At 40.6% G+C, this 144179-nt stretch overlaps 1 protein-coding gene across 2 annotated transcripts; it reads right to left on the bottom strand.

Moving 5' to 3' along the window:
• Positions 1-57276: 57276 nt before the first annotated feature.
• Positions 57277-101876, bottom strand: MYSM1 (Myb like, SWIRM and MPN domains 1). 2 transcript variants are annotated; one of them, XM_043876238.1, is made up of 20 exons: positions 101766-101876; positions 96749-96824; positions 95043-95113; positions 92976-93053; positions 92862-92885; positions 91670-91748; positions 88679-88777; positions 85580-86343; positions 81361-81491; positions 80095-80198; positions 78542-78619; positions 76836-76924; positions 74315-74369; positions 73928-73978; positions 73135-73209; positions 72174-72362; positions 71398-71530; positions 63464-63569; positions 63229-63286; positions 57277-62236 (listed from the first exon to the last, which is right to left on the bottom strand). In XM_043876238.1, exons 1-20 carry the CDS (start codon positions 101828-101830, stop codon positions 62069-62071), a joined length of 2493 nt encoding a protein of 830 aa, XP_043732173.1. In that variant the 5' UTR covers positions 101831-101876; the 3' UTR covers positions 57277-62068. The 2 variants fall into 2 exon arrangements, with proteins under 2 accessions (XP_043732173.1, XP_043732174.1); XM_043876239.1 differs by lacking the exon at positions 92862-92885.
• Positions 101877-144179: the final 42303 nt, after the last annotated feature.

The raw sequence follows: 144179 nt of genomic DNA, 5'->3' as shown, positions 1-144179 counted from the left end.
ATTCTCCCCCACAAGACAACTCATTCCAGCCCTGAGAATCTTTATGAGAAAGTTCCTCATCATATTTAGGAAAATTCTATTCCTCTGTAATTTTCACAGGCTGTTCCAAATTTCCATTCTCAGAGCACTACAGAGTAAATGATTTTCACCCTCCACTTCATGGTTCCCCAGGTATGTATTTGAAGCCAGCTCTTCTGTCCCCCAGTTCTCCTCCCATCTCTTTCTGCCTGTTCCCTTGCCTTTGTCTAGGAGAGACATCCCTCCTCCCTCATCCTTGCCTCTGTGCCAGCCTCACCCCCTGGGTTGTGATGTTTCCATCAGTGGTCCAGTTCAGCAAATGATGTCATGTAACTGGGTTGCTGCCAGCAGAGGATCCCTGGGAAGCTGTGAGGAGGGCTTGTTCCTGTTGTCTAACCTCTCTACTTCTTTGATTAGGAAGGTGGGTGTAATTCAAACTGTCCCTTACTCAGCTACCAATTTCCTCTTTTCTAGGAACACATGATTTCTGAGCAGTGTTTATAATATTGGCAATTTGTTTATTTTTTCATTTATTTTTATTAGTTGGAGACTAATTAATTTACAATATTGTAGTGGTTTTTGCCATACATTGACATGAATCAGCCATGGATTTACATATGTTCATTGAGAGACTGTCATGATCAACTTCTCAACATGTGTTATCTTTATCCCTGCAACATCTAAATGAGATACGTTCTGGTATTCTTACTTATGAAAACTCAGGCAAAAGGGCACTTTCCCAAGAATACATAAACAGTAAACGGCAAGGCTGGAATTCACATTCTTCTGGCTCTGAGATTATGCTCTTTGTGTTACACCGAGCTGCTATAGAGCATGTGAATTTCCCAAACCCACAGGTTTTCAACTCCACCACACTTAATGTACGAGTTCAAACTACATCCCAACCTCTTGTTCTTCCACAGCTGCGAAATGAAGGCATCAAAACCGTCTCTCAGGGACTCCCCTGGCTGTCCAGTGGGACTTTGCATTCCAATGCAGGGGGTGTGAGTTCGACCGCTGGTTTGGGAGCTAAGATCCCACATGCCTCAGGACCAAAAAACCAAAACATGAAACAGAAGCAGTGTTATAACAAATTCAATAAAGAATGATCTACATTTTAAAAAGTACTTAAAACAAGTTGTCCCTCAACTGAATCCAAGTAAGGATATGGCTTTGATTTTATCCAACAGCGGACAATTTTGCACTCTGACATCTTGGCTGAATTCACCCTTTTAGAAAAACAGATAAGACATTACCAGTACTGCGCAGGTGAAGAAAGTCCAGCCGAGAGCACGTTGGTGGCCAAAGTCAGAGAGCAGGACAGAACCTTCTGCTTTTCCTAGCAGTAGATGCTCTTCTTGGCTCTTGTGCTGTCCTTTCTACAGCTTCCAGTACCCAGTCTTCTCTGTTGTCTGTACTTCTGCTCCTCCCTGCCTATTTGTCTTTTTAAAAAAATTTTAATTGAAATATAGTTGACATGCAATATTATGTTAGTTTCAACTATATTACATAATGATTTTACATTCACATACATAATGATTTTATATTTGCATACACAATGAAATGATCACCATGATAAATCTAGTAATCTGTCCCCATACAAAGTTATTATAGTATTATTTCTTATGCCATATATTATATCCCCATGACTTAATATGTAACTGGAGGTTTGTACCACTTAATCCCATGTATCTATTTTATTCACCTGCCCCTCTCCCCCACTTCAGGCAATGACTTGCTTATTCTCTGATTCTATGAGTCCATTTTCACTGGGTTTTCTGTTTTGTTTTAATTTTTTTGTAATTTTTTTTGGCTCTGCAGGTGGGATCTTTGTTTCTGGACCAGGGATTGAACTCTGCATTGGGAACATAGACTCTTAACTATTGGGCTGCCAGGGAGTCCCTGTTTTTTTTATATTTTTAGATTCCACATAGGTGAGGCTATGCAGTTTTCTTTCTCTGTGTGACTTGTTTCATTTAGTATAACACCCATCAGGTCCATCTATTTTGTTAAAAATGGCAAGTTTCATTCTTTTTTATGGCTGAGTAATATTCCATTGTGTATATACCTATATTATATGTATATAAAACATATTTTCTAAAAAAAAAACATATTTTCTTTATCCATTCACTAAGTGTCCATGTTCATATCCATGGACACTTAGGTTGCCTCTATATCTTGGCTATTGTAAATAATGCAATGAACATTGGAAAACATATCTTTTTAATAGTGTTTTTGTTTTCTTTGGGTAAATACCCAGAAGTAAAACTATTGGATTATGTGGTAGTTCTATTTTTAATTTTTTAAGGTGGCTCCATTTGGCTTTCCATAAGTGGTTGTACCAGTTTAAAATCCCACTGACAGTGCACAGGGTCTCTCCTTCACATCCTTGCCAACAATTGTCATCTTTTTGACAGTATCCATTCTGACTGATGTGAAGTGACATCTCATTGTGATTTTGATTTGAATTTCCCTGATGTCAGTGATATGGAGCATCTTTCCATGTATCAGTTGACCATTTATATATCTTCTTTGTAAAAATGTCTATTCAGATCCTCTGCCCATTTTTCAATTTTTTTATGTTGACTTTCTTTGTATGTTTTGGGTATTAACCCCTTATCAGAGGATGTATCATTTGCAAATGTCTGTCCCGGGAGCTGAGTATGCTCTCAGCAGTTGTGAGTCACTAGACTCACACCAGGGACGGAAGTAGAGGCGAGGAGGAGTGGGACAAGGGAAAAGTTCAGAAGTTGAAGGAGAAAGTACAGGCAGGACAGAGGAGATCTCGTTGTTCTCTAGTGTGGGGATGTATGGGTCCAAGACAAAGGGCCTCATTGTTCCTCTGGCCTAAGTAGGATGCAAGAAATTGGACTCATTTCTTTGGATTCATGTGGGAAGTCCTGGCTCTGTCAGCTAAACTTCAGCTATAACCTTTCAAATCATGACTGATGGGAAAATGAGGTCTCCCCTCAACAGCTTCTCTAAGAACACAGAGTCTGCTGATTAGAAGGCAACTGGGAGCCAACAGAACCAACCTGCTCGGGACCCGGCACCTCCTTTTCCCACCCACGTGACTGGTTTCCTGTATATCCATTCACCATCCATTCAGCCAGTCAGTCAGCCATCGTTAATTCATTCCAAACCCTCTGAGTGCCCACCATGTACCATGCCTGTACCAGGCCGGGAGGATAAAAGACAGATGGCAGCTAACCCCTGACTCTCAGGAGCTCACAGTCCACACAGTTATGGCTGCCAAGCAGGGGCTCAATGCAAATATATTGAATAAATATCATAGAAACATATGGATAATTACAGGAAAGGATTATAAAGCACAGTTCCTGTCCTTCCCACTTATGTGGATTATGCACCTAGAATTGCTGAATACATCAGTAGAAAAACCTAACTTTCTCTTAAGTTTGTATGCTTTTCCCTCTCTCTCTTTCTCTTTTTGACTGTGCTGAATAGCTTGTGGGATCTTAGTTCCCAGATCAGGGATCAAACCCAGAACTGCAGTAGTGGAAATGCCAATCCAAACCTAACCACTGTAACACCAGGAAATTCCCACGTTTCTCTTTTTTGTCAATGATGAGCATGTAACGCTTTGAGGGTAAGGAGAAAAACATAATCTAATAGATAATATTTGCATTAAAAAGGCACCTGAAATAAATAACATTTGGTCATAAAAGACAATCTAAAGAGATAACATTTGAGGCACAAAAATGACAACCCAAATTAAGAACATCAAAGGATGTTAAAGTTGGAAATGAGTTTCCAAGACAGCTAGTCCAGTAGTTCTAATCTATTTTGAATTGTGGAGTCCCACATCTGAGAAAAGTGGTGGGTTTTCTCCTCAAATAAATACAGCTGTGCACAAAAGCATAAACACTAAACTTTGTAGTTTCCAGTGGAGGCCACAGAGTCCCTGAGTTTATTCGACTCAAGGACTCTCCCATTCCCAATTTAGAATTTCTGTAGAGTTCAGTGCCTTCACCTCATTTAACAGATAGTAGAATGACTTCTTAAAGCTCACAGTGCCAATTAGTGAAAACATCAGGCAGTTTGATTTTGAGAAAGAACTTAAAAACCAGCTGCCTGGGTTCAAATACCGACTTCACCATGTAGAAAGGGAATGTTGCCTGCGATTCCAGTAAACAATGAATGTTTGTCCCTGCACCCTACTCCCCATCAAGCCACCAGCTATTGCAGCCACCCTCCCACACACACCCACAGTGCACCCCGAGGGGAATTCAGGATGGAAAAAAACAGGAAGTAGTCTGTGCCATGGATACTTGCCCTAGATAGTTAAGACGCATAAATTATATCGATGAAATTATTTCAACGAGTCCAGATTTTTACTATGCATCTTCCCATACACAGAAAACACTGAAATCATTCGAGGTTTTTTTTTTCTTTTAATTTTTTATTTTGTGGTTAATCTTTTGATGTTCAACTACATGTTTTGGGATTTTCTTTTTTTTGTTTGTTTTTATTGTCTGTTTTTCTTTCCCAGAAAAAAAATCCTATATATCCTGACTCTTCCCTTACCTTTTTGAAACAGTTCCTCAGAGCTATCTGAGAGGCTGTCTGTCAGGCTATAGTCTTCATTAAGATCCCCAAATAAAACTTAACTTAATGCTTAACTTAATAAAACTTAATGCTCAGCTTTTAGGTTGAGCATTTCTTTGGCCACTTGACTTTCAGTAAACCACTTTACTTCTTTATGCCTCTGTTTTCTCATCTGTAAAATGGGGATAATAGGAACTGTTTATGTAAAAGGCTAGATGTTAAGTATTTTAGGCTTTGTAGGCTGAGGAGCAAAATTCAAGGCTATTTTGGAGACATCTGTTAGAATTATTTGGACTTCCCTGGTGGCTTGGACAGTGAAGAATCTGCCTGCAATGCAGAAGATGTAGGAGACACAGCTTCAATTCCTAGGTCAGAAAGATCCTCTGGAGGAGGGCACAGCAGCCTGCTCCAGATTTCTTGCTTGGAGAACTCCATGGACAGAGGAGCCTGGCAGGCTATATATAGTCCATAGGGTTGCAAAGACATGACTGTGCAACTAACGTGATAATATAGAATTATTTAAAAATGAGAAATACATTCTTAGCTCATGTACCATACAAAAACAAATACCCACACAAAAACAGGATTTGGGTCACAGATTTATAGTTTGCCAACCCTTAGCTTAGAGCAGCACCTGGTACACAGTAAGCACTCAATAAGTGCTAGCTTCTACTCTTCAGCCTAATCCAACTCAGGGCTCTTTCCACTGCCTGGGTCTCCTCCATGTGGCATAAATGACAACAGGAAACAAGGTGCTGGGTGACCACCTCGGCCAAGATGTTTGTCACAAATAAGCCCAGGCCTCCAGGTGTGTAGAGTCTCCTGCTCCTCCCTGGTGTAGGAGATCCCATTGAGACCCCATCCATGTCCAGCGTAAGTAGACAAAATGGCCAACACCCTATAATTATTCTCAGGGAAGCCTCAAGTCAGATGCCACCATCACGAGGCAGAGAAAGGTAGGAGGGGCTGGAATGGGGACCACAGGCCTTGGTTTCTGGGCATTTCTGCCAGGTCAGCCACCTTCTTCCCAGACCTACCCTACTTTAGAGCAGCCTTTCCTGGGGAAGCTCCAGACACAAACTCAACCACAGCTGGTGAGTTAGAATGGACCCCATCATCTACTCCTAGTTGCTTCATTTTACCAGTAGGAAAGCTATGGTCCAGGTTGGGGAAGTGACTTGCCCAGGATCAGATAGCTACAATGGGATTAGAAAACTTTAGCTCTGCCTTCTGGGTCAGTGCTTTTCCCCTGCCTGCATTAGTGCTGGTTTCTATCTTTGGCACATAATGGAAACTCCCAGAGCAGTGGTCCAGTCCAATATTTTGGTGCTCATCAAAGTGCAACTGGATTCAACATGGATCCAGCCCTTTGCAGAGTGCATTTTCTTGTTTATAAACATTTCGTGATCTCCTTCTATGGGCCAGGCTCTGTGCTGGATGCAAAAGATGAAAAAAGAACCAGTTTCTGCTTTCAAGGACCTCAGCTCACAGTTCAGTGTGATTATTGTTGCTCAATAGTTGGTTTGTGCATTTCTTCATTCATCCAACAAACATTATTAAATATACATGTATCAGGCACTGCAACAGATGCTGAGAATACAGAATTAATAAAGGCTCTTCCTTCATGGAAATTATAATCTAGTACAGGAGATAAACAACAAAACAAATATATATATATATACAGTAATGTGCTGGTGGGCTTCCCTGGTAAAGAATCTGACTTCAATGCAGGAGACCTGGGTTCGATTCCTGGGTTGGGAAGTTCCCCTGGAGAAGGGATAGGCTACCCACTCCAGTATTCTTGGGCTTCTCTGGTGGCTCAGACAGTAAAGAATCTGCTTGCAATGCAAGAGACCTGGGTTCAATCCCTGGGTTGGGAAGATCCCCTGGAGGAGGGCATAGCAACCCAATCCAGTATTCTAGCCTGGAGAAAATCCCCATGGACAGAGGAGCCTGGTGGGCTACAGTCCATGGGGTAGCAAACAGTCAGACACGACTGAGTGACTAAGCACAGTACAGTGTGCTGGTAGATGTGTAGCAACAGGTTCTCCAGGAAGAGAGGACCATAATATGCAGCATTTAGCTATTTTCTTATTGAAAATACTCTCCTCATGACTAATTTCAGGCTACCAACCTGGCATGATAGAACATTGATTGAGAAAGATGCACACTATGGCTCTTGCAAGCTGGTGCAAGCCAGCTGCTGCACAGCACCACATAGACACTGAACAGGTAAGTGCCTTGAACGGGAAGAAGCAGACGGAGGGGATGGAGAGTGATGGAGGGCTGGCTGTTTTAGACAGGCTGTTCAGGGCAGCCTTTTCTGAGGAGGTGAGATTGGACTGGAGACCTCAATGAAATGAGGAAGCCAGTTATTTAGTGAATTTTTAGCAAATGAGAATCCCAGGCAGAGGGAACAGCACATGCATAGGCTCTGCGTCAGGACCATGTTTGGGCTGCTGGGGCAATGGTGAGAAGTCTAGTCTTCAGGGAGCACTGGTTTTATGGGAACTCATGGGAGGGATGCTTGAATCCAACAGGTACATGGGGCAGTAGTAGAAGGAGAGAGTTGGGGTCAGTCTTCTTGGAGAAGGTGACTTTGAAGGGAATCTTAAAATTAGGAGTAGGGACTTACCTGTTGATCCAGTGGTTAAGACTCTGCACTTTCAATGCAGGGAGTGTGAGTTCGGTCCCTAATCAGGGAACTAAGATCCCACATGCCACATGGTGTGGCCCAAATTTTTTTTTTAAAAATTAGGAGTAATTGTTACCTGAAAGGTGGGGGTTTGCGCAGAGGTGCAAAGAGAAGGGGGTTGTGGGGTGAAATAATGGTCTAGGCCGAGGCACTGAGCTACTGAAGTGGGAAACGGAATAGTATGACTGTGGGGTTCGGAGGACAGCCAAGGCCACACAGGTAAGCAAGAGCCACATCACAGAGGGCCTGGGGCTAAGGACAGTTTTCCACTAGGGTAAAGATGTAGATGCACTCTCAGTTTGGAGAGATCACTAAGGCTGTTGGCATTTATCAAGGATACATTTGATGGGGAGACAGGAGTCAGCTCTGAAGGTTCCTAGGGCAGAATAAAGAGGATGCCGGCCTGATTTAGGACAGAGAGGAAGGGATAGATCTGAAACAGTAACCTCACGTCTCTTTCATGATTTACACTAACGACTTTGGAGCATGCCATCTTTTGATGTCTTCGCAACAGCCCTGAGAGGGTGGGACACGTGGGGCGGTGAGTTAAAGATGGTGGCCTGTCTTTGACACCCCCCCCATCTCTTCCCCTTGGATCTGGACTGACTTCGTGTCCCACTTATAACCAGTGGACTGCAGCAGAAGGGGCACAGAGGGGCTTCCAAGGCTAGGTGAGAAGCCACCTTTCCCTTTCTGCCTTGATCTCTCAGCATGCTTACTCTGGGGGACACCAGCTGCCGTGGGAGAAGTCTGACTACTTTCAGATCAGCATGCTGTGAAGTCCCCCCTAGCCATGTGGAGAGGCCAAACAGCAAGAGAGTTCCCCACCCAGCCCAGGTGCCAGACAGGTGAACGAAAAATCCACCATGAACATTGAGCCTGTCCAAACAGGATGACGCCAACCCAGTTGCCATCTGACTGTAGGTGCACGAGAGCATCGGCGGGAACCACCCAGCTCAACCAAGTCAGCCCCAAACCCTGAGAGGTAAGAATTGCTGTTGTCAGCCATTATGTTTTAGGATGGTTTACCATGCAACAATGCATAATGAGAACACGTGATATTATCCCCACCTGGATGGGGAATTGAGGCTCACAGAGATTCGGAGGGCTTAACCAAAGTCACAAGACTGATAAGTGGCAGAGCCAGAGCTAAACCCAGGTGTGCTGACGTTTAGAACAGCTGTTTGAACTCCTTCCTGCTGTATCATTACCACCCCTCCCAAGCCCTGGAGCCAGAAAGGCCGGGGATGAAGACGACCAGCCATTTGTGTCTTTTTGCCAGCCCAACCGGGAGGTCCACTCATGATGTTTATACAGCCTTGTTCTCTCGGGAATAAGACAAAGATGTCCCCCCAGAATCCTGATACCCTAGGCTGTCTCTTCCTAGCATGTCCCTATGTTCTCTCCATTCAAGCCTTGCTGATAACCAGGGGCCACATGGGAATGAAGGAACTCACACTTACTGATGCTCACATTTACTGAGCATCATCTGGCTAAGCTTCTTTTACATCGTGCTAATTCATACAATCTGTGCTGCAAGCCTATTAGATAGGAACAGCCACTATTTGGGGGGACATGGAGGGGAAGGGCCTTGTCCAGATTCACATGGAGAGTGAGTTTCAGAGCCTGGATCCCAGCCCAGGTTTGTCTCCTCTACAATCAACACTCCATCCACAGGAAAATGGGACTAATGTTACAGGACAACGTGGGTTGTCACATGGTTTAGCGGGCAGGCCTGCACAGTGCCTGGTGCATTATAGGTGCTTGTGCTTAGTTGGTCAGTAGTGTGCAAGACTGTGCAACCCCATGGATTATAGCCCGCCAGGCTCCTCTGTCCATGGGGATTCTCCAGGCAAGAATACTGGAGTGGGTTGCCATGCCCTCCTTTAGGGTATTGATATATGTTGATCCCCCTTTCCCCTCTCACTCTCCTAGGTGGCTCAGTGGTAAAGAATCCGCCTGCCAATGTAGAAGACCTCAGAGACGTGGGTTCGATCCCTGGGTTGGGAAGATCCCTAGGAAGGAAATGGAAACCCACTCCAGTATTCTTGCATGGAAAACCCCATTGACAGGGGAGCCTGGCAGGCTGCAGTCTGTAGGGTTGCTAAGAGTCAGACACGGCTGAGTCACTGAGCTCACTTGCTCACTCGCTTTCTCTCTACCCCTGCTCCATCCCAGAGAAAGATATGACATACCAAAGAGCAAGAATCATCCTTGAGTAGGAAAATAATATTTATTGAGGCTATGTGGTATAGACTCATAGATTATCTAATTTAATCATCACAAATATGTATTGAATTGGGCACTGTTATTACAATCCCACTGAACAAATGATGAGATCAAGTCTCAGATAAGCAAATTGCTCCAGACCACACAGATAGTAAGTGACAGTTCAGGTGGATCCTGGTCTATTTGATTTGAAGTCCATGCTCTTAAACAGTCAAGGCTGCCCCAGCCCCTGGAGAGGGATTTCTGTGTCAAGTGCATGCCTGGCAGGGTGCCTGCTGGACGAGGACTGGGCAGGTTGTTTAACGAGGGTACTGACCTGGGGAAGGAATGAGGTCACATTCCAGGAGGCTGAGGCAAGGCAGTACACGCATCACTTCAAAAGACCCGCTGTCTTATGAAAAAACTAGCAGGGTTGGTTATCTATGCCAAATTAGAAAACTAAATACATAAAAGGATGTCAGGACTGAGCAAAGGACCCAACCATCCAGGGTCAGAGGCCTAAAGAGGACCAGCCACCTGGAGTCCCATGAGTCTAGGCCTCCAGGAAGAAGTTATGGGTTGCAAAGAGTCAGACATGACTGAGCAAATAAGCACGCATGCACACACATGCACACACACACACACATGCACACATACACACGATAAACAGAAGAGCCCCACTTGTTGATACTCAAGGACCGTAGTAGGTAAGCTCTGACACCATCTGAAAGCCTCTTCATATGGTGCCTACAGAAGCCACAGACTGACTCTCCAACATCTGCTTCACCCCAGCTGATGGGCCTGAGAAAATGATGGCAGCACCAACTTCCTTTCTAGGTAGATACGGGGAGTCCCCTGAGTCATGAGCAGGGCCTCTTGGAGATGCCAACTGAGAATCTTTCATGGGCATCTAGCTTCTTTTTCTTGCTCACCGGATGGGAAAGTGGACTTGTGTCCTGACTGCCATTGGCAACCCCTGTATGAACACAAGGGGAACCAGACTTAGAAGGACAGAGGGGAGAAATGGAAAGAAACTAGGACCAAAATGGCATCATCACATCTCTGAATCATCCAGCCCTGAAGCAAGCCCACCCTATTTTTGGACATCTGCTTTATGTGAACTAATTCATTTGCTTCTAGCTTAAGCCAGTTTGGGCAAGATTTGTAGCTGCCCAAGGCAGCCTAATTAATGGTATAGTGATTTTCTCTGAAATGTGGACATTGAGTTGGTAAGTTCGATTTCTTCCATTCCAGTTCATCCTGAGAGCAACCTAGCTCACTTGTCGCATTTAAAGCCCTAGAATTGAGAATGGGTGAGAAATCATTTTGATCCAGCTGTCATTTAAACCATAAATTTGACTAACTACATAAAATCCATGAAAGCTATGCTTCTAAACTATAAAACAGTGCTACAAATGAATATTAATAGCAATAATTATAAGGAGGATAATGAATATCATTGAGGAGTTACAATATGCCAAGCATTGTTTTAAATGTTATTTAATTCCCACAGCAATTCCATGTAGTTAGAGATATTTTAATCTCCATTTTACAGAGTGGAAGCTGAGACAGGGAGAAATGAGGTTAATTTTCCTAGGTCACATAGCACCAAGTGGTAGAATTGGAATTTAAACTGAGAAAGTCTGATTTCAGAGCACTGCCTCTCAATGACTATTCTAAACCAAGAAAATAATAGCACTGAAAGAAAAAATAAAAGGTTTTGTAAGGAATCCCCTGGCAATCCAGTAGTTAGGGCTTCGAGCTTCTACTACAAGTGGCACAAGTTCAATCTCTGGTCAGGGAACTAAGATCCTGCAAGCTGCATGGCACAGCTGTTTTTTAAAAAGTGGCCTCCAAGTTCTTTGACACAGCTCCCATCCAGAAGTGGAGCTCCATGTCCCCTCTCCTTTCTTCTGGTCTCTGAAACTGCCTGACTAATAGGATATAGATGAGACACACCCCATGCCTTCTGAAGCTTGAGCAGAGCTTGAGCCCTTGCCTCCCTCTTGGAAACCAGAGGTCATATGGTGAGGAAGCCTGGTTACACAGAGGAGTGTGTTCTGGCAGAAAGCCCAGGGGAGGTGTTAGCCAACAGTCAGTATAAAAGGTGTCTCCAGATGCAGCCACCATCTCACTGAAACCATGGAAATCGGAGATCAGAAGCCCTGAGTAAGAAACACCTCACACCTCACTGATCCCTGTCAAACCCCAGAACCACAAGCAATAGGAATAAGATATAAAATAATTGCTTTTTGGAGAAATGTTTTGTAGAGTTGTTAGTAAGGAAGGAGGATTCATAGGTGGGCTGGATTGGCGAGGTGAAAAGATCAATCATGAAACCAGGGAAGGAAGAAGCACAAGTAAATTCTCAGCATCTTACATGTTCATTGATGTTTTATAAGTAGCTATGTTACATATTCACATAGACACACACCATATGCATTTCTTATTAATACCACTTTCCCACATGACTGCAATCTAGCAAACTTTAGTTCTTCTGACTATGGTAGTGTATCTTTGGAGGAAGAGTGACCTAGACAACAGGTGTGAAAACCAAGCTTCATAGCATAAGGCTCCCCCTTGACTAGCCCATCGTCCCTTGTTCTTTCCTCCACCTGGTCTGTCACTGAACTCACTGTGCCAACAATTTCAGTGTAAAGTCAGTTCTTTGGAGCAAGAGGCAGAAGGGCTGGAAGTCCTGAAGTGAGCTTTGCATTCATCTGAGACAAGATTTTGGTCCATCCAATGTCATTGAATCCTGTCTGCAAGGAAAGGAGCTTCTCACACACTGATGTGCCAGAACCTTGGCTTTACTGGCAAACACATAGCTCCCAGGCAGGCTCTTTCTTCAGAGAAGTATGACTTTGCAGTATTATGGCTAGACTATGGCTACTGTATTACAGACCCAATCCTTATGGGGGAACATGTTGTCAAGTCAAATCCTTGGAGAAGTCAATCTGTGTTCCAAACAGACCTGTCAGGAGCTATATGGGAAATGTTCCTTCTCTGAGATACAGCTTGTTCTGAGAACTAGACAGTGAGCAACCTCTGAAAAAGACCATTTTGCATCTTTTAAACTCCCAAGCATCTGATTATCTCCAGCCTCCTCAAAGTCAAGTACTCCAGGGACCATGTCCTTATTGGAGACAGATACCCATGAATGCCTTTTCATACTGTTCACAGGGTTCTCAAGGCGAGAATGAAGTGGTTTGCTTTCCCTTCTAGAATGGACAACATTTTTTCGGAACTCTCCACCATGACCCATCCATCTTGGGTGGCCCTAAATAGCATGGCTCATAGTTTCATTGAGTTAGACAAGGCTGTGATCCATGTGATCAATTTGGTTAGTTTTCTGTGATTGTAGTTTTTATTCTGTCTGCCCTCTGATGGATAAGGATAAGAGACTTGTGCAAGCTTCCTGATGGGAGGGACTGGCTGTGGGGAAAACTGAGTCTTGCTCTGGTGGGCAAGTCCATGCTCAGTAAATCTTTAATCCAATATTCTGCTGATGGATAGGGCTGTGTTCCCTCCCTGTAGTTTGGCCTGAAGTCAAACTATGATAGGAGTAATGGTGGTAATGGCGACCTCCTTCAAAAGGGCTTATGCCTGCATGCCACGGCTCTCCAGACTGTTGTAGTCAGTGTCCTGACCCTGTGGCAGGCCACTATCCACCCACGCCTCCACTAGAGATTCCCGGACACTCACAGGCAAGTCTGGCTGAGTCTATTATGGGGTCACTGCTCCTTTCTTCCTCCTGGTGCACTCAAGGTTTTGCTATGCCCTCCAAGGGTCTGTTTCCTCGGTCTTGCAGAAGTTCTATAATCAAATCCCACTGGCCTTCAAAGTCAAATTCCCTGGAGTTTCTCTGTCCCTTTGCTGGATCCCCAGGTTGGGAAATCTGTTGTGGGCCCTAGAACTTTTGCAGCAATGCAAGAACTTCTTTGGTATAATTGTTCTCTAGTTTGTGGGTCGTCTGCTTGGCAGCTATATGGTAGGACTAATGGTGACCTCCTCCAAGAGGACTTATGCCACACACCATGCCTCCCAGGTCTGCTGCAGCTAGAGCCCCTGTCCCCATGGCAGGCCACTGCTGACCTGTGCCTCCACTGGAGACACTCAGACACTCAAAGGCAGGTCTGTCTGAGTCTCTTATGGAGGTCACTGATCCTTCCCCAGGGTCCTGGTGTACCCAAAGTATTTTTTTGTTTGCACCCTCTGAGTATCTCTGGTGGGTATGAGGTTTGATTCTAAATGAGATTGTACCCCTTCTACCATCTTACTGGGGCTTCTCCTTTGTCCTTGGATACAGGGTATCTTTTTTTGGTGAGATCCAACATTCTCCTTCAATGGTTGTTCATCAGCTTGCTCCTTGGAAGAAGAGCTAAGACAAACCTAAGTTCAGTTCAGTTGCTCAGTCATGTCCAACTCTTTGCGACAAACCTAAACAGCATATTAAAAAGCAGAGACATTACATTGCTGACAAAGGTCCATCTATTCAAAGCTATGTTTTTTCCAGTAGTCATGTATGGATGGGAGAGCTGGACCATAAAGAAGGCTAAGCATTGAAGAATTGATTCTTTCAAACTGTGGTGTTGGAGAAGACTCTTAAGAGTCCCTTGGAAAGCAAGATCAAACCAGTCAATCCTAAAGGAAATCAATCCTGAGTATTTATTGGAAGGACTGATGCTGAAGCTGAAGTTCCAATACTTTGGCCACCTGATGTGAAGAGCCGACTCATTTGAAAAGCCCCTGATGCTGGGAGAGAGTGAAAGCAGGGGGAGAAGGAGGTGACAGAGGACAAGATGGTTGGATGGCACCACTGACTAAATGGACATGAATTTGAGCAAGCTCCAGAAGAGGGTGAAGGAGATGGTGATGGAGAAGGGAAGCCTGGCGTGCTGCAGTACATGTGGTTGGTCGCAGAGAGTCGGACATGACTGAGCGACTGAACAACAACCAATTAATGGGAAATGCTGTTCTCTTAGGAGAATATGGTTCCATTTAAGGTTGCTGAATGAGATTATTTGGAGTGTGATGGATTTTTCTAAATGTTATTCAGGCCTGCCATATTTTATATTTATCAGTGTATTCACTCTTGCAAAATAAATCACAAGAGTCTGAAACTCCCTACCATGTCAGAGGAACTCTCCTCCAATTGATGTCTGTACTTGCCTTGTTACAAGCTCTTCCACAGTATTTATCCCCAGCCTGTCCTTTGTGCATTCATTTATTTATTTTTTCAGTACATTCATTAGTTTCCTATAAAGAGACTAAATTATGCCATGTATGGAGCAAGCTATTGAGGGTACAAGGGTCAGCCAGACAGATGTAGTGTCAGCCATCACGGAGCTTAAATGGAAAGACAGACAAGTTCTTGGAGAAGGAGTATGGTGAATGTATAATTTATGATGGAAAATTACAAAGCAATATGGATATTATCAGCAAGTAGGAGAGATGAGATAGGGGTCAGGGAATGCCTTCTTAAGCAAGTGAAGTCTAACCTCAAACCTGAAGGATGAGTATTACTGGGCCATGGTGCCACGCTGAACCTGAGACTTGAAATGTCCCTGAGTGAGATGCTGAGAAGCAAGGCACAAACCACTTTGCACTATTGTCCCTAAGTCTCTCTCTCAAAACCCTTACTTTAGAGAGTTCAGCCCTCAGAATGAGTTTTCTTTTTCTCCCTCTGTATCAATTGCCCCCAAACTCTCATGCCAGAAGAACTTTCCATTACCCATTTGTTTCTGGGAAAATATCCTTTTATTTCTTTTTTGAAAATCATTTGTTATTTATTTTTGGTTGTGCTGGGTCTTTGTTGCTGCTCCTGGGCTTTCTCTAGCTGTGACGAGCAAGGGCTACTCTTCGTTGTGGTGCACAGGCTTCTCACACTGGTGGCTTCTTTCGCTGAGAAGCACAGGCTCTAGGCTCACATGCTTCTGTAGTTTCGGCAGGAGGGCTCAGTAGTTGTGATACACAAGCTTAGCTGCTTCTCGGCAGGTGGAATCCTCCCAGACCAGGGATTGAACATGTTTCCCCTGCACTGTGGGCAGATTCTTACCCACTGTACCACCAGGGAAGTCCTCCCTGTATTTCTAGTCTCTCTCTCTCTCTCTTTTTTTGCACTCTATATAGCCTTTTATGTTTCAGATGGTTTCTCTTTCATTTAACCTGGGTAACAAGCACCACCATCCAACCATATGGTGTAGGAAGGAATGTGGACAATTCAAGAGAAAAGAAAGGACACTGGCGATAGTCTCTTTAGATGATGGATGGATATTAGATGATTTTTCCCATACGTCAGGTTGTCACAGAGAGTTGAAGACTCCGAGCCAGATCTTCTGACCACTCTTTCCATTCTGCCTTTTGGTTGACAATCTAGTTTGCTAACTTCCCAACTTTTCCATATCCCATTTACCCTGGAAAGCTTTCTCAGAAGATAATTATGTGCCTTGGGAATGCTGAGCTGTTCAGATGTAAGGATACACTTTCCAAAGTGCATAGAGTTGTAATTTGTCCTGTGGGTTTCCCAGTGCCCAGTGGTCTGTAGAGCCAGTTAATTAAAAGCTATCTTACAATTCCAGAAAATGACAAGGCAGCAGCTTGATCAGATTTTTACTGTGGAATTCTATTCTTTACTTTTTTTTTGCCCAAAGTTCTGCTTTTATACTTAACTCAATTCCCTCTCCTCTGAAATTTTGATGCCTGAATTCAAAGACTAAGTCAACATAGGATGCCTAGTTAGAATGTCAAAACTAACATGTCCAAAATGAACTGCCTCTCCTAGTCTTCTCCATCTAGCAGTACATTCTTCCAAATCTTGGGATCACTCATGACTCTACTGTTTCTCTCATACCTCACATTCACTGGACCAGAAAATTGTATCTCCTGTATCTCTGTAACATCTTCTGAACCACCTGAGCTTCTCATATCCTCTGTGAAAATTAAGAGGGTAATCTCACTAAAATGGAGTCAGGAAGCCAGAAGGAGGCACTCTCACACACATACCACTTGGTATCAATACAGAACCCAATAGGAAGAGACAGATCTTGGGACTTCCCCATGGTTCTGTGGTTAAGAATCCACCATGCAAGGCAGGGCACATGGATTCAATTCCTGATAGGGAAACAGAGATTCCACATGCCATGGAGCAGCTATGCCCACATACCAGAGTTAAGAGAGTGCACAATGGAAGGTCGCAATGACACAACAAAGATCCCATGGGCGGCAACTGAAACCCAACACAAATAATAATAAATAATTATTTATTTAAAAAAAGAGAGAGAGACATGTCTTGTGTCTCCAACAGGAAGTGACACTACTTTACAACTGGCAGCAGGAAGAGAAAAGATTTTCTCCTTGCCTGTCAGTAGCTCAGCCAATGAGACTATCATTACTCACCCAATGAAACGCTATTATACTTTGACATAAAGTCAAAACAAAGGACTTTTTGTTTATAACAGCCCCTCCCATTTCCCCCTCCTCCTCAATAAAAGAATTTCCTCTCCTTTGCTTTACTGGACTTGCATGTGGTTTGCCATAGTTGCCTGTCCTCAATTGCAGTTCTTTGATGCTCCCAAATAAACCCGTTTTGCTGGTAAAATAACTGACTGCTTTATTGTTTTGCGTTAACACCTCCAAATCTACTAACTTTCTCCAAACCACCATTGCCTTTGCCTGGACTATTTCAAAATCTTCTGACTCATCTCTCTGTTCCCGTTTTTGCCCACTGCATTAGGTAGTATCAAAGGGGAGCAGTTAGTCACCCCAAAATATGCCCTTTTGGCATATGGATTATTTTAGACTGGTTATTCTTAAGAAATTGCAGACTTAGGAGAAGCTCTGAAAACCAAGTAAAAGTTAGCCGTTTTGTAAAATAAATCTACATTTACAAGGAAAGTTTCCATGTGTAAGGTGGTTTTGTTTTTAATTTTTGGCTGCACTGGGTCTTCATTGCTGTGTGTAGGCTTTTCTCTAGTTGTGGCGAGGTGGGGGCTACTTTTCATTGCAGATGCTTGGGTTTCTCATTGTGGTGGTTTCTCTTGTTGTGGAGCATGGGCTCTAGGCACACGGGCTTCAGTAGTTGTGGCACGTGGGCTTAGGTTGGGTCTTCCTGGACCAGAGAGCAAACCCATGTCCTCTGCATTGGCAGGCAGATTCTTAACCACTGCACCACCAGAGAAGTCCTCCCCTAACATCTGTCTATAACTGAAGATGGTATTTAAGCTGATGGCTTGGGCCATTTTAATGAGCTTTTACTCAGTTTTCCTGGGTCTCTCCCAGGAAATGTATGTTTTATTAAACTTTCTTTTTCTTCTGTTGACCTGTCGTTTTATTACAGGGGGTATCTCAGATAAGAACCTGAAAGGGTAGAGAGAAAATAATTTTTCCCCCTCCACAGTTTATATATTGTTAGTTTATAGATATACACATATAGTACAGAGTTGGTGTATGTATATACATTTAGTTACTCTAACAGAGGCCCAAATAAACAGTGGCTTAAACAAGCCAAGGCTTTGTTTGCCACTCATGTAGCTACCTGGGTGGGTGCAGTCCTGGATTTGGATGACAGCCAGGCTCCTTGTTTTTGTGGCTCCACCCTCCATGGGGTATTTCCTTTGACCAGGCATAGCTCACCACCCTGTTCACATTCAGTTCCTCCAGCTGGGAGGCAAAAATGGAGAAGAGGAGGACAAACCTCTTTTCTTTAACTGTGGGACCCACACACTGTGCCCACTTTGAATTAATGCATCAGTCAGAATTTAGTCAAACCTAGCCACACACCTAGCTAACTGGGAAAACATTTGTTCTGCTCAGCCAGGGGTCCAGTTGCAATCAGAGCTCTGACGCTATAGAAAGATTGAGAGGAGGTTGGGATTTCTGTCACACACATACACCTATGATCTGTTTTCCCTACGGCAGCCAAAATGAGCATGGTAGAGCAGAGGTCAAGGCGTGTCACCCAGGGAATGACATCATGACACTCAACAAATATTTTAGGGATTCACGTAATAAATCTCTATCAGGCCTGGAATCATAGTCTATGTTAGTTGGAAAGGGCCTCATAATATTCATCACAGTGGTTTTCAAAATTATTTTAGACCAAAGAGTATGTTCCTGTGTGTATGTATTTAGAGAAACTCTCATGCGGAAGCTTGTAGGTAAAATGGATTAAAAATCATGGTGCTCTGGATAAATCAGGGACAGCACAAAGATCTGTGTGTTTTCTCTTTTCCATCTCAGCTCAAATCCTGTTGCAGATGCAGACTGACATCCCCAAAACTCTTCTGACCACAGTTTGAAAACAACTGATTCCAGTAGAAAACCTTCTTTTTCCAGATGAAGAAACAGAGACCCAGGGAACAACAGGAATTCCCGCTGAGTGTGGCGCGGAGTTGAGTGCTTCACACACTAAGCTCACTTCACCCAAGTCTGCCAGTGAGTGACAGCTGAGGCTGGAGGCCAAAGATGCTTGTTTTAGGCTCCGGGCTCCTCAGCTGTCATGAAGACACTTCTGTGCCCAGAGGAAGGCCTGCCTAGTCAGGACTGGCCGATCTCCGGGAAGCACCTGGGTTCATGCAGGCCAGCAGGGATTCCACAAGGTTGATACTTGCCATAACCTCATGCCCTCTTTTAAACAAACACATCCTGTATCCGTGTCTCAGTACCTCCAAACTGCCACTGTGGTTTTCTTTTAGGGGGAAGAGGTAAAGAGACATGTCGACTAGAAAATATAGTCACAACCTGAAAGTAGAGAGTTATTTTATTTGGTAGGAATGTTTAGGACTCTGAGCCTGGGAGACAGCATCTCAGTAGCTCTAAGAAAACTGCTCCAAGGAGCAGGCAGTCTGAACATCAAAGATCAGGTATCAAGTTAAGGAATTTAGCATTCTATGTATGGGAAGATGCACGCCTCTGGCTCACTGAATTCATTCCTTTCATAGGCACTTCAGCTCGGTTCAGTTCAATTCAGTCACTCAGTCGTGTCCAACTCTTTGCAACCCTATGGCCTGCAGCATGCCAGGCCTCCCTGTCTGTCACTAACTCCCAGAGTTTACTCAAACTCAAGTCCATTGAGTCAGTGATGCCATCCAACCATCTCATTCTCTATCATCCTCTTTTCCTCCTGCCTTCAGTCTTTCCCTGCATCAGGGTCTTTTCATTTGAGTCAGTTCTTTGCATCAGGTGGCCAAAGTATTGGAGTTTCAGTTTCAGCATCAGTCCTTCCAATGAATATTCATGACTGATTTCCTTTAGGATGGACTGGTTGGGTAGCACTTCAGCTATCGGGGGTCAAATCCTGTTTCCTTGTTCACCTTAAGGAGTGGCAGACGGCTACTTCTTGCATTCCCCAGAGCTCCTCAGCAGTCACTTTTGGGGGTGGCAGCATCTGCTGAGGCACAGTGTGGGGAGCCCTCATTCACATTTGGAGGCCAGACATCGCTGATGCTGATGTCTATGACATCATGGCTGATGTCATGCCATGGCTATGACATGGCTGATGGCTATGACATTTACTGTTTACTGACATGGCAGGAGATATTTTCATTTCCCAGATGGGAATATTGAAAGGACTTCTTTTCTTGATCTAAACTAGCTCTGAAAGCTTGGGCAAGTTATTGACTCTGATAAAACCTACTTTAAAGAGTGGCTGTGAAGCTCAGAATGTGATGGGGTCTGCAGACAGCAGTAGAGATATGGATGCAATTGTTTTTGCTGCATGAATAGCAGCTGTGAAGGGAGGTTGGGCTAACTTAGAGATAGCGTAGGACAGGACTTCTTAAGTGTAAAGGCATTCGAATCACCTGGGGATCTCACTCAAAGTAGATTCTGGCCAGGAAATTGGGAACAGGGCCTGAGATTACTTTTTTTTCCCCCCTACTTTTTGGCCCCGCCCATGGCTTGAGGAATCCTAACTCTATGATGGAACCTTGCCCCCTACAGTGCAAGCATGGTGTCCCAACCACCAGCCACCAGGGAAGGCCCTAGATCCCTCCTTTTTAACAAACTTCCAGGTGAGGCTGTTAGTCACTCAGTCATGTCGGACTCTTTGCAACCCTGTGGGCTATAGCCCACCAGGCTTCTCTGTCCGTGGGATTTCCCAGGCAAGAACACTTCTAGCCATTCCCTTCTCCAGGGGATCTTGCCAACCGAGGGATCAAACTTGGGTTTCCTGCATTGCAGGCAGATTCTTTACTGTCTGAGCCACCAGAGAAAAGAGACCCCACATGTGCAGGGGTCAGGCCAGCCTGAATCCCGGCTCCTCCACCACCCTCAGCTGTGGGCCTTGGGCAGGGCCAAGGGCTTTTTGTAAATAGTGAACATTATCAGCTTTGCACTCAGTCCTCCAAAAACCAGGATTCACCTCCCTCCTCCTTGTGGAACAGAAGACAAAGCACATCTGGTGTGGAGTGGGGCCCAGCAGAGTGGGTAAGTGATTCTGTCACCTTTTCTCGATACGTCTCCTCCACCAGCCCCAGATCCTTCTCAGTTTCTCCTGCCACCTGTTTGGTTTGGTTTGGTTTCAGTATCCTCCCTTCACTTCTCTGGAAAAGAGATAATGCTTGCCTTTCAGGTTTGTTGGGAGGATTAAAGGCGATCTCTGGTGTTCAAGGAAGCAGTTCCACCCAGCCCCAAGCACCTCATCGCGCCCTGTCCTCTCCCAGCCTAGGGTTTGTCTTTTGCTGTCTATCACAGGACCCCAGTGTCACCCCCCTCAAAGAGAACCTGGCCCCCCACCCCTTAGGCATTTCTTTCAGGCTCAGAGAAGGGCTAAGCACTGCGTGCTAAGTTACCCCAGTTGTGTCCGACTCTTTGTGACCCTGTGGACTGCAGCCCACCAGGCTCCTCTGTCTGTGGGATTCTCTAGGCAAGAATACTGGAGCGGTTGCCATGCCCTCCTCCACGGGATCTTCCCGACCCAGGGATCAAATCTGAATCTCTTATGTCTCCTGCACTGGCAGGTGGGTTCTTTACCGCTAGAGTCACCTGGGTCCCTGTCTACACCAAGGGTGTCCTGTCTTCTGTCCCACAAGGAGGAAGGAGCTGAATCCTTGGGCATTTTTTCCAGGCTCAGACACAGGCAAGGCACTGGGCTGGACCAAAAGAACACTAAGAATAGAACCAATCTCCTGAGGCATGGAGATAAACCATCAACCTGCTTCTGACTGAGGCAAGGCCATCAGATCCCCCAGATAACCTGGGGCTGGTGGGCTGGCTGGGAAGCCCACCCCCTCTCCTGTGTCTGCCCAGATCTGTGATGGGCGTGTTATTTTCACCCTTGGTAGGTGACTAAACCGAGGCTATGACCAGAAACCCACAGCTGAGCAGTGGCAAGATTCAAGCCCAGGCCCTGGAGGTTTTATCTCCACCCTAGAAATAAGCTTTTTGTGTTAGAGCAGGGGTCCCCAACCTCTGGGTTGCAGACCAGTACCACCTGTCAGATCAGTGGAGGCATTAGATTAGCAATAAAGTGTGCAATAAATGTAATGTGCTTGAATCATCCAGAAACCATCCCCACCTCCCCTCCCCCACCCGTGGAAAAATTGTCTTCATAAAACTGGCTCCTGGTGCTAAAAAAGGTTGGGGACCACTGAAAGATGCAGTCTGTCCTGTGGTTCTGGGTAATTTGTGGATTTGCTTACATGTTTTACTGGAGGCAGGAATGGTCTGAGAGTTTGGAGGTAAAGCAAAGCTTTGGAGGACACATCCTGGTTTGAATCTCAGCCCTGAGCTGGTAACCATGGCCTAAACTACCTCCTCTACAAAGTAGAATTAAAAACAAAAACTACCTACCTCATACTGTTGCTGTGAGGATTAGATGTGTTGGTGTACTTGTCCCAGGACCTAGCACATAATAAGCACCTAAACACATCTCAACCATAATTAGTAATAGTACAATTGAATCCAAGCTCTACCACTTCCGTGATTTGCAATCTCAGGTAAGTGACCTGGCCAATATGAACCTTGGGTTCATCTTCTGTAAAATGGGAATAATACCTACCTCTCTCTGCCTTTGTACAGATTGAACAATCTGACATAAGCAAAAGGGTCTAGCAAAGTGCTTGATACTGTCAACAAAAAAAGAATCATCAATGAGCCGATCTAAAAAAGAAAGGGAAAATTTTATTTTTGAGGATTATAATGTAGGAGACAGTCTTTCAGAAAGCTTTGAGCACTGTTCTGCCCATTAGAGGTCAAAGCACAGTTATGTAAGTTTTTGAGACAAAGGATTATACATCAGATGACATATTGCCAGTTTATACAGTCCAGATCAGCATGTAGGAAGTGATTGTGGGTCATCATGACCCCTTACCAAGTTAAGAGGGAAGGTTATCTCCTAAGGAGGTCTGGTTAACACAGATGCACACCTATACACTACAGGGGTTTTTATGTTCAAGTTTTTCTTGCCTTGCCATAAAATATGAATTTTATTTCACCAATATGGTATAGTTGATCATGAGGAATATTCCTAGCTGACATCTGGTGTTTCCTTCCTGTGAAAGAGCCAAACTAGCGTAGCATCTTTTCTCTGGGCCTCTCTTTCTCTTTTCACCTTCTCTGGCTCTGGGAAGGTGGGTGATCTCATGGTAAGTCTGCGAGAATAACTGGGCCTGCTCCGTGCAGCTATGCCCTTTTCCTCTTGGAGCAAGCCTGCCCATGGGAGCAACCCCTCTGCTGTGATTCCCCCTTCCGACCTCCCTACCCGCCCCTGACAGCCCCTCACCTGAGTAGGCATCTGCCTAATGCTATGGTCCCCTGACAGACTCATTTGGCCATCAAACTAAGTTACACCCTCCAGCAGAGCTCCTAGTATTACTAAAGGTTATATTTGGCTTATGTTTTTATTTGACTTATTTCTCAGATTGTTCAGAGCGTTATTTATCGGGACTCTCCTTGGAAGGATCTGATGGAAATGTTTATACACTCAGTCTTTAACTTAGCATTCATTGGAATCTACTATGTACTGAAACTGAGCTAGAGATTATGAAATAAATGAGTCAGTGCCTGCCCCTAAGATGCCCCCCATGTACTGTGGGAAAGATAGGCATGTTCACAATGATGGGCAATGTGTGAAGTGTCTGGGAGAGATATTTATAAGATACTGAGTGAGCACCTAGGAGAGTGCTTAACCCAGCCAGGGGAATCTGGAGAGACTGCCAGAGGAGGTGATGTCTAAACTGAGTTTAAAAGATGAACATCTATGTGTGTAAAATGTGTGATAGAGCATCACAGGTTAATATCATTACCTACTTAAATGTCTGTTTTCCCTGCTGGACTGTGAGCTCCATCAGGGTAGAAACATATCTACCTATTCACCACTTTGAGCAGGAGCCTGACTCATAGTAGGTGGCACTAGTGGTAAAGAACCCACCTGCCAGTGTAGGAGACTGAAGAGACACGGGTTCGATCCCAGGGCAGGGAAGATCCCTTGGAGGAGGAAATGGAAACCCCCTCCAGGATATTTGGCTGGAGAATCCCTGTGGACAGAGGCGCCTGGTGGGCTACAGTCCATAGGTAGCAAAGAGTTGGACACAACTGAAGTGACTTAGCACAACAACAACAACGCTGACCCATAGTAGGAACTCAGTGAACACTGTTGAATAAATAAGGGAGGAAGTCAATAAATAAACAAGACATGATGAAATTCTAAATCGGAGGGGTAGTGGGGAAAGGGAGTATGGAGACAGAACTGGAACATAATTGGGGGATAGGGTGCTGCCCCCACCTTTGATCTGAGTTCCCGAGAAGTATGGAAGATGGGCTCAGAGATAATCTTGGCAGGGAATGGGGAGGGGTGGTGTTTCCAATGCCAAGAAAGAGTGGGAGATGGAGAGTCACATGCAATAAGCTGTATGCATGACATCACCAACGGGGCGGGGGCAGAGCCAAAAGATGTGATTGAATCTCCAAATGCCCCAAGGAGGAAGTTCGGAAATGAGTTCCTTGACAGCAGGGCACTATAGGCCCCCACTTGTCCCTGCCCAGCATCCAGAGGAGGAGAGTTTTTAAATTGATGTAAGGTTGAGTCTTTAAATGAACAGAATTTCCCTGGGTTTTGTACATGTTTGAACATTTTCACTAAAATGTTTACAAACAAAAGGGACTCCATTGAGAAAAACTTGGTTTTTAAGTAACAGAACTGGGTTTTTAAAGACAGAATTAGGTTGTGCTATTAGTCAAAAGTTACTGAAAACTAACAGAACCAGGAGATGTTAAGGACCTAACAGAAGCAGAAGATATTAAGAAGAGGTGACAAGAATACACAGAAGAACTGTACCAAAAAGATGTTCATGACCCAGATAACCGTGGTGGTGTGATCACTCACCTAGAGTCAGACATCCTGGAATGTGAAGGTCAAGTGGGCCTTAGGAAGTATCACTACAAACAAAGCTAGTGAAGATGATGGCTCCAGTTGAGCTATTTCAAATCCTAAAAGATGATGCTGTGAAAGTGCTGCACTCAATATGACAGCAAATTTGGAAAACTCAGCAGTAGTCACAGGACTGGAAAAGGTCAGTTTTCATTCCAATCCCAAAGAAGGGCAATGCTGTAGAATGTTTAAACTACCACACAATTGCACTCATTTCACACACTAGCACTGTAATGCTCAAAATTCTCCAAGTCAGGCTTCAACAGTACATGAACCGTGAACTTCTGGATGTCCAAACTGGATTTAGAAAAGGCAGAGGAACCAGAGATCAAATTGCCAACATCAGTTGGATCATAGAAAAAGCAAGAGAATTCCAGAAAAACATCTGTTTCTGTTTTATTGATTAAAGCAAAGCCTTTGACTGTGTAGATCACAACAAACTGTGGAAAATTCTTCAAGAGAAGGGAATACCAGACCACCTGACCTACCTCCTAAGAAATCTGTATGCAAGTCAAGAAGCAACAGTTAGAACCTGACATGGAACAACAGACTGGTTCCAAATTGGGAAAGGAGTATGTCAAGGCTATATATTGTCACCCTGCTTATTTAACTTATATGCAGAGTACATCATGCGAAATGCCAGCTGGATGAAGCTCAAGCTGGAATCAAGATTGCTGGGAGAAATATCAATAACCTCAGATATGCAGATGACACCACCCTTATGGCAGAAAGAGAAGAGGAACTAAAGAGCCTCTTGATGAAAGTGAAAGAGGAGAGTGAAAAAGCTGGTTTAAAGCTCAACATTCAGAAAACTAAGATCATGGCATCTGGTCCCATCACTTCATGACAAATAGATGGGAAATAATGGAAACAGGGAGAGACTTTTTTTTCTCAGGCTCCAAAATCACTGCAGATGGTGACTGCAGCCATGAAATTAAAAGTTGCTTGCTCCTTGAAAGAAAAGCTATGACCAACCTAGACAGCATATTAAAAAGCAGAGACATTACTTTGCCAACAAAGGTCTGTCTAGTCAAAGCTATGGTTTTTCCAGTAGTCATGTATGGATGTGAGAGTTGGACTATAAAGAAAGCTGAGCACCGAAGAATTGATGCTTTTGAACTGTGGTGTTGGAGAAGACTCCTAAGAGTCCCTTGGACTGCAAAGGAGACTGCCTCCTTGGACGCAGGATGAGAAGGGGATGACAGAAGATGAGATGGTTGGATGGCATTACCGACTTGATGGGCATGAGTTTGAGCAAGCTCCAGGAGTTGGTGATGGACAGGGAAGCATGGTGTGCTGCAGTCCATGGGGTCGCAGAGAGTTGGACACGACTGAGTGACTGAACTGAACTGAAAACTAAGTAATCTAGCCAAGATGCCCAGGGAGAGAAGGGGATCATCATAGCAGCATTAGGAAGCAAGACTTGGAAAAACTAAAATCATTTCATATGTATACACAATGATTCAAGACTCCCTCTAAACCTGTTACAAACTGAATTTCTATCAGTAGAGAAGAAGCAAAGAAAAAAGCATGGTAAAGAAATAAAAAACAAGATGCAAGAAAGATGGCCAAATAACTCAGTCCTCAAAGAAATGTAATTTATTTAAATCCTCCAAGAAAAGAAGATGTACTTGACACAGTGACCATTTTTATTTCTTAAAATGCTTTCTTCTCTTGGCTCCCACACATCCCTCTCCTGGCATTGCCCCAACCTCACTGGCTGTTCCTTCTCATTCTTCTTTTCTGGATGCATTGTCTCCCCCAGTTCTTGAATTATTGAAATTTCTCATGGCTAATCCTCCCATCTCTTCTATCTAATCTATACCCTTTCTAGTGCACTGGCTTTAAATAACATCTGATAAGTCCAGTTTCACATCTGCTCATACCTCGTCCTTGAGCTTCAGACTTATTTATCCATCTTACTTGATATGTGCACTTAGTTATTTAATAAGCCTATCAAAACTAGTGGAAATTACAGAACTATTGAAAGTTTGCACCTGTCCACATTCTTTCTATCTTTCCGATCCAGTAGATGGCACTGCCATTTTCTCAGTTGCTCAAGCCCAAAGTCAAGTAGTCATTTTTAGTATCTCTCTTTTTTTTGTGATTCTGGTCCATGCCTACCCCTTAAACCAATATCCTATGATTCTTAACCTTACTCACCCCATTCCAGTCACGTTGGTCTTCTTTTCACAATTCCTAGAACACACCAAGCTTGTGTACACCTCAGGATCTTTATGCATATTCCTCCCCTGATTATAATGGTATTCTACCTGATCTCACATGGCCCATTCCCCCACTTCCTCCTTAGAGGATTCTTGCCTGACTCCCCTAAAAAAATATAGATCTCTCCCCCCATATTATTCTCTATTCCTTCGGCCAGCTTTCACATTCTTTTAATAACACTTTCCACAACCTCAAATTGTGGACTGCAAGAAGATCAAACCAGTCAGTCCTAAAAGCAACACTTTCCACAACCTCAAATTGTGGACTGCAAGGAGATCAAACCAGTCAGTCCTAAAAGCAATCAGTCCTGAATATTCCTTGGAAGGACTGATGCTAAAGCTGAAACTCCAATGCTTTGGCCATCTGATCTGAAGAACGGACTCATTGGAAAAGACCCTGATGCTGCGCAAGTTTGAAAGCAGGAGGAGAAGGGGACAATAGAGGATGAGATGGTTGGATGGCATCACCGACTCAATGGACATGAGTTTGAGCAAGCTCTGGGAGTTGGTAATGGACAGGGAAGTCTGGTGTGCTGCAGTTCATGGGGTCACAAAGAGTCAGACATGACTGAGCGACTGAACTGAATTGAACTGAGCAACCTCAAATGGTATTTCATGTGTATTTGTTAACTAGTTTTCCTGTCATTTCTCCTAATGACAATGTAAGCTTCATGAAGGCTGAAACTTTGTCTTGTTCACCATCAGATTCCCCATCACTGGAACAATGCCTGGCCCAGAGAAGATACTTCAGTCAGTGTTTCTCAGATGAATGAATGCATGGACAAATAAAGGTGATGAATGAAAGAAGGCAAACCTGTTAGGGGCTGGATCGGGTCAGTGTAGCAGGGATGGAGAAGGGAGGGAAGATGAGGGAAATTAAGTTGATCTGAAAGGAATCAGGGAATAAACAAGCCTGATTTGGGTGACTGGGTATTGGTGCCATATTCTTTTTTTTCAGTCATTCTTTAAAAAAAAAAAAAAAACTTTTTATTTTCAATTGGAGTACAGTTGATTAACAATATTGTGTTAGTTTCAGATGTCCAACAAAGTAATTCAGTTGTACATATACATGTATCTATTCTTTTTCAAATCATTTTCCCAATTAAGTTGTTATAGAATATTAAGTAGTTACCTGTGCTATACAGTAGGTCCTTGTTGGTTATCAATTTAACATACAGCAGTGTTTACAAGGTGCCATACTAAAACAAAAGGCTGTCTTGCAGGCAAAGGAGCTGATTCATTCATTCATTTATATGTGTATCTGGTCTACCACCTGTTCCACGTATAAGATACCTGAGAGCCAAGTTGACGAGAGGATTTTCCTAGATTCACACAGCAAATTGCTTAAAGTCGACAGTTTGTTTTTAAAAAATTACACCTCTGCCAGTTTTCTTGAATTTGCCATCACTCCCCAAAAATAAGCTTTCAAAGGATTCAGCATGTGAATGTCAGTTAAGGAACTGCTCAGACAGTGGGGTGCTGCTGATAGCATAGGGAGAGGACAGCTTGGTGCTCTGTAACGACCTACAGGGCTGGGATGAGGGGGTGGGAGGGAGGCGCAAAAGGGAAGGTATGTCTACAAAGGGCTGATTCATATGGTCGTACAGCGGAAGCTAACAAAACATTGGAAAGCATTTACGCCTTAATTTTTTTAATGATTTTTTAAAAAGACACTGCTCAGAGATCTCCAAAAAAAAAAAAAAATGGGGGTGGGGGGGGAAGGTGGTGGCTTTTCCTTGTTATCTTCCATAGACAACACTCACCATCTCCGTAGAGGTGAGGTCAAGTTTTCCCTTCCCAGCTTTGCTGCTGCCTGATCTCAGCTTCTTCCCCAGAAGCAAACGGACTATTGAGACTGTGGGTGTGTGATGATGTATATCTAAATAATGATGGCCCAAAACTTTGGAAAAGCAAAAGGCTCTGTGAATCACTGTTATTAGTCCTTCAGAAGTCTGAAGACAGGGATGCTATCTCACTGGAGAAGTGTGGGTTGCACCAGGTAGATAGTCAGAGATAGTGAGGTTAAGCACTACATAGAAGGGATCCTTAACAAGTAGAAAGTCTATGTCTTTACTATGCAGTTTACAAAGTGTTTTAAAGTAAATCATGCATTGAAGCCTCACAGCTACACTTTGAAGCAGATGTTATTATTCCAAATTTACAGAAAAATAAACTGAAGATTAGATATATTAAATCACTTCCCTAAGTGTCATCCACAACAATTTACAGAGCAGAATTCAAACCTGTGTTTTCTGATATCCAATCGTGGTCAGTTTTCTCTAGACCAGTAGGTTCTAAACATCAGAGCTGGGCTGCCTAAGTAGGAATCATTTTGGGGGTGTGTTAAAAATACAGATTTCTAGGCTGTCTCCTAAAAAGTCTTGATTCAACATGTTTTTGAAGCCATGTTCAATGAATAAATATCTTCATTAAACACCTATATTAGTTAGCTTGGTCTACTATAACAAAATAACATAGAATGCATGGTTTAAACAACATTTATTTCTTGTAGTTCTTGGGGATGAGAAGTTCAAGATCAAGGTACTGGCAGATTTGGTTCCGAGTGAGAGCCTGCTTCCTAGTATACATGGCCTTTTCTCTGTGCATCTGTGTGGTGAAAGAGGTATCTGTCTTTCTCTTCTTGTTGTTGTTCAGTCACTAAGTTGTGTAAGACTCTTTGCAACCCCATGAACTGCAACACACCAGGCTTCCTGTCCTTCACTATCTCCCTGAGTTTGTTCAAACTCATGTCCATTGAGTCAGTGATGCCATCCAACCGTCTCATCCTCTGTTGTCCCCTTCTCCTCTTGCCCTCAATCTTTCCAAGCATCAGGGTCTTTTCTAATGAGTTGACTCTTTGCATCAGGTCCTTCCAATGAATGAGTATTCAGGGTTGATTTCCTTTAGGATTGACTGGTTTGATCTTCTCACTGTCCAAAGAACTCTCAAGAGTCTTCTCCAGCATCACAGCTCAATAGCATCAGTTCTTCAGCACTCAGCCTTCTTTATGGTCCAACTCTCATACCCACACCTGACCACTGAAAAAACCATAGCTTTGTCTATACAGACCTTTGTCGGCTAAGTGATATCTCTGCTTTTTAATACACTGTCTAGTTTTGTCAAAGCTTTTTTCCAAGGAGCAAGCATCTTTTAATTTTGTGGCTGCAGTCACTGTCCACAGTGATTTTGCAACCTAAGAAAATGAAATCTGACACTATTTCCACTTTTCCCCCATCTATTTGCCATGAAGTGATAGGACTGGATGCCATGATCTTAGTTTTTTGAATGTTGAGTTTTGAGTCAGTTTTTTCACTCTCCCCTTTCACCTTCACCATAACCTGTCTGTCTTGGGGGGCCCTACACAGCATGGCTCATAATTTCATTGAGTTAGACAAGGCTGTGGTCCATGTGATCAGATTGGTTAGTTTTCTGTGATTGTGGTTTTCACTCTGTCTGACCTCTGGTGGAGAAAGATAAGAGGCTTATGGAAGCTTCCTGATGGAAGAGACTGACTGAAGGGGAAACTGGGTCTTGTTCTGATGGTTGGGGCGATGCTCAATAAATCTTTAATCCAATTCTCTGTTGAAGGGCAGGGCTGTGTTCCCTCCCTGTTGTTTGAACTGAGGTCAAAATATGATGGAGGTAATGAAGATAATGGCAACCTCCTTCAACATGTCCCATGCACGCACGGCTACACTCAGTGCCCCCACCCTGCAGCAGGCCATTGCCGACCCATACCTCTGCCAGAGACTCCTGAACATGCACAGGCAAGTCTGGGTCAGTCTCTTGTGTGGTCACTGCTCCTTTCAACTGGGTCCTGGTGTGCACAAGGTTCTGTTTGTGCCCTCCAAGAGTCAGTTTCCCCACTCCTGTGTAAGTTCTGGCGGCTCTATGGTGGGTTAATGGCGACCTCCAAGAGGGCTTATGCCATACCCAGGTCTGCTGCACCCAGAGCCCCTGCCCCTGTTGCAGTCCACTGCTGACCTGCACCTCCTCAGGAGACACCCAAACATGGTTCTGTCTCAGTCTCTGTGGGGTCTCTGGGTCCTGGTGCACACAAGGTTTGCTTGAGCCCTCTGAGCATCTCTAGCGAGTATGGGGTTTGATTCTAAACCCTATTTTGCCGCCCCCCCCACCATCTTGCTGGGGCTTCTCCTTTGCCCTTGGACATAGGATAGGCTCAATAAAGGACAGAAATGGTATGGACCTAACAGAAGCAGAGGATATTAAGAAGATGTGGCAAGAATATACAGAAGAACTATACAAAAAAGATCTTCACAATCCAGATAATCGCATGGTGTGATCACTCACCTAGAGCCAGACATCCTGGAATGTGAAGGTCAAGTGGGCCTTAGGAAGTATCACTACAAACAAAGCTAGTGAAGGTGATGGAATTCCAGTTGAGATATTTCAAATCCTAAAAGATGATGCTGTGAAAGTGCTGCACTCAATATGACAGCAAATTTGGAAAACTCAGCAGTGGCCACAGGACTGGAAGAGGTCAGTTTTCATTCCAATCCCAAAGAAGGGCAATGCCATAGAATGCTCAAACTACCACACAATTGCACTCATCTCACACAACTAGCAATGTAATGCTCAAAATTCTCCAAGTCAGGCTTCAACAGTGAACCGTGAACTTCAGATGTTCAAGCTGGATTTAGAAACGGCAAAGGAACCAGAGATCAAATTGCCAACATCAGTTGGATCATTGAAAAAGCAAGAGAGTTCCAGAAGAACTTCTACTTCTGCTTTATTGACTACACCAAAGCCTTTGACTGCATGGATCACAGTAAACTGTGGAAAATTCTTAAAGAGATGGGAATACCAGACCACCTTACCTGCCTCCTGAGATATATGTATGCAGGTCAAGAAGCAACAGTTAGAACCTGACATGGAACAACAGACTGGTTCCAAATTGGGAAAGGAGTACATCAAGGCTGTATATTATCATCCTGCTTATTTAACTTATATGCAGAGTACATCATGAGAAACACTGGACTACATGAAGCACAAGCTGGAATCAAGATTGCTGGGAGAAATATCAATAACCTCAGATATGCAGATGACACCACCCTTATGGCAGAAAGAGAAGAGGAACTAAAGAGCCTCTTGATGAAAGTGAAAGAGGAGAGTGAAAAGGTTGGCTTAAAGCTCAACATTCAGAAAACTAAGATCACGACATTTGGTCCCATCACTTCATGACAAATAGATGGGGAAACAGTGGAAACAGTGAGAGACTTTATTTTCTTGGGCTCCAAAATCATTGCAGATGGTGACTGCGGCCATGAAATTAAAAGATGCTTGCTCCTTGGAAGAAAAGTTATGATCAACCTATTAAAAAGCAGAGACATTACTTTGCCAACAAAGGTCTATCTAGTCAAATCTATGGTTTTTCTAGTAGTCATGTATGGATGTGAGAGTTGGACTATAAAGAAAGCTGAGCACTGAAGAATTGATAGTTTTGAACTGTGGTATTGGAGAAGACTCTTGAGAGTCCCTTGGATTGCAAGGAGATCAAATCAGTCAATCCTAAAAGAAATCAGTCCTGAATATTCATTGGAAGGACTGATGCTGAAGCTGAGACTCCAAACTTTGGCCACTGGATGTGAAGAATTGACTCATTAGAAAAGAACTTGTTGCTGGGAAAGATTGAAGGCAGGAGGAGAAGGGGACAACAGAGGATGAGATAGTTGGATGGCATCACTGACTCAATGGACATGCGTTTGAGCAAGCTCTGGCAGTTGATGATGGACAGGGAAGCCTGCTGTGCTGCAGTCCATGGAGTGGCAAAGAGTCGGACATGACTGAGAGACTGAACTTAACTGAACTTTCACCTTCATCAAGAGGCTCGTTAGTTCCTCTTTACTTTCTATCATTAAAGTGCTATCATCTGCATATCTGAGGTTGTTGATGTTTCTCCTGGCAATCTTGATTCCACCTTGTGAGTCATCCAGCCCAGCATTTTGTATGATGTACTCTACAAATAAGTTAAATAAGCAGGGTGACAATATACAGTCTTGACGTACTCCTTTCCCAAGTTTTAATCAGTTTGTTGTTCCATGTCCAGTTCTAACTCTTGCTTCTTGTCCTGCATATAGGTTTCTCAGGAGGCAGGTAATGTGGTCTGATATTCTTATCTCTTTAAGGATATTCCACAACTTGTTGTGATCCACACAGTCAAGGCTTTAACATAGTCAATGAAGCAGAAGCAAATTTTTTTTTGGAATTCCCTTGCTTTTTCTATGATCCAGTGTATATTGGCAAATTGATCTCTGGTTCCTCTGCCTTTTCTAAAACCAGCTTGTACCTCTGGAAGTTCTCAGTTCAGGTACTGCTAAAGACTAGCTTGAAGGATTTTAAAATTTGTCTTGCTAGCATATGAAATGAATGCAATTGTATGGTAATTTGAACATTCTTTGGCATTGCCTTTCTTTGGGATTGGAATTCGAATCATGGTCTCCCACCCTTATGAGCTCATCTAAACCTAATTACCTCCCAAGGGTCCCACCCTCAAATACTATCCCATTGGGGATTAGACTTCAACATACAAATTTAGAGGGAAGAACACAAATATTCACCTTGTAATAACACCCTACAAAATCTCCTGTGTGGCCAGGATGATAGCCAATTTCCTACCATGTATGGTAAATGATGCTGGATATAGGCTATAACAAAGGGCAAATAGTAAAGGGAACAAGTTTGACATAGTTTGTACCCTATAAAACTTCTAGTCTGTTAAGTGAGATGAACATATTCAATAAATATAAAAAATAAATAGATATTTTTATATTGATAAATATGGGGAAGGAATAAAAGGAGGTGATTAGAGAGTTAAAATACCTGATTTTGATAGGGACAAAAGGGAAATTTCCTTTAAGAAAATGGCATTCAAGAAGAGATCCAAAAAGATGATATAGGTTAGCTAGGCCAAGGAGGAGGTAGGGATTGTTTAAGGCAGAAAGAAAATATATGCCCATGTTAGCTAGGCCAAGAAGGAGGTAGGGATTGTTTAAGGCAGAAAGAAAATATATGCCCATGGCCTGAAGTAGGAAGAGTGTAGTGTGTTGAAGAAATTGGAAGAAGACCAGTGTCTGGGAAGACTGATGAACAAACGGAGTGAGACAAGGCAGGTGCAATGGGTGGAGGGCAGGTAATCCATGGTTTTGTGGACCTTGGTAAGAGATTTAGACATTTATATATGATGGGAAGCCAACTGAGAATTTCATGTAGGGAAATAAACAATTTGCATTTTCAAACTATTTGCATGAAGAATGAGGAAGGGTAGAAGGATAAGAGGGGATTCAGGGAGGTTTGTTAGGTACTTCCATCAGAAATCCAGGTGAGAGATGATGATGGTTTAGATCAGGTTGGTTAAGTTGAGATGGAGGGAAGTAGAAGGGTTTAAGGAGTATTTTGAAGGGAGAAGGAACATGGTTTAGGCAATATGTGAGGGGCAGTTATCAAGACAGTTCCCAGATTTTTGTCATGAGTGTTTGGAGTAAATGAGTGGATTGAGGATCATTTGTCAAGCTGGGCCAGTGGACAGACAGAGGTTATTTAGAGACATAGAAAGATTAAGAGTTTAGTTTCTGACATACTAAGTGTGAGATGTGTATTAGAAATTCAAGTGGATGTATCAGGTCTTGACTGGAGACAATTTTTGAAATTTTCAATGCAGAGGAAGCATTCATGGCCAGAGAAGTAGATGAGATCATGTGGGAAGAAGTTCTTGGTGAGAACACAAGAGCTGTAATAGAGTCTTAAGGAATGGGACTAACAGAGGAGGCCAAGAGAGGCTCCCCTCACCCCAGACTGGGGTGCCATGGCTTCTTGACCTACAAGAGGCCAAAGTAAAGAGAACTGTGATGACACTTGTTAAGCGTTTGTCTAGATTGCCCAACAGACTATAAATTCTTCAAGGATGAAGGATGGAATCACAGCTTAATTATCCTGAAAACCTCAAAACCTACCACTCTGGACACAAAATGAACCATGCACTCTGCCAAGATCTTCACAGTCATCTTATCACTTAATGTTCCAAAATGATATCTGTCTTTTCAGGAGAGGCAACCTGAAGTTTTTTTTTTTTTTTTTTTTTCCTCTTTTTTTTTTTTTTTATTATTATTATTTTTTTTTTCCAGTGGGTTTTGTCATACATTGATTTGAATTAGCCATGGATTTACATGTATTCCCAATCCAACCTGAAGTTTTTGAGCAAGCTCACACAGCTAGTAAACAGCAAGGTCACATTTATAGTCAGTCTATTGGGCTGACAAATGTGACCTTTGAAGTCCAGGGGAAGAGACATGTTTGACAGTACTCTGTGATAAGTGTCTTTTGGGGTCCACCTTGTCAATCTGAATGTTCTGATTTGTGCCTTGTGTCCTATTTAATTAATCTTTCCCTACTCTTGCATCATATAGATATTCTTTTGTACTGTCTTCAAAACATTGAGAAAAATTTTATCTTAAGTCCATCTGAAATTTTTGTAAATAAGGAAAAACAAGGAACTAATTTCATTATTTTCTTGTGTGAGCTAATGGTAAGCTGTCCCAGGACCATTTATTAAAGGTTCTTTTTGAAAGAACTTGCTTCCTCCACTGATTTATAATGCTACATTGGACATCCATTCATTCAATAACTACATATTACGTACCAAGCACTATTCCAGTCACTGAGCAAAATATTGAAACTCAGAAGGCCAGGGAGATTGAAACACAATTGTGGTACCTGGAAGAATTTTACTATGTGCATGCCTGCTGTCACTTCAATCATGTCCCACTCTTTGCAACCCCTGGACGGTAGTCCACCAAGCTCCTCTGTCCATGAGATACTCTAGGCAAGAATACTGGAGTGGGTTGCCATGCCCTCCTCCAGGAGATCTTCCCGACCTAAGGGTCTAACCCATTTCTCTTACATTTCCTGCATCGGGAGGTGGGTCCTTTACCACTAGTACCACCTGGGAAGCCTGAATTTAAGTATACCTGAGCAGTTATAAGCATTTTGCAAAATATCTTACGCATTTTTAACCATAAACTCAATACATAAAGATATATTCTCATTTTTTAGGCTCAATTTAGTTCAGTTCAGTTGCTCAGTTGTGTCCAACTCTTTGCAACCCCATGAACTGCAGCACGCCAGGCCCCCCTGTCCATCACCAACTTCCGGAGTTTACTCAAATTCATGCCCATCGAGTTGGTGATGCCATCCAGCCATCTCATCCTCTTTCGTCCCCTTCTCCTCCTATCCCCAATCCCTCCCAGCACCAGGGTCTTTTCCAATGAGTCAACTCTTCACATGAGGTGGCCAAAGTACTGGAGTTTCAGCTTCAGCATCAGTCCTTCCAATGAATACCCAGGACTGATCTCCTTTAGGATGGACTGGTTGGATCTCCTTGCAGTCCAAGGGACTCTCAAGGATCTTCTCCAACACCACAGTTCAAAAGCATCAATTTTCAGCACTCAGCTTTCTTCACAGTCCAACTTTCACACCCATACATGACCACTGGAAAAACCATAGCCTTGACCAGAAGGACATTTGTTGGCAAAGTAATGTCTCTGCTTTTTAATATGCTATCTAGGTTGGTCATAACTTTCCTTCCAAGGAGTAAGCGTCTTTTAATTTCATGGCTGCAGTCACCATCTGCAGTGATTCTGGAGCCCAAAAAAAATGAAGTCTGACACTGTTTCCACTGTCTCCCCATCTATTTCCCTTGAGGTGATGGGACCAGATGCCATGATCTTAGTTTTCTGAATGTTAAACTTTAAGCCAACTTTTTCACTCTCCTCTTTCACTTTCATCAAGAGGCTTTTTAGTTCCTCTTCACACTCTGCCATAAGGGTGGTGTCATCTGCATATCTGAGGTTATTGATATTTCTCCCAGCAATCTTAATTCCAGCTTGTGCTTCTTCCAGCCCAGCATTTTTCATGATGTAATCTGCATATAAGTTAAATAAGCAGGGTGACAATATACAGCCTTGACGTACTCCTTTTCCTATTTGGAACCAGTCTGTTGTTCCATGTCCAGGCTCAATTTAGGTAGTTTCAATTCTAAGAAATCTTCTAAGAATTCCCTAAGTTAAGTCCATTTTTGGTGACAGTGGAGTGCTATTTTAGCACCTTATGAAGTGTCTACTATAATATTGACCACATTAAGTCATTGCCTGTTTATTTATTATCCTCAATGAAAAAACATCTTGAGAGCAGAGTTCCTATCTTATTGATTTTAGATCCTTGGACAGGATCCAAGTCCATATTTGTTAAATAAATGGATTAATGTGTAACACTGTCTTTATACTTGTTTAACCTCAGGTGTGTGAGGTACCTCACTAGGGAGAACACCTTCCTGCTTCTGGCCAAGTGCAAATCCAGAGGATGATTGAGGAGGAAACTTACACCCCTTCCTACCAAGTTCCTTTTTTAAAGGATGTGTTCCAGCCAAACTGGGGAGAAAAAAAGACAGGAAATCCAGGCAATAGAGGATTCTACCCAGGAGAGCAACAAGAGGCTCCCCCAGATGGCTGCTGTGTGATAGACCTTAGGAGTGACTCATCTAGTGCAGGTCGGAAGCCCCCAGAGAGATGCCCCCATGCGGAAACAGAAGGAGGAGGTAATACGGTAAATGGCAAATAGAATATCCAATATGAGAATGTTTGTAAACAAGAATCAAAGAGTAGGTAGCTGGGAGATCTGATGAAGAGTTTTTTAAAAAACTACAGAACCATTTACACAGTTATAATATAAACCCTGATTTTCAACTTTACTTAAGCTGTGGGACAGATGGGGGATGGGAGAGTGGTACAAGAATGTTAAGTGTTTGGATATAATAGAAAGACAATAGATACTGTCTATACTTGATAAAACAGGAAACAGTAAAAAACCATACTGTTTAGAAATACAGAAGTAACTGGTAAGATAGCTTTAATGAGTTAAATAAGGTTACCTTTGGACAGTGGAACCAAGGATGGACAAGGGCTTGCTGTGTTTCATTAGAAGTCTCATGGTACTCTTTTTTTTTTTTCCCCCCACACGTGATCTTTACTACTTCACAGTCTGTGAGAGCATGCTAAATTGCCTCAGTTGTGTCTGACTGTTTGTGATGCTGTGGACCATAGCCCACCAGTCTCCTCTGTTCATGGGATTCTCCAGGCAAGAATACTGGAGTGAATTGCCATGCCCTCCTCCAGGCGATCTTCTCGACCCAGGGATCCTGCGTCTAATATGTCTCCTGCATTGGCAAGCAGGTTCTTTACCACTGCTGCCATCTGGGAAGCACGCATTTTACAGGATCAGTCAGTTCAGTTCAGTTCAGTTCAGTTCAGTCGCTCAGTCGTGTCCAACTGTTTGCAACCCCATGGATCGCAGCACGCCAGGCCTCCCTGTCCATCACCAACTCCCGGAGTTTACCCAAACTCATGTCCATCGAGTCGGTGATGCCATCCAGCCACTCTTCAAGAAAATTAGAGATACCAAGGGAACATTTCATGCAAAGATGGGCTCAATAAAGGACAGAAATGGTATGGACCTAACAGAAGCAGAAGATATTAAGAAGAGGTGGCAAGAATACACAGAAGAACTGTACAAAAAAGATCTTCATGACCCAGTAATCATGATGGTGTGATCACTCACCTAGAGCCAGACATCCTGGAATGTGAAGTCAAGTGGGCCTTAGGAAGCATCACTACGAAAAAAGCTAGTGGAGGTGATGGAGTTACAGTTGAGCTGTTCCAAATCCTGAAAGATGATGCTGTGAAAGTGCTGCACTCAATATGCCAGCAAATTTGGAAAATTCAGCGGTGGCCACAGGACTGGAAAAGGTCAGTTTTCATTCCAATCCCAAAGAAAGGCAATCCCAAAGAATGTTCAAACTACCACACAATTGCACTCATCTCACATGCTAGTAAAGTAATGCTCAAAATTCTCCAAGCCAGGCTTCAGCAATCCATGAACCGTGAACTTCCAGATGTTCAAACTGGTTTTAGAAAAGGCAGAGGAACCAAAGATCAAATTGCCAACATCTGCTGGATTTTACAGTATAGAGGACCTTAATTCATCTGATCTCTATTATATTTCTGTAGGGTCATTTATCATCATTTTATCATTCCAATCATTACAGCCACCTTTCTGGCAGAGATATTATTATCCTTTCTTGTAGAAATGAAGGATGAAGACTCAAGCAGATAATTCTTTGGCATCAGCCAATAACCCTATAAGAGAGACTTGATGGAAAATACCCACTGTCTAGGAACAACACCCAGGACTCCAGAAAATGCCTCTCACTGGGCTTTGCCCTTGGCCACAGGGAGAAGCTTCACTTCCCCCTAGCAATAACAGGGGTCAATGCTTGGTGATGTGGAGAAACACAAAGACCCAGCTCCCTTTACCTTGACTTAGACAACCCTGAAGAACTCCCACAATGGCAAGTTTTCTGTAGCATCTACTGAGAGCTCAGATGCAATCACATCTTGGCTCAGCTTCTCCCCCAGCTCAGTCTGGCTGTCCTCATTCCCTTATTCTCAGGGCCTTTCTTGAGAGCACGTCCCAGTCAATCTTCTGCAGGCCAACTCAGGCTTGGAGTGTGTCTCTAGGGAACTTGGACTAAGTTCTGATTACATTACTGATTTGGAATTTAGATGCATTCATTCTTTTTTTTTTCTCACCTTTTCCCCACTTTTTATGTTTTTATTTGGACTTCACAGGGTCTTCCTTGCTATCACGGGCTTTCTCTAGTTGTGGTAAGTGGGGGTTACTCTTTGCTGCAGTGTACAGGCTTCTTATTATGGTGACTTTTCTTGTGGAATGTGGGCTTTAGGGATCATGGGCTTCAGTAGTTGTGGCTCACGGGTTTAGTTGCCCTGTGGCATGCAGGATCTTCTGGGACGAGGGATCGAACCCTTGTACCCTGCACTGGCAGGCAGATTCTTAACCACTGGTCCACCAGGAAGCCCTACATCCATTCTTTAAACAGTTCTCCCTACACATTCTCTCTTTACCTTTTTACATAGCATTTACCAATATATAATATACCATACATTTATTTATTCATTATTTGCCTTCCTCTGTCCCTAGAGCATATGCTCCATGTAAATACAGACTTTGTTTTGCTCCCTGTTGTATCTCTAGCACCTAAAATAGGACCTGCCGCTGTTTAATGATAAAGAATTTCTAAATTAATTCAATAAAGGCATTCTTTGGGAACTGTGAAGCAGAGAGAAGTGGATAAGATCATGTTCTTTGGCAGCAAATGATTCTAGTGAAACCCAGTTACCAAGGGTAACTTCAGGCAAGTTACCCTTGACCCCTCTTAACCTCAAATTTCTCGTCTGTAAAATAAGGCAAATAGGACCTACCCGATGGAGCTTTAGAGATAATCAAATGAGGCAATACATTTAAACACTTAGTTTAGTTCTGTTCAATTCAGTCGCTCAGTCGTGTCCAACTCTTTGTGACCCCATGGACTGCAGCACACCAGGCTTCTCTGTCCATCACCAACTCCTGGAGCTTGCTCAAACTCATGTCCACCAAGTCAGTGATGGCCATCCAACCATCTCATCCTCTGTCGTCCCCTTCTCCCCCTGCCTTCAATCTTTCCCAGCATCAGGTTCTTTTCCAATGAGTCAGTTCTTCACATCAGGTGGCCAAAGTATTGGAGTTTCAGTTTCAGCATCAGTCCTTCCAATGAATATTTAGGACTGATTTCCTTTAGGATGGACTAATTTGATCTCCTTGCAGTCCAAGGGTCTCAAGAATCTTCCCAACACCACAGTTCAAAAGTATCAATTCTTCAGTGCTCAGCTTTCTTTATAGTCCAACTCTCACATCCATACATGACTACTAGAAAAACCATAGTTTTGACTAGACAGGCCTTTAGTGCCTAAACTATAGCTAGCTCTCAAACCTGTTAGAAACTAATTACAATTCTGGACAGACCTCTCAAAAAAGATAATTATAAAAATCATGATTCTAAATTATTTTTTCTAGACCATTGGGCTAAAATACTGGGGGAAAATACAATTAGGCAGTAATTATCTCTCCAACCTGCTGCAGGAATATTTTGCCTAATTACAATGTAGGTTTCATTAGCTGGTTCTTCAACATTCAGTCCAGTACATCAGAAGCCCATTGGACAAATTACCACCTTGTACTCACTGGGCACAGAGCCCTTCGTCTGAACAACTGGAGCTCTTAGGGCATATCATCGTCGTTTGTAGCAGCCTGCAATGGAAGGTGTAATTTGGGAAAACTGGAAAGTTGATGAACAGGTTTTAAAGATAGGCAGTACAGAAGTAAGAATATGAAAAGATTTGGTTTGGGGCTTTATCATTTTATCTGCTGACTATGCCATCTTGAACAGGGGACCTATTCATCCTTCCATCCACCCATCTACCCAACCACTCTACTAGACCCTAGAGATGGGGGTGAGCAATTTCAGTCACCAAGGACAAACCCTCTAGTGGAAAAGAGACAAAGCAACAATTCATATCCAAGCAGTAAGCACTGGAATTCAGTCAAACATGCCACAGGTCTTAGTCCTGTGTTGGGACCAGGGAAAACAGGTGAAACTTGGTGGAGAAGATGATGCCAAATCAGTCAGGTATAAAGAGCAGGAACAAAATTTCAGGCATAAAGAACAAAATAGCAATAAGGATGGACTCTTGAGAGATGGAGCACATTAATGAGCCATGAATAGCTGAGTAAGATTGGGATCAAGCCTGCAAGTTAGGAGAGCTGAGTTGAAAACAGGAGTCAAGATAAGCTAAAGGAATTTGGAATTTGTCCTTATAATAATGAGACATTGAATGGTTTAAAGGAGAACAGGGATACCATTAAATTGGTGTTTATAGAGACCAATGTGTAGTCTAGAAGGGAGGAGAACTATAGCTGGGACAGGGTAGGAGTGTGATTGAGAAGACAGGAGGTCGAAATAGCATCCATGTTAACACACTAGCCCAGGAATGTGATGAGGGCCTGACTTAACACAGCAAGAAGAGGTTTGGAGAAGAGGATCTGAGAGTTATGGCATTGCAAGGAAACTACATAGACAAAAGGTATGTGAGAAGGAGGGAGAGGAGTGCAGCCTGTCATGCAAGTTTCTGCCTCGCTGACTAGGTAGGTGGTGGTGCCGTGAACTGAGATGGGCAATTCTGGAGGATGAGCAGGTTCTGATTTTGATCAGTGGGGAATGGGAGCTCACTGAGTTCCTTTCTGGAGACAGGATATTTGGAAGGCTTGTGGGTCATGCCAGATGTCTGGAACAGGGCCTGGAGTGCAGAATTGCAGTTTGAACTGGAAAAAATTATATATGTGAATAGGTCTAAGAAACTAATGGAGAATCTAGAGGAGGTAACTTTGTCATGCCTTTGACCAACAAATGGTCCCTATTTAGCCTAAGTATTCAAGAACTCTTAAAAAATCAGTAAGAAAACCAAACAACTTCATATGAAAACAGGTCAAAGGTATGAACAAGTAATTCCTAGAGAGGACTATGCCACCACCCTCCACAAAAAGATGCTCCAGCTCACTAGTCACAAGGAAATTATAATTCAAGCAACAATGAAATGCCCTTTCCCTCCCATTTGACTGGCAAACATGTAAAAGTCTGACAACACCTGGGTAGGTGTGGAGAAGTAGGAGCTCTGATGCAAGGCTGGTAGGAGTGTCAGTGGATATTAACAACTTTGCAGAGAACTTGGTGATATCTCTAAACTTGAAACTTCATGTATTTCTGATTTTACAGCTCCACCTCTCCAGCGTGCATCCCAGAGACACTTGCAAGTGATCATGGAGATACATAAAAAGATATTAATAGAAGCACTGCTTGTAATGGCAAAAAAATGGAAATGAACTACATACCCATAAAAAGAGAAGAATAACTAAATTGTGGTATGTTTGGACAACAAAATGCTATTAAGATGGATTAAAGCAAATCAACACGTATCACTATGGAAACATCCATAAGCCATCAATAGGAGATTGTCAGAGATCAGATTCCCAGGGAAACAGATCCCAATTCTCTTAGATTTGTGTGTGAGAGGTTTATTGGGAAGTGCTCCCTGGACCAGTACTTGTGAGGGGTGAGTGAGGCAGAGTTGGCTGGACATAAGAAATAGGAACGGAAGCCTTAGCTTTCCCTCTGGGCATCTCTGGAGCTCACACGGTTCTCCTGCTTGTCTTAGTGTCCGAGGGCTCTGGATACATGGATGTATCTTGGATACAGGCTGCCCCCAGGCCAGTGATGTGGACTTGGGAGGGCAACTTCTTTCTGCCAAGAGCAATTCCTGTATAAGACTCAGCTACCCTGTAGCTGAGGACAACGATGCCTCCATTCTGAAGGGAATCTGGCTGTGCACCGTGGTATCCGCTACAGAGGACAAGTCAGGTAATAAGTCAAGGAGAGGGGATATTATTAGTGTCTGAATAGTAATAGAGATTTTTCCAGGTGGGTAGGGGGAAGAGGTACTCTTGACAGAGGACACAGCCTACACAACCCACCAACCTATGAAAAGCTTTTCGGTGACCTGCTCCAGTCAAATTTTTGAATCCTATTGTCTTATGGGAGCTCTTGATATAGTGTGGATATTAACTGTTTATTTTAATTGTAAACACTTCCCCTCAAACTTTTGCTTGTCTTTCTATTTTAGGTTTTTTCTTTGGTTGAATAGGTCAGCCTTTTTTCTGTGGCTTCTGAATTTTGTGCTTTGCCTGAAAGGCAAGTGTTCCAAGAACATTCTCCTGTGTTTTCTTGGGCGATAATATTTCTACTCATGACAGATCCAACTTCATGGTAAAGGCCAGGAGACTGAGACCCCCTTTGTTCATACCTACATGTTTTCTCTATCCTCATCTGTAGGCGTCTTTTTAAAAATTAATTTAGTTATTTTTAACTGGAGGCTAATTACAATATTGTGGTTTTTGCCATACACTGACATGAATCAGCCATGGGTGTACATGTGTTCTGGATCCTGAACCCCACTCCCACCTCCCTCCCCATCCCATCCTTCAGGCTCATCCCAGTGCACCAGCCCTGAGCACCCTGTTTTATGCATCAAACCTGGCCTGGTCATCTGTTTCACATATGGTAATATACATGTTTCGATGCTATTCTCTCAAATCATCCCACCCTCACCTTAGCCCACAGAGTCCAAAGCTTTGTTCTTTACATCTGTGTCTCTTTTGCTGTCTTGTCTATAGGGTCATCGTTACCATCTTTCTAAATTCCACATATATGCATTAATATACTGTATTGGTGTTTTTCTTTCTGACTTACTTCACTCTGTATAATAGGCTCCAGTTTCATCCACCTCATTAGAACCGATTCAAATGCATTCTTTTTAATTGTTGAGTAATATTCCATTGTGTGTATGTACCACAGCTTCCTTATCCATTCATCTGCTGATGGGCATCTAGGTTGCTTCCATGTCCTGGCTGTTATAAACAGTGCTGCGATGAACACTGGGGTCCACGTGTCTCTTTCAGATCTGGTTTCCTCAGTGTGTATGCCCAGCACTGGGATTGCTGGGTCGTATGGCAGTTCTATTTCCAGTTTTTTAAGGAATCTCCACACTGTTCTCCATAGAGACTGTACTAGTTTGCATTCCTACCAACAGTGTAAGAGGGTTCCCTTTTGAATTTTTTTTTAATTTTGGCCATGCTACATGGCATGTAGAATCTCAGTTCCCCAACCAGGGATCGAACCCGTCCCTGCTACAGTGGAAGTGGGGAGTCTTAACCACTGGACTGCCACAGGACTCCCTCCTCATCTGGCTTGATGCACCAATGCTAGGAATGGCCTCCCCCTTCAGGTGAGGCCCACTTTCTGGACAGAGGGGTGCCTTCTGCTTAGGACATTCTTCTCATTTGCCTGCCTGCCTGGATGTCTCTCCCTACCTCTGTTCCTGTTCCTTCTCATTGGAACAATTGGAAAACAAACAACCTCACTTCCAGACCCTTAGAGTTCCACAGGCTAATCAGGTCCTGTCATTTGGACGTTCTTTCAGGAGACCTGGTAGGTAGACGTGAGGGGAAAGCCATCTTCCTGCATCTTTGGGATGTTTTCGCTGCAAGTATAGAGATGAGAGTTTTCTGTGCATCTACCATCTGTCTGTCCATCAGTTGCTGACAAGGGCTCCTTCACCAGCGTCCTATCCTCTGGGTGGTGACTGACAAGACCTCCCAGCACTCAGAGACAGCAGAAGCAGTAGTGGTGGGATTTTAATTCCAGCAGGCTCCAGGGGCAGCCTCAGAGGTTCTAGCAACCTTGACCATCACCTGGTGGTCATTCCTGGAGGCCTTGGCTGTCGCCTACACCTTCAGCTCTTTTCCAGTAGCTTTGTAAGCATCTAACTTACTGTGTTAAATCCCCTCTTGCATAAAACACCTACAGTGGTTTCTGTTTCCCACACTGAAACTTGAGTGATTTGAATAATAATAATGGCACTAGTGATAAAGAGGCCACTGCAGGAGACATAAAAGAGGCAAGTTTGATCCCTGGGTCAAGAGGATCCCCTGGAGGAGGGCATGGGAACCCACTCCAGTGTTATTGCCTGGAGAATCCCATGGACAGAGGAGCTAGGTGGGCTACAGTCCATGGGGTTGCAAAGAGACAGATGTGACTGAAGTGACTTAGCACACACAATAAAGAAATAATTGTATTTAAATAATACCATCATTTATAATCATAATATGAATGATAAAATCAATAATGATGATCACTAATATTTATGGAGCTCCTGCCTCATCCTAGGAATTGTTCTAAGTGTTTTGCATGTGTTAACTCATTTCTTCCTTGCAACAACCATTTGAGTCAGGCATTATAGGTGACTGAGATACAGAATGATTGCCCAGGGCCACACGCATAGTGAGTGGTGGCATGGATTTAAACCTGTGCACTGCCTTAAAAATGACAATAGCCAGGAAGATGTCTTTCTGAGATATCTTGTCTGTTTCTTGCACTTGATCCCAGGACTCCCTGACCCCTCATGGCTTTAACCATTTAAAAAGCACTTATTGTAATTACTAGTGGAGAACCAGTAAAATCCGATTATAATAGAAAATGCAATCTTATTATTATGGTTCCTGTGTAGTCTTTCCTCTGAATTTACATTGCAAAACTGGCTGAGCAGGCTCTAGATGGGATCTTCCCAAGTCTAAACTGGGCAACAAGAAAATATATCTATTGTCATTGGGAAGAAATCATGAAGCTTTTTTTTCTTTTTCCTTTTTAAATCTATTGAATCTGTTTTTTTTTTTATTGGAATATAATTGCTTTACTATATTGTGTCAGTTGCTGCTGTACTATGCTGTGAATCAGCCGTGTGTACCCAAGTCCCTCCCTCGTGAGCCTTCCTCAGACAGCCCCACCCCACCCCAGGTCGTCACGGAGCACTAAGCGGAGCTTCCTGGGCTACACAACGGCTTCCCACTGGCTATCTATTTTACACGTGGTAGTGTATAGATGTCACTGTTACTCTCCCAATTCGTCCCGCCCTCTCATTCCCCTTCTGTGTCCTCAAGTCCATTCTCTACGTCTGCACCTCTCTTCCTCCCCTGCAAATAGGTTCAGCAGTACCAGTTTTCTAGATCCCATATATATATGCATTAATATATGATATTTGTTTTTCTCTTTCTGACTTACTTCGCTCTGTATAACAGGCTCCAGGTTCATCTACCTCACTAGAACTGACTCAAATTCATTCTTTTTTACAGTGGAGTAATATACCATTCTATATATGTACCACAACTTCTTCATTCATTCATTCATCTGTCAGTGGACATCTACGTTGCTTCCATGTCCTGGCTATTGTAAATAGTGCTGCAGTGGACACTGGGGATACATGTGCTTTTTGAATGATGGTTTTCTCAGGGTATGTGACCAGCAGTGGGATTGCTGTGTCTTATGGTAGTTTTATTTTTTTAAGGAACCTCCACACTGTTCTCCAGAGTTGTATCAATTTGCATTTCCACCAACAGTGTAGGAGGGTTCCCTTTTCTCCACACCCTCTCTAGCATTTATTGTTTGTAGATTTTTTGCTGATGACCATTCTGACTGGTTTGAGGTGATACTTCATTGTTGTTTTGATTTGTATTTCTCTAATAATGAGCTTCTTTTCATCATGAAGCTTTTAAGTGCTCCAGAAAGCTCTGGAAAGACAAGCCAGGTCTGGACTTAGCCCAAGGGTTGAGATCCACTTGAGGGTAAGCCTGGAGCAGCTGACTGAGATAAGACTTGCTTCTTTCTCTTACTCCTGAGTCTTGACCTCAAGGCTTCAGGGGTGAAGATGATGTTGGCTACTTTAACTGCCTTACTGATCATGAACATGCCTGGGTGAAGCAGCATTTGATTCTGGATGGGAGCTGGGTAGGAGGTCTTGAGAATCGTCAAAGGGCGTGTCAGAGACTATTGACCGCAGGTTAACAAGGATCTAGCTACAGGGTGTGTGTTCTGGCTTTGATTTTAGGTCTTGGTAGCAGGCCCAGATAACATAGATTTGGAAATATGTTTGGGTAGGCTGGTGCTAGAACTGGGCTGTGAGCTGGGGCCTTTTCCACTGGGTGGTTATTAGAGTTGAGGTGTGAGTTGGAGGTGGAGAAGGAAATGGCAACCACTCCAGTATTCTTGCCTCGAAAATCCCTTGGATGGAAGAACCTGGTAGGCTATATATAGTCCATGGGGTCACAAAGAGTCGAACATGACTGAGTGACTTCACTTTCGGAGGGGAATTTGTGGCTGGGTTTCCCGGATGCTAAATGCTCCAGAGCCCAGGATGGCCTGTATTTCACCCACCCCCACTAGAGTTAGAACTAGTTCCAGAATATAGGGAACAGACAAGCATGGGTTCAAGGTTATAGGGTGTCACATGGCTCCAACTTCCAAGGTCAGGGGTAGCTGGGGCATTGGGTCAGACCCTGGTGACACTGCACACCCAAGTGCTTTTTCTGGAAAGCTGGTCTTTCCCCATGTGTCCTGTGGTCAAAGCTCAAAAATGGATCCCTCCTTTAAGATCAGAGAAACATAACTTGGATTCATCACATCAAACCTGTTTCTGGAATCTGACTCCACATCTCTGCTAATGGTACCTCTGCCTTCCTGTCTCTCTGGACTCCTGCCTCACCCTCAAATCTGTTTGCAGTTTCCAAGTGCTTTCAAATTGACTTCCAAAATGTTCACCTTTCTCCTCTCTCTTTTTTTCAACTATAAAGTTGTGTGCTAATTGAAGGGACTTTAAGAAATACGGAAAGCCATGGCTTTAACTCTGGGTTAAAGATGAAAGTGTGACTGTGCACAGTTAATCTCTGATCTCCCCTGGAACATCAGGAACAGCAAAGGGGTGGTGGTTGGTTTGTACCGACAGGTGTGATGTAGAAGATAAATAGGAGAAGCCTGACTTAGCAGACCAGGGAAAGTCAGAGAAAGGCAAGAAGTAACCCATTTACCTGGAGAACTTCTCTGACCCTCAACGGTCAGGAATCTACAGCACCCAGCACACCTGGAATTGGGGATGGAGATGGGGCTAAAAGTGGGAGGGCTGCTAAGAAGAGAAGGGAGGAAGTACCAGAGAAGTTCAAGAAGCAGTTTAAGGGGGCTTCCCAGGTGGCTCAGTGGTGAAGAATCTGCCTGCCAATGCAGAAGATGCAGGAGACAGGGATTCATTCCCTGGGTCAGGAAGATCCCCTGGAGGGGGAAATGGGAATCCACTCCAGCTTAAAAAAAAAATAAAAAGAAGAAGCCTTTTAAGAAGAGTTACCCGTTGGTGCCTTCCTGCAACCTCCTCAGTGGGCAACTGACCCTCTGCAGCCCTACTAGGTCACTGCCTGTTTGGCATCTGGAGAAAGCAGACTAGGTAACCAGAACTTCTTTGGATTGGAGGAAAACAGGAAAATTAAGTGAAAGTTTCCTTTCTCAATTTTACAAGTCCCACTTTTCCCCCTACTTTGTTCCCCAGGGCGCTGAAAGCCAGGCTTGAAAGCTCTAGATGGGAGATGGGCAGAGACACAAAATAGTCAAAGCAGCTGTGAAGGCTACAGGCTGTCCTCCTCCCCCCACACCAGTCCCGCTTTATCTGGCTTTTGTTTTGTTTTGGTTTTGAGACAAAAATTCACGTACCATACAATTCACCATCTTACAGTACGGGATTTAGTACATTCAGTGGTTCTTAGTAAATTCACAAGGTTCTTCAACCATCATCATCATCACCACCATCTAATTCCAGAACATTTTCATTACTCCAGAAAGAAACCCTGTGTCCATTACAGCCATTCCCCATTCCTTCCTCCCTGGAGCCCATAGCAGCCATCTATCTACTTTCTCTTTCTGTTATTGACCTTTTCTGGACATTTCATATGCATGAATGTGATGGGCTTCTTTCACTGAACACAATGTTCTCAAGGCTTATCTCTGCTGTACTGTCTACTGATATCTTGTTCCTTTATATAGCTGAATATCATTTCATTGTATGGATTGACCACATTTTGTTTATCCATTTTCCAGTGGATGGCCAATTGATTATTTCTACTTTTGAGCTATTATCTGTTTTACATATAATATTGTTTTATCATCTGTCACAAGAGCTTGGTTTTTATGTAAGCCTTCAAATGTGTGTGTGCTCACTGCCTCAGTCATGTCCAACTTTGTGACCCCCTGGACTGTAGCCTGCCAGGCTCCTCTGTCCATGGAATTCTCCAGGCAAGAATACTGGAGTGGGTTGCCGTTTCATTCTCCAGAGGATCTTCCTGACCTGGGGATCGAACCTGCATCTCCTGCATTAGCAGGTGGATTCTTTACCACTGAGTCACCTGGAAAGGCTGAAAATTTTAACATCTCCACCTAAAAAAAAAAAGCCTGAACACTACTGACTTAGCGGAACCCTTTCATTTTGGGATTTGAAGATGGTGACTGTTGACGGCCTGAATCTTTTCTCACGAGGATCACAGATACACCTCTCTCTAGGATGGCACCTGACAACCTCAAGACATGACCCCGTTTCCACATCTTGGGTCATGGCCCTACATACTGTGTGTACTAACTGCATGGAACCATCACATCACCCCACATGGCACTATCTTCTTTATCACCATGTCACTGCTGCCCCAGTACCTTCTGCCCAGAATGGCTTTCTCTGACTGTGCTCCGTTTTACAGAGAAATCTCATTGGAATTCCAGGGTTCCCTCCATGTGGCCCTGCCTCTCTGCAAAGCCAAAAAAATGCCTGCTATGCGGAGCCTTGCAAGACTCACAGTTGGGTCCTGTGTCTGAGGGCCAGGAGGAGGTGCTGTTGCATACCTAAACCTTGGGGAGAGGAGTTGGGCTTGGCAGGGTATTTTTCTTCTTCTTTATAAAAAATCTTTTGGCCACACCCCACAGCACATGGACTCTCAGTTGCCAGACCAGGGATCAAACCAATGCCCCCTGCAGTGGCAGCATGGAGTCTTAACGACTGGACCACCAGCAAAGTTCAGCAGGATGCTTTTCTTTTCCTTCTACAGCCATCAAAAGAGGCTTCCAGTTCCACAAAGGCCTGTTTTGTGTTTTTGTTTTTCTGGTTTTTGTTGTCACCCTTCTCTCTCCAGCAGAGGAGAGATCAGTCCATTCTGGGTCTGCCCAGAGCACACTCCACCCTCCATTTGTTGCCAGCGCTGTGCTGAGTCCCTGGATGGGAAGATACTTCTGTTAAAGGGCTTCTGTCAAGGCGAAGAAAGGGCTTGGATGTTAGCGGGCACCGCCTCTCCTGCTCCGCTCATACGGCCTGAGACGATGCCCTTATGCCCCCCATTTGCCCAACAGAGAAACACCAGTTGCCCCCAGAACATGGAGCACACTTCACTGCTTGGCCTCGAGTCACCCAGGCGCTTTTGTCATCTTGAAATGGTTGCTACCTCGTTGCTGGCTCTTCCCCTGTGAGTTGTTTCCTCCATGGAGATGCCGCAGAAAAGAACACAAAGCAATGGATCAAAATGCCTGAGCACCATCCCACCTCCCCCCACCCCACTCCAGCAGCTTTCAGTGATGAAAATACCCAGAATGTAAAATGGTTAAGTTACTGAAGGCTCGTAATTACCCGAGTTCTGTTGCACTTTTGATTAGAAAATGCAATTATGTTTATAGCGTTATAATCTCACCTGTCTTTGTGTTTCTGAGGAAACTGCAGGAGGATACATCTTCTGGAGCAAGCGGCCCTCGCTAATCAGTTGATTCTTGTCTCCAGAAGCTCTCAGCGCCACTTAGGCTAATGAAGACATGCTGCTTCTCCCAGGCACTCAGCTCCTCCCCCCACCCCCAACCCCAACTCCATTCTGGGGCTCATTTTTCAGAACAAACAGTCCTGCCTGTTCTTTCCCCCTCCTTATAGTAGGAAACAAAAACACCTGGTATCTGAGTGTTAAAGAACTGATTCCCCCTCCACCCCCGACCAAGAGATCTGCCTTCCTTTTTTGCTTTTGGTTTTCTTTCATTCATTCACTCATTTATTCATCCATCAGACTGCCACTCAGTACCTTGCTAATCCATATTATGTATCGTAATAGGCACTGGGGATAAAATGTTTTAAAAGTTAAGTCCATGCTATTCAGAAGCTCACAGGCCAGCGAAGGTGGCAGAAAAGTACAGAGACAAGTGAGGTCCAGCGTGCCTGGGGAAGAACAGGATGTCAGAGGGGCTCAGGGGACAGGATCAGCCCAGTCTGGAGGGAAGAGCAGAAGAGTGAAGAACAGGTATCTAGGCAGGAGTGGTGTCTGAGTTTGAAGTTTTCACAGAAGTAAGACAACGGTGGGACCAGGGGCAGGTGTCCCACACAACGGCATGGACAGGCGGCAAGGGGAGCTGGCGCATATATGGATTTATCCAATAGTTCAGTATGACTTGGAGAAGGCAATGGCAACCCACTCCAGTATTCTTGCCTGGAGAATCCCATGGACGGAGGAGCCTGGTAGGCTACAGTCCACGGGGTCGCAAAGAGTCGGACATGACTGAGTGACTTCACTTCACTTCACTTCAGTATGACTACAGCAAAGAGTGCGAGTGTGTGTGTGTGTCTGTGTGTCTGTGTGTGTGTGTGTTGGACTGGAAGGGCAGGAGGACTGGTAAGAGGTGAGATGGATAAGGGTCTTCTGAGCTGGACTTGGTGCAGAAACCTCGGTGAGCCACTGGAGAATTTTCAGCAGAGAAAGGACATGCTTCAGATTCATGCTTCATGAAAAAGAAAATCCTTCTGGAGTGTGGAGGAGGTAGGGGGACCTATTGGAGGCAGAGAGATTAATTACTTTTAAAAATGCAAGGTGTTTTTATGAATTTGCTTCTTACAGACTTGGCTGTAATAGGAAAGACAGGGAACCACGCTAGAGCAAATTTCTATCCATGAGGTCCATTTCTTTTGTCTAGGTTGTTGTTTAGTTACTAAGTCATGTCTGACTCTTTTGCAACCCCATGGACCATAGCCTGCCAGGCTCCTCTGCACATAGGATTCTCTAGGCAAGAATACTGGAGGGGGTTGCTTTTTCCTTCTCCAGGGGAGCTTCTCAACCCAGGATCAAACCCGAGTCTCCTGAATTGCAGGTAGATTCTTTAGCTACCTGGGAAGCCCTATTGTCTAGGCAACAGACAATTGTATGTTTAATCCAATGACTTCATCTGCCAAGTTCGGGTGCAGCATGGTGCAGCGTCTGTGAGCACAGGATTTCTTTGACTGCCCTAGAGAAGGCAGGGATTCCCATATGATGTGATCCAGGAACCCTGACAATGGGAAGACCTTGATTTCTCAATCTGGCCTTGACTGAATCTGTGACTTGAACAAGTTACTCCTCATCTTCGGGTATTATTTCTCTCATCTAAAACTAAAGAACTAAATTTAATTCTTCATTAAGAACTAAATTGTTTCTTAGGTTTCTTGCAGCTCTGAAACCAGTAACACGATAGTTTGGTTAGCTGATTTTGAACAGTGTGAATTCTGTTTTTGCTACTTCTCATTGCAAGACCTTGCATAAGTTACCTAAACACTCTAAAGCTAAGTTTATTATTTATTTATTTTTGGCTTGTGGGATTTTAGTTCCCTGCCTAGGGTTTGAACTCAGGCCTTTGACCATGAAAGCGCCAAGTCATAACCACTGGCATGTGTGTGTGCTCAGTCGTGTCTGACTCTTTGTGACCCCATAGACTGTAGCCCACCAGGCTCTTCTGTTCATGGGATTTTCCAGGCAAGAATATTGGAGTGGGTTGCCATTTCCTTCTCCATCTAACCACTGGACCGCCAGGGAATTTCCTAAAGTTAAGTTTAAAATGGGAATAATAAAACTTCTTGCAGGGATGTTGTGGGGAATAAATGTGATATTATATGTACAGCATTTAGAAGGATGCAAGCTATTACTGTAATACCTTCAAAATGAAAACTTCAAAAATGAAAATGGCTACTTGGAGATATCATGAAACAAGGACACTCACCCCAAGATCACACAGGATCAAGGTGCTAGACAAGTGAATGTTTTACACTGTTTGTAAGTTTAGCCAGATGTGCAACTTTCCCTGACTTTGCAAAGCCAATCAACACTACAGGACCGAGATTGTTGAGTTCATAGACTGTGGTGGAGCGCCCTCTAGTGGTTTTAGATATTAACATTTTCATTAAAATGATGGAACAAACGTAGCTTTCTGGATTATAAGCAAACAGCAAAGATTTGGTGTTCTTTAATCTTAGATAAAGTTAATAAAGCTAATCTTACATAAAGCCAGTAAAGTATCATTAATTATATCACTTCTAATAGTAATTCTTTAGTCAACTTTTCCATAAAATTCACATTCTGGGCGTTTATTAGAACTTGCCGTTCTAAAAGACAAAGTTATATTTTAAATTAAAACATAAATTATATTGAACATTTAAATTGCACATAAAATCTTCAGAATAGTACTTTATGCTGTGAAATTAAAAATAATTTGGAATCACTCAAAAGGATGGTGCAATAGCAAAACTGGAGTTTTTCTAGAAATAACCTTGCTGCAAACTTGACCAGTGTGACTGGACAGGTTGCTTCATTTCTGTGAACTTTGGTTTATTCATATTAGAAGTAGGAATCTAAGCCCAAACATTTCCAAGGTCCTTTCTAACTTTTAAGAACTTTGATCTGAGGGGGGTAAGTCATCCATTTCTTTTCCTCCTTCCTCCCTCCCTCCCTCTCTATTTTTTGGCCATGTCACAGAGCTTGTGGGATCATAGTTGCCTGACTGGGGATCAAACCCGCTGTCCCTGCAGTGGAAGCCCAGAACCCTAACCATTGGACCACCAGGTAATGCCCTCGACTTTAATATTAGGGCTCTGGCACGGTAATTCAGAGCCCATTTGAAGATGGATTCATAATGTTTTAAAATACCAACCCTAGCCATGAGTAAGAGAAATGGCTAGTCACTAACAAAGCTTCGTGTTCTCCTTCCACAGTGTAGAATTTTGTGAAGCAGCGGCAGAGTCAGGCCTCTACTGAGCAGCCCCTCTTGGTGTCAGGATGGGACCACATGACTAAAGTGAATAAAGTGTTCAGTTGTGTCTGACTCTTTGTGACCCCATGGACTGTAGCCTACCAGAATCCTCAGTCCATGGGATTTTCCAGGCAAGACTACTGGAGTGGGTTGCCATTTCCTTCTCCAGGGTATCTTCCCAACCCAGGGATCGAACCCGGGTCTCCCGCATTGTAGGCAGACGCTTTACCGTCTGAGCTACCACCATATGACTAGTTCTTATCAAAAAACTGAAAGCAAAAATGATGTGGATACTCCAAGCCAAGGTAAATTATCGTGTGTGACTCTCTTTCTTATCCACTTGTCCCCAAATGGAAGACACCTGGGCTACTTACAGTCACAGGACAGAGCCACATGTGAAAGAATCTGGGTACCTGAATTACCCATGGGAGGGGAGCTGCCCAGGGGAGCCAGGCAGAGAACGTGCAGTGTGAGAAATAAACCTACTGTGTTAAGACACTGAAAATTAGGAGGGAGGATGTTACAATAGCTAGTTTTAATTTTCCTAACATACCCTCCAACTCTATTGTGTTGCAATCTAATTAGATTTTACACAAAAGGAAACTATCTCTAGGGGAGGGTGTGTGTTTGAGGAGAGGCAGGGAAGATTAGTCCACTCATTTTTTGTGATTGGAAAGATAATTCTGTTCTAGAAAACCATCTTACCAAGATTTCCTTTAAACTATTTTGTTACACAAAGGGAGCCTGATGTGGACAATCTCCTATTTATCGATGGTTCAAAGTTCAGTCTTTGCGACCCCATGGACTGTAGCCTTCGTCCATAGAATTCTCCAGGCAAGAAGACTAGAGTGGGTTGCCATTTCCTTCTCCAGGGGATCTTCTCAACCCAGGGATCGAATCCCAGTCTCCCTCATTGCAGGCAGATTCTTTACCATCTGAGCCACCAGGGAAGCCTATTGATGGTTAAAGATACCATAATTACTATTGAGTTCTAGCTAACAGGTGTTTTGGAACACAAGAAAGTTCAGTAATCACTAATCTGGGTGAAATAATCTAAGCAGTTAACTTGCTTTCAGAACTATCCAATTCTACATTTTGAGGTTAACTTGTTAATGGAGGAAGGTGGGCAAGGAATCCTTGATTATACCTGGTAACAGGTATCAGAGTTATTAACTGATAAAGCTTGTTTTTGATAACAGAAAAAATACAGAAGACAAAAGCTGTTTTGTTTTGTTTTTTCAGTTGTAACTCTGCAAACACTAGAAGGCAATGGCAACCCACTCCAGTACTCTTGCCTGGAAAATCCCATGGATGGAGGAGCCTGGTAGGCTGCAGTCCATGGGGTCGCTACGAGCCAGACACAACTGAGCAACTTGCTTTCACTTTTCACTTTCATGCATTGGAGAAGGAAATGGCAACCCACTCCAGTGTTCTTGCCTGGAGAATCCCAGGGACGGGGGAGCCTGGTGGGCTGCCGTCTATGGGGTCGTACAGACTCGGACACGACAACTGAAGTGACTTAGCAGCAGCAGCTGCAAATACTATTTTCTTTTAAGCTAGCATTCTATGGGAAGATAATTGGGAATCAGTGATGTAGAAACTCATCAGCAACAGTTAGAAAAACCATTATTACAGAACAGGTCTGTGGACAATCCTGGTCTGGAGCCATACACAGACTGTGATGCTGGCCAATCAAAACTATAGCAAATGCTTGATTAGCAGGAATCCGTAACAGCTGTACACAGGAATGAACGTCCGATGAAATAAATGCCTCATGGAATTAGAACTCCTAAGATTATACTTCGCCACCTAAATTATTTTCATTTAGGAGCCTGAATTCAAATTGGTTTTGTAAACAAGATAATGAACTGAACTACTATGAGAAAAATTCACTTGTAGAAATTGAAAATTTTCTATTACTAACAAAATATAAAGGGTATACAGATCTTCATCTAGCAGTGAAGTATCTAGGAATCTATTCAGAGAAGTTTTAGATAACTTTTCATAGAAAAATGGGAACATTTGAAGTTTATCAGTTCAAAACTGGTAACGGCAAACTTGTACATAGAGTGCTATGCACTGCTTGCAAAGAATGAGTAGATGTGTATGTGCTGAGATGGAAAGAAGTCCTCAAGAAAAGGACAGACATTGAAGATAGATGTAGGTACTGAATACACAAGTCTGACCTTGTTGTTCCGTTTTTCAAATTGATAGGTTTTGCAGAAAGAACGAACTGGGAAATTTAAGGATTAGTTAATGAGTTAATTCCACAGTGAGACTTTTCTCTTAAACCCAAGACTCAACATTCTCTTAACTCTCTCATTCTTTACCTCCATGTCTATGCTCCAAGGTCACTTATCTCCGAAACATCTTCTCCCTGGAACATCTTCCCCAAATATCATTAAGGTTTAAAGGTGATCTCTTCCAGGCAATCAATCTCACTGCTTACATTCTAAAGAATTCTCATTTATCTACACACCTCTTACCCTTCCTTGAAATCTTACAGGCATTTATAATCAGTTCCAGTTTTTATCTTAGTGTCTTACCTACTTATGTCAGGTTCTGTATGTTTCTCATTTTTCAGGTAGTAGAATTAGGTAGTAGGATTCTTGTGGAAAGGAACCAAGACCTTATTCACCTTTGTGTCCCTAAAAGGCTCAACAAATATTTGCTGAATTAATGGGGGCACTGTTTGTAATCAGCATCCATGCTGCTAATAATTTAGACAGAGACCAAATGATTCACCACTTTATTTTCAAAATTTTATTTATATAGAATCTTTACAATGTTTCCCTTAAATTTTTATAAGATAAAACCCCAAAGTTTAAAACCAGATATTTTATGTCACAATTTAAGTACAAGGTGGAGAATTCACTTATTTGGAGGAAAAGCTTTCATAATTGTACAAACATTAATATTTACAATATTCTTTAATACAGATATACACAACATGACATCATATTTAAATGTACAAAATGGTTTAAATTATATTTTAGTACAGAACATTCCAAGATTCAAACTAATAAAAGAAATTCCATAAACACTGATATTAATAACATTTGGGGAAAACAACAGCAACAGGGTTATCAATAATCATAGTAAACTTATACATAATATACAATTTACACATCAAATCCATAAATTTAAAGATATATGTGACCCATCTATTTAAATCATGCTAGAATCTAAATATTATTTTATAATTCATATGAAACAAATGTTCTGTGGTAACCTATGAAACAGGAATACAAACTATAAGATCATAGTTAACATACTTCTTAATTCCTAAGATAGTACTCCAGGAAACCTCAAAGATGGAAGATCTGGCTTCTTTTTTGGGCAGAAATTAGGAGTTCTTATGAATATATTCATAAATATAGTCAAAGGAATAAAACAACCCACACATCATGAATTAATTTTACCTTCTCAAATTTGGTTTGGTATAGAGCCCCTGCATAATCACAGTTTCTCTGGGATATTTGACTTTCTCCTGACTTAGCTGGGATAACATACTTACTCTTTGCCTTGCTCTAGAAAAGATTTAAGGAAGCTTAAAAGAAAAGATTTATAAAATACCAGAAAGCCCAAATTATAGGTTAAATGAAAAAACAGAGTTTGGGGGAATAGCATGCTTAAAACCATTTAAGAAAAGGTAAGGATTTAAACTAAAGCATATTACATTATTCTCCACAGTGGTTTTCTGGAAATATTGCAAAATATGATATTAATTTGTAAGAAAGCTATTAAACTACTGTAAACTGGAAATGATCAAATTTCTTTGTTAAATGCTGTATTAACTCTGATGGAACAGATGATGACACAAATGTATGTCTTTTTATCTTTGTGCTTGTGTGAAGTAAGTTTTCCTAACTGTCATAATGTGTGACTCTAGATTTAGCCTCTAGCTCTGGGTAGAGAAGAGTATAGGTAACACCAACTGTGTATGTCCTGAGATGGGAGCTGCCTTCCAGGTGGTGTAGGGACAGAGAAAGCATCAGTCCTAGGGCCTCCTGCCTATATCAGTTTCTCCAGGTCCTCCAGCTCAGTTCAAGAGGACCCAGCAAGACAAGCAGGAAGAAGGTAAACTGCGGAGCAGGAGGCCCACTCAGGGTGGCGGCCGAGGCCACAGGCTCCTCGCTGCCCAAACAATCTGCGCATCACAGCCCTTGGCCCACTCCTGTGGGGGAGGAAAGTTACGGAGAGAAGGCTGGGGCAGCACAAGTCAGCTTCTGGGAAGCAAGAATGCTTCTGTTCAATTCTGTTCTTCAGACCTTGCTTTCAACACATGACAATGAAGGATCTCATACCTACACACCGACAGGTGACAAGTGAGGGAGTGGGGATGGAAAAAAAAGAGCCTGAGGGAAATGCAGGAAGAAAAAAAAGGTGGCAGGAGCTGTGGCTCTTACTAAGTATTAAGAATCAGAACAAAATATCCACCTGAAACCTAAGATTAGCCATTGCAGCCCATCTTTCTTTGGGGGATGAATGGTTCCAACTAAGTCCTGAGTGTTGATGGAGTCAGTAAAGACCAAAGTTCATGTCTGTGGATCTAAAGCCACAGGAACTGCAGGGTTTCTGGCTGTGTGGCAAAGCTCTGCTAGGGTTTGTGAGGTCGGTTTATAGGGGAGGGGTAACAGAATATAGGCAGGGCCAACTGAGCTATTAGGCACCAGGTCTCATGTTTATAATACATTTAGAGGCCCTCCCAAATGTTTTAATTTCTTTTAAATTTATAACACAAAAAACACTTTCAGATGGAAGGATGTATGCATATACAATATTAAATTCATTTTATACAAATGCAGTTGTAACATTAATTTTTAGTAGTTTTTTTGTGGAAGAAGAGGGTCAAAAAGGCAAAAGTGTCTAAGGCCCACGAAAGTTATAATACAGCACTGAGGGCCAATGGCCCAAGGCTGAAATTACAAAGGGGACAGCCTCTGATCTTGTGGATCTTATTTCACTGATTTTTCTTTTTTTGAATATTATTTTGGGATGAAACTGTAAAAGAGAAGTAATTGTAATGTCAATTTCCAGTAGGCAAGCTGGAAAAAGAAAAAAATAAAACAAAACAAAACTAAGCTCATCATTTTATTGTCTTTGCACAAAAGTAAGGACCAAATCAGGATGAAGAGACTCTGATGTTTTCAAGTCCTATCTCCACTCTGTAAACACTGCCAGAGGTAGGTTTCCCTCTGAGACCCTGCCTCTTAAACTTCCACACTGCCACTCAGGCTGAGCCTTCCTGTGCTTCTCAAGGCTTGACTCCTACTGCCCTCAGCAGGCCAAGGTTGGCAGTGATAGGAATGTGGGCACCGAGAGCTGCAAAAATGTTTTAAGACTATCATAAGAAAAATGTAAAGGAATGAATGAGGGAGGAGGGGAGGAAAATATCACAGACTATAATCAAAATTACATGATGTTAAAAAAAAATGAAAGGTTTATACTACAATGTTAACTATGGTTTCTGTTTTTTAAAAATTATCTTCTAAAAAGATAAATGTACTCTTACCATCAGAAAAAAACAGTAAGTATTACTTAAAAAAACTGTGCTCTCAAAGCATTAAACTGTGAACAGTACCATGTTGAGTTCCTCATAGTATGGCTTAGGTTACTAAATATAGTAACCCACAAGCATGCAGAGGACCCAGACTGAGAACAGAATTCTTAATTTTCACTATTTTCCAACCCCAATTCATCAATATAACAGGGAAATGTCAATTAAGAAAGCTAATTAATACCACTTTCTAGGATCTGTTCCTGAGGTATAATGAAGAAGACATGTCAGAAGGAAAAGCACGAAGGAATGAACCACCACCTGTTACAGAAGCGCACTTTCTGCCCCTGAACTACAGGTGAGGAGCCTGAGGTTCAGAAGGTTACATGATTGTCACATGACAAAGCTGGTAAGAGAATTAGGTAAGAATTCAGGTTTCCTATTTTTGGTCTACAGTTCTAATATCCCTGGTCCCCAAAGTAACTGCTTTGTAAGTTATGCTTCACTGTTTATCCTAAAGGCATATAGAAAAATGGAAAATACTACCACTTTCCTTAAAAAAACATTTAAAATTAATTTTGGAACTGTACCACCTCAAAATATAAGCTCCAGGTTTGTAAGTCCCACAATTAGAATGAATCACAAGATTTTAGACCTGGAAGGATGCAGGGAAGATAATTTAGACCTCAGTTACACATGAATTTAGGCCCAGAGAAGGCAGACTATATTCCCCCAATTCACAAGACTGAGTCAAGGCCCAGATCATCTAAAACTGGCTCACTGCTCCTTCCAATACTGACTTATTTTCCCTGGATATTCATTAAACCAAAAAAAGGCAAAATTACAGAATCATACCCAGATTAGATGCAATAAAACTGATGAAGATGACGCAAGACCTTTCAGTGGCTCAGGCTCATGCACTTGAAAATAAATTCTAAATATCTGCAATCCTCTGGAGCAGGGTTTGGAAGACAACAGCCAGCAACCTGTCTTTTGTGAGGCTCGTGAATTAAAAATGATTTTACATTTTGAAAGAGTTGTTAAAAAATATAAAGAAGAATGACCGACAGAGATGGTATGTAGTCTGCCAAGCCTGTTATTAACTGCCCCTTTACATAAAAGGTCCACTGACCCCTGTTCTGGATTCAGCAAGTATACAAAACTGGGCTGAATACATAATATGTCCTGGAAGGATTTTTTGTTTTTAAAATCAAATCTGATTTATTTAAGCTTTATTGTAATTTGCCTCTTTCTCCTCATAGCAGGTAGTAAGAGGAAATATAAAAAATCTAGTTTAAGGGTTATGATTACCTGTGTTCTAGTTAACTAAGTTTTATCACAAACACTAGTATAAGTGGCACCTATATTTGAAGCTAATTATATTATGTATCTGAAAGCCTGACAAAACGTTACAGCTGATAAAATGGCATATCCTATAGCAGTGCGGTTATAAAGTAAAATGGAAGCAAATCTGTAATTAAAAAGCTGGTAACCTGATTCTCTCCTTTAGGTCCCTTCCCCAGGCCTCCCCTGGCCTCGCACAGCATGTTGTTAGACTCATTAAACCAGCAGTTCTCAGCCGTGTTCATCACTTCAGGGACCACCCACCCGGATCTCCTCTGCAACCATAAACAAGCCTCACGAAACACACGAAGAGAATGGAACTGCTCCTGGTGAGACGTGAGACAGCAAAACTGGAACGACTAGTTCAGGGGAGGCAAAAATTCGAGACACAATCCATTTCTCAACCTGCAGACAGCAGGGAGGCGGCCTCTAGTTCAGGCCCTGACTGGCCGTGGAGGACTGAGCGTGCCGGCCGACCCCCCCCTCACACAACACTCTGAGCACCACACACGAAAACAAGTCCAGCTCTCTCTCTTGCCACATGGTGTATGTGGCCAAGTTTGGATTTCATGAACTAGCAAAAAAAAAAAAAAACCAAATTGTACCACAGTTAAACAATAATTTCAAGGTTGTAACTCTGAAAGTAGGATCTACTATGTCAAGACTAAAATATCTTTCTTTAAGATAATTACATTAACAATTCCTTTTGTCCCACAGTACAGTTCTCTTCAGCCACTCCATTCTCTGGCTTGCTTTGGTAATTGGAAAGGAATAAATTTTCTATTTGAGTCAAGAATTCTTCAGCAATGAAGCAATTAGTCACTTTGCTCAGAGTTTTCCTCAGACACTCCAAAAGCTAGTTGAAAAGAAAAGTTTTATATTTAAATACACAGAAGTACAAGAAGAGGGTTTGCATTACTATCATTTTATCCCTTTCCAAATCTCCTATTTTATAGTGCTTAAATTAGAAACATTCTCCTCAAAAGAGGCTGAGGATAAATTTGTGTTTAATAATCATATAGCTGAAGTGTAGGAAACCATTGTTGAGGAATGCTTAGGTTAGTTCCTTCTGATTTTATATAAGGAGATAAACTTGAGCCTGTATGTATCATGCTTTCTACAAACTTGTGGATTTGCTTTTTAAAGTAGTTTTATTTACAAAGCAAAGAATCCTATGGGATAAAAATCTATGTACATTAAAATACAAGATTCTACCATTTCAAAAACAGGATGCTAGAGTCTAATTCCTGGGAAATGTGTATATTAATCTTCTGATAGAACAAAGAGAAAGGGACTACAATAGGAGGGGGTAAAAAATATTAAAGAAGAAACTTAATAAGTTAAAATTTTCTATTTCCAAATTGTTACCAAAAGAAAAAAAAGAAAGACCAATCTTGCCAATCTCTCAATACACTCATAGAAACAAAACTAGAAGTGAAGTAAAATAATTCAAGACTCTTATTTTCTACCAGAAGTTAAGTAAAATGACCATTTAAATTTGTTAGATTTACACTACCACTTTTAAAAATGATCAATTGTTAAAGCTAAATGGAAACATGGTGCTTTTGAATTTAATAAAATAAGAAAAATGCTCTCCATTGCGTACAATAATAATCAGACAACATTGACAAATTTTGTTCTAAAACAATATTATTTCTATATGCAAGCGTGGGCAACAAAACACATTACTAATTATCTCCTAGAAATTAACTTTAGAAAGGAAAAAGCAATAAAAGAAACACACAGAAAATGTATCCACAAAGCATCAGGCATCATGGGAAAACACATCAAGATGAATAGCTTTAGAATCTATGAACAATGAAACCAATTAAACTGAAGAAAGCTTACTTTCTGCAAACAAGTCAGGTCAGAATCTCGGCGAAAGATTTTATCCATGGGGACACTGCTGTTGGAAGAAATATGAAAACAAACCAATGAAACAAATACTATAAACACATTAGTTTTGTAATAAACTGTCACTGATGCCATACATCACAATTTTATATTTAACTTGGGCTTTCCCTAAAACACAGTTTAATGAGAACACGGCAGATGTGCAACCCTCTCAAACCACAGCACATACCTCCGGGATAGCCTGTATTTTTCTATTATCCATCTTGTCTTTTCAAACACTAACTCCCACCGAGGTTCTTCTAACATCTGTTGTACTTCAAATTTATAAGGTAAACCTAGAAAAGCATAAAGAAGCATATTTTTACCAACTATTCCTTGAATCTCCAATCTCCTTTTAATTACTTACAATTCCCATCAGTGTTTTCACAACCGCAATTTGGCATACCAGCTAAGCAGCACTTTAAACATAAGAGGCATTCATTAATTATGCACTGCCTGGGTGAACTTGGTCCATAAACCCTATTAATGCCAAACAATTAATAAAGAAAAGTAATAGTGCCATTTGCATGACAATTCTATGCAAGGAACTGTGACAGGTAAGATGATCATATAAATCATCATCCAAACCACGAGGCTTCTGGAGTGGAAGCGGGCACTTATATACACTTGTGCCAGAACCACAGGCTTAAATAGGAATTGACCTAGGCAAACCAAGCTATGTTCCATCCCACTGACTTAAAACACAGGTTATCAACACAGTGCTATAGGATAGGTAGCATTATTCCTATTTAACACATAAAACTGAGGCTGAGATGGGTTGAACAAGCTGTTTCTTCTAGTAAAGCGAAGAGCTTGGACTTCAACCTCCAGCATTCTTGCCTGACTGTGTGTGCTGACCTAAGACTAGGCAGGGAGGGACTAGATTTAATTATGGAGAGGCAGTAACTACACTCGAGTCGCAATAAACTCTGGAGGAAACAAGTCCAAAGGGTAGATATCACTTACATAAGTTAGAAAGGAAAAAATACCAAGAGATGAGCCTACTTAGAAATTTCTCATATATCCTTCAAAATCCCCGTGTAGTTATATTTGTGGTATATTTAAAAAGCTCAGGTGATTCATTACCAAAGGCCAATACAATAATAGTAACACTAGTATAATGCTTACTATGTGCCAGGCTTTATATAAAGGTATTATAATTAATTAATTAATTTGGCTGTACTGGGTCTTAGCTATGGCATGCAAGATATAGTTCCCTGACAAGGGATTGGAACTGAGCCCCCTACATTGGGAGCATGGAGTTCTGGCCACTGGACCACCAGAAAAGTCCCTAGAGGTACACTTTGTATGGATGTAAGGCTACTTACACAACAGTGGCTACAGGACTAGAAAAGGTCAGTTTTCATTCCAATCCCTAAGAAAGGCAATGCCAAAGAATGTTTAAGCTACTGTACAATTGTGCCCATTTCACAAGCTAGCAAGGTTATGCTCAAAATCCTTCAAGCTAGATTTCAGTAGTACACAAACCGAGAACTTCCAGATGTATAAACTGGGTTTCAAAGAGGCAGAGAATGAAAGATCAAATTGCCAACATGCATAGGATCATGGAGAAAGCAAGCGAGTTCCAGAAAAATACATACTTCTGCTTCATTGACTACACTAAAGTCTTTGACTATGTGGATCACAACAAATTGTGGAAAATTCTTAAAGAGATGGGAGTACCAGAAAACCCTACCTTCCTCCAGAGAAACCTTCATGTGGGTCAAGAAGGAATAGTTAAAACTGGACATGGAACAATGGACTGGTTCCAAATTGGAAAAGGAGTATGACAAGGCTAAATACTGTCACCCTGCTTATTTTACTTATGTGCAGAGTATACCATGCAAAATCCTGGGCAGGATAAATCACAAGCTGGAATCAAGACAGCCGGGAGAAATTTCAACAACCTCAGATATGCAGATGATACCATACTAGGCACAAAGTGAAGAGGAACTAAAGAGCCTCTTGATGAAGGTGAAAGAGGAGAGTGAAAAGGCTGGCTTGAAACTCGACATTCAAATGAAAATCATGGCATCTGGTCCCCTTTCTTTATGGCAAATAGAAGGGGAAAAAGTGAAAGCAGTAACAGATTTCCTTTTCTTCGGCTCCCAAATCACTGAAAATGTTGACTGCAGCCATGAAATCAGATGATGCCTGCTCCTTGGAAGGAAAGCTATGACAAACCTAGACAGCGTATTCAAAAGCAGAGACATCACTTTGCCAACAAAGGTCAGTCTAGTCAAAGCTATGGTTTTTCCAGTAGTCATGTATGGAAATGAGAGCTGGACCATAAAGAAGGTTGAGCACCAAAGAACTGATGCTTTCGAACTGTGGTCCTGGAGGAGACTCTTGAGAGTCCCTTGGACTGCAAGGAGATCCAACCAGCCAATTGTAAAGGAAATAAGTCCTGAATATTCACTGGAAGGACTGAGCTGAAGTTGAAGCTCCAATACTTTGGCCACCTGATGCAAAGAACTGACTCAATGGAAAAGACCATGATGCTGGGAAAGACTGAAGGCAATAGGAGAAGGGGGTGGCAGAGTATGAGAAGGTTAGATAGCATTACTAACTCAATGGACAGGAATTTGAGCAAACTCTGAGAGACAATGGAGAACAGCGGAACCTGGTCACAAAGAGCCAGACTTGACTTAGCGACTAAATAACAACAATAAAGGCCACTTACATGAACTAGCTTGGAGAAGGGAATGGCAATCCACTCCAGTATTCTTGCCTGGAGAATCTATGGACAGAGGAGCCTGGCAGGCTACAGTCCATGGGATTGCAGAGTCGGACATGAATGAGCGACTAATACCAACATCACATGAACTAGCTACCAGTATTAGTCCCTTTTTTTTTGATGACACTGAGCCACAGAGAGGCTATTAAATAATCTGTTCTTGGACTTATTAATACATAACTAGCAAGAGAGAGAGCCAGGATTTGAAGTCAGGCAGTTTGGCTCAAGCTTATGTTCTTAACCTTTACATCATACTGCCTCTCAACTTGCATTTTTGCCATCATAAAGCTTTTCAAGTAAATAAAATGCCAGCAAATCAGAAGGTACTAGGGAAAAAAAATCATAACTATACTTCCATACAATGTAAACATAATTTGTCAGTATGCTCTAAAATGGCTTTTTCTCCCCATTTTTTTTCCAGGTGTATGGAAGGAGAGAAGGGAACAGCATGATGATAGCTGATTTTTTTCATTTCTCAATTCTCTTCCATTTCATTTCCCCCTCCAAGAACTTAAGAAGAGTGACACATTATAGTACATAAGCTACTACCCAAACTCCTTTTGTGATAACAATCATTTACTTGATATGTTTTCATTACCTAGTAAGCACAGGCTACAGCAATAATTTTACCTACCTACTTTAGACCTATTATTTACTAAGCACTTACATGCATTACTGACAGTCTCTACAATGCCCCGTAAGCAAGGTAATAATTTTTTCTCATTCTACAGATGTGGCAAAGGAGAATGAGCAATATTAAGTAACCTTCCCTAGGTAAAATAACAAAAACATATCAGAGCTGGGATCTGAATCCAGGTAAAGCAACTCTTATTCTTAATGGAAGTAAAAAATGAGACTAAAATAAAGGCAAATAAATAAATGCATTTTCAGTCTGTGCTCATAAAAAAGAAAATACACACACACACATTATACATCTCTATTAGGTAATGAGTATTTTATAAGTTAAAAAAAGGCACTAAACCAGTAAAAATTTCCTTTTGTACTGATTACTTTTGATAGGCTTATTATTTTTTTAAATTGAGGTATAATTAATTTATAATGTGCTATTTTCAAGTATACAGCAAAATGATCCAATTACACATATATGCACTGATTATTTTTATCCACTTAAGTGTCAGAATAAAACTAATTACTAAGTATATTTCCTGCCTATTACAAGTAGAGAAAATGATTAGCCATTAGAGGTAAATTAATGAATACATGAATAAACAAATAAATATGTCAAGCACCCAGTTCAAAGTAATGTAATACAAGGTATCCCATGGCTTGTGAGAAATTTTAATTAACTCTTGAACCAGAAAGTTTCAAAGAGGAGCAAAGGACCAAGGATTAAGACCTAATAAGCAGTGTTAACAATGGAAGAGGCGGCTCTACTCAAGAGAACTTCTTGCAGTGATGTTTACATGGACACTTGTGTGCTGTCTGACTAGCTTATGTGAGCCTCCAGCACTGGGCCTGCTAATCTTTTGGGTGATTCCTTCTCATTTGGGGTAGTTTCTTCACACACATACATTGGTCTTTATCTTGTTAAATACTAAATTTGAACCTTCTACACATCTCTGGAGTTTCTCCAGGTGGCATTCTCCTCTCTGGTACTCTGTCCTACAAATTTAGTTGCCCTGGTTCCTTAGTCTTATCTCAATCATGTCAACTCAGAGTCAGCTAGACTCTGGGTGAGTTTCTCCTCCTTGTGCCATACCTGGAAGTTCTTTTAAGTTAATAAGCCAGGGTCACTTGGGCTCACTTTTATGCCTCCCATCTCTCAGCAATCATATCCTTCACTGCTTGATATTATAAATCCCATTGTTTTCTATATTTTGTCCAGTTTTTCAGTTGTATCAGACAGGTCCTTGTTACTTCATTTTGCCCAGAAGTAGGATTCTAGGAACTAAATTTTAAATTTCATTTAATTCTAATTAATTTAATTAATTTAAGCCATCATATGTAGGCCACAGGTGAATGTATTAGACAGCACAGTAGAGATTCACTCCCCAAATCTAGTAGTATACGATATTAAGACATGATTTAAACTGAGAACAATTTTACTGTGATTCTTCCTTTTGTAACTTTTTGTAAAATTATGCTGGGGTAAAGAATGATATATATATATATATATACACACATGTGTGTGTGTGTGCGCGTGCACACACGCGCTATGTTCAAAATGGGCATTTTGGAAAAAGTTAATGTCAGTATCACTCATTCAATAAAACTATATAGAGCATTGACCACGCCTTACATGTAAGGCAAGTGATTAGGTGTTACAGGAGACACGAAGATGTAGTTCCTCCTCTTTGAGGCTCACAGTTTAGTGAGACAGGCTAAATAAATTATAATAAAAGATGAAAATAACCATGAAGGCAGGAAACAAGTGTTGCAGGTGCATAAAGAACAGAAACTAATAGTAAATGAGATAGAGGGTAGTGGTGCTGGGGTCTTTACCAGAGAGAGGGCATCTGAGTGACATCATTAAGAATGAAGAAACTAATTTGTTAAATCTACATTACGCCAGGCGCTGGGCTAGAAACTGAGAGTAGAAAAATGAGTACAATATAGCATCTATCGGGGAAGGAAATGGCAACCCACTCCAGTGTTCTTGCCTGGAGGATCCCAGCGACGGGGAGCCTGGTGGGCTGCCATCTATGGGATCACACAGAGTCGGACATGACTGAAGTGACTTAGCAGCAGCAGCAGAGGAAAATGCTGTCTCACTGGGAAAAGATCTGTTTGCTTCTTTCCTACCCAGCATTTGGTTCTTTCTACCCAGTGGGTTTCTATCATGGCCACCGTGGGACAGGCCAGCCTGGATTACTCCTTCGCTGATTCTGGGTCTCATTTCACCAGCCAGGTTTAGACAGAGACAGCAAATACATTCTGGAAACTAATCAAAGGCCATAACCCACAGGCCTCTTGGGGAGCGAGAAGGTCACTGGCAAGGACCAGAGAGTAAAAATGAGGCTTGATCAAGAGGAATGACTGTGGCTCTGTCCAGAGTCAGCCTTGACAAGCTCTGGGCTGGCTCAGAGGCTCCTTCTTTGAGTGCATCTGAACTGTATCGTTCTAGCCTTCTGGGCAACTTGCCCTGGCTTGCTCTTGCCACCTATGTCAAACACCATATCACCATGCATCTGTAGTGGCCACCTTCTTCCCACATCTCTGCTGGTCTCTGATGCTATCTGGTTAATTCAGATTCTGGGGCTGAGAAGAGAGAAGAAAGCTGAGAATTCAGCATTGACTTGAAACAAGTTGTGCCAGAGATTATAAACTCTTTTATTTCGGTGGCACACTGGTTTCCCTAAACTTCATGAAAGGCCAGAAACCACGAATCTGATGACTGGACGAAATCCAGGGGGAAGCACACTGTCATGTCAGGGGGGACAGACGCAGCAATGCTTATGAAGGGGGCACAGAATATTCTTTTGCGTCATAGGACAAGATACGGGTTTAATCTAGACACGAGACTGTTCTTTCCCTTCTTGATAAGGAAAGCTAGCAGAAAGTTTATTTAAATCACTTCTTGAGCTTTTATCTTTTTGACAATATACTGGAGAAACTTTGAAAAACCAGTTCCAGCTGATACACACATATGTATTTTTTGATAATGTAAATACAACAGCCACATGTTAATCCACCCTGCACTGCTTTGAGTGAATATACTTAGAAAAAACCTTTGTTAAGAGAGAAGGCTTTTTTTCCCTCTAAACAGGAATGTAAATGTCTATTTTACTAGAAATAACAAGCTTTTGTTTTTCTTTAATGAAAAACTAAATACGAGATAGGCTGATGATGAAGTATTTGTGTTGCAGACTGGGCATTTTTATTTTTAAATATGGTCCTCATCCCCTCCCTGTAAAGTCCCAGCATGTTACAATAAGGGTTGTAGTCAATATGCAACCTGGTTGGGAAGAGGGGTTTTAGAACCCAGTCCAATCTTTATTTTTTTAACAGAAGAAGAGTCTGAAGCCCAGAAAGATAAAGTGACCTGGCGAAACTCACATATTTAGTGACAGAAAACAGGCTTAAAACCTGGACTGGAAAACTGTCCAGTGCTGTGTGCCTCAGGAAGAAACCAACAAATTAAGGCCTGCTAATTAAGGGCAGGCAGCAGAGTGATACCAAGGACAGATCTGCAGCAAGGGTAGGGAGAGCATGAAGACAAAAACAGGAACCTTACTGGTCTGTGGCTTATTTAGGTCTAAGACTTAAATGAACAATTGTGTTCTGCCAAGAATAGTTTTGAATAGTTTCTACATAGAGGGCTAAGGATCAAAGGGAATAAGATGGAAAGGCAGAGGGGGCAAAAGTAAAGCAATGGTTTTCATCACTGTCATTAGCTGATTAACTCAAGTTTGGTGAAAACCCTACCCTGAGTCACAGGAGGGGATTACTATTTGCTCCACATCTTTTTTAAAAAATTAGTGAATGTTAAAAGAATTTGCTCAGGAGACTGGGGGAGCTGTGTCTTAGTGGATAGGAGTCTAAAGTACACTGGAATTTACTAAGAAACCTGTTTGTAAAAATTATTACTTATTGCCATTTTCTTACAAAAATATATTTTGGAAAGTTGTATACTGTCAATTAAACGGCTTTCTTCTAAAAAAAAAATATATATATATATAGTATCTATCTTCAAGGGGCTCATGAGCTAATGGGAAAGAAAACAATGTAGAGTGACAGCATCCACAGAGTATAGTCAACTAGAGCAGTGGTATCAGGATGAAAAGAGAATATGCTCTAAAAGTTAATTGTTTCCTCTAATCTTTCACTTCTATCTGCATTCCCATCTTAAACATTCCTACTTTCTTGGTCTAATTCCCTATCCAGCCAGAACTGATTGGAAGAGCAGTGGACATAAGCCCCAAAGGAACCAAGTCATGATGGGCTAAACCAACCAAATTCTTTCTTGAGATAGATATAAAAATAAGCACTGTTGAGCCTAAACTGGGAGGTCATGGAGAACTTGTGGTAGGGTGGCCACTGTTCTTTTTATCTTTTTATTCATTTGACTGCCATTGCAGAGAAAGAAAGTGTATTTATCAAAAAATGTTCAAGAAAACAGAAGAGATTTTGTCTGTTTTGCTTACTGCAATGTCTCTAGGACCTCATATACACACTACTTGGCCATAAGTTATCTTTACATTGTAATGTTTTTGCCCAGTGGCCACGGTAACACAGCGGGGACTTTACTGTAGAAGGAAATCATAAAAGGAAAGAGGGTGGCTGTACTACATGGTATGTGAACAGTGATTCCCTAGCTGAGGACACAAATTTTTCCATCAAATTGCTCTGCCTAGGTATAAATTCTGTGATTTGTAAGATTCAAAAAAATGAAAGTACAAGTAGAACTGTTTTTGTTGAAAACTTACGATAAGAGCCATCTGGGCTAATTTCATCACTTATAACCAGGCAGGTAATCTGAGAATAAGGTAAAGGATTATTTCGATTATAAGGACTAACAATCATCCCAATGAACTTTGCACCGCCTCTGGAGAAGTAACTCTACAATTAAAAAAAAAAAAAAAAGTATAATTAGTTTCAACTACATAAACTTAAAAGTCAGTATTTATCCATACCAACATTTTACATACCCAATAGAGGACAAGGGGAATGCAAAGGTGTGTTAGAAACTTCACTTCCAAACAGCAACTAGATGAAGTTTATTCCATACCCTAAACTTTGCGGGCCAAAACATGTCCAACCCAACCCGAAAAGATCACCTGGCTTACATAATCTACATTTTCCATGAATACATTTATAAATTAAATTCACTACCCTTCAGCTGTAATCTTTACCAAAATGGTAACAAGTTATAATCAGTTGCCAACAGCAAAAACACCCAGATAGCAAACAAAACTGCAGAATAAAACAAAACTTTTTCCCAGACATGCAAAATACATGATATTTCCAATTATTTCAGTTGTATCCAGTCTCTGTTCTAGTCAGCCCCATCATTTTTAAAGGCTCTGGGAAGAATTAACACCATTACTGTGATGGTTTGTCTGTATTAAACAAAATACATATATTACTCTTGTAATTACTTTGCTAGAAATGTTAAAAGCGTATTTAATTAATAGAAAACAATGAGAGGGGAGAGAATGTGCAATTATTTACAGACTATACACACGAAGACCTATAAACACACCTGGTATTTGGCTTGAGTGTCAATATCTCGTAAGGAAGGATTAGGGTCAAAGGCAGGGTGAGAATGATACCATCCAATAACACTATAGCCCCTGACAGCCAAGGTTTCCGAGGCTTGTGTTTGTGAGACAGGATCCATCTCACACTGCAGTCCCGTACTCAGACTGTTACATGGTTCTGCTGCACAGACCTATAAAGGATTAATCCTTAAATGATTATACTGAAATCCTGTTAATTCTACACAGAATTCATACACAGGAACAGAAACTTTTTAAAGCCAAGTCTTTTATTTGTCTCTATCATAGGCAGCCTTTAACTTGCAAATGAATTACTCTCCAAAAGTGTGACTATATGCTAGGAACTCAAAATCCATTTTTCTACTCAGACAAGTGAAGTGTTGGTCAGCTCATATTAATGTTTGTAAAAAGTCATTCAATGACCCCTATTATTTATGGTAATTTCTAGCAAATGATGTATACTGAGTTTCAATAAGGCGGCCTCTTAGGAGCTGAAGCTTTTACTGGTGAAGGCAATATGGAACCAAGGCCTGGCAGTTCCCTCCTTCTCGGTGGAGAAGGGAAACAGGTGCTCAATACATGGAATGTTCAGTCACCTCCAGGAACACATAACTTTCTTTCTCCTTTAAAAAAAAATATTTACTTATTTGGCTGCATCAGGTCTTAGCTGTGGCACACAGGCTCTTTCGTGGCTGTGCGTGGCGCAGCGCATAGGCTTAGCTGCCCCGCGGCATGCCGGATCGAACCTGCATCCCCTGCATTGCAACGCAGATTCTTAACCACTGGGTCACCAGGGAAGTCCCAGGGAGGAAATAACTTTCTACATTTGCATATTCTCATTTATATCATAAAGTTTATATGTTAATTATATCCACTGAAATCTATAAAAACACTTGGTATAGCAGCAAGACTAAATAATTTTTAAAATTTTAAGAGAAAACTTACCTCAACTATTTTATCAGCTTCTGAATATCTTCCTCCTAACAGACCAATCACTTCTGCCATAGAAACATGAGCATGCTAAAAGAAATACAAGATAGACTTAGTCCAAACATACAAACTAAATCCATCTGACAAAATACCAGAACAAATCTCACTTATCATAGGAGAGTCATTTATAAGTATGATAATTATACTTTTCTAAAATGAATTAACACAGTAGAGGAACCAGATGCTAGGCTCAGCATACACAGACTTAGGATTTAAGACCTATCTTTACTGCTGGCTGAGAAACTGAACCAAACATTCAAACACTCCAAGATGCCATTTTTTACATTTACAAAATGAAGATACTGTTTTGCTCTCCCTACACAGGAAAGGTATCATAAGGATACAAAGTAAAACTACTCTGGGTCTTCCTATAGAAAAATACCATGAACACACACACAACTATTGGAGATCTCAGTAGTTTAGTGCAAAACAAGGAGCCTCCAAATTATGAGTTGTGCTTTGTTGCAGTTATCTAGAAGGCAGCAGACAAGGATACTAGGAAATTAAAATAGGGTTAATGATGAGAAACAGTCTGCAAAAACTCACATTAATTTATTTTCTCTAAAATATGGAAACATGCAATTGTTTGGCTTTTCTCCAAAAGAAAAGACTTATTTTTAGATTCCTTGTAAAAGAGGATAGTTAAGATCCAAAATACACGTCTTCCATACTCTCTCTTATGCCTGCAATAAAAATACACAAGAATGGAAATCAGAATAACTAAGTAAACACAACATAATATCCTTACCAAATCCATTATTAAAAGTGCTTCTGAAGCTACTTTCACCTGAAATGGCTCCTGAAATATAAGAAAAAAAAAATGGGGGAGCATAAAAATAGAGATTTTATTCTAACTGGAATGTCCATCCTTTTCTCCTTTATCTATCACACCAAGTTCTCACTACCAACCAAGGCTCAGCACAAATCAGACTTTTAAAGAAATAGATGTATAATTCAAAGCCCTAGCATGGAGAAATTCTTTCTCATTTTCCACCTGTATCACTCATCTGACCCTTAGTGTACCCTGCCTTATCCAACCTTTCATATACACATGCCTTGCACACATAGAAAAAGAATATTTCATGTCAGAGAGGAGGGTATTATTTATGGTCATTCTGTGATGAATGAATAGTACCTGCTTTTCTTCACTGAAAAAATGACAAGGTATCAGTTGGAAGGGATCAAATGAGCTGGAAAAGGAAAAAGAAAAGAAAATCATTCCTAATATAATATCAATAACATAATTTATTTACAAATTTAAAAATGTATACCAATAATCTAAACCTAAATTCTGTCCAAGTGGAAAAATAATAAACTAGGAGAATTTATGATGATAACCCTTTGGAAAGAAGCATGGTTCTTTTGGACTTGACTAAAAATTTGAGAAACAACAGGACCTTTGAGAAAGTAATTTTGTTGTCTTAATTTCTTTTAACACCCAAAGAGAACATTATAAATGGCCAGACGTGTCCTACACTGAAAGCAGGTTTCAATGAAAACCTAACTCTGACATAAGATAGGAAAGGAAGTTCAAAGACAGACGTTTCTCAGAAACATTTCTGTCAGTACAATGTGTTCAGGATAAAGGAAGCGCTCACTAAATCTTTGCTGAATGAATAAATGACAATTCTGTTAAAGAAATTAATGTCTATACAAAGTTCTGTGGTAAACTCATCTTTTAAGCTGAAGTATAAAAGATGGAAAAAGGGCCACCTAACCAAAGCTAGATAAAAAAACGTGTAAATATAAGAGAAATATTAGAAAGGCTTTGACCAATAAAGAACTGAGGTTTGAGAAAAATAAAAACTCTTAGGCTACACCCAGGGAAAGCAAATACACAAGGAATATGTTCATGTTAACAACCGGAAAAGAGCAGAACTATTTAGTTCCTATTCTACCAGAGACTTAGTGCTAGATGAGATACTTTGTTTTGCTGAATACTGTATTCCAAATACTGAGAACAGTAGGCATTTAAAAAGTGTTTGCTGAAGGAGGAAGATGTTCAAATTAGAAAGTGCTTAATCAATGCAAATAAAATGAAGAGAGAAAAAAAAAAGGTCAAGAGAATTAGGAAAATAGAAACAAAGCATTTACATCCCAGAGCACTTTGAAGAACCATCGTCTGAAACCACCGTCAACCCTTTTTGAGGCACTGCAGAGAATGGAAAATTACTGGAGGACCAGGAATAGGCAATTACTGGGCCTGTTTTCAAAACACCAAAAAAGAAGCAGAGGAAAATTCTAGAAAAGGTTATTTAACAACTGCTTTGCAAGCCTTTAGCAAGTGAAGAGGTGACTAAGAATAATGGGTTCATGAAAACAGAAGTCATGATAGGTACACCTAAATTTCACTTTTGATAGCAATGAGGTGCTAGAAACTAGCAGACTCATAAAGACTCAGTTATTAAATGTAAGCAAGACATCTGCTATGATTATTCTTCTGTATAAGATGAAGAATGAGTTAATTGGGTTAAGTGGTAATATATAGCTGATTCAACAATGATGTCTGAGGTTTGCATTATTTCAGTTAAACATTTTAATCAGTGATCAATGGTGGAAAAGGCAAGCTTACTGAAATGTTGATGATTCAAAGTTATGAAGACTAATATGAAAAAAGTGGATCTGGATTCAAAAAGATCCTAACTGGAAGAATGACTTGAAAATTACAGTAAGTATGTTTCACATTTAGATTCAGAAAATCAAGTGTCTGGACATGAGATGAGGAGTCCTAGTTTATGGATAACTGTAGTTTATCTCATTTAATTTATTCTCACAACAATTCTAAAGTTTGACTTTAATTTTAGAGAGGTGATATATAATGTAATGGTTAGGAGCACAGATTCTTAAGCCTTAATGCCTGGGTTAAATCACACCACCACCATTAACAAGCATGGGCAAGTTATATAACCTCTCTGTGCCTCTCAGTTTCCTCATTTATAAAATGGGAATGATTATATTAACTACTTCATAGGGTTATTATGAAGATTAAATGAGTTAATATATAGGATATGCTTAAAACATAGCTAACAGTGCTAATTGTTAAAGTTATTATTTTATAAATGAGGACCTTAGGCTTATAAAGGCATTATGTAACTTACCCAGGAACATCTAACTGCTGAGTATTAGGGCTCTTTCCACTGAAAATAACCAAGAGATGTTCCTGGATATCTTGTTTTAAAAGGGACACTGACAAAACTACAGTCTGTTTCATGGGTCATCTGCAGGAAGTGAGGGTCTAGAAAATCAAGGCATTTAATTTATACAGCGACCCTTAATGTTACAAGCTACATATTTTATATTAAAAAAAAAAAAAAAAAGACCCTCACTAACATTCAGCACCAACCAAAGAGGGAACTAGTCATTTCATGAGGTTACTGGTTTATAATGTCTAAGGAGTTAAATAACCACCTGTCATAAACAAGGCCTTCACAACATATGTTGGATCCTATATTTACTGAACATGAACAAATTAAAACTTTTGCTTATGGTCTCCCAAATTAACAATCAGTGAAATAAAAAAATTCTTAAATTTCAGCAGTATTTTTAAACTTAATAAGTGAACAAAATAATGTTGCAACATCAGAGAGTCCTTCCATATGTTTTCTAATCATTTATGATTATTAACAAAATCACACTTGCATATTGTCACATTATACCTTTTTGTTGGTCTTGGTACTTTTGAAGGTTTACCAGGTTTGCATTTATCCTCTTCTCTTCTTCTTGCCAACTCCTCAGCAGAGAGATGCTAAAAAAAAAACCCCACCATTTGATCAAAGCATCCATCAACCACTGAAGGGAGAATTAATCAAGAGACATCACAGCATAAAGCTAATGTGCACATATTCTGCAGAGACAATGCCTGGCTCTGCCTCACACTAGCTGGGTGACTCTGGTCAAGTTCCTGAAGCTTTCTGTGTTTGTTTTCCTCATCTTTAAAATGTGAACAATAATAGTAACACCACTATGATGTTACTGTGAAGACTAAATGAATTAATGTTTGTGAAACACTGACAGTAGTGTCTAACATAGTAAATCCTACGAAAATATAAAATAAAATAACTCTCATTTCATATCTACTACCAGTCTTATTGGGTTTCCCAGGTGGCACTAGTGGTACAGAACCCGCCCGCCAGTGCAGGAGACGAGAGTCATGGGTTTGATCCTGGGCTGGGAAGATCTCCTGGAGCAGGTCATAGCAACCCATGGACAGAAGAGCCTGGTAGGGTAGAGTCCACGGGGTCGCAAAGTCGGACACGACTGAAGCGACCAACACACACTCATGTATCAGTCTTATACTCCACCCCATGTGAACTACATACCTTTTCCAGACTATACCTGGTATTTTCCCATGTCTGGTACATGTCTATACCCTTACTTAGATGTCTCTTTCAGCCGAGAGTCCCTCATCTACATTTACACATTTTGAGATTCTCTTGCTCATTCCCTAAGTAACAGATGAAACATCACTTCTTCTGTGAAACCTACCCTGATCATACCTGTTAAGTCGATTTTTATTTCTTGGAACCAATTTGTTGGAACTCACCAAAGGTTTTATCTTTCCTACTAGAAATGTAAATTCCTTCAAGGCAAGGACCATGTGTGACTAATTGCTGTACCTGGAATAATGCTCAGGTGTGAGGCTGGGGGCAGGGAATGGGGAAGAGAGAAAGAAGAGAACTAACATTTATGGAATACCAGGTATATGTAAGACTTACTGATACTGAGTATTAGGACCTTCATACATTTTATTTAATTCAACCTTTGAGGGGATTATAAATGAAACCCTGAGGTTCAATGCAGTTACCCAATGTAACAAAGCCAGTAGTACACATTCATACATTCTTCCAATTTAACGTGCACTGGCTGTACACAAACAGATTATATAGTCATAGAAGGTGTGTGTGTGTGCACGCATGTATACACATAATTCACTGCCTATGTTTCTTTATAGAACCATAAGTTTTGTTAGTAGATATAATACTTCAATATTTGTAATTCAATTTATGTCTAATGCTCGGAACGACATTTTAATTGGTATATCAGAACATCATTCAAGAACTGTTCACTGAAATGAACAGGGCACAACTCCCTGGCAGGTTGACAGATATTCTGGAGCTAAAGACCAGAATACTGGGACAGATAATGACAGTTCTGAAAATCAGTCAAACTTCTAGTTAACTACATCCTCAATATCTTTTTCTTTGTTGTTTATTGATGACTTTTAGACAAACAAATTAATATGGGAAAGAGACCTATACATGGAGACATATAAAACAAGTGTAATATGTGACATTAAAGATACACAAATGTATACTGACAAAACAATTTTTACTTCTGAGTCATCTGAAGGGATCAAAGTTACCTCAAACGTCTGTCCTTCCAAGTCTTTTGCATCACACCAATTTCCCCAAGGGTCTCGGACTCTGCGTCTCCTTGTGCGCTGTTGTGAAATTAAAAATAAAGCAAAAGTGAACAAGATTAGCTTGGAGAAATCACAGCACATTAATATATAAAACCAAAATGATAATTTTCTAAACATCAATTTCTCCATTAAATTATTGTAATCCCTGATCAGCAATGCCTGACTATATTATGTTCAACGTTAGCATTCTGCTCAAAAATAAGTAAGTGAAGATTTTTGAAATTTTGTTCTGATTTCTCCTTTAATTTTCATTTCCTTTCACCATATTGGAGTTACACTATAGGAAAAGAATATTTTTTAGGGCCAAGAAGAACCACCACAAAAATGACTTCATAGTAGAAAACTAGCAAGAGCACACAGCTAGAGGTATAATAATAAAAACTAGAAGCAAAATAATTGTATCTCAGACTTAGGAATATGTATGACTAGCACCAACTCCAGCAACTATACATGAAAACCTTCTTTCTTTAAAAAAAAAACAAACAAACAAAAACAAACAATCTAGGGTAGACATGTTTTATAGCCTAAATACTCCGAGGAAAAAAACCTGCTCTTTCATCTTCTATTCTTTTCTATTTACCTTACCTATTACCAATTTCACCTATTTTATTAGTAAAGCCCTGGAGAAGGAAATGGCAACCCATTCCAGTATTCCTGCCTGGGAAATCCCACAGAGGAGCCTGGTAGGTTAGAGTACATAGGGTTGCAGAAGAGTCAGACACGACTTACCAGCGAAACAACAGCAACAATTAGTAAAAGCCAACAAGACCACAGCATGATTCTGCCTTTGGGAGACTTGTTGGATCACCTATTTTTAAAATAAGATGCATGCATTTTAAAACACTGTAAAACTCATTGCTGTTCAGCTGCTCAGTCATGTCTGACTTTTCTGTGACCTCACAGACTGCAGCCCACCAGGATTCTCTGTCCATGGAATTTCCCAGGCAAGAATGCTGGAGTGGGTTGCCATTTCCTTCTCCAGGGGAATCTTCCTGGCCCAGGCATTGAATCCGCAGCTCCTGCACTGGCAGGCGGATTCTTGACCACTGAACCACCATGGGAGCCTGTAAAACTCATTAACCTCAAGAATTAAAAAAGACTAAAATATTTTGAACAGCTCTTCCAAAAAGCTAAATCTTATGGCAAGAATTTTAAGCAAACAAAAAGAAAATGGAAAGAAAAAAAGAGCTTAAAAAAAAAAAAAGCTTAAATGTATGGTTTTAAAAGATATGTTAGATACGGATATCAAAATGAAGCAGTCTAAGACCACTTTAAGCAAAACATCATACTTTTGTGTAAAGTTTGTGAATGATTTTCAGATTTGGGGGGTTTGTTTTTTGCCTACAAATTAACATGAAACTGAATGAAAACAGAAAAGTGAATGGTCTGGGTGAAAGAAAACATCTTCTACTAGATGGCCATTTGTTAAACAGGTGAAGAGAAGTAGGCACACCTTACTCAGCCATCATTTAGGGAGACACGGGACTGCTTACCATAGACTGCAGACGCTGGGCAAGTTGGTACGCTTCTACAGTGTCTTTTCTGTCTCTGACTCGTACTTTGTCAACTGGTTGTGGCCTGTTATACACAGCCTGTTCTATTGGAATCCAGAAAAAAACACAATAATCTATTATTTTATAGAATTATTTGTCCAATGGGAAGACACATCTACAATTGTAAGCCAATTTCTAAGTTTTTTTAAAGTATCTGTGTTTCTATCTTATTCCACAATACACATCTGATGTGCTTCTTGGTAGTTCTCACATGAAAGTAATGCTGTTGCCACAAGGAAATATCAATAAAATGAAACATTCAGGAAATGGGTCAGTTGTTTAATTTCTGCTTAAATGAGTGCTAAGCCCACTTTGCTAATTTTGGTATTCTAATACAGTACACTGATTTCACTTTTCTTTTCGTGGCTAGGGAAGCTATGACATCTTAGTTTTCCTATAAAGCCATTCCTGGTACCTTGCTTTTGGCAAGAAAAGACACTGAAATGAAGAACAGATCCCAGGGCAGACTGTAAATTCTATCTATCTCTACATGAAATGAAATAATCTCTGGTACGAAGTTTTCTGGTTGTCTTTTCATAGACACAGAACACAGAATATACTCCACTCAAACCATGGATTACAACATTCTAATTAACATCACTTTCCAACTATTATAACTATTATCTTTCTTCAAAATTATGTCATGTTAATTCAATAAAAGGGCAGAATACATTAAAAATATGCATGATTTTACATTTGAGAAAAACTAGGGTGAAAGAAACTTTCTACCACAAAAAATATTTTGGCACTTTTATTACATTTAAGTAAAAAGGCACATAAATTATTTTATTTAAATACCATCAGACAATATGTCTAGCATTAATATAGTATTTCCAAATTAAATGGGCTTTGATTGGACTTTTCATAAAATTTTCTTTACCTGACAAAGAAGTGCATCCATAAATCATTTCTACTACTTAAACTTAATATTTTTCCTTTAAAATCACCAATTTTGACTGCAGGTTAAAAGGAAATATAGTTTATCAACAGAAATCTGTTTTAAAACAAAATCTCAATACATTTGTTCTATAACACCTTTATACACATTCTATAAATGTGTATAAAAACACATTTATTCTATAGCACCTTTCTGTACTCTCTAACAATACTAAATCTACTTGAATACTGACTATCAAAAGAAATTAATGGGTGCTGTAAGGATAAAAAACGTTGAGTAAAAAGATGTTGTTGGGTTTTTATTTTTACCACATCCAAAATTGATTGCTCCTATCAACTCGAGGTATGTATGAATCCGTCCAATACAATTAACATCCCCACAGTTCTTCAGGCCAGGACGTACTGAGGTCTTATTTAAGTATTTCGGTTTGCATATCTCCCTAAGAGATGGAAGTACAATTATTTTGGATAAATAAAAACATAAAAGAAGACTTCTGGGGGAAACTTTTATTACTTGAAATATTTTAAAAATGTACCCCCTTCTCAATATGTAATAAATGTGTAGTAAATACAACGCTAATACATAATACCCAAGTGTACTTTTTTTGAAACAAAATACTTTTCAATGATACACTCATTAACAAGTACAGTGTGACTTTTACAAGTATCATTTCTTCCCCAACATTAAACTCCAAATGCAAGCCTCAATCTTTGAATAAAAAGGGCACATTTATAATATGTTGAAAATGCTTAGTATTAGACATTCCAATTTTTAATACATTGCTTAGGCTCATCTACTTTAACTTTGCTGGACAGCATCTTTTAATTACAAGCTACATTATAAATGCTTAAAAGTTATATATTAGTTTTAATCATTATGCCAGTCATGTTAAGTGCTCTCAGTGGAAAAGATACGATATTCCATGCTAAAGAATCAAGAAATGCCCAAAGACTGAAAGAAAGAAGAGGCTTACATAATAAAACAATTACTAAATACTTTGGTCACCTGATATGAAGAGGAGATTTATTAGAAAAGACCCTGATGCTGGGAGGGCTTCCCAGATAGCTCAGTTGGGAAAGAATATGCCTGCAAAGCATGAGACCCCAGTTTGATTCCTGGGTCGGGAAGATCCGCTGGAGAACAGAAAGGCTATCCACTCCAGTATTCTGGCCTGTATACAGTATACAGTCCACGGGGTCACAAAGAGTTGGATTCAACTGAGTGACTTTCACTTTCACATTCCTCACTGATGCTGGGAAAGACTGAAGGCAGTAGAAGGGGTCAAAGGACAAGATGGTTGGATGGCATCACCGACTCAATGGACATGAGTCTGAGCAAGCTCCAGGAGATGGTGAAGGACAGGGAAGCCTGGCATGCTGCAGTCCATGGGGTTGCAAAGAGTTGGACACGACTGAGCGACTGAATAACAACTAAAACACCACGCTAGATGGTACAACATAAAGTCATAGTAATGGAACTTAGTAAGAGTAGCAAACAATTACTGAGTACTTATAACAGATGCCAGACTCAGGGTTATATACAACTCTACAAAGTAGATTGTTATTATTCTCACTTTTGAGATGAAGAAATAAGAAGGTAACAGAAATGAAAGCACTTTGTTAAGGAATGACAGGATTCAAACACAGACTTTATAAACTGAGTGTTCAGATATATTACATAACATAGAATTCCTCAATCAATCTTTATGCTACAAATATATATTTTGTGTCCTACATATCAGGCACTGTTCTAGGCACAGATACAGAGATGAATCTGAAGTTTCAGACCTTACATTCTAGTAAGTAAATAAATGAATGAACAACATATACTGTATTGTCAGGTAGCAACAGTGCTAGCAAGACAGAAGAAGAAGGATAAGAGGATACAGTAGGGCAGAGAGGTACAGACTATTTTAGATAGGGTGGTCAGGAAAGACCTAAGCAGAAACCAAGTTTAAAATCATAAATTCTGAAGGTCAGTGAGGGTAAAAGTACTGATCATCTGGGATGTGGGAGGATATCAGAAGTTCCATTAATAAGGTGGGACTTCAGTGTGTCCTGAATGAAAAGTAAACACACTACACAAAGGAAGGCAGGAAAGCTGGAATGGGCAGGGTATACTAGCTACCAAAAAACCATGAATCTATAAACCATACTGGTCTAATTAATATTACACAAATCAAAAGGCTTTCAACAAAGAGCTTAGTATTAGTACAACACTGAACAAATGGTAAGGCCTCTAGAAATATCTGTTTATAATGATGATTCATTCTTTCAATCTATCTCTGTATTCCAAGCATTGTTCTAAGCAGGAGGGACAAAACAATTAACAATGAACATGGAGCCTACATTTATCATGGGGGGTGGGGAGAGGCGAGACAAAACACAAATAAAAATATAATATTTTCACTGGTAAGAAAGTTCTATAAGATATATAAAATACAGGGTAAGAGAATGAGAGGGAGGAGATATGTGAGCTACTGCAGACACAGGGTAGAGAAAGGCGGCGTCTAATCTCCCTTGAGCAGAACTGAAAGAGAAGAGGAAGTGAGATTCACCAAAATCCAGTGGGGAAAAGCATTCCAGGCAGTGTGAAAAGTCAGTCAAGGCCCAGAGTGGTAAGTGTGAAAATAATGGGACAAGACTGCATTCTCTGGAATCACCTCCACCTAATGTGACCTGGAACAAGCTCTGTTCCCTCTCTCAACTTCATTTCTCTCATCTGTAACATGAGAACAAGGCTGTCAAACAGGACTAGAGATAAATACAATGTCGGGCATTTAGTAAGTATTCAATGATACTGGTTACTATTTTAATAAAATAGCCCCCTAAACAGGGAGTCAATTGCATGTGCTTTTATGGAAAGGATCTTCTAGCTACAAACAAATCTAGCAGGGCTTTTTTTATCTTTAAAACTTGAACACTTCAATTTTTTTTTTTAACACCGCCTCCAGTCTCTAAATACTCTGTTCTATTTCTGAAGAGAATAGGTTTGAGTTCCTGTTCAAAACATTTCTTTTTGCTTTCATACTGTTCAGCTAAATCACTGTACTGAAACAGCAATATTTAACTGGTTTCACAACTAAGGCAATGACATTAGGAAACTCCTGCCATATAATTTATGCTACCCATATAAATTATTCTGCCTTGTAAATCCAAAATTCAAAGTAACAAATGAAATTTGATTAAAGTAACATTAAATTGTCTTTGATAATTTACAGACACTTTTTTGATTTAGTCATTATTTTCAAGTACTTCAATTTTGGCCATTCATGCTCTTATTTCCAAAAACAAAATTAGATACCAGGGGAGATTTAATTTAATTTGTCTGTTTTAAGTGTCAACTAGGTAATGTAGAATAATGGAAAGAGTGATTTACAGAGTTGAGACTTGCGTTGAAGTCCTTCTTTTGTCAACAACCGGTCTGTATAATCCAAGGCAGTCCCTAAACCTCTCCTGATCTCAAGCTCATTCTATTAGAGAGAAAACACCACCTGCCTAGTTTACAGGATTGTTGTGAGCACTCAGATACAGAAAAGCTCTCTGTAAACTATAAAACACTATGTAAATGTCAGGAGTGGTTCCTTATAGGTATTCTTTTACTTTGATACCACCCTCACTTAGCATCTTCCCAACCTCAATCAGTTGCAAAATAACCAAGAGTTAAGAGTAAGAAAAAAAATTTTTTTTCTTTTAGAATAGGGTTTTCTTTAGATGTCAACATGCTTAATATTATGTGGGTAAAATGAAAGTTACTGTTTTTTTCCTTTGGTAATCTTCCTAGGTCAGAACAGAAGCCCTCTGTAATGGCTCTACACAATTTTATAGCTCCTGAAGCAGTAACAATCATGAATGTTTGATAATGTCTTAATTAAACTATTACGAAAAATGCAAATCACTTTCAGAGCACTTAAGCCAATAAGGTGGGAAGTTTTTTGGCTTGTTCCCCATCCCTCACTAAGTAACTCAAATAAAAGGTACTGACAATTTAGAGGGTACACTGAATATATAAAAAAATTCCTATATTCTGATAAAGGAATTATTAACACATTATGTCACAAGTTCAAAGTCAAAAGCATTTAAGGCAGATTTTTAGAATAGTTTCTGAAAACAAGCCACATTAAATGATACTATCCTTGACACCAAAGTTTTCTCTTTGTACTTCAAAGTAAACCATAAACTAAGACAGACATTCTTCCCCTCTTCCACTTCAGTAGTGTTTTCTATATCTTCCTAACATTGTCCTACGAAACTGCTTTTTAAGGTAATGATTTATCCCTTTTCTTTTAGGACCACTGACTTGAATGAAGTAACAGATGGGTTAAGACAGCTATAGATGACAACATTTCCCAAAACTTTCAAACGGTTTCACTATGAGAAACCAAATCTTGCCTACTGAAATGTATTAATATGTTAAAGCTCTCTGGAACACTACGACTGGAAAATACTAAATTCTGCACAGGCACACGTACATACTTTAGAGTATCATAAGCTTTAAAATAGCATCTAAAATACAATTTTTCCTTACCACTGATCCAAAATATAATTCCTAATTTTCAAATAGCGTTCTGGTGTTTTAGCTTGGCGCCCATCAAAAAACTCAGGAATTGCTTGTTTTTCTTCTTCTTGAATGATATTTCTATCAACTTCTATTTCTTGTTCTGGTGGCTTAAGCTCTTCTTCCTCTTGGCTCTCCTCCTCCATTTGGCAGGAAGAACGAAAAAGCAATTCATTATCACTCAAGTCTTTCTGAATTTCACAAGGCTCTGGAGAAGGCAACTGTCTGGCATCATCTAGTATTCCATTCCCATCATGTTTATCACAGTTCTTCATCAGCTTATCACATTTCTCATCATTTAATTCAGCTAATTTTTGGTCACTGGTGTAATTTTCAGCCCAAAGTCTAATTCCTGAGCTTGAAAGTGTTTCCATCTCACCTTGCTTTATATTCTGAAGATACTCCGTGGAAGATTTAGAAATGGGATCTTCTTGGCTGTCAGAAACCAGTCCTTTACTGGTTTCAGATCTTTTATTATTAGAGATGTCTAACAAGAGATCACTGCTAAGATCCTTTTGGGGACCTTGTGAAGTCAACTCATCAGTCTCATCTGTGATGTCTACTTCTTCATCATCGGATAACTTTTCAATTTTTACAGCATTCAAGTTGGGATCAGCACGTCCCCTTAAACCTGATGGTGTGCACGCCTTTGTGCCTTCATCTTCATTTTTCATCTGGAAGCCACTGCTATTCTTCTGATTTGGTGTTTCCTTTTCTGGACCATCTAATTTTACCTTATTAAAAATCAAGATAAAATCTCCATAATATTAACATTTTTAAAATGTCATCACTGGCACACAAAAAAAATAAGATACAAAGTTATTAAACTGAGTACATGTCAATGGTATATCATTACTGTGCTTTTTCTGAAGGGGTTACAACTACATTTTAAATGTAAAAGATCATCACTTCAAATTTCCATAAATATACTTACTCAATCATGGTCTGGTGACTTTGATTAATCAAATAATTATGACCTACTATTAATACTTAATTTTCAGTATGAAGTTTAAAATGGGAATCTGGCTCAGATCAACCATAGAGAATTAACCAAAAACCATCATACAAGGTATTTTTAAGATATTGCAAAGGCTTATTTCTCAGAATATCTGATACCTCAGCAGATCATTTTTTATAATGCTAAAAACTCCTTTTAGTTAAACTCACACATATTTATTGAGTAAATTAAAATCATCTTTCATTTAAATACAAATAGAAACAAATTGGCTTTTGCATGTTCATTTAACATAGCTCTAATATTATAGAGCTTATAATTTAAGACATGAAACTATCATATCTGCTATTATAAACATAAATATGTTGTAATGCAATAAGGAAAAGAAAATGAATGCTAACGAGTACATATGATTTGAAGTAAAATCTTTTTTACATGTAATTTTGAAAAATCATGCAAATGACTAACACACCCAAAATATAACAGCTCCTAAAAAGAGATTATGTATAGATCCTTTATCACAACAGACTCTGAGGATACTGTATTTGTAGTTAACTGGCTTACTATGTAGAGGAAAAGGAAAGGGTAGCAGGAGGGAAAAGGAAATTTGGACATTTAGACTGAAATAGCCTTTAACAACCTGGCTATTTATTTGAAGTCTCTTGTTTTTAGCTTAAAATTTCAGACAAAATTTTGCATTGTTATTTCATTATATATTAATATTTCTTTTAATATTAAAATGTACCCTTTCATCTCAAGCCTCGGAGTAAAACTGACACTGCAAGAAGTCCTGCACATACCAGCCTGAGAAGCATGGGTAAGAGTAACTAAATTAGGCTCATTCTGTCTCGTAATACCTTGACCTTAGTAGGCTGTCTGGAAAATGCTTTTGCTCATTAAAAGAGGGAGCAGACTGATTGACTTACAATGAATTCATTCCATTACTTACTTCCTATGACCAAATGACACTAAATTAGATAAGTCTTGTATACAAGGTAAAACCCAATACAGCTGACCCTTGAACAACAGAGGGTTAGGGGCACCAACCCTCCATGCAGTTGAAAATCTGCATGTACCTTAAAGTTGGCCTTCCTTTTTGCAGTTCCTTAGTATCTGCAGTTCCACATCTGCGATTCCACCTCAGTGGATTGTGCAGTGCTGTATTACTGACTATTGAAAAAAATCCACACATAAGTGGATCAGCTCAGTTCAAGCCTGTTTTGTTCAAGGGTCAACCCAATTTACATGAAAAGAAAGCACCAAATTTCACTTAAGACACTTTCAAATTCTATATAATTATGCTTTCAGTACTCAAGCAGAACATATTAGAGAAATTCTAAACATCAGAAGTACATGGTTGAATACAGCACAAATTACTTTCAAGACTAAGGAACTAGACCGTAACTGTCCATTTTCGAACACTGCAGTTTATTAGAGTTTTCAGACAGTTCTTCATAATAATTGTACAAGTTTCATTGCTATTAAAAAGATTTTAGAATCATGTTAGCATTTTTGGCCCCTAAGTTCTAATAATTCCTAAAAGTTTAATGCAAATATTTAAAAAGGAAAAAAATTTTCCAGGAAGCAATGACCTCTAAGGTGTTCTCTTTGGAATACTATTTGCTTTGTAGGATGTTTTTGAGCAACTAAAATTTGCCCTACTTAACTGCATGAAATTAAGTGGAGTAACATAATAATACCAATTTAACAGGAATACTCAATACACTGAAGATATGCTTTGAGATTTTTGAAGATGAACATTTACAGGGTACTTTATGGGTATAAAATATTTTCACTATAAATACTCTGAACATTAAGACTTTAATGCCAGGTGGCACCAGTGGAAAAGAACTCGTCTGCCAATGCAGGAGATATGAGACATGGGTTCAGTCCCTGGGTTGGGAAGATCCCCTGGAGGAACTCACTCCAGTATTCTTGCCTGGAGAATCCCCACAGACAGACGAGGCTGGTGGACTACAGTTTATAGGTTCACAAAGAGTTGGACATGACTGAAGCGACTTAGCATATACGCAAGTATGCCTGAATTAAAGAACTATTTATGCTTATTAATTTTATTTTAAATATGATCACTAGGATATTTATATCCTGCTTACCTTATTTTTAAAGTACTGTCTGGCATAACTCTTCACTTGTAAAACAGTGCGACTTCCAATTAGCTTTGCAATTTTGGTCCACCTTCGGCCAAATTTAGCCTATGTTATCAAAATGGAAAAGAAATTGCTTTTGATTAGCTTAATTAATGTTCCAAATTACTGCCATATTAAAAAAAAAACTAAAATGATCTATTTTTGTTTTCTAAAGCACACAAGTCTCATATATAGTTAAGACTCTTAAAATCAAAGCCCACAATCTTCTCTTTGAATCTTGCCTTCTGAAAGCCAGATGATTCAGAAATTTCTTTTTATAGCTACCTAAATGAAGATCCATCACTTCTATGTACTCCTACAGTATGTATTAGTATTATACATTATGATGTTCCAAAATTAAGGATAACTCAACAAGAAAGTGCATTGAAAGGGAGATGGGTTGTATTTTCTATTTTCCAATTATAGAATCAATTGACTATGTTCCAACACTAATTTCAAAAAAATTTTCTTACTCAGATTCCATATTAAAATATCTATTACATATTCTAACTTTTACACTGTTCAGATATCACAGTAAACTGACTTAAAAGACTGAATCACAAATAAAGTGATCTTCAACCAACACCTCCCTACATCCCTTCACTTTCCAAAGGCTGTGCACCTACTAACATCGAAGCTGTGAAGGGAAAAACTGAGAACTTGAGGGAGCTCTGGTGTGTTTTCAAGTACAGACAGGAATGTGGTGTAATTTTAAAGCTAGACAGTATTTTTAATTATCAAGGCTATCATTTGATACATAAATTTCCTTTACATTATCTCTAACACAAGATACTCTCCATTTCCCAAAGAAGCTCAACAATCTTTTTTGAGATTTCCTAAAACTGTCTAAAGAAAAAAAAACAAAAACAAAAATATAACAACTCAGAGAAGTTGATCTCAGGGCTAGATTTACATGCCAGAGAGTCATGACTAATGGCAATAAATTGTCCTGACCTAAATGATAAACCTTAACCTACATACTTATTTCTGGTATTCAATAGAAAATCTGACATATGGACAATTTCTTAAAACTTCTTTCTTCTCAGAAAGTACTTCTGAGAAAATCAGTAAGTATAAATTAATAACTTATGACAGTTCTTAACTAACACCTGAGATCAACTTCCTGAAGATTTAGTCATCTGTATTATGTGCTAAGGGCTTCCCAAGGTGGCGCAGTGGTGAACTATCTGCTTGCCAATGCAGGAGGTACAAGAGAAGCGGATTTGATCCTGGGTCAGGAAGATCTCCTGGAGAAGGAAACGGCAGCCTGCTCCAGTACTGTTGCCTGAAAAATCCCATGGACAGAGAAGCCTGGCGGGCTACAGTCCACTGGGTCGCAAAGAGTCGGACACAGCTGAGTGACTGAGCACACACTGTGTAATGAAGGCAAACGTGTAATTTGGTAGCATGAAGCACTTTTGGAAACAGGAAAGATCTGGATAATGTGTGACTAGTTAGGATTCTAGGGGCTCGGGCACTATGAAAATTGGAGAGGGGACACTAACAAGAGAAGCAAAGAAAACATTCACCAATTTAAAAATAGAGCAAAGGGACAAGAAGGAAAAAATCTTCCATCATTCAGTACCACATAATTTCCTACTCTCAAGCCTGAGAGAATTCAGATTACAAGCAAATGTTACTAATGGGTTACCAAGGCTGAAAATACAACCAATGGTTCCATGTATTTTTGTGGGAAAATATTTTAGGTTAAAAATATCTCTTTATATATACACAGATAGATATAGATATCTACGTATGTACCTAAATAAAGACACTTGCTTTTATAGGGACAAATTATCTGTGGAAGGATTCACAAGAACAGGTGACAGGCAAAGAAAACTAAAGGTGAGATAGGAGTCAGAAGGAGACTTAACAGCCTACAACTTTAGGTGCCATTTGAGTTTTGAACCATGGAGCTAAGCCTCTATAACTACCACCAATATCAATAATAACAACCCCAAAATTCATAATCCATTTGTGTGTATATTCTGATCTTTGATAATGGTCCAAATACCAAAGTTGTCAGCAATCTTAAATATATGACTGGTTAATCAGATTATAGAAATGATAATCACACAACAGACTAAAATATCAGTATAGAAAGCATCAAAAGTAAAGGAGAAAAATCTCAGGAGATATAACCCTCAAAATAGTTTCTGTAGTTTTTAAACTATGTTTCAATTTGCATTCATGAATACTACATAATATCACATATTCTACATATATAATATATAAATATATATAATTTCAAAATTAATTAATATAATATTGGGTAATATGTACCTTAAAGAAAAAAATATAATCTACTATAGACAGTTAAAAAAATTCCTGCATATTTTGTTAAGTTTCATTATATTAAGGCACTTTCTCATAATTAGAAACTTGTGTATATTTTTTTTTTCCATTATGCAACTGTGGACATTTAAATAGATCTCAGTGAAACATTCATGCAAAAGGAATGTTTCTGGTCTTTAACTATATCCACTAAAATATTTAGATTGTGTGCACAAGTGTCAAAATCGGAATTGAAAAAACCTCAGCTGATCACCCAGACTGTTCCAAATATACAAGTTTTTCCCCCAAGAGAAAAGATCAGGTAATTAAGTAAGTTTGCCTTTCAATCCAGGTGGTTGGTAAAACGTATAAAGATACAGTACAATTTCTTGGGTTTTATTAGTACCAAAAAAGGGGTGAAAAATTATCTAAAATATTGAGTCAAGTCTATCAATATTTTAATATTTTAGTAACTTAAGTATGAGTTAAAAGGAATTCTCTCGTATTACACTACAAACATAATCATTCTAACTAACTACATCATTTAACTACAGAAAAACTATAAATGTGATTACTGTAATTAAAATGAAATTTTCGGTCTCTATAAATTAATTTAACCTTATAATTCTATCAATATTTGCTTCTAGAATTATTTCACTATAAATTAAAAATTGCTCTATTTACCAGCCCTTGTTCAAACAGCTCTTTTTCTTCTATCGTCCACTTTACTGAGTAACTGGCTGGTTTTGTAGGAGAGTGTACCCTGAGGGGAAAAAGAGGAATTGCAAAAAAATTTCTGAAATGGAACATTCCATATTTATGCAGCTAAAGGTTATAGATAGCCATGGGCTAAACTTAATACTTTTTGAGTCTAAGAATTAAAAAGAAGAAAAAGCAGGCCACAGCCTCCACCTGGGGGACCAGATTTACCCTGTCTTACATACTTCTCTAGCTCAGGACAGGAGCCCCCAAAGACATAATCCTTGGCTCCGAGTGAAGATAACACTAAAAGACATCAAAGGAAGTCAATGTGATAACAAATAGGCTTCTTTAGATTGGACACAAAGCAGCAAATGTTAACACATCTCCAAAACCTGAGAGGCTTGTCAGAGATAAAACCGGCTCCAGAAATATCATCTGATTCTTCTATGTAAATCTATGTAAATATCAAGCTGGAAAGGAGGTAAAAGTACTATGACATTATAATTATTGCTTTTGAAATGCAGGACATTAAGAAATTAAAAATAAAATTGAGATGAAGCCAACTAATTTAACTGACGTGAACCATTAATCTTTTAACTTCAGTTTTTAGTTGTTGTTGCTTGTTCAGCAAAATGCAAAAGCCAAAGTCTGTTCAGTGCTCAAACTCTCGGTAATTACAAGTCTACCCTCTAAGGGATTATAAACATGCAAACTTAGAAACACTGAATAACATCAAGCCTTCTTCAATTATAGGGAAAGGATGTTTATAAAACAGTTACTACTTAATTTCTCTAGATAATTTTTAAAAACTACAAATTCAAATTAAAGTTTTATTTGAAACAACTGAAAATTAACTGACAGGGCAACAGAAGTCAAGTCAATTCATAATTTATGAGAGGGCAGCTTAAAAAAATTTCCCCACAAATCCCTAGAAAACCACCTTTTCCATAGTTTAATAAAATTGCCTATGTAGGGCCATAAAGATTCTGACAAAAAAATAATATAACAAAATTATCTTGTAACATTCCAACATTTGTAGAAGAAATTTTGATTTTATATTTTTGTAAATCCAAGGTCAAGAGGATTTTTCCACAGGCCAACTATAACTTCTTGTTTAATTTTCCCATTTTTAACTAATCAAGAAGATTTTAAAGTATAAAACATAAGTACATACATGATTTTTGCTGTTTTCTGCAGACTGCACCACATGAAAAAAGAAAATAAGGAAGCTTGTGAAGTTTTTAAAAATACAATTCAGACTTTTAAAAGTATTATAAATTGATTTTACCTCTTCAAGTATTTTTTGTCATCTTCCTTTTGATCAAGCCAGAATTTTCCTGGAAGTGACTTACTGGATAAGTAATATCTGTATAATTATTAAAGAAACTTTTAAAACAACAATAAAGTCCTATAAGTTCTTATGCAATCTGTATAAAGCAGGCACTCACATATCCAGAAAGTCACACTTAAATTCACGTGAAACCAATTCTTCTCAAAGAATTTTCCAGGTGTGTAATAATTATAACAAAAATGTTTATATCTTATAGGGTTTTATCTGGATTAAATATTACATGTGAAGTCACACATACACAGTACCTGCACAAAATGTGTACTACCTAAATGCTAGTTTCTCGTTCTTCCCTATTACAAGTGGCTAAGAAAAGATATATCCTCAATGTTTTATTTAAATCTTTTCTTCCTAACACACATGGAGAATTAACAGATGAATCTGATTGGTCACCCAGGATAATTCAGGAGTATCTGCTTTCATGTTTCTGAGGGTAATAGAGAAGAGTTTAGGGTTGTTCTCTACCCTAACAAATAAAACGAATGTCTGGGTCAAATTTACCTCTCAGACTTATTAAACCTAGCCTATACTGTTATACTTTTAGATTCTTCACTTAACAAATATTGACTGTGTATCATGTACACGAGGCACCATGGTAGATACTAGGTGCTGAAGGATAGAAGAAAACATTATCCTTGTTTATCCAAGAGCTCACATAGCTTTTACTATCATTATTTTGTTCCCAAGTCTGGAAGTGAACCACTGACTACCTAAATATTCATTAATCTAGAATGACACTGTTCAACACATTGGCCAACAGCCACATGTGTAGCTACTGAATACCTGAAATGTGGTTAGCACAAACTGAGATGTACTCTAAGTATATAAAACACACGCTGGGTTTCAAAGAGTATAAAACAAAGAATGCAAAACATCTCAATGTTTACATATTAAATGTTGAAACATATTTTAAATATACTGGGTCAAATAAAATGTTATTATAATTAATTTCCCGTTCTAAACATGGCTACTAGAAAACTGTAAACGACATATGTGACTTGCACTATTTTTCTACTGAAAAGCAATGATCCAGACTATAGCTGTAATGATTGGGGAGAGTTGGAGAATAAGAAAGCCTAAAAGGGGTTTACCTATGATAATTAAAGGTTCACAGACACCCTGAAAACAACACAGCAATAACTGGGAGTAAAAGGAACAGAAATTCTGGCTTAAAAAGGAGATTTAAAAAAAAAAGGAGATAAAAATCCATGAAACACAGATGAGTTGAAAACAAACCACTCACTACTTATTAGAGTTATATTAATAATCTTTATAAATCAGAAAATCAGAAAACTTTTTATTCAATCCTTTTATTTTACATGTAAAAAATATATGAGTTCCCCAAAATTTAAGTTGTAAATATCACAAACAGATGAAAGAAATAGGGCAAGAAGCCAGTGGCTGAACTGTGAATAATGACCTACAACTTCTAGGAGAAAAAAAATCTTCATTCTATAGTTTTGTGCTTTTTACTTAGATTGCTCCCAATAACACCTATAAATTGGTAGAATAAGAAGTGATAACTTTTACATATTCTGAGTCTTTGGACGAATTAGTATCTCATATAACTGAAAACGGGAGGTCTGGACTAGAAAATCTGGACTCCAACTAAGGATTCTAGCTGATTTAAAGCACTCTATGGGAACTCTCTGATGCTCCACGGTTAGGACTCCACACTTCAAGAGGAAATGGATTCAACCCCTGATCTGGGAACTAAGATCCCACAAGTCATGTGGCATGGCAAAAAGATAAAAAATAAAAACAAAACAACAACAACAAAAAAAACTCTGTAATATCTGTTCAATATTAAGGTAATAAAAAGAGTTGGTTGACAACAGAAACTCAAAAGTATTGGGTCAGATCTCAGACTTAGTGGTAAAACAGAATAGGTAGGTGTAACATTATATACTAGAATTGTATCTAGCAACTAACAGTGCTAGATAAGTTTTGCATTAATGGATTTTTAACGCTGAAATCTTTACTTTCCTCATAGTCAATAAAGGATACTCTTCTTCCAACAACATTTTCTCAATGACAGCTCTGTTCTCTTCACTGATGGTGCTATCCAGAGTCCAAGGCTATTAAAAAAAGGAAGAATAATTTTTTTTATTTACTGCTTTTTGAAACCAACTTCTGTTTTGTTAAATGAAAATATACAATAAAATGATTACAAACAATAAAGCTACCATTTACTGAGCACGCAGACATATCTTTGGACTCCCATGATACTTGATATGAGATAGGCATCACTATTTCACAGATGCATTGATAGAAGCACTCACTAACGTTTCAAGAGGGAAAGAAGAGACTTGAGCCTTAGATTCCTAGGTTCTGGCTCCTACTCATGATAAAGTAATAATGGCTATCCAGTATGAGAAACTATTAAGATACTATTAAGATTTTGCTAGATACCTCACCTGTTAATATTTCCAAAACTCACCACAATTCCTTTTTTCCCCTTAAGCCACAATCTCTCCATACTTCTTTTTAACTCTTAAAATGTAAACATTTTCAGCCAAGTCTCTTTTCCAAGCTCTATTTAGACTGTTATAACTAACTACCCACTCAAAATTTCCACTTGGATACCTAACAGGCTTCTTAAACTTCACATAGTCAAACAAAATTTACCAAAACATAACTTTCACCAGCTTCTCTCCTGCCCTCCCAATTCTGTAAGCAGCATGACTAGTCACCAAGCTATTCCAGCCTGAAACCCAGGAATCATCCTGGATTCTTTCCTTTCCCTCAATCCCCAAACCTAATACAATAAGAATTTCTACCACCAAAACATAATTCAAATCTGTCAATTTCTGCCACAACCTGAGGCCAAGCCATCAACAAATCTTGCTTAGATCCCTAGAAATGTTTCCTAACTAGTCTTTTTTATTTTCTTCCTGCTTCCTACTAGTATGACAGGGCCATCATTTGCCTCCCCAACCTTGTCACAGCTGTCACCTCTCCCCCTTTCCTACTATATTCTAGATACTGGGTTTCAACAACAGCCTTTGTGCTGCTGTTCTTTCTGCATATAGTATTTTTCCTCTACTCTTCACATTCCTACTCCTATTTTCAACTTAAATGTCACCTTTTCAGTTTCCCTCACCCTGTCTATCTTGATTATCGTTGTATTCCCCAAAACCTGGCTTGGTGTCTGGCACATAGTAAGTACTCAATAGTTGTTCAGTCACTAAGTCGTGTCTGACTCTTGTGAACCCACGGACTGTAGCCCGCCAAGCTCCTCTGTCCATGGGCTTTCCCGAGCAAGAATACTGGAGTGGGTCGCCATTTCCTCCTCCAGGGGATCTTCCCGCCCAGGGATCAAACCCGCATCTCCTACAATGGCAGGGGGTTCTTTACCGAGTCACCTGGGAAGCCCAAGTACTCGATAAATAACTGTTAAATGAAGAAATGAACCAGGCAACAATCCCCATATTTTAGAAGAAGAAACTGAGGTTCACAAATCTGAAAACTGGTAGAGCACCAATTTGTACCGAAATCTAGCTGGCTCCAAAGTTGTTTCCCAGAAGGCCATTTTTTTCAGTCAAAAGAAAAAAGAATAAATTCCTTCTATTTTTAAGTTAAGAAAAAGGTTTCACTATATTACCTCTGTGACCACTGAGAACTAGCACCAAGTTAAAAAAAAAATAAAAAAAGAGATACTCTGGGCACTGAGTAACAGCTTAATATACCTGATATTTCCATAAAATACTTACAATAAGACCATTCTCAGTTCTCCATGATGAATCAAGATAATGATCTTGTAAAACAGATGCTGTATTTTCATCACTTCTGTAATAATTGAGAAAATAAGTATGAAAGTGAAATTATACCAGTTAATGAATATAATTTACACAGCACAGTGACTGACAGCTTTCATATGTTAAACAAATATTTAGTTCCTTTCTCCATCCTATTTCAATTGCTAAACATCATTTGTTTACTTCTGTTTCTCAAGAATAAACAACTCCATAAGGAAAAAACTACCTCCAAACAGCAACCAGACACAACATATTCTGTGGCTATGAACCAACACTTCAGATTTCTTTTGATGAATATGCACAACTATACAGGAATTCAACTTTCTGACTCTTTTGGTTATGTCAAGGCTGTATACTGTCACCCTGCTTATTTAACTTATATGCAGAGTACATCATGAGAAACACTGGGCTGGAAGAAGCACAAGCTGGAATCAAGACTGCCGGGAGAAATATCAATAACCTCAGATATGCAGATGACACCACCCTTATGGCAGAAAAGTGAAGAGGAACTAAAAAGCCTCTTGATGAAAGTGAAAGAGGAGAGTGAAAAAGTTGGCTTAAAGCTCTCAAAATTCAGAAAACTAAGATCATGGCATCTGGTCACATCACCTCAAGGGAAATAGATGGGGAAACAGTGGAAGCAGTGTCAGACTTTATTTTGGGGGGCTCCAAAATTACTGCAGATGGTGACTGCAGCCATGAAATTAAAAGACGCTTACTCCTTGGAAGGAAAGTTATGACCAACCTAGATAGCATATTAAAAAGCAGAGGCATTACCTTGCCAACAAAGGTCCATCTAGTAAAGGCTATGGTTTCTCCAGTGGTCATGTATGGATATGAGAATTGGACTGTGAAGAAAGCTGAGAGCCAAAAAATTGATGCTTTTGAACTGTGGTGTTGGAGAAGATTCTTGAGAGTCCCTTGGACTGCAAGGAGATCCAACCAGTCCATCCTAAAGGAGATCAGTCCTGGGTATTCATTGGAAGGACTGAAGCTGAAGCTGAAACTCCAATACTTTGGCCACTTCATGGGAAGAGTTGACTCAATGGAAAAGACCCTGATGCTGGGAAGGATTGGGGGCAGGGGGAGAAGGGGATGACAGAGGATAAGATGACTGGATGGCATCACCGACTCGACGGTTTGAGTAAACTCTGGAAGTTGGTGATGGACAGGGAATCCTGGCGTGCTGCGATTCAGGGGGTTGCAAAGAGTCGGACACGACTGAGTGACTGAACTGAACTGAACTGAAAGCATGAAAGCCACCCATTAACAGTATCACTCTCAAAATGGAAGAAAAAGCAAGATAAAATAGAAGAGACAAAAGAAAATACTTGAAGGAGGACAGTACAGTGAAGAGAGCTAAGAAATCTGATGTTTTAACTCACATAACAAAACTTGAGTTATCTGGGGACTTCTCTATGTCCATGAGGGACTCAACTTTGTTAATTCTCAGCCTTTTAACTAATTAGAACTCTCTAAAGTCACACTTAAGAGAGTCAGTTACTTCCACCATTTAGATGGGGAAACAATGGAAACAGTGAGAGACTTAAGTTTGGGGGGCTCCAAAATCACTGCAGATTATGACCACAGCCATGAAATTAAAAGACCCTTGCTCCTTTGAAGAAAAGCTATGACCAATCCAGACAGCATATTAAAAAGCAGAGACATTACTTTGCCAACAAAGGTCCGTCTAGTCAAAGCTATGATTTTTGCAGTAGTCATGTATGGATGTGAGAGTTGGACTATGAAGAAAACGGAGCGCCGAAGAACTGATGCTTTTGAACTGCGGTATCGGAGAAAACTCTTCAGAGTCCCTTGGACTGCAAGGAGATCCAACCAGTCCATCCTAAAGGAAATCAGTCCTGAATATTCATTGGAAGGACTGATGCTGAAGCTGAAACTCCAATACTTTGGCCACCTGATGAAAAGACCTGACTCATTGGAAAAGACCCTGTTGCTGGGAAAGATTGAAGGTGGGAGGAGACGGGGACAACAGAGGATGAGATGGTTGGATGGCATCACTGACTCGACGGACTTGAGTTTGAATAAGCTCCGGGAGTTGGTGATGGACAGGGAATCCTGGCGTGCTACAGTCCATGGGGTCACAAAGAGTCAGACATGACTGAGCAATTGAACTGAAAGTCACACTGTTCACTTCATATGAATAGTTAAGTTTGAGGAGGCCCAATCTGTGATATAATTAAATTTAAAATTTGCTTCTGTATGTTTTGAAGTTATAAAAGTTTCCTAGTTAGTGACTTTTCCCAGTCTATACTTCTTACAAACTGCTATACCTCTTACAAACTGCTATAATACAAAGTTTATTGTCTGTTTCATCCATTAAGAATGTGAGTTCCATAAGAGCAAGGACTTAGTTTGGATGAGTGCTATAAACCCGGAGCTAGGCATATAAATGATAATCAATATTTGTTGAATGATTGAATGAACAGGTAGGTGGGGTATGGATCACACAGGTCTCTAGGGAGTTGAGAGTAACATCATCAGATCTGGATCTAAGAAAAGACCTCAGAAAAGACTAGAAGAGGGTCAAAGAGACAAGAAGCAGTTAAGAGGGAGTGATTACATAGATACTAGAGAAGTGACAGTAACTTAGACCTAAAACACAAGCAGTGTGAATAGAAAGAAGTGAACACATCTGAGAGGATACTCAGAATCAACAGACTCTCTGAGAGGAGAGAGGTGAGGAAAAAGGTTAAAATCCAGGTCTCTCCCCTGCATGACTGGGTGCATGGTGCCATTTACTGAACTAGGGAACTTGAAGAGGCAGGCTGGGTAAGGAAAGTTTCTATAAAGTGAGACTGAGGAGCTCGTGGATCACCCAAGGGAAAATAGATTCAGGAAAATGGATAAATGGACCTAAAGATCAGGAGAGACACATTTGGGCAATATCAGCCTGTTATTAGGTGGAATTTAAGATTAACTCTCATTTGTGTGGGTCAAAATTGGCGGAACATTGGGAAAATTTCATATGGTCCAACTTAACAGAAATTTAAGTCTTGAGAGATGGATTGTATGGTTAGTAGGAGTCTTACGACAAAAATTCCTTGGAATACTATGATTTAAAAAACAAGTAGAAGAAACAGAGGATAAGAAAGAATGGTAGAAGGGAAACAAAACATTTCAATGCATCTTCTAACCTTGGTAACCAGCACTTACCAAGGACTTAAAAGTGTGTTTTCAATTAATCTTCAAGATATCATGATCAGCTATAACTGAACAATTCAGAGGGGCATCTAAGTGTTTACTCACACCAAATTCCACATGATTAGAGTACCAACACTAGGAAGCAACTGTCACTAGACTGTAATGTTCATGCTGCTCTACAGAACTGTGTGAGACAATGACGACAACCATGAGGAACCAACAACTGGTTACTGGTTTCATGAGACTAATGTGACTATAAGTGCCACCAGTAGACTTTGAGCTCAGACAGAATAATAAGAGAAAGGAAAGAAAAAAGAAAAAGAGAAAAAAAAAACACAATCGTAAAAATAAAGAAAAACCCTTGGAAAAAGGGGAAGAGTCAGTGCTCTCAGATAATCTTTAGTGTTTCCAAGGGAAACTCATCTCTCTTGAACTTCAGGTAAGAATCCCTCACACTTATTTCATACACTTATTGTGGAAAGTAAACCAAACCTTGCATGCAAAAGCACTTGGTCAAGATTAACTTAATCTACACCAATGTGAAAGATTGTTATCAAAGGCTTTCTGTTCATTTGTATAGACATGTACTGTTTTGCTTAACATTTGAAGGAGACTTAGTTACTTCTCATTTTTATAGTGTTTTAAGTTCAGGAAAACTTTATAGGGCTGTATTTCAGTCCCTCATGGGCAGGGTTGGTGCTCTTCTTCACAAATTTACAAAGGTGCTATTATTAGGTTGGATCATGTGAAATTTTTATTTTACAGGTCAAAAATGGTCTAAGCCTCACAATTTTACCTGGCTCAATGTAGAGACTTCTAATGAATCTGTTCATAATTATAAGCAACATAGCTGGCTGAGTTGAGAACTGAGGTCTTCTGATCCTGACCAATGTAGGCCTCTTCTATTACTTTTTAGTAATAGAATTCTGAATTCTGAAAGCACATCTTTAAAACCGCATATATCTATTTCTTTCTCTGCACACAAGGAGTCAAACAGCTAGATGTCTCAGGCTGGAGGCTGCTTTCTAAAAATCACACTGGCTTGCTCTCCAGGAACTAGTACTAAATGGTGACCTCTTACTGGGTCCTCAAAATACCATCCGTGGGTGGGACGGTAAAGAACACAACACTTACAGAGCACCTCTTACACTAGAGCACATCCCCAAATTATTTCATTTGATCTTCACAATAACCGTATGAGGTACATAACATGATAGTCAGCTTACACATGAGTTGTCTGAGGCCCGAAGTCACACTGCTAGTAACTAGCAGGGTCAATACACAGCTGTCCAACTCTTAAGTCCCACCCCTTTCTTTTAGATCACGCCGCCTGTCGGGAAGTTTTTCACAACTATCCCTACGTAAATGAGGAAACCAGAGGCTAGTAGGGATAAAACGACAAGCCCAAGGTCACACGGCCTGTAAGCGAGGGAACAAGAATTCCTAAGCTCGGTTCCGTCCAGGGACCGCCCTTGTTCTAATTATTTTTTGGGCGGTGGCAAGGGGGCGGGTTCTGGGGTGGCAGTAACGGAAGAAGCAATCTAATGTGCTAGGCGCGCGGTCAGCGCCCTCACAGGATCCAGCTAAAAGGGCTGTCCCACGCTAGTCTATACGGTACCCGCCCTCTGGGTTCAAGAGGAGCCAACAAACGGGATGGGCGAGGCGCGCCTCTCTGGCCGGCAGGAGACCCTGGCCCAGAGGATGGTTTTCCACTCCCCCGGCCCTTGCCGGAACCGCGACCTTTATAGGGTACCTCCTCACAGCCGTGCCCACCCTCGTCTCTGCAAGCCCAGTCTCTACCGCTCACCCAGACTGTGCCGCCGCTGGCACTACGTCCCCCTCGATATCCACATCCGCCTCTTCAGCCGCCATGATGGGACCTGACCCCAGCCGTCCTCCCGACAGATCCCGCGAGAGGTGGAGGGCCTGAAGGCGGGGCCATGTACGTCATGGGGCGGAGTCGACGCCTAGGCCGGCTCCTTCCACGCTGTGGAAGCGGGGTTTCAGAGAAAAGATGCTAAGGAGTTCTGGAGTTCGATCCTTTTGGCTTTTGTTGAGGAGTAGCTCAGTGCTAAAGAATCCGGTTGCGATAGGCCAGTTCGATCCCTACATTGGATCCTCTGGAGTAGGAAATGGCAACCCACTTCAGTGTTCTTGCTGAGAAATCCCGTAGACAGATGAAACTGGCAGGCTACAGTCCATGGGGTCACCCGAAATAGTCAGGCACAACTTAAAGACTAAGCTTCAACAAAAGTCTTGGCAAGCAGCCCAGGCTTGGGTTTTGAAGAGATTGTGCTCTTGCATAAATTCTTTGGCGCCTCACTTCTCTGATTTGTAAAATGTAAAGATAATAATCTGCTGCTGCTTAGTCCCTCAGTTATGTCTGACTCTTTGCGACCCCATGGACAGAGGAGCCTGGTGGGCTACAGTCCATGGGGATTCTCCAGGCAAGAATACTGGAGTGGGTTGCCATGCCCTCCTCCAGGGGATCTTCTTTACTGTCAGAGCCACCAGGGAAGACCTAAAATTTTTATCTAGAGTGCTGAAAATATCAAATTAGACCTACTTTGAACTGTGAAGGTGGCAACAGTGATCCTTACCTGCTGGTTTTCTTTCCTTTCTTTTTTCTTCTTTTTTAAGGAATTATTCAGTACTTATTGAAGTGCTGAACATCTGTTTTATCAAAAAAATTAAGGATATAACTTATGATTGCATATTTTATTTTGTAGAGATCTTTACAATTAATCAAAATATCATTCTCATGACCATTGATCTTCACAATTACACAGTGAGTTAATCAGTACTGATATTATCAGTCACAGTTCTACAGATGAGGAAACTGAGGCTCAGAAAACTGAAGTGACTAACGGAAAGGATAGATAGCTGGTCAAAGACAGCTGGGACCAGAATCTAGGCCTTTTGACTCTTTCCTGAGTGCTTACTCTCTATACATCATTTAGTTGGGAACAGTGAAAGACAAATGCCATTTCTCTCAAAGAATTTATGGTTTCACAAGAAATTAGATATTGGCCTTATGTTTTATTCTCCCTTACCATCTATCACTTCCATTATTGTAGCTGTTCATTCACTTGTCTGCCTCCACTGTTGGTTGATGAAATCACTAAGGACAGCACTGTATCTGCTAGTCTTTGCACTAGTCCTTATCCTATCATCATTCAACAAAGTGTCTGACACACAGTAGGTGCTCAATAAATATTATACTGATGAATGAGTCAATCAATTCATGGAATGAGTCCTCTTCCGACACTGTCGTGAGTTTTTTCCATCTTACTTTTCTTTATGCTCAAGCCATAGATGAGCTGTATTATGAATGTGACAACAGAAGATGGAGGGAAAATTTTTCAAAGAGGGATATCCGGTGTCCAGTGCTCTGAAACTGTATAGTGCCCCATCCTTTGGTCAACCTGCAGATGCTTTGTTGTTGTTTTTGTTGTTTAGTCGCTCAGACATGTCCAACTCTTTGCGACCCCATGGACTTTTGCATGGCGGGCTTCCCTGTCCTTCACTACATCCTGGAGCTTGCGCGAACTCATGTCCATTGAGTCAGTGATGCCATCCAACAATCTCGTCCTCTGTTGTCCCCTTCTCCTCCTGCCTTCACTCTTTCCCAGCATCAGGGTCTTTTCTAATGAGTTGACTCTTCACCTCAGGTGGCCAAAATATTGGAGCTTCAGCTTCAGCATCAGTCCTTCCAATGAATACTCAGGACTGATTTCCTTTAGGATTGACTGGTTTGATCTCCTTGCAGTCCAAGGGACTCTCAAGAGTCTTCTCCAACACCACAGTTCAAAAGCATCAGTTTTTTGGTGCTCAGTCTTCTTTATGTCCAACTCTCACATCCATACATGACTACTGGAAAAACCACAGCTCTGACTAGATGGACCTTTGTCAGCAAAGTAATGTCTCTGCTTTTTAATATGCTGTGTAGATTTGTCATGGCTTTTCCTCCAAAGAGCAAGCGTTTTTTAATTTCATGGCTGCCATCACCATCTGCAGTGATTTTGGAGCCCAAGAAAATAAAGTCTGTCACTGTTTCCATTATTTCCCCATCTATTTGCTATGAAGTGATGGAACCGGATGCCATGATCTTCTCTTTTGAATGTTGAGTTTTAGGCCAGTTTTTTCCACTCTCCTCTTTCACCTTCATCAAGAGGTTCTTTAGTTCCTCTTCTCTTTCTGCCATAAGGGTGGTGTCATCTTCATGCGAGGATGCTTTACCTGTTGCCAAAGGACTTATCCAATGACCAGTTCTAGTGGTAGCTGGCACGCTTGTAACAGAGTAGGCATTCTGAGGTATTTGCTGGATGTGATTTACCGTAAGTTAGAAAGATGGGCATACCCAGATAATCAAAAGAATATAGATGCCTTTTATCAATCTTTACATAGCAGGCCAGATGGGAACCTTGGATACCCATGGTATCAAATGACGTAGACCATGACACAGAACACCATGAGAACAGCATCTCTTGCAACAGGGAACTGAAGGCTTTCTGGCCCAGTGCCACCATCAGTAGGCATTAAAACATATGTGGAAAGAAGGGAAGGAAGTCCTGCACAGAACACGAACATGCCCCAAGGCCCCCTAAATAGGGGGACTAGCCTGAAGCCTCCCACACATAACCCACACTATGCTCCTGCTTTGCTGACTTATGTGAAACAGGCTCTATGAGGCTTTAGCCCAACCCCAAAGAATCCACCTGCAATTCAGGAGCTTCAGGAGACATGAGTTTGATCCATGTGTCCAGAAGATCTCCTAGAGAAGGGCATGGCAACCCACTCCAGTATTCTTGCCTGGAGAATCCCACTGAAAGAGGAGCCTGGTGGGCTACAGTCCATGGGGTCGCAAAGAGTCAGACACGACTGAAGCAACTTAGCACTCATGCATGCACCTACAAAGATACAGCTATAACCCCACATGTAACCTCAGTGGATTCCTGAGGCCCCATCTATTATTTAAAATTCCTTGTTCTAGAGTTCTGCAAAAACAAAAAACAAAAACCTCTGCAACTTGTTTAAAGACCTATTTTCTCACCCATTTGAAAATAGAATAAAAAATTCAGAATTCACAAATACTTATATTCCCACTGTATTCAGTTTTAGAGAAATGGCATTGAACAAGATGGACTCATTCACTGCTCTCATAAAATCTACCAAACATGCAATTTCAAGATGATGTAATAAGTTCTATTAATACATTCTCCATCCTTCTAGGATCACAGGGGGTGGCACTTATCCCAGAATAAATACTCTCCTATACCACATTTTTGAGGACATTGATTAGTTAAAATTTGAAAGGATTGCCCTAGATTCTAGGGACGACAAAATAGAAGACCCTGTGCTAATGTGGAGAAAGAACCAATAGGAAAAAATTAGAAGAAATTGATACTCACACAGAGCTTAAAGATAGGATCTGAAATGATGAAACTGTTTCTGGTAAATTTAACTATATCTTCCTTTCCCCCAACAAAAAAGCTCAGGAGTACTTATAAGGATACAAAAATAAGTAAGCCAGACAAAAACAAATATCATATGATATCGCTTATATGTGGAATTTTAAAAAAGATATAAATGAACCTATTTAAAAAACAGAAAAAGACAAACACAGAAAACTATGGTTACCAAGTCAGAATGGTTGGGGAGGGATAAATTAGGAGGTTGGCATACACACAGTACTAGATATCAAACAGGTAACAATTAGACATTGCAAAATAAAGGATTACTGAACTTGAGCATATAATCAAAGAGCTATCCAAAATGAAGCATACAGAGAAATGAAAGCACTTTTAAATAAGCAGAAAAGTCAATGAGCTGTAGGATAACTTCACGCTCAGTTGGAGGCTCTGAAAAATGGATGGTAGGGATCAGGAAAAGTATTTGAAGGAAAAAAAGGAAAAATTTTCCAAATTTCAGGAAAACTATAAATTCACATATCCAAGAAAATCAAAGAATTCTAGGTGTTAAAAAACATAAGGAAACTATACTAAGGCCCACTGTAATCAAATTGCTCAAAACCAGTGATAGAAAAGCAAACTTTTCAGAGAATAAAGGCACATTCCCTATGAAGGAAAAAACATAAGAATGACAATAAATTTCTTGTCAGAAACAATGGAAGCAGGAAGAGAGTAAGCCAACATTTTAAAATTACTGAAAGGAAAGAGGCAACTTAGAGAACTGTATATCTAGTAAAAATGTCTTTTAAAAATTAAGGCAGTGTTAAGCCCTTTCGAGATACAAAATCTGAAAGAACACATCATCAACCTATCTACTACAAAAAATGTTAAAGAAAGACATGTTAGAAAGAAATGAAGTGATATGGCAGAAAGAAATGATAGTTGGAAATCTGAATCCATGTAAAAGAAGGAAGAGTATAGGGAATGGTAAAGACATGGTAAATGTATAAGATTTTTTTTCTTAGTATCAAAACCATTAGTGTCATATCAGGGGTCTCTGAAGAGCTCTGATACCCTAGTCTTTATATCTCAGCACAGAGAAGAATTCAGTGAGAGCAAAGAGGTAGATAAAAAGTGATTTACTAGAACAGGAAGCTTGTAAGGCTTACACGTGGGTGGCTAGAAATGCCACACCCTGAGAACTTACTGGGCTACAGTTTTACAATCAAAGAAAAAGTAAAGAGAGGCAGAAGACCTTCTTTGTCTTTCTTGACCTTCTTTATCTTTCTTTTTTGGGGTGCTCCAAAATCATTGCATATGGCAACTGCAGCCATGAAATTAAAAGACGCTTACTCCTTGGAAGAAAAGCTATGACCAACTTAGACAACATATTAAAAAGCAGAGACATTACTTTGCCAACAAAGGTCCGTCTAGTCAAGGCTATGGTTTTTCCAGCAGTCATGTATGGATGTGAGAGTTGGACTATAAAGAAAGCTGAGTGTCGAATTGATGCTTTTGAACTGTGGTGTTGGAGAAGACTCTTGAGAGTCCCTTGGACTGCAAGGAGATTCAACCAATCCATGCTAAAGGAGATTAACCCAGAATATTCATTGGAAGGAATGATGTTGAAGCTGAAACTCCAATACTTTTGCCACCTGATGTGAAGAACTGACTCATTGAAAAAGACCCTGATGCAGGAAAGATTGAAGGCGGGAGGAGAAGGGGACGACAGAGGATGAGATGACTGGATGGCATCACCAACTCAATGGACATGAGTTTGAGTAAACTCTGGGAGTTGGTATGGACAGGGAGGCCTGGCATGCTGCAGTCCCTGGGGTCGCGAAGAGTCAGACACGACTGAGCGACTTCACTTTCACTTTTCACTTTCATGCACTGGAGAAGGAAATGGCAGCCCACTCCAGTATTCTTGCCTGGAGAATCCCAGGGACGGGAGCCTGGTGGGCTGCCGTCTATGGGGTCGCACAGAGTCGGACACGACTGACGTGACTTAGCAGCAGCAGCAGAGCGACTGAACTGAACTGAATGTTTTCATCATCAGCTCCTCCTCCAGGTTGAGAAGGGGAGTTTTCTTGTCCCGTTGTGGTCAAGCTAGGTCCACAAATTACTGTTTTTTATGTGTGTGGGGAGCATGTTCTAGGGATCATTAATGTACTGAGCTCACTGGACAGCATGTGGGTCTCACGCAACCATTGTTTTATTGTTTGGGGGCATGTCCTATGCTTCTGTTGCAAGGTTTTGTTGCTACGCAAGCCTGCTTGGTTTTGTGGTTAAGCAAATCTGCTTTCTTGAGTAATTATTAACTTACAGGGATCTCCTGTATTTTTCTACTTATAATCCATTAGTGGGATTAACTATTTAATTGCCTGTTTTGTCCCTTCAGTCTGTTTATCAGTATTTAAATCTCTTTAAAAGAGAATTGACTGTTTAAACAAAAGTAATTACAATGTAATGTGAGATTAATAGCATATATATGAGTGAAATATATGAGAACAATGATATAAAATCTCAAAAGGGAGAGATACAAGTGCAGGCATACCTCAAAGATACTGCATGTTCTGTACCAGACCACCACAATAAAGAGAATATTACATGAAGCGAGTACACAAATTTTTTGGTTTTCCAGTGCACATAAATTATGCTTATACCATATGGTAGCCTATTAAGTGTGTGATAGCTTTATGTCTAAAAATACATAATTTAAAAAATACAAAACAAAAAACTATTACAATAGTAACATCAAAGATCACTGATCACTATAATAAATGTATAATAATACTGAAAAGTTTGAAATATTGTGAGAATTATCAAAATGTGACAGAGAAATGAAGTGAGCAAATGCTATTGGAAAAATGGTACAGATAGATTTGCTTGACACAGCCTTGACACAAACCCTCAATTTGTAAAAAATACAATGCTTGTGAAGTGCAATAGAATGAAGTCTGTCTGTATATTATTGTGAAGTTATTTTATAAAGTGATATAATATCACTTGAATATTCTGTCATTGTTACATATTAAGGTTGTATAGCATAAACCCTAAAATAATCACTACAATAACAAAACAAAGTTTGAACATTAACAATGAAAATTTGTTTATTTGTTATTTGTATCATTTTCTTAAGCAATAAAAGGAAAAGGTTTACAGGCATTTATTTTCTGTTGAGTAAATGGTCACACAAGGCCATGACTAATAGTACAAAACCATTACATTGAAAACATACTTAACTCTCCTCTCAGATAGCAACCTTCAGCTTTTGTGAATGATCTTCCCACAGAAACAAGAGATTTGGATTGATTATGCTGATGTGAGATTTATAGATGTGCAACAGTCTATAAATTGTTCAACGGAAGGAACAATTACCCAGACCGGTGGCCACATCAATCTTGCAAGCCTTCCTAGTAATGTGAGCCAACTTCTCAGGTCTGACCACTCTGCACATTGAGAAGATAAGCCAGACATTGAAGTGGGCTCAAGGAAGCTTTGACAGGTAAAACTGTCCCAAGCAGCCTTCCCACTCTTGCACCTCTTTGCATCACTTTTTACTAATTTCATACAAAGAACACACTCTGGGGGAATACCCTGGTGATCCAGTGGTTAGGACTCTGCTCTTCCACTGCGGAGGGTCTAGGTTTGATCCCTGGTCAGGGAATTAATGTCCCAGAAGCCTCGCAGCATGGCCAAAAAAAAGAGAGAGAGAGAGAAAGAGAGAAAAGAGCACAGGATGAAATGATCAAATTTAACTGAGATATCTCTACATTTTCATAGTATGTTAAAAGAAAAGCTTTCAAGTAATCATGTTCAGATTTTTCCCATCAAAATGAACTCATTTATTCCTGGTCCCTTTAAATTTTAATTATTTGTTTAAAAATACGTAACATGAATATAGAAAAGAACATTTTAATTTATCATGACTCTCTGCTTTCCTATAAACTGAATGAATGTCAAAGTAATTTTAGATGGGGAAAGGGAGGAAGATGAGTTACAGACAGACAGTGAATCAAAGCTAACATGACAACCTATTTACCCCGAAGAGTGCGAAAGGCAGGATCTTTTTTAGACCTCATAGGAATCCTGCAAAATAAGTACGGTCACTTTCATTTTAGAGATGAGGAAACCAAGATTCAGATACAGTTACATAGCTGAGTACCAGAGCTGGGATTCCAAGCCAAGTCTCTCACTCTACACTAACTTTGTTACCTTCCCATTTACAACAGAAAGAATAGGGTATTTTGCAATATTATGTGAATTGATATTTTCCTCATTTGGTTTAAGAATAAATCACAATCAGGTTCTTCTTTTAGGTGTTTAGGCCTAGAAATGACTAGAAAGAGTGTTCTGAAGGCTGGAAACCTGTCTTGGGTTTACAAATTTTCTGTCCCCCATTAATACACTCTATTCCCTTTGTTGATCCTAAAACAGAATTAGCAGGAGGTACCATGCTTGTAAATCCTCCTGAACTTTCAGTCAATTAACTGTCTGTCTCATATCTCCACTACATTGTGTTTGAGTCCATTGGAGAGGCAGCTTATTCATTTCCTTTTCCCTCATTTCTGGTGAAAAAAGATTACTGCATTTTTTATTGAAAAAGCAGAGTATAATGGCAATATTAAGCCACAAAAAAAGCTGGCATGTTAATATCCATGCTAATTAGCTCAGATTTGTAAAGTGCTTTAAAAGCGGGAAGTGTCATACAACTGCTCACTAATGTTATTATTACATTATGATCCAAACTGTCAGCTAAATGATTGCCAGGGATTCAAAAGAGCTCCCATTTTAAAAATAAAATGGGCAGTTAGTGGGGAGGAAAACCACTTTATCTAAATAGAGGTGAGATAATAGATGAATGCAGACATAGAATTATAGGCTACACTTGGCAAGCATTAGATATGGCTTGAATTATTCCAGGAAAGCAGGCTGCATTTTATTTTATTTTCCCTCCCCAATTCCCTGAAATCACATAAGATAGCTACTGAAAAAGCTGTTCCCAATATGTTGTAAGGAAAGTCTGCCAATGCACTTCTTCCACTTTAATTACAGTAGTGTTACATCCATCTGACATTATTTGGAAGGAAAAGAAAAGATGCCAACACTAATGAGCTCCTACTGTGTGCCAGGCATTTTACATGCATTCTTTCTTTACAGCCCTTTGAGGTAAGGAAATGGTTATTTCCATTTACAGATGTGGTAACTAAGGTTCAGAATAGTTAAGCAATTTATCCAGGAAATATAGCTTATCATCTTTTCATTGTGTCATGCTGTCTCAAAATGTTAGTTGCTCAGGCGTGTCCAACTCTTTGCGACCCCATGGGCTGAAGCCCATCATGCTCCTCTGTCCAAGGGATTTCCCGGGCAAGGATACTGGAGTGGGTTGCCTTTTCCTCCTCCAGGGGATCTTTCTGACCCAGGGATCGAACCCGGGTCTCCTGCATTGTGGGCAGATTCTTTACCATTTGAGCCACCAAGGAAGCTATCTCAGTTCAGTTCAGTTCAGTCACTCAGTCATGTCCAACTCTTTGCTACCCCATGAACCGCAGCACACCAGGCCTCCCTGTCCATCACCAACTCCCGGAGTTCACCCAAACTCATGTCAACTGAGTCGGTGATGCCATCTAACCATCTCATCCTCTGTCGTCCCCTTCTCCTCCTGCCTTCAATCTTTCCCAACATCAGGGTCTTTTCAAATGAGTCAGCTCTTCCCATCAGGTGGCCAAAGTATTGGAGTTTCTGCCTCAACATCAGTCCTTCCAATGGACATCCAGGCCTGATCTCCTTTAGGATGGACTGGTTGGATCTCCTTGCAGCCCAAGGGACTCTCAGAGTCTTCTTCAACACCACAGTTCAAAAGCATCAATTCTTTGGCGCTCAGTTTTCTTTACAGTCCAACTCTTACATCTATACCTGACTACTGGAAAAACCATAGCCTTGACTAGACGGACCTTTGTTGACAAAGTAATGTCTCTGCTTTTTAATATGCTATCTAGTTTGGTCATAACTTTCCTTCCAAGGAGTAAACGTCTTTTAATTTCATGGCTGCAGTCACCATCTGCACTGATTTTGGAGCCCCCAAAAATAAAGTCAGCCACTGTTTCCACTGTTTCCCCATCTATTTGCCATGAAGTGATGGGACTAGATGCCATGATCTTAGTTTTCTGAATGTTGAGCTTTAAGCCTTTCACTCTCCTCTTTCACTTTCCTCAAGAGGCTCTTTATTTCTTCTTCATTTTCTATCTCACGTTGGGTACTATTAGCATCATTCAGAACTGCATCTTTTCTTCTCAGCAGTTCCCTATGGAAGAACTATGCCTTTTTCTCAGCAACTCCAGTGTGGCTGGCCAGGCTTGACTCACATGCCACTCCAGAAGCCAGGTAGGCTCAGTTCCACCAGCATCACATGGAATAGGAGAAATGGTGGCTCCCCAAGCAAAATAAGGGTCCCATTTCCAGAGAGAGGAGAAATGGATGCTGGATAGGTAAAACAGCAGATATCCTCTGTACGTTTCTTGTTGCACTTCCCCTCTGTTTCCTCCAGCCTTTGATACAATCTGTGAACCACAGGCTCATGTTAACATGGCCTCTGGCAAATGATTCAGCCTCTCTAGACTCCTGCTTCTTCATTTGTAAAATGACCTATGAAATAATCTCTTATAGGGTAAAATTCTTTGATCATGTTCTTACTCATCTCAGAGACATTTATTAAACGTTGTCATGGGCAGTGTTGGAGTTCACATAGGTTTATACATAGTTCACTGGACCACAGACAAAATATGACCTGCGTTTTAAATCTGCATCTCTTCCCCTTTCCCAGCCCATCCACATTCTCAAGGGCGCTCTGCCTCTCTCCCTCCTGCCCTTGCTTCACCACTCCCTCTGAAGGGGCTGGCCCTCTCTGAACTCTGGTCTTCTGTTGCCCTTTTGAAGCTCTGGCTTGGAATTGTCAGATCTGATTTTTCTTTTAAGACCAGCCAGAAATCAAGATTAATTTGTGAAAAGCAATTCAGGTTTTATTTTATTTATTTATTTATTTTAAAAACAAAACAGAACAAAAAATCAACACTGTTGAACCAAACAAACACTTGAGTGGGCTACATCTGACCTGCAGTCTGTGATCATTGCCCTAAATCCTTCTCTCACACAACGTGTGAGGCTTCAGTGTTCTTTCTCTTTGCTTCACATTTGCCTATCCTGCTATTAAAGTCTTCTTAAGGGAAGGAAAAATGCTTCTGGTCTTCTTCTCCCTGACATCTAGCACAATGCCTGTACATAGTAGGCACTTAAAAATCGTTGAATGGATGGGTGAATCAAGTGGAAAGAATAAGGCCAGAGTTTTGTTTTAATTGGAAACAAAAAACTTTATAAACACATAATCAATGGATACTTTAAATGAGAAATACATGTAGTAATTGAATTATGGTCCTAACCAAAAGTGCAAAACCCAATAGAGAAGGGGAAAACTATAAACCTAAACAGATTCCTAAAGTCCCTTTTCATTACTGAGGGAGAAACACACGAAGTTCTATTGCCTGACTATTTATTTTACAGTCTATACTTTTAGGGGGAAATGAGGGGAGGCAGAAGATAATTAAACTGCGGGAAATAGTTTACCATGCGTTGATCCTAAAGGATTGTTGAAGATCAACATCCACACTGACTCTTGTTTCTTTAACTCACATGTGATAGAATTCATGTGCACAAAGTCCAGTCCAATGTCCTTCCCTTAATCATCATGGTAGCTCCATTTCTATGTGAAAAGTCAGCTTTAGTGTTGTCTCCTCACTTAACACCTTCCTGATCACTCATATACAAACATCCCCTTCTCTTCAATCCTACAGCCAATGTGCATACTTGTGTCAGGGTGCCATCTCTCTGGCCTGTAATTGTCTGTGACTGTGCCTGTGTCCACAGTAGCCTGGGACCTTTTTTAGGATGGGGATCATGTCTAGGTTATCCATGCCTAGCACTTAGTGAGTGTACAGTCAAAGTTTGGAGAATTTCATCAATGACATGTTTTCTGCATGAGGAAGCATATTATCTCCAGAGCTTCAAGATATTCAGTTCAATCCAATAAAGTGTTTATTGAGCACCTATTATAAGTCTGGCATTGTTCAGACTGCTTGGGATATGACAATGAATAACAAAGACAAAGTTCCCTATCTTGGGAGAACTCACATCCTAGCAGAGAGGGAAAGAAAATAAACAATAAACAAATTAATTAATTGTATGTTTGTTAGAAGTGAGAGAATGCTAAGAAAAAAGGAACAATGGAGAGCAGGATAAGAGGCTCAAAGGTTCAGAGTGGCGGAGTGCCGCAGGATTAGAGGGGGCTGTGGGTAGGCTTTATTAGAAAGCTAGAGTTTGAGCAGAGTCTTGCAAGGGTGAGGGAAGTGCCCCCCTGATGTCAGGAGAAAGGCTTCAGGTGAGAGAAACAACCAGTGCAAAGACTCCAGGTGAGAGTGTGCCTGTTAGAGGCCAGCATGGAGGAAACTGAGCAAACAGGAGAGTATTTAGAGAAGAAGCCAGACTAGTAATACCTTTTGTAGAGTTTTAGGTGTCATTATAAAAACATTAGTTCTTACGCTTAGTGAATCTGGGAGTCATTGCAGGGAGCTAATGAGATTAAAGCTAGATTTCAGCAGTATGAATACACTGAAATTCATTTAAGATTATTTATTGAATGGTTGAAAATACATTTTGTTTCTTAAGAATCATATGACACATGTCATATTTCTTCAGGAAAAAATCCCACGAAATGTAACTGATGCTTCTGTCAAAATGACTCCTTTTCCCCAGGATCATGTGTCATCACATTTTTGTCTCTGCTGACTTTGTTTTCAGTCTACCTGACTTTTTTTCCCACTACATCATAACGTCTTTTTTGAGCAGTCATGTCAACTGCTTGAAAGACCAACTACTATAAAATTTCCCATTAATTTCAAATGTGTGTTTTACATCACTCATTATTGGAGAAATGCAAATCAAAACCACAATGAGATATCATCTCACACTAGTCAGAAGGGCCATCATAAAAAGTCTACAAACAGTGGATGCTGGAGAGGGTGTAGAGAAAAGGGAACCCTCTTACACTGTTGGTGGGAATGCAAATTGGTACAGCCACTATGGAGAACAGTGTGGAGATTCCTTGAAAAGTTGGAAATAGAACTGCCATACAACCCAGCAATCTTGCTGTTGGGCATATTCCCTGAGGAAACCAGAATTGAAAGAGACACATGTACCCCAAAGTTCATTGCAGCACTATTTGCAATAGCTAGGACATGGAAGCAACCTAGATGTTCACTGGAAGAAAATGGATAAGGAAGTTGTGGTACATATACACAATGGACTATTACTCAGCTATAAAAAGGAATGCGTTTGGGTCAGTTCTAATGAGGCGGGTGAAACTGAAGCCTATTACACAGAGTGAAGTGAGTCAGAAAGAAAAAGACAAATACTGTATATTAACACATATATATGGAATTTTGAAAGATGATACCAATGATCCTACATGCAGGGCAGCAAAGGAGACACAGACGTAAAGAACAGACTTTTGGACTCAGTGGGAGAAGGTAAGGGTGGGATGATTTAAGAGAATAGCATTGAAACATGTACATTACCGTATGTAAAATAGATGAACAGTGCAAGTTCGATGCATGAAGCAGGGCACCCAGAGCTGGTGCTCTGGGACAGCCCAGAGGGATGGGGTTGCAGGGGGTGTCAGGATGCGGGGGACACAAGTATACCTGTGGCCTATTCATGTTGATGTATGGCAAAAACCATCACAATATTGTAAAGTAATTATCCTCCAATTAAAATAAGTTAACTAATTAAAAAATAAAAGAAAATGTATGTTTTAAATTCATAGAAAAAGAGGTCAAATTTGTGGTTACCAGAGGCAGGGAGATGGTGAGGGAGAAGGGGATTTGAATAAAGGTAGTGAAAAGGTATAAACTTGCAGTTATAAGATAAATAATACTAGGGATGTAATGGACAACATGACACATATAATTAACACTGCTGTATGTTATGTTAATATGTGAAAGTTAAGAGAGTAAATCCTCTGAGTTCTCATCACAAGGAAAAAATTTTCGTGTATTTTTTTTAAATTATGTTTCTATATGAGATGATGGTTGTTCTCTAAACTTACTGTGATAATTTTATCATGTATGTGAGTCAAATCTTGAGTAGGAAATAACAACCCTGTCCAGTATTCTTGCCTGAAAGATCACATGGACAGAGGAGCCCGGCTGGCTATAGTCCATAGGGACGCAAAGAGAGACAAGACTGAGCGACTACGTATATGAGTCAAATCATGAAGTTATACATCTTTAACAGTGTTGTAAAGTCAATTATATCTCAATAAAACTAGAAGAAAAAATACCCAAGAGAAAAAAATTAAATAAAACAAAACAACATGTGTGTTTTGATTCTATCGGGGGCTGGGGGCTAAGTCTATATGGTTTATGCTGGTTACTGTGCTGGATTCATCTTGCCAGCACTGATAAGAAGTTCATCCAATATAGAAACTGTTCATTATAAAATTAACAGGACAAATGCCACGAGGCAGAGGCCTGTGCTTGGTACTGTGAAGGTCTGATGGGGAAAGACAAATTCTGTACATGCTGGGAAAGCAAGACCTCTTCTTCATGGCCTCATTCTCTTAGCCCACCTTTTACTCCAGCTGTTGCCATGGCAACCAGCATCATTCAGGTATAATCTGATAGCACTACAGATTATTTAGTATCTCATTTTCTGTACCAGGACTTCTCTGATGCACGCACAGTCTGAAAAAGCAAGGATGTTAACATCCCATAATGACCAATAATGACCAATGGGGAGCAGGATTTGATGCCCTTCTGTTCCATCCTACAGGTAATAATTCTGAAGTGCATCCTGTGCAGATCCTCAAATGATCTGATGGAGCCCCACTTGCCCACAGAAAGGAACAAAGCAATAACAAACTTTTCTACTATCTTTGTCTTCTTCATCGTTAAATTCTTTCCAGTCCTCATTTATAACCTTTGGCCCTCGGTTAAATTACCCTCTTCAAGTCCTGGTCTCAAGTCTTTTTTTCCTGGAGAAGTCCAGGCTAAGACAGCAGTGTTAGACCTGGGTTTTAAAAGTTGAGCATGAGTTTTCCAAGTATAGAGACAAGGAGAGTGCATTGCAGGCAAAAGGAAAAGGGAGGAGCAAAGACAAGAAGGCACAAACAGGGTAAGACACAACTGGGGATTTGCAATGACTTGCTGTGGCTGAAGCCCTGGTGTATGCAGAGGATGAGGGAGAGGAAATTACCAGTGGGAAGGTTTGTTGATTAAGACATACTTATCAGATATATTCAGCTGAGAATACTGAAAAAATCCCCCCCCCCAGAAAATTTTGTTTGTTGTTCATTTTTTATCATAAGCACCTACATTGCTCTTCATCTCTGGCAAACCATGCTGAAAGTTGAAGACAAAATTGAATATGTGGATGGAAGACCAAATTCTGGAAACTAAAACTGTTCTTAGTGTGAAAATTATCTTCAGGTGTGTAAAACAATTTACAATCATCTTATTGTGACTAAAAGAGGGGATCCTGAAAAATGTCAGGGAGGTAAAGTAAATGGAAATGAATTGTGTATATGCATTATTATTAATTAGTAAATAGCAGTGAATTTTCATTGCTTTATTATTATGAATAAAAATGTTTTACAAGTGCTTTTGTGTAATTATTCCTACCTTACTTATTTTTATGTACCCATTAGGACTTAAATTCCTCAACTATAAATACTCTTCAGGGAGGGGTGGTACATTTGAAAAGAAATTTTGGACCTCTTTATTTTAGTATTATATTCTGATTTATACAGTAATGACCACATTGCATCAAATCTTAACTTCATTATAACAGATAGTGAGTTATTTCCTTATTTTATGTGCTATTAGGAATGAAAAAGCACTGCCAATTACATTGAGACATGTTGTCAATTGTAAGATGCATCCTAATTTCAGAGATTTGAGAAAATGGGCAACTTGAATTAGATGCCTGCACTTCATTTCCTTTGCCTGACTGTGAGTTCTGGGGGAGGTGGGAATTTAACTTGTTCAACTTTGACATTTTGTCCCACTGGTACAATTCCTGGTATGTGTATAGTTGATATATGTTTAACAAATGTTTTCTGAATTAATCTGAGCAGATCTCTATCTATCTTTACCCTGGTTGACATAGCTTTTAACGTCCTGCCTCAGACTAGGGCATTTCTTAGGATGTTCAGTTCAGTTGAGTCACTCTTTGTCCGACTCTTTGCTACCCCATGAACCGCAGCACGCCAGGCCTCCCTGTCCATCACCAACTCCTGGAGTCCACCCAAACCCATGTTCATTGAGTCAGTGATGCCATCCAGCCATCTCATCCTCTGTCGTCCCCTTCTCCTCCTGCCCTCAATCTTTTCCATCATCAAGGTCTTTTCAAATGAGTCAGCTCTCCACATCAGGTAGCCAAAGTGTTGGAGTTTCAGCTTCAACATTAGTCCCTCCAATGAACACCCAGGTCTGATCTCCTTTAGGATGGACTGGTTGGATCTCCTTGTAGTCCAAGGGACTCTCAGAGTCTTCTCCAACACCACAGTTCAAAAGCATCAATTACCGGCGCTCAGCTTTCTTTATAGTCCAATTCTTACATCCATACATGTACTACTGGAAAAACCATAGCCTTGACTAGACAGAACTTTGTTGGCAAAGTAATGTCTTTGCTTTTTAATATGCTATCTAGGTTGGTCATAACTTTCCTCCCAAGGAGCAAGCATCTTTTAATTTCAAGGCTGCAATCACCATCTGCAGTGATTTTGGAGCCCCAAAAAATAAAGTCAGCCACTGTTTCTACTGTTTCCCCATCTATTTCCTATGAAGTGATGGGACTGAATGCCATGATCTTAGTTTTCTGAATGTTGAGCTTTAAGCCAACTTTTTCACTCTCCTCTTCCACTTTCATCAAGAGTCTCTTTAGTTCTTCTTCACTTGAGAATTTCATTATCCATCTCAGAACCCTGCATAATGTAATAAAATAGACCTGCTACTAGTCAGTATCAACAAAAATATTATGTTACCATCTTTTTATTTATACTGGTTTGAGAAGTCAAAGTGTTTGAAGATTTTCCACAGTGTGTTTTATGTATGTCTCCATGTCACAGATCATATTCTATCATGTTGTAAGAAAACCAAGGCCCTCTTTAGAAAAATTAGTTTATACATGGTTTTTTTTTTTAAGCTGCTCAGTCACGTCTGACTCTTTGCGACATCATGGACTGTAACCTGCCAGGCTTCTCCGTCCACGGGATTTTCCAGGCAAGAATACTGGAGTGGTTTGCCCTTTCCTTCTCTAGGGGATCCTTCCAAATCAGGTGATAGTAAAAGTTAATTTGGAAGTACAGATATTGTGTTAATTGTTTATATGGGAGGATGTGTTCAGAAGGCCACATGCTGTCCTTAACTATTCTAACCTTTTGAAAGGATTTACTTAGAAAAAAACTGGACATCAAGGAGTTATTCATATACATTTTCTGTGGTTTTCATTTGAGGCAGGAAGGGATTTTTCAGGGTTTTCCACGCTTTTATTTGATTTAATTTCATGCTCACCGAAGCTCATTTCCATCTCAGTCACAGACACCTTGAACTTGCTGTGATTTTCCTCTGTTAAGCAGCCCAGATGATATTTAGTAAGATTCTTGGCATCTAAGCCCCATGTCTTGGAAACAGACCTCATCACATTAGTGAAGATTCTGGAGCATTCTTCTGACGGATCCGACTAAGCCTTTGAAAATAGACTATGACCACTAGGATTTTTCAGCCTTAATTTGGACCTGGCATAAAAGGAGCTGGGAATGTTGGAAGGCTCTGATGCCTGGGATGCAATGGTTACACCTCATTAGTCCCAGAGCAGGGGCTCCTTTTCCCCCTTGCCCTTGTGGTCTACACCTTCCCTCCTGGCCCAGGGAATAGACTGCCCATGCCCTGGGAAGACAGTACCGTCATCTGAAGTGCTTCCCAGGAGAGTACAAACAGACACTCACCCACCCCCATACTCCTGCTGCAGGGATTTCATCTTTATTTATATTTTGTCTGCTCACAGCTTGTCCTGACTTCAGAGCCTAGGTGGATTCTCTGAATGGAAAAGGTGATGTTTGCCAGAATGAACAGTGAATGAGGGAGTGAAAAGTGAACAGGAGGGAATTCTGGCTTTGCATTTACTGGTGTAGTGCATTTGAAAAGTCCTTGTCCTCTCTGAGTGTCTGTTTCATCATCTGTAATGGTGGGTAAGGATCCCTACCTTGGAGGGCTACTGGAAGGATGAAATGATACAAAACAAATTGAAATAAAGATAATGGAGGAGGAAAGGCTTAGCCCAGGGTATGACACATAGAAGGTACTTAACAAATGTTATGCTGCCTCAGGCAACTGTCGTTCTTGGCTACGGCTGTGCTGCAAACACACGGTGTCTAGTTTTGACCATAACATCTGCTGTAGGTCTGTGTTCAAAACAGTTGCTCCTTTACATGGGTACTGGCTTGCTTGTGAGGTACAGCTGAGAATGTAACCAGGGATCAGGGCTTTGGTGCCTGCCTGAGGAGGAGATCTGTGTGATTCCTGGTCATCATGGCCCTCTGCTATCAGTTGCAGCTTGGGATCGGAGAAGGCAATGGCACCCCACTCCAGTATTCTTGCCTGGAGAATCCCAGGGACGGTGGAGCCCGGTGGGTTGCCTTCTATGGGGTCACATAGAGTCGGACACGACTGAAGTGACTTAGCAGCAGCAGCAGCAGCTTGAGATGACTATCACAATCTATATTATATCCGAGATCATACGGCCCTGCCCATGTCCTCCTGGCTAAATGAGTAGGACAGACAGACTCTAAAGCTATCGAATGATTTAAACACAAAATCTGGGGTCTGATGATTCCCCTTCAGATTGCGCAAGCAAGAAGGCTTAAAATCACACAAGAATGATACAAGGGAAAAAACGCATTCATTTCTGTTCTTGGCAAACACAAGCAGCTAATGCTTAGCTAGTCTCGTTTTCTTAAATGATCTTTACTTACAGAAGAATCTGTTGCCCAGAGAGAGTATCTGGGTCAGGAATGTGCCAGAGGGAAAGTGACTGGCAGATGCTCTGGAGTTCAGATGGCTGGGAGCTCAAAGGCCTGCCCTGTACACTGGCCTCAGAGAGAGGCTGGACTTTTAATGTGATTTTACTGTATTGCAATGCTCCATCCGAGGACCTGGAAATAAAGAAATTCCTTTGAACATTTGTCTTTTACCCTTCAGACAATATATCCCAGCAAAGGAGAGGGTCTCTGCTTAGTACCCCTTATCTTCCCTCTTTCTTTATTTTCTCTCCACTTTCTTTCCCCCATTCACCATCTTTCTCCTGCCTCCCCTCTTTGAGTAAAAATCTGAAGCCAAGTGTCAACTCAGAGGGCATAGCTCTCTGTCTTCACTTGTTATGAACTGTGTGACCTGGAGCAAATCATTTAACAGCTTTGAATCTTTTTTAAAGTATCTTGAAATTACAAGAACTATATTTCTCATGTATTCAAGCATTTATAAATCAACTTAATCAGATATCTAGTAAATACCTTTGGATGCCAGGCCCTGAAGTGAAGACACAGGGGATGTGGATACAAAGATGATTAAAATATCCATACCCCCTGGTGATCACACTAGAGGATGATACTCAACTCATAGTGCTATCTCAAGAATTAAATAAAATAATGTTAAGTATTTTATGAGCTGAATAGTTCATGATGAAAAGTAAGATATGAACACATGGCACTTTTTCGATACATTTAAAAGACATAATTTCTGCCATCAAAATATCTCCTTGGGCTGACCTATGCTTATTGCAGGATAAAATCACATTGGAACTTGTGAGATAAAGAACACATGGCCATTATGTTAGGTATGATGGACATTTGACATCTCCTGCAGAGGCATAAAGTAAAAAGGCTTAAATACTGCAGAAGTATCTTTCTTTCTCATGTAACAAGCCGTGCATTGGCAGACCATGGCTGATGTGGCCACTCTTCCTTGGGTCACTCAGTGGCTTCCTAAGATATTTCCCTTCTTGGGGTGATCCAACATGGCAGCACCCAAGGCAGCCACCAGCATTATAGCCAAATGTCAGCCAGCAAGGCAGACAGAAGGGGCAAATAGTAGAGCGCACCCCTTCCCTTTGAAAAATTGCCCACCTCCTTCTGCTTATATTCCAAGAGCCAAAATTTAGAATTAGATGACTTTGCCTAATTTCAGGGGAGGCTGGGAAAAGAAGTCTTCATCCTGGGCCACTGTCCCACCTCATATGGGATCTGTCAGATGTGTCCAGAATTCAGCCTCTTCTCACCATTTCCCTGCCCTTACTAGGGACCAAGCCACCATCATTCTCCTTTGGATGACTACAATAGCATCTAACCAGCTTTCTTGCTTCTATTCTTGCTCTCCCCCTTGAAATCTACACTCAACACAGAATGATTCTTTTAGAAGTAAGATTTTTAGCTTTTTTACTCAAAACTCTCCAGGGGCTGGCGAAACTCTCCAGGATGAGATTCCTGTTAGCTGTGACCTTCTCCCCTCTTCCCCCACCCACTCCAGCCTCACTTGCTCCTTTTCTGGTCCTCTAGGTGGCAGGCACACCGTTGTAGGATGCTTTTTACTGGCCATTCCCTCAGCCTGGAGGTTCCTCTAACTCAGATATTTATGTGGCTTCCTCACCTCCTTTAAAACTATGCTCAAAAGTCACTTTCTCATAAGGGTTTACTGTGCATGCATGCTAAATTGCCTCAGTTGTGTCTGACTCTTTGAAACGCTATGGACCCTAGCCTGTCAGGCTCTTCTGTTCATGGGATTCTCCAGGCAAGAATACTGGAATGGATTTCCATGCCATCCTCCAGAGGATCTTTCCTACCCAGGGATCGAACACCGTTTTTCACATCTCCTGCATTGGCAGGAAGGTTTCTTTACCACTAGCGCCACCTGGGAAACCCAGGGATTTACCATGACTACCCTATTTAAAATTGCAAGTCCCATTTCCTTCCTCTGTACTATTACTTTGCCTTATGTGTATTTTTCATATTAGCTACATTTTCTAATATTTGGTAAACTTTACTTATTTAATATCTTTATTGTTCTTGTGTATCTTGCTTTGCTACAAAGACAGCTCCATGAACACAAGGATTTTTATAATTGATACATTCCAGCATCTAGTACAGTGCCTGGTACTTAAGAGACAATAAATATTTGTTGAACATAAGATTGAATGAAGAGATGGAATCGAACCCAGTTCTGAAATTTGAGTGCTGGATCCACTGTGCCTGAAACAAGACCAATGTTAGACTTCTATGTTCCAGAAGTCAACAGATTCACTTAAAAATTTTATCTGATAAAAACTTGTTTATTTAACTAAATCAAATAGAGTTGGACTTTTTTTTTTTTTTTGCAAGAAAACATCCCTGGCCTCCAGAGAGAGCTGATATAGATTGGGAAATCATGGACGACTTCTCTAAGGAAGTGACATTTAAGCTGACACGTGAAGGATAAATAGGAACTGGCCAAACTAGGATCAGGGAGGAAGGTGGGCAGTGCAGGGAGAACATTCTAGGCTAGTAGCTGATGGAAGCCCTAGAGCAGTCAGACCTTGAAAGCTCTCTGTTGATGTTGAAACGTGATGAATAATATGGAGAATGTGTGAGATGGAGCCAAGAGGTGGCTAGAGGCCAGATCATAGGAGGGCTATGAAAGCATCAGGGAAGATTTTTAGTAATATTCTGAGGACAATAGAAAAACCATTTATGGGTTTTAAGCAGGAAAGTGACATGATCTTGCATATTTTTCTAAAAGACCACTTTGGGTAATGGGTGGTTAATGGATTTTGTGTGTGTGTGTGTGTGTGTGTGTGTGTATTTTGGGGAGAGTACTGTGAAAGTGGGAGAGATCAGGGATCCAGATGAGATCTAATAGTTGTTTGGACACGGGTAGTGGCAACAGAGAGTAGCAGATGAAACTGAGATATATTTTGGAGGTATAATCAACAGGATTTTGTGACAGATGGGCTGTGGGAGTGAGGAAGAGGGAGGCAACAAGAATAACTCCCAAGTTTTCTGCTTGAGTAATGCAAGGGATGCAGGTGCTAGCTGCTGAGATGTGAAGATGAGCTGGAGCAGGTTGAGGAAGAAGCCCTCAGTCAGAGGCAACCTGATGCAAGATGCTTCTTGAATAAATTGGACAACCCATTTATTGCAGCACCTTAAAATTCCTTTTCCATGAGGGAGAAGGAAAGACGGTACTGTTCTGTGTGTGCTAAGTTGCTTCAGTCCTGTCTGACTTTTCGCGACCCTATGGACCATAGCCCGCCAGGCTCCTCTGTCCATGAGATTCTCCAGGCAAGAATACTGGAGAGGGTTGCCTTGCCCTCCTCTAGGGGATCTTCCCAACCCAGGGATAGAACCTGGGTCTCCCACCCTGCAGGCAGATTCTTTACAGTCTGAGCCACCCAGGGAGGCCCAGAATTTATACATGTCCTCCAGTATTGTTTAAATTATCTCTAGATGACTTATAATACCTAACACAATGAATGTAAATAATTTCAAGTACAATGTAAATGTTATGTAAATAGTTGTGAGTGCAGCGAATTCAAGTTTTGCGTTTTGGAAATTTCTGAAAATTTTTTCAATTATTTTTTATTTGAAGTTGGTTGAATCTGCAGATGTGAAACACAGGGGTAGAGAGGGTCAACTATGGAGGAATTTATAGTTCCTGCCTCATAAGATTTTTATAAAGACCAACTAAAATCATGGATCCTGGCAAGGAGTAAATGCTCAATAAATATTGGCCTGTGAGCACTTGGAGCTCAAATGAGTTTTTTGCAAAACATCCTAAAAAAGATAGAAAAATTTGAAAGAAGTATCACTTAGAATAGAGCAAACATATCTTTTCCCCATGTGTTTTCTGTTCTGTACATTTGTCTTATATAGTTACGGTTATATTGAATTTTGTATTCTGCTGTTTTATTTAGTCTGCTTGGGATGCTATAACAAAATATGAGAAGCTGGATAGTTTAAACAACAGAAATTTATTTCTCACAGTTCTGGAGGCTGAGAAATCCAAGATCAAGGTGCCTAGTAAGGGTCACTTTCTGGCTTGCAGACAGCCATTTTGTTGCTGTGTCCTTACATGGCCTTTCCTCCATGCATGTTCCTGGAGAGGGAGATGGAGCTTCTTCCTCTTCTTATAAATGTGTGCATGTGTGCTAAGTTGCTTCAGACTCTTTGCGACCTAGTCTGCCAGGCTCCTCTCTCCGTGGGATTCTCCAAACAAGAACACTGGAATGGGTTCCATGTCCTTCTCCAGGGGATCTTCCTGAACCAGAGACACAATCCCCATCTTCTGCATCTCCTGCATCAGCAGATGGATTCTTTATCACTAGCACCACTTTGGAAACCCCTTTTATAAAGACACTAATCTCATGATGGTTTCCCTGGTGGCTCAGAGGATAAAGTGTCTGCCTGCAATGCGGGAGACCTGGGTTTGATCCCTGGGTCGGGAGGATCCCCTGGAGAAGGAAATGGCAACCCACTCCAGTATTCTTGCCTGGAGAATCCCCATGGACAGAGGATCCTGGTGGGGTACACTCCATGGGTTCCTGAAGAGTTGGACATGACTGAGTGACTGCACTTTCACTTCAGTTTTCAATCCCATTATGAAGGTTCCACCCTCAGGACCCAATGTAAACCTAATCACCTCCCAAAGGCTCCACTCAAATGCCATCACATTGAAAACTAGGGCTTCAGCAAAAAATGGGAAGGGAGACACTAGCATTCAGTCCATGTCATCTGCTTTTTGTCTCAGTGTTATTAGACCATTAACATTCTTCTCATTATTTTTTGTCATTGTTTCTCCAATAAGAGTTTTACTTATTTTAATGATAATCTTACTGAGACATATTTTGTATACAATAAAATTCACTCTTTAAGGTGTTTTTATCAAAGTCGTAGAATGTGTAAGCATCATCACTGATTTTATTTATTTATGTATATTTAGCTTTAAGATCCAGTAAGGATTCTTACTTTTTTATTTTTTCCACTTCATTGAGATATAATTGATAAACAGTATTGTACAAGGTGTACAACTTGATGCTTTGATACATTACGGCAAATTAATTATCATCACAGTAACCCTTCTACCCCATCAAAAAGCTACTATTTCTTTTTTTGTGGTAAGAAAAATATAATACAGTATTATTAGCTGTAATCATAGGTCCCCAGAACTTGCTGATCTTATGAATTTTTATTTTGTAGATCATTTCTTTTATTGGGCAGAGACTTTTCGTTTGATATAGTCCAGCGTATCTATTTTTGCCTTTGTTATTTGCGCTTTCAGTGTCACGTCAGGAAATTGCTGCCAGGAATTTTCTCTATGTTTTCCTCTAGGAGTTCTGCAGTTTGAGGTCTTATGCTTAACTCTTTAATCCATTTTGAGTTAGTTTTTGTGAGTGGTTTAAAATAAGAGACAAATTTCATTCTTTTGCTTGCGGTTATACCACTATCTAATTTTAGGACATTTTCTTCATCTCAAAAAGCAACCCCACATCCAGCAGCAATCATTTACCATTTGTTTCCTCTTCCCAACCCTGCATGTGTGTGTGTGTGTGTGTGTGTGTGTGTGTGTGTTCTCAGCTGTATCCAACTCTTTGCGATCCTATGGATTGTAGCCCACAAGGCTCCTCTGTCCAAGGGATTCGCCAGGCAAGAATATTGGGAGTGGGTTGCCATTTCTTATTCTAGGGAACCTTCCTGACCCAGGGATTGAACCCCCGTCTCCTGTGTCTCCTACATTGCAGGTGGATTCTTTATTCCTGCACCACCTGGGAAGCAGCCCTAGACTACCACTAATCTACTTCCTGTTTCTACAGATTTGTCTATGCTTGGTACTTCATATATATGGATTCATATATACGGAATGGTGCAATATGTGGTCCTTTGTAACTGACTTCTTTCATTTAGCATAATGTTTTCTAGGTTCATTCATGTTGTAGCATGAATCAGTACTTCATTATTTTTTATTGTCAAACAATATTTCATTGTATGGGCATCCTAGGTGGTGCTGGTGGTAAAGAACCCTCCTGCCAATGCAAGAGACAGGAGAAGTGGGTTCGATCTCTGGGTTGGGAGGATCCCCTGGAAGAGGACATGGTATCCCACTCCAGGGTTCTTGCCTAGCACACACGCACATTCCATTGTATTAGTTTGCTTACTCATTCTTCAGTTGATGGGCATTTGAATTGTTTCCATTTTTTGGTTCTTATAAAAAATGCTTCTCTCAACATTTGTGTACAGGTTTGTCTCTATTACTCAAAATTCTGTGTAAACATATTTTTGCATAACATCAGCAGGCAATATAAACTAGAGTTTACCTAATGACTTTCACATTGTTGGACATTTTAGGTCATTTTCAGTGGTTTTTTTCTGCCATTCTAAATATTTACAGTCTGAAGTCTACTTTAATGGCTATGTCCTTATGGTTATGTTTGTATTTATGGTGCTCTCATGATTAATATAATTGTTTCCATTTCACTTGCTTTGTCCCTGAGGCTGATAAGCAAATAGCATTTCACTTTTCTTCCTTGCTATTATCTTGGTTCCTGGTGACCGGTCCTAGAGCTCCTTGTAAAAGTGATTTGCACTCTATAAATGGACTTTTTTTCTTGATCTAGCTCATCAATGACTATCTATGTCAGTTACAAGCAGAACCAATCATTGTAGTCCATCCTCATGGTCAGAACAACCCTAACAGAATCAGTAGGAGTCCTTCTCTGGAGCGTTTTCAAACATGCTTTGGGGAAGTAGCCCTTCAACTTCTGGCTATGGAGCTGCTAGAATGTGAATACACCACCTAGAATGCTGATCAGAAAACATGACGTCATCCCATGGGGGTGAGAGACAGAGAGAGACAGCACTGATGAGGTTTGCATCTGTGGCTGCAGTCTTTCCTGTGATCAGACTCATTCCTCTCCTTTCTGGGGTTTAGCCAGTAATCGCCACCCCTAGATTTTTGGTTTAATCCACTTCAAACAGGATTTCTGAACAGAATCTTGATTTACAAATTAATGTACAGATATAACCTCATTTCTCAGAAACATTCAGATCAAATGTCAAATGAACATGTTCACAATTAACAGCAAAATGTTATGGGTGAGTATGATTTCTCTAGATATTTTCCTATTATGCAATATGGTAGTGAGAGGATGAAATTGAACTTACACAGACCTATCTTTATACCTTGTCTCTACCTTATACCAGCTGTGTGACCTTAGGCAAGTTATTTAACCTGTAGAAGTCTCAGCCTCCTCGGTAAAACAGAGACGATAGGTCCCTTCACAAGGAGGTGGTGGGGCTTAACTAAGATAATGTATATTGCAATCTACATTAATATATATTACTAGACATTCATTTTCCATCTTCAGCAATTCTTTTGCCTAAGATTTTATTAATAAGGCAATGGAGGAATACCAAACGCAATGGCAAAATTCACCCATAAGCTAAGACAGAAAGTTTTTTCAAATTTTGCGTTTGAATGTTCAATGAAGACAGTTATCAGAAAATTGTGTCCTTGGTACGTCTGCTTTCTTTCCTCAGAACCCTATGTATTTCTTCATGGGAGCACTCTACAATAGCATTCCAGTTGCTTGCTCCGTTGCTCCATCGTTCAACACACTGCTTATGAGGCAAGGGTCTGAAAGTGCTTCATTTATAGTTGTATGTCCAGGACCTAGAACAGGTCCTGATTCAGAGACAGCTCCCAATAAAGACATGTGGAATGAATGACTTAAGGGATGAGGTATAAATGAGTTAAAATAATCATGAGGAAGAGGTGGGAAACACTGCATTTGTCACCTTAACAGAATGTCCTCTATCTATGTCTTGAGCTGCAAGGATAACTGGAATCAACACAACAGTAACCAAAAAAAAAAAAAAAAGAGGCCCAACAAATTCAATAAAGCATATACACACTGTCAGCTTCCCAGGGGCCAAGGAAATTAGAAGTCGTGTTTGAGTTGTATAGAGGATATGATGGCATTCTCTCGGGTTTTGTTATTAGCTTGGCTTTGGCTGAAAGTTGTCTTGATTTTAGAGAGAAGTAATGTAAGCAAACCATCAAACATGTCAAGAGAAAACCAGCAATTTGCCAACAATGATAATAAGTGCTTTAGCTTGTTTCTAAGTTTGAGGATATTAAATACATTATTAGCAACATGAGCAAGAATTCCATATCAGTAAGAGTACAGGGCAAGTTGGGAACCTACTTAGTACCTAATCATTTACTCTTCTGAACATCAGTACTGTTAGAGAGCTTGGATCCTCTCTGCAATGCCAGTCCCAACACTCCCCACTATTGGTTCTAAACCAGTTGAGTCAAAAAGAAGGCAATGAAAATATCAGATCTGGACTGGAGAAAATAGACTCAATTTATTAGGTTGGCCAAAAAAGTTTGTTCAGATTTTTCTGTAACATGGTATGGGAAAAAACCCAAACGAAATTTTTGGCCAACCAAATAGACTCCTCTTTACTTATCAGCCAAATCACAGGTAAGATCAGCAAGGCAAGCAGCCCTCCCCACCAAGAACCTACTCACCTCACTGAAGAGAAGGAGGAAAATGCTCACAGGTTACTATAAAAGGAAACAGGGCTGGCCATGTGTGAACAGCAACCTTGAATACCTTAACCTTGGTCAGTACAGGATTGTAGACAGACTAATGGAGGTTAAACTATTGACAAAGCACCAATCACTGACTGATAAGTTAGTAAGGCGTAGAAAGACCAGAAATTATACTCTAGCAGAATGTTCTGGCTATCTATGGCTGCTTGACACACCACCCTGAAATGTAGTGGCTAAAACAACAATACAGGATTTTCTCTTAGAAGTCTATCAAATGGATAGCCTTAGCTGAGTGGTTCTCACACAGTCTTTCACTTGGTTATCATTAGAGATGGCAGTTAGTGCTGGGGTCATCTGAAGACCTCTTTAATTCACCTGGGCTGGGATGAGTGGTCCAGCGGGAGAATGATGGGACACTTCATCCATTGCCTCCTCGGCTTTTCTGGCTTGGGCTTCTTCACAGCATGGAAGGGATACTGGCAGAGCAGATGGCTTTCCTGATAGCTCAGTTGATAAAGAAACTGCCTGCAATGCAGGAGATCCCAGTTCAATTCCTGGATTGGGAAGGTCCTCTGGAGAAGCAATAGGCTACCCACTCCAGTATTCTTGGCCTCCCCTTGTGGCTCAGCTGGTAAAGAATCTGCCTGTAATTCAGGAGACCTAGGTTGGGAAGATCCCCTGGACAAGGGAAAGTTTACCCACTCCAGTATTCTGGCCTGGAGAATTCCATGGGGTTGCAAAGATTCGGAGTCAACTGAGCGACTTTCACTTTCACTTCACATAGCAGATGGCATTGAAAAATTTTTAAGAGGCCCAGGTGAAAACTGCAAGATTTCTTGCAACCTAGTTTTATAAGTCCTAGAACATGACTCTGCTACATTCCATAGTCAAATAAGAGATGAATCCCGCTCTGATTGAGGGGAGGCAAATTAAACTCCGCTTCATTGAGAGGAATAGTACAAAATTTGTGGCCGTCTCTGAAGCTCCAATACTTGGGCCACCTGATTTGAAGAGCCAGCTGATTAGAAAAGACCCTGAGAAAGACTGAAGGCAGCAGGAGAAGGGGACAATGGAAGACGGGATGGTTGGATGGCATCGCTGACTCAATGGACGTGAGTTTGAGCAAGCTTTGGGAGATGGTGGACAGGGAAACGTGCATGCTGCAGTCCATGGGGTCACAAAGAGTTGAACATGACTGAGCGACTGAACTGAACTGAAATTAGTTTATTCATGGAAGTTTTTTCATGGAAAAATGGGGGAGATAGAAGCTAACAATTATTGAAATATTCTATGTCAGGAGCGCACTGCAAATACCACTGCTGATTCTTACAAAGAATAATTAGGATTATAACCCCCATTTTACTAGTGAGGCAGCTGAGGTCCAGAAATTAGGTAACTTGCTGGACACCAGGTGGCAGAGTTAAAAATCAAACCCAGTTATGCCTGATTCCAAAGTTTTTGTTCTTTTTGCTACATTATGCTGTCATTGGAAAAGACCCTGATGCTGGGAAAGACTGAAGGCAAAAAGAGAAGGGGAAGACAGAGGATGAGATGGTTAGATAGCATCACTGACTCAATGGACGTGAATTTGAGCAAACTCTGGGAAATAGTGAAGGACAGAGGAGCCTGGTGTGCTGCAGTCCGTGCGGTCACAGAGAGTCAGACAAGACTTAGTGACTGAACAACAACAGTGCTGTCATTCATCTCTCTTTATGAAGCACATCAAGAGCACCTTAAATGCCTGTGAACTGGCAGATTTCAAAAGAATCACTTTTATGGCAGTTATAGTGGCCCAGTATTTGTTCTTGTCCAATATTAAATGAGTTGATATTAAGCAAAACTCATCCTCTATCTTGTGGAATGCACTATAAGGTGGGAAGGACTGCTGTCAACCAAGAGCTCATCAAGAAGGCTTTTCCAACAGCAGAACCAAGGAGGAGAGTCTACCATGAACCACACTGCTGAAGAATGGGATTTCACAGAAGCCCCTCCCTCACTATGCTCCCAGGGTTCCCACTTAGAACCCCAACTCTCTCGAACCATCTTAGAATCAAATCCAAAATCCTTATGCTTACTAAGTTCTTTAATTAGTGTCCTTAAGTCTATGATACCCACTTTTAATAATAAATATTTAAAATTTCTCTTTAAAAATCCTGAAATGGAAACCATACTACCTACCCATAAAGCTCAAAAGAAACCACAAAGAAAAAATAAAAGGAAGATACTTATAATAAAACAATATGTATTTTAAAAAGGAGATGCTTAAATATATCTACATTTAACTATTAATAGTTTTCATTGTGATGAAGGACCAGTTTGTTTTTTAAAATTTTATCTACTATGAGCTGATACTTTCACTGAATATAATAAAATTATTGCTGTAATGTGCAATTGCTGTAGTGGGTCCCAAAAGATTATGTTCACTTTTTGTATGTACCTGACCAAGGGCTGGTAACAGTTGATAGATGAGCTCTGGTCCATGGATCCCATTTTGAGTAGAACTGTATTAGATCAATGAATGTTCTTAACAACTCTACCAGGTTTGTATTATTCTGAGTCTCCATATTATAGAGAAGAAAACTGAGGCCCTGAGAAGTTAAGTAACTTGTCTAGAACTCAGATTTAGATCCAGGTTTATTGGCTCATGGCCAATGCAGGACTCCCAGTCCTGAATCTAAGATTAGGACCCCTGGAGTGCACACAGTCTATTGGAGGAAACTGACAGGTAAGTAATAGGTTAATTATTTTTTTATCTTAAAGTTTTCATTATCAAGTAAAAAACTAGGAGCAAAACTCTCACCCCACTGAAACTGCCTTCAGCTTCAAAGTCCTTCTCCAGTTTCTCAGGAATTCACCTGTCTTACCTCAAAATGAATAACATAAATCTTGGAACGACCCAAAGCTCTCATTCCTCACTCTGACTCTTTAAACAGCCCTCATTTTGTAAAGGACTGTGAGGTGGGGGAATGACTGTTCTCATGTCCAAGTTAGACATCTTTTTGAGCAACATTTGTGCCCCTCCTGAAGGAGTGTGCAGGGGACACGACAAGAAATTAATTGGTGCATCTGTTCTCATGTCTGCTCATGAGCAGCCTGTGATCACAAACAACTCATTTGGGGGCATGTCAATCTCTCCCCCAGAGGTACCACCCCCACACCATTTGTGGACCGCACACTCTGGCGTGTGAATCACCTCCCAGGATGAGCGACTGTTGACTCACAGCTTCAGAGAGCTTCCTATTGAAACAGCAGTTGCCCTAAAGCCTTGGAAAGAGAGCCAAACAACTTTTGAAGGAAATGAACACCATCCCTTTGTCAACTGTGAGGCTGTTACAGCTGGAAATGGGCCCCGCTTCTTACCAGCAACAGCATCCAAGTGTCTGCAGGCTCCCAAGGCCCAGACCTACCACAGCTTGGTGGGTGGTTTCTTGAGTCATTCCAGCAGTGCTACTGAAGGGGCTCTGAGACCTATCTATTTAGGAGAGGCATTAACTGAGAACTTACTATGCGCCGGGCACTATGCAAAATAATCTACAAACACTAGTGCATTTATTCTCAAAAAAACACACTAATATAAAGTAGATGCTATTGTGATTTCCATTTTACAGTTGATTGAAACTGAGGCACAGAGTGGTTAAGAATGTATCCAAAGTTAGAGTGTTGGAAAGCGACAGAGCCAAGGCAATTTGGCCCCAAGGTGCTCTCAAGTGCTGAACTTCAGTGACCATTTGGCCTCAGAGGAGGGGTCTCATCATCCGTGGGAGCATTCTTTGACACTTATGGATCATCTGCTTTGGCCTCAGTTAAGCTGTAGAATGATGCGAAGAACATGGCATCACACCTGGTGAGTTCCTCAGCCTTTCTATAGCATCTATATTCTCCTCTTATAATGGGGGTTCAATTTCTCCTTACAGAGTCTGGGGATAGATCCAAGGAGATAATGTATCAAAAGCATATTATACACGCCTGGCCTGTGGTAGGCACCCAACACATGGTATTCACCCATCCTTCCCAAAGACATACATGAAACAGTCAAAGACTCTAGTGGAAGCATGTTCAATTTTAGGATAATGCAAATTAGAATTGTGATGAGATGGTAAATCTTATGTGTCTTATCTACTTAAGCCCTAACAGTCCTATAACTTTGGTATTATTTTACCCAGTCAATAGGTGAGGAAATTCTGTATTCACGGTACTGAGAAAGGAAACACAGCCCATGAACGAAAGAGTTTTTGGAGACATAATTACAGACGCTGTTGACTAAACATCTCCTGTGTGCCAGGTTTGTTAATACACTGTACTGAAGTCTCACAATGGGAATTATTACTCACAATTTATAATAAGAAAACTGAAACTAAGAGAGTTTGGGAAACTTGCCTAAGGGCAGAAATCTAGCAAGTCTCAAAACTTATTTTGTTGTGAAGGATGATATTGATGCTAGTTTGCGATGTGAAAGTCAAGTTGTATATTAATGGGTTTGGTGTCACTTTGAAGTTTATTTCAAGCCACCCATGGTTTCCTGCCTTCTAAATACATTTCATTTTGTTTAGGCCTCTGGATGTGTGATGACAGAAGTACAATTCAAGTACTTCAGGGTTTCTTATGGAAAACAAGCTTGTGAGTGAAGGTTGTAGCTAGGCATACCTGTGACATACCTCTGAGCCCCAAAACCCACAGGTTGACAGTGGGTAAAACACACCATGAGCCCTGTTTGGTGGGTCATCCAGGTGGACTCAGGTGCAACGCAAAGGTGTGGATTTGGTGGAAGAAGAAAGAGTTCTACGTTTTCAATTGATTCCCTACAGTCTTGTCATGAATTCCACATGGAACCCTGAATAACCACATATGAATAACAACAGTTTTCAAGTTTTCTGAGGAGCACTGGCCAGCCTCGGTCAACCCCAAAGCATGCAATCCTCTGGGCATATAGTGCACAAGCATCAGGAATGTTTTTGACCCAAGTCAAATTGAGGATTGAGTTAAAGATCTGGTACTTTTAGTATATGTCTGAGATTTTGTGTCATCAGATATATTTGCTATCCAGCCTATGGCCATGTTTCCATGTGGGCAGAAGTTTGAGACATTCAGCAAAAGAAGACATGAAGCTTGGTACTATTACCAAGTTGGGCTGCCTGTAGAACTATGGTTCACAGCCGTGGAAAATGATGTCTGGATCTGGCAAAATGATTTTTCTTTCTCATTTTTCTTACATTTTAAGAAACCAAAAGTTTATGAGAAAAGATTATTGGAACACCTCTCACTATATATATCTTAAAGCCTGGATCTGAATCAAGGTCTGTGTGACTCTAAATGTGTGTGTTCAACTTACAAATCTATTCTCTTCTTTGACAATGTGATATTTAAGCTGAGTTGTGACAAGTGAGCAGACATTTTCCAGATGGATTAAGAGGCAAAAGACATTGTAAGCAGAGGAAGCAGCACATATATGAACAAGGCCTTAAACTGTGGGCTGAAGTGCCAAGATAATGTAAGATACACAGGATAGCATAAGGGAAGACTTGTGATAAGATGCATGTGAATGCATTGGAACTTGTCATTTATTCATTCACTTGGTAATTCAACAGGTATTTATTGAGCACCTCCTACGTGCCAGGTATGTATGGCATATTCTATACGTCAAAGTAGAATTAGAAATTACTAGACACCTCTGTCAAAAGATCAATTTTTCTTAGATCTAGAACTTCCTCTTCCGCTTTAAAACAAACAAGTCTACAGATATTCGTCTCATTAGCAAACTAGCAGCAAAAGTTCTCTTTAAGTGAGGCTGACCTTTGCAGGAAACAAACTATGCAAATTAATAATGGATTAAGAGGTGAGCACGAGGTGAAGAGAAGCAGAAAGAAATCCCAACACCTTTGGACTGGGAAGGACCTTGGCTGTCACATGTCTTGACCTGCTTTTTTTTTTTTTTCTGCTGAAGTCAGAGGTGACAGTGACCTGCACAAACTCTCTTAGGTACCTTGGCTCCAGAGCCTTATTTTGGTGTCTTGACATTTTCACTTGGATTGTTACAACAGGCTCTAACATATCTCCCTGTTCCCATGCTTGTCTCCTTCCACCCTCCACACAGCAGCACAGAGACCATTCAAAAGCAATTGCTTTATTTTACTTTGCTTCCTAGAACCATTCAGTGATTCCATATTGCCTTGGGCTGTGCTCTCAAGCTGTGGTTAGTGACCAGGTCTGGACAGTATTCAAAACCATAGGATAAACGTGGCATCACTCTAGAATGTTCATTTTATTTGATGGTTAATAATTAAAAATATTATTTTACATTAAAACAAATGAACATATGAAAAATTGGGGTGAGTTTTAAAGATTTCAAAGAATTTTCTTACTTGTAGCAGTTGCTGTCAGAATCCATGGCGGCTTATGCTTTCTGCTATTAGGGATGTTTCAGTGAGAAAAATCTATAGTGTCCTAGACCGTAGAATGAATTCCAAATATCCTATCTTCAATTTCTCCAGGATCTATTCATGTCTGACTTGCCACTGTCTTCTTTTTAATGGTTTCCTTGAAACTCTACTCACCAACCATCCCACCCCGTTTAAAATAATAGTTACTGTAGCCTTCAAGATTCAGTCAATAAATCAAAGACCACTGTACGTATCTCAAATAGAAATGAATTTGTACAGGAAATTAGATGCCTCCAAAGCTATTAGAAGAAACCACTGCCAGTGTTCAAGACAGCAGTGGTGCAGGAACTGTAGGAACCCATTGCTAATGATTTGGGCTGTCTGCAGCAGAAAATGGGTGATTTTCAAGAAGATTCTTGGAAGCTGCAGACACTGGAGAAATCTTATGCCAACCAAAGACCAAGAAAATGTCTTTTGCTTCTCTTCTGTCTTCCAAATACTACCTATGTCTCTAACCCATATTCTGGGATAGAGGCTGAACTATGAATCCCCTGCCTCCAATTCATATGTTGCAGTCCTAACCCTCAGTAGAATGTGAGTGATAGCAGATAAGGTCATTAAAGAGATATTTAAGGTATGGGTGGAACTTAAACAATGTGACTGTTGTCTTTTTGCAGGAAAAAATTAAGACACACACTGAAGGAAGATCATGTGAAGACACGGGGAGAAGGTGGCCAACTGCAAGCCAAGGAGAGAGGGTTATCCCTTTACTTTATTGAAGTATAGTTGATTTACAATACACAAATATTGTGCTAGTTTCAGATGTATAGCAAAATGATTCAATCATATGTGTGTATATATATATATTCTCTTTCTCAATTCTTTTCCATTATAGGTTATTATAAGACATTGAATATAGTTCCCTGTGCTATACAGTAAATCCTCATTGTTTATCTGTTTTATATATGGTAATGTGTACTTGTTAATCCTAATTTATCACTCCCCAACCCCTTCCCCTTCAGTAGTTGTAAGTGTGGTTTCTATTTCTGTGAGCCTGTTTCTGTTTTGCAAATAAGTTCATTTGTACTATTTTTTAGAGTCCACATATAAGTGATATCATATATTTGTTTTTCTCTGATTTACTTCACTTGGTAAAATCATCTCTAGGTCCACCCGTATTTCCACAAATGGTGTTATTTCATTCTTCTTATGGCTGAGTAATATCCCATTGTGTGGGTGTATATATTCCTATGTCATATTTTCCTTATCCATTCATCTATTTATGAACACTTGTGTTGCTGCCATGTCTTGGCTATCATAAATAGTGTTGCAATGAATGTTGGGGCATATCTTTTCAAATTAGAGTCTTTGTCTTTTCTGGATATATGTCCAGGAGTGGGATTCCTAGATCACATGGCAATTCTACTTTACGTTTTTAAAAAACCACCATACTGTTTTCCATAGTGACGGCACCAGTTTACATTCACACCAACAGTGTAGGAAGGGATCCCTTTTCTTCACACTCTGAGAGAGGCCTCTCTTTATCTCAGGCTTCCAGCCTCCAGGACTGTGAGAAGATACATTTCTGTTGTTAAGTCTGCGATTCTCTGTTATGGCAGCCCTGGCAAACTAACACACTCGGGGATCAGGTACTTTATAAAAGCATAGTTGCCAGGTTTCCAGCCCCCATGGTATAAGGGAGAACTTACAAGGACTAGTGGCTCTGAGTCACCAAGAGACTCTCTGGCACAACTGGCCTCTGCTGGGCACATGCTGAGGACGAGGCATGGCACTGAGCCCTTTGCACATCATCTCATTTTCTACAACCCTCGTATCTACCAGTTCATTGTGATTCTTACGGCCATCGTGTGAGGCTCAGAGGTCCTTTCCTGAGGTCCCTAGCTGGTCACTGGTGTGGGACTGATCTCCAAGGAGGATGTCTTATCATTGTTACCTGACTGCACATTCACTTCCCTCACCAGGAACATCTACACAGGGGAACAGCCACAGATCTTTAAGTCTATGTCACTTCCTCCGTTTCTGTTTATCAGCTCTCTTACCCTCCACCCAAGGCCAACCTGCTTTCTCCCCACTGAGCACACTATTTCTGCCTTTATTCCCCCAAATCTGTGTTCTGTATGAACTTCTACCGTAGTACCAGAATAGGGTCAAAAATGGGAAGTGGTCAATGATAGAAGAATGAATAAGTAAATGATGGCATATTTATTCTGTGTAACATTATATATTAATAAAAATAATGGAATAATAATTACACAATTCAATATATGATTATAATGAAGAACTTATAAAAATGTTAAAGAAATAGTCCTTTTGAATGTTGGTAAGTGAAAAAGCAGGATTTGGTGTGATTTTATGTACTGAAAAAAAAAAAAATAGAATACTAAACAGAAGGAAAAAATAGAAGTCCTCTTAGCTGTGGTTATCTTTGGGTGATTTTCCCCCCTCACTCTTGTTGCTTATATTTTACATCATAATAAACAATGAAAATGAATTTGCCCCATTGTGGGCTTTTGAGAAACATCTTTGTCCTGCACTAAGGACTTTTGTTGCCAATTCCCTTGTGTTTGGGCTTTACCAGTGGCTCAGTGGTAAAAAGAATCTGCCTGCAATGCAGGAAACACAGGTTTGATCCATGGGTTAGGGAGATCCCCTGGGGGAGGGAATGGCAACTCCAGTGTTCTTGCCTGGAGAATCCCATGGACAGAGGAGCCTTGTAGACTGCAGTCCATGGGGTCGGCAAAGAATCAGACATGACTGAAGTGACTTAGCAAGCACAAAACCCTTGTGCTCTGTTGAGGGACATACTTCAGAAGAATTCTCTATGACCAAGAAAGATCTGAACCATCAAGAAGATGGAGGTTCAGGAGAGAAAGCCAAAGTCCAAGGACTCAGGGCCTTGTTTTTCTCCTCCACTATGGAGGCAGCTCCTGGGAACTTTTCCAGAACACACTGGTCAATGTTGACATCTCCATGGTGTCTAGCTAGGTTTGAGAGAAATCAAGTGGCCAAACCCTGCTCCAACTCACTTCCATCTTGAATCTCCTCTAAACCTCCCAGGAGCTTTCTAGACTCCTCCTGGGAATGCTGGTCAATAAGGAGTTCACACATTTGAACCAGTTGCCTCCCATCTGCCCCTCCAGTCAGTTAAAAAAGTTCTGCCCAAATCCTTGGCCCAAATCCATTCTTCACATGATGCCCTCCATTACTCTTTGACCATAGGAATCCTCTCTAGATTTGGGTTCATTAGACCGGAGGTTATGTTTGTTTTGCTCCTGGCTATATCCTTGGGCTTTGCAGGTGGGCTGGTGGTAAAGAACCTGCCTGCCAATGCAGGAGATGCAAGTTCAATCCCTGGGTCAGGAAGATCCCCTGGAAGAGGGCATGGCAACCCACTCTAGTATTTGTGCCTGGAGAATCCCATGGACAGAGGAGCCTGGTAGGTTACAGTCCATAAGGTTGCAAAGAATAGGGCAGGACTGAAGTGACTTAGCATGTACGCACCTATCCTTAGCACATGGCAAAACAAGCACCCAATAAATGTTGAAGAATAAGTAAACAAGTGAAGGGATGAGTGGAGAAATGTTTCCTTTTTGATGAGGGTCCTGGACCCCTCACCCCTTTCTTTTGGGTATCATCCAACATGATAATGGGCTCCCCCTCTGGCTCAGCTGGTAAAGAATCCGCCTGCAATGTGGGAGACCTGGGTTCGATCTCTGGGTTGGGAAGATCTCCTGGAGAAGGGAAAGGCTACCCACTCCAGCATTCTGACCTGGAAAATTCCATGGACAGTCCATGGAGTCGCAAAGGATCGGACACAACTGAGCTTCACTTCAACACGATAATGTGCTCAGTCATTTCAATTGTGTCTGAGTCTTTGCGACCCCATGGACTGTAGCCCACCAGGCTCCTCTGTCCATGGGATTTTCCAGACAAGAATACTGGAGTGGGTTGCCATGCCTTCCTCCAGGAGATCTTCCTGACCCAGGGATCAAACTGGCATCTCTTATGTCTCCTGCATTGGCAAGTTGGTTCTTAATCACTAGCACCACCTAGGAAATCCAACATAATAATATTCCTATTCAAATGCAGAGCTCAGGAATCTACCAGACCAGTCGTTGGACATAGGAGAACAATTCACAGGAAACACAACACCCCTCACTTAGAATACTCTATCTTTATGATGCAAATAAAGATCTTCATAGCTGTTGACAAAGCCATTTACGTTAAAAAAAAAATCTGGGCTATGTTTTTAGGGTTTGGGGCCAGTGTTATAGATCTCAGCAGCACTGTGGTCACTATTTTGATCATACAAGACAGTGTGGAACATAGTGGGCAAGTCACAGGACTAGCAGTTAAAAGATCTGGGCTTCTGGGTCTTCCCCCGTGATCCAGTGATTAAGAATCCACCTGCCACAAGTCCATTCTCTACGTCTGTGTAAAATAGATAGCTCGTGGGAAACTGCTATATAACACAGGGAGCCCAGTCTGGTACTCTGTAATGATTGAGAAGGGTGGGGTGAGGGGGAGGGGAGAAAGTTTCAAGAGGGAGGGGAGATATATATATAATTATGATTGTTTTGCATGGTTGTACAGCAGAAACAACACAACATTATAAAGCAAATTTCCTTTGGTTAAAAAAAAAAACACTCAAAAAAAAAAAAAGCTGAAAAAAGACAACTTGAATTATCTTAAAAACAAAAAGAATCTGCCTGTCAATGTAGGGGACACAGGTTCGATCCCTGGTCTGGGAAGATCCCACGCACCGCAGAGCAACTAAGCGTGTGTGCCACAACTGCTGAGCCTAAGCCCTAGAGCCGGTGCTCCGCAACAGGAGAAGCCACTACCATGAGAAGTCTGGGCACCACAACTAGAGAGGAGCCCCTGCTCGCTGAAACTAAGGAAAGCCTGCAGGCAGCAATGAAGACCCAGCACAGCCAAAAGTAAATAAATAAATGATCTTGCCTCTGATCATTGCAGTGAGTCGCTAGCGCTGGGCACCAGGCTAAGTCTGGGGCAAGCACTGTGTTCAGTGCCTCACCGTATTTTGCATTTAATCTTTGTTGCAAACATAGATGGTATTTTTATCCATGTTTCACAAATAGGGCAATTGAGGCTTAGAGGGGCTACTCAACTAGCCTAAGCTTGTTTCTATCATTTAATTGATAAAAAGTTCCCAGCTGCTCCCTCAGACTCTCTGTGCTTCATTTTCCTTATCTGTCAAATGAGGACAATAATACCGGCCTTGGAGCGTTATTGGGAGGATTTATTAAGCGGCTGCGGTGAGAAACCCATAAATTTGCAATACATTATTTTAAAGGCTCTGATTTTCCAGAACATAGTCTGGAGACCTAGACTCCAATTTCCTCTCCTTGTCTGTGCATTCCAGATTGTTGTCAGTTGATGTAACAAATGTTTTCTTCCTTTCTCTAATCCTGGACTTTTTTTAAAAAAAATAGATTAAGAGTAATTACTCCCAAATGGATACATGAAAGCTCAATTTCTGCCTAACATCCATCAAACCATCCATAAATATGCATTTAGATTTTTATTTATTATTCTTCATTAAATCTATCTCAAGTGAAAACAAACAAATCTTTCAAGTATTAGGTGACCTCAGAGCCAAAGGCGATTTCTGCTTTACTCTCCCAGCAGAGGGCACTGTTTCTCTATAAAGCCGGTGGTCCTTCTCTTTCAAACACACAGGTTGTCAGATTTTGGAGGAAGAACAATTTCCCAAGGGTCACAAAAATAAATGCATGCCAAAGTATTAGGAATTAATAATAAGGAGGATGCCATTTAGGTTTACTTCCTAAAGAGAACTTTCAACTAGTGCAGAAATGCCAATTTTTGTGATCTGTAATATTGGGTCAGGTCCCCTTGTTTAGAAATCACAGAACTTGACAGTCTTTCAGACTATCTAACCCTCGGGTCACAAAGAAGCCGTCTGTGGGCTAGATTCAGTCCACATTCACGTTTTCTTTTCTATGCATTACTACTACTACTATTGTTAGACTAATATTAGATTAAGCAGGAGATTGCACATAAATAAAGATTTCTTAGCATTTCTTTAGTAACAAATCAGACCTCATGCCTACATGTAGGCACCTCTGAGCCTACATGCCTATGTGGTGACAGCTGGCTGGAGTTCAATAAATCCTGACCCCTTCAGACAAGGCATATGCTTGCTGCTTCCCCAGGGTCCCCATCGAGCCTGCCCCATGGATGTACATCATCTACCTAAGACCCCAAAGTACTTTAGTTTTTGACCTGCAGATTCTGGTCCACCTTCTGCATGTTACAGCAGAGAAGAAAAGGCCCTAGATACAAGAAGTGCTTACTCAAATTCACAGTAGAGTGAGGCTCTGAGACCAAGCTAGAAACCCAATTTACAGGGTTATAGGGTTTCTCAAAAATGGCAATTCGTCCTGACTCCTGCCCACACTTCAGTCAGGAAGCTTCAGCCCTTTTCTCCTCTCTCTTGGGAGGCTGATGTTCCCAAGCAGGCGGAGGGGCCACAGAAGGGTGGAAACAGTAAGAGGCAAGGCAATGCTTTGGAGGGAGGAAGGAGAGAGGAAAGGCCCCCGATTTGTTTCTCAGATTCCCGATTGTTTGGGCAGATAGACAGAACTTGAAAGTACAAAGCCAGAGAGATTTAGTTCCTGAAAATTTCTGGGCCTTTGTTTACCCATCTGTCTAATGGAAGCACTATTACCTGGTGGAGGTTGTATGCAAGTTATTCATTCTCTGAGTAGAGCATCCCGTTCCATGGCGACTGCCTACTAGATGTTAGTGCTGAGGGCACAGTTATGCCTGGAACATGAAACATCCTGCAAAGATGATGGCATTATTGAGGAAAAACAGACATATAAGGTCTTTGCTACCTATGCCTGGAGTGGCCTCAATCCCTCCACATTCCAATAGCTCTTGTCCTAAATCAGTTGTTTTTACATTGGCTGCACATTAAAATACCCTGGAGTGCTTTTGTGAATCCCGATGCCCAGACTGCCTGCTAGACTGAGTGAACAGAATTTCGAGGGGTGGGATCCAGTCATCAGTGCTGTTTCAAGTGACCTCTGTCAGTCCAACGTGCAGTGCAGGTGAAAAACCATGGTCTGGAATCTTCCCCTACCCTGCCACAGTCCTGAGCCTTTTCTTTCCTCGAGATCTACCCCGCATTTGCATTTTCCTTCCTACAGCCCTACCCCTGTCCTCAAACTCTGGACAGATTAATTAAACCCCTCTGAGCCTTGGTTTTCTTATCAGGATAACAGATCCTCTAATAAATCCAGTATGATATGTGCTATTTCATGTCCTTCTGACAATCGTGGGCTGGCATTTCAAAGTACTCAGCCTACGGAGTTAGACCTGTTGATTTTCATTTTAGCTCCAACATTTAAGGAAAGGCTTTACACACTCTAAACCTCAGTTTTCTCATCTGGGAAGTAAGAATAATGGAATCTACACTTCATGGGACTGTTGGAAGGATTAAAGAAAACAATGTATCTAAGTAATCTAGCACAACATTAGGATACTATGAAAACCAGGTGTTACCTATTTTTAAAATCAGCTCTGTAAAGGCAGGCTATTATTATTGTTGTATCATCATCCACTTTTTACATATGAATAAAGTGAAAGTCACAAAGTCCAGTGATTTGCCCAAGATCCCACAATATTTAAGTGGTAGAGCTGGAATTGAAATCTCAGAGTTACTTCTAATTTACCATTTGTGCTTTTCCTCTCCTCTCCCGCTTGCCATGCCCAGGTGAGAATCCCAACATTCCCCACAGTGAGTAGTGCGTGGGGAATTCTTCCACAAACGCAGGTTTGCAAGCAAACTGACTGAAAAGGAGAAGCGAGGCCCACCTGAGGCATGGATATGACCGAGTAGCTGTGAAAGGTGAGGAAGCCTTTCAGAAGGACTCACTAGGTTTGCAAATAATAAAGGAGCATAGAGTCTTACGGTTCAAAGACTCCTTTAGAAATCATATAACCCAACCCCAGCCTGGGCTGGACTTCCTGCTTGCCTACTTCTTGAGATAATGGACTTCCTACCTTCCAGAGAGGGGCAGTTCTAATTCCTAAAAGTTAAAACCGTTTGTTGAGATGACATCTGCCTCCCCTGAACTTCTAACTCTTGGTTCTAACCGTGGTCTTCAGGAAAAGAGAGAACAGCCCTCATTCTTTTGCTTCACGGCAGCCAGCCCTTTGGCAGCATAGTGATGACAGCTCATTTCACCCCTGTGTCTTCCTGTTGCCTCCAAACTCCCCTCTCCCCCAGCTTTCTCCACCGATCCTCAAACAAGACAGTTTTCAGTTTTACCACCATCCGGACTCCTCTCTGATATGGAAAAACAGCAGTGGAGTCAACAACTCAGAAGGATTTTCCAACAATCAGAGCTATTCAGCAATGGGGCAGTGTTCGATTTGAATGATCATTGTTTTTATGTAGATTATACCTTAAAAAACTGGGACGGGGAGAGGGAACTATTACCAATGTGACGGGCATCTGCTTTTGTTTCCCCAATACCCATGCCATTTCCTTTGGCTCCAGGATTATGATTCACTTGGGCGCATGATCAAAGTCCTTTGAGTATAGGCTGGCTAGGACAGTTAGCAAAGGGCCCTCCTCTCCTCTAGCCACAGGCAGAAGCATGGCCTTTGCTGAGCTGACCAGGTCTTCCCTTCCTAATTGGTCACATGAGTGGTTTTGAGCTAACTG

Source organism: Cervus elaphus, chromosome 20 (genome assembly GCF_910594005.1).
Source record: "Cervus elaphus chromosome 20, mCerEla1.1, whole genome shotgun sequence".
In the NCBI taxonomy this organism is placed as follows: Eukaryota; Metazoa; Chordata; class Mammalia; order Artiodactyla; family Cervidae; genus Cervus; species Cervus elaphus.
The sequence above is the reverse complement of the archived record's forward strand: the minus strand, read 5'-3'. Positions and strand labels throughout refer to the sequence as shown.

Excerpts from the sequence above, each read along its gene's own strand:
- MYSM1 (XM_043876238.1), bottom strand. The coding sequence starts at position 101,830 with ATGGCGGCTGAAGAGGCGGATGTGGATATCGAGGGGGACGTAGTGCCA. Across the intron at positions 96,825-101,765 it reads CCAGCGGCGGCACAGTCTGG|AAGTGATGAAAATACAGCAT; the intron begins GTGAGCGGTAGA and ends CAATTATTACAG. Across the intron at positions 74,370-76,835 it reads GTACCAAGACCAACAAAAAG|CTCATTTGATCCCTTCCAAC; the intron begins GTATAATGTGAC and ends TTCCTTTTCCAG.